Source organism: Phascolarctos cinereus, unplaced genomic scaffold (assembly GCF_003287225.1).
Source record: "Phascolarctos cinereus isolate Bilbo 61053 unplaced genomic scaffold, phaCin_HiC Scaffold_5;HRSCAF=322, whole genome shotgun sequence".
NCBI classification, from domain to species: Eukaryota; Metazoa; Chordata; class Mammalia; order Diprotodontia; family Phascolarctidae; genus Phascolarctos; species Phascolarctos cinereus.
Genome location: NW_027555958.1, coordinates 240,391,266 through 240,512,656, shown reverse-complemented (window position 1 = coordinate 240,512,656; position 121,391 = coordinate 240,391,266). Strand labels below are relative to the sequence as shown.

Here is a 121,391-nt window from a genome sequence, read left to right as displayed (position 1 = left end):
CCCGCATCAAAGAAGGTGCTATATTCTATGAGCAAAGCATAATTGTGGTAGCTTAAAAGAAATGTGAGATGTGCAAATTTAGAGACATGTCCCCTGCAAATGTTCATACAGACTATTTGTGGCCAACCTGTGGTATTGGTCTGATAAGCCACTCTCAGATACATTGTACCTCGACCCCAATATAATGATGTTATTTTGGTCCTCTTCAAGCACAAAGGACAACTGTCACCACCATTATACGTGAGAGGCAGGAGAGCATGGTGTAAGGGATAGAAGGTCAGCTTTGGAATCAGAAAGACTTGGGTTCTAAATTCAACTCTTGATATCCACTAGATGGGGAAGATTATAAGCATTTATTAAGTGCCTACGTACTTGGTGCCAGACACCATGCTAAGCACTTTACAAATATTATCTCATTTGATCTCATAGCAATACCAGAAGATAACTGTTATTATCCCTATTTTGCAGACAGAGGCAGACAGAGGTTAGACGACTTTTCAGCTAATAAGTGTTTGAGAATGGATTTGAATTCAGGTCTTCCTGACTCCAGGTCCAGTGTTCTAACCACTGCAGCACCTACATGCCTCAGCAATGGTCCAAGAAATTCTTAATGACTATAGTAAATTAAGACAAGTTGTATATTTGAATCAGTGGAGGGGTTTCCTCAATGTTGGTGGAGGGAATTTCCACACTAATCTCCCACTTCATGAAATCATAGTTCTAGACTCGCTCCTGTCCTCTCTCCTCCCCTCTTTCCCAAAAGATAGCTACAAGCTGTTTATTTTCATTCTCTGGTAATGGAGGGGAAGAAGGAGTCAAAGTCCAGAATTCCAGTAGATTACAGCAGGCACGTATTCAATTCTAATCATGGCTAGGATGAGAATGAATTATAAGTCTGATGGGAAATCTTACATGGAGTTATGCAGAATACCGTTAAGCAGAATCAGGAAAACAACATATGCAATGATGACCACAATGCCAAAGGAAAGAACAAGATGAAAATAAAACTGAGTTCTGAGTCATTATCATGACCAAGATAAGAAGGTGAACTTTCCTCCCTTTTTTGTCTAGGTGGGGGAATCCACAAATATAGTCAGGCTCCATTGATATGTTGGTCAGTTTTGTTGTTGCCTCTCTCTCTCTCTCTCTCTCTCTCTCTCTCTCTCTCTCTCTCTCTCTCTCTCTCCCTTCTCCCCCTGTCCCTCTCCCTCTCTCCCTCCCTCCCTCCCTCCTTCCCACCTTTCTCTTTTACTCTTTGTTAAAACTACCTATTGGACAATTCAAACCTGGGTGTCCCATCTCAAACTCATGAGGTCCAACAGAGAATTCAATATTCACCCTTTACTGAATTTCCACATTTCTGAAGAGAGCACAATGGTTCTTCCTTTCATCCCAGTTCATAACCTTGTCATTATCCTCAACCCATTAGGAATCCAGTCTGTTGCCAAATCTTGCTTTTTTCACCTGTACAACATCTCTTGTATCCATCCCCTTACCACCACTCACACAGCCATTATCTTAGCTTAAGCCATCATTACCTCTTACCTAGACTGTTCCAATGGCCTCTTAAGTGGTCTTCTTGCCTGAAGTCTTTTCCCATTTCAAATCATCCTTCATACAGTTGCTAAAATGATTTTCCTTAAGCATATGTCTGACCATGTCACTCCTCCTATTCAATAAACTTCAGTGGCTCTGGAAGGAAGACCTGAGTTCAAATCCTATCTTAGACATTTCCTAGATGTGTGAATCTGGGAAAGTCACTTAATCTCTGTCTACCTTAGTTTCCTCATCTGTAAAATGGAGATAATAACAGTACCAACTTCCCAGGGTTATTGTGAGGATAAAATGAGTTAATAATAAACGTTCTTAGCACAGTGTCTGGTACATTAAAAGAGCTATATAAATGTTAGCTATGATGATGATGATGACATAAACTCCTCTGTTTGACTCTTAAAGTCCTTCATAGCCTGGTCACAACCTATCTTTCCAGGCTTACTATATTTTACTCTCCTTCCTGCACTCTGTGATCCAGACAGCACAGTTCTTGGCACATTGTAAATGCTTATTCTTCTTCCTTCTATTCCCAAAATCTCCATTTAAGGAGGGCCCCCTGTGGGATGGCTCTTCATTTCTCACCTGGTTATACAACTTTGCTCTTCTCTAACATGGTCCCATACTTCCCATACCTCCTCCCTGCCATTATCCTTTTCTGCTTCCTTTTGTGTGTTATCTTCCTCCATTAGGTTGTAAGCTCCTTGAGGGCAGGGACTATCTTTTTTCATATTTGTGTCCCCAGTGCTTAGAAGAGTGCCTGGCCCACAGTAGGTACTCAATAAATGTTTATTGACAGTATGAGTTTCTGTATGTTATGTATCTAATCTATTCTACTGATAGACCTCTCTTTTTTAACCAATATCAAATTATTTTATGATTACTTCTTTGGAGCATGGTTTGAGATCTAACTCTTCCTTCCCACTTTTTTCCATTATTATCTTTGAGATTCTTGGTCTTTTGCTTCCCAATGTGAATTTCCTTCTTATTTTTTCTAGTTCTATAAAATATTAATTTAGATAGCATTTTCATTTTTATTACATTGGCTCAAACTACTCATGAATAAACACGAATCTTTTCTGGATTCCCTCAACTGCTAGTCACTCACTATTTGTATGTGTGTGTGTGTGTGTGTGTGTGTGTGTGTGTATATGTATATATGTATATATGTATCTATGTATCTATGTATATATGTATACATAGATATACATACATATATATTACACACATTGTCTCTCCCAAAAGAACATGAGCTCCTTGAGAATAGAAACTGTTTCATTCTTGTCTTTGTGTTCACAGAGATTAGTACAGTGCCTGGCACACAGTAGGTACTTACCAAATGCTTGTAGATTGGATAAAGGGATTGTTTTTTAGGGGGGGTATATTTGGAAATTATGGTGGCACAAAAATAAACTATATCAGTAAAATGGCATACTTTCAAAACTAATCATATTTCCCAAACCTCAAACTACACAGGGTTTCTCAAAAGTGTTAGGCTATTAAAAGCCATTTAAACTCCACACTGTGCTAAGACTTTTGAGACATACTGCTTATTATAAAGCAGTAATCATCAATAGCATTTGATGTTGGTTAAATAATAGAAAAGTACATGGAACAGACTAGTCAAGGGAGAATCAAAAATAATGAGACTTGATAATCCAATGTTTGGTAAGTCTAAAAATATAAATTACTTAGGAAAGAACTCCCTATTTGATAAGAACTGCTGAGAAAATGAAAAAACAGGCTGGCAGAAATTAAGCCTAGACCAACATCTTATACCATACTTCATAATAAATTCAAAATAGATACTTGAATATTAAAGATGATGCCGTTAGAGAAAGAAAAGAGAATTACATTCCCCGTCTACCTTCTGTCTTATCTTTCAACAGCAAGGTGCAGAAGAAAGAGGGCCAGTCTTTGTACAGACAGAAGATCTGAGTTCAAGATCTGGCATTGACTTGCTATGTGATTCTGCCAAGTCATTTAGGTTCATTTTCCTCATCTCTAAAAGGGGGCTAAGAATGCATGCCCCGCTCCTCCCATATGTTTAACAAAGCTGTTGTGAGGAAGCACCCTATAAGCCTCAAAGTGCTACAGAAATGGGAGTTGATTACTTGACACAAATGATTGATTTTCAATCACAATCATCAGGTTTTTGTTGTTGTTCAGTCATTTCCGTCATGTCCAACTCTCCATGACCCCATTTGGGGTTTTCTTGGCAACGATACTGGAGTGGTTCTGCCATTTCCTTCTCCAGCTCATTTTACAGATGAGAAAACTGAGGCAAACAGGATTAAGTGACTTGCCCAAGGTCACACAGCTAGTAAGTGTCTGAGGCTAGATTTGAACTCAAGGAAATGAGTCTTCCTGACTCCAGCCCCGTTCTCTATCCACTGTACCACTTAGGTGCCCCGAGTTATCAGGTTAACAATCTCCATTAATGGAAGTCAAGAGAGAAACAGGTAGTGAAGGAACAAATACCCTCATAGGAGTGAAATGGACTGAGAAGTAGGACACAAGATGAGGTAGACAATGTGTAATGTTGCATAATATTGTGTAATATTCATTGAGGGCCTAACCTGGTCAGATTCTCTCTCTTTTTTTTAAATATAAATTTATTTATTTTTAGTTTTCAACATTCACTTCCACAAGTTTTTGAGTTCCAAATTTTCACCCCATCTTCCCCCCTCCCCCACCCCAAGATGGCATGCATTCTGAATATCCCTTCCCCTAGTCTGTCCTCTCTTCTGTCTCTCTCCCCTTCTCTTATCCCCTTCCCCTTCTATTTTCCTGTAGGGCAGGATAGACTTCTGTACCCCATTTCCTGTATTTATTTCCCAGTAGCATGTGAGTAGACATGTTGTGAAAAACTAACTCTATTTCCCTTAATCCTATCCTGCCCTCCCATTTATTCTATTCTTTCTTTTGACCCTGTCCCTCCTCAGAAGTATTTACTTCTGATTACCCCCTTTCCCAATCTGCTCTCCTCTCTATTATCCCCCTGCTCTCTTGTCCCCTTCTCCCCCTATTTTCTATAGGGTAAGACAGATTTCCATACCCAATTGAATGTGTATGTTAAGCCAAATCCTATGAGAATAAGATTCACTCATCCCCTCTCACCTTCCCCCATTTCCCCTCCACTGTAAGAGACTTTTCTTTTCTGTTTTTTTTATTTGTGAGATAATTTACCCATTCTACCTCTCCCTTTCTTCTTCTCCGAGTCAGATTCTCTTTTCCCATTCCATCCCTGGCTACTCAGCAAACTTATTGCAGATCTATTGCCTCAGGCTTACCTTCTATGGAACAGGGCCCCCTACTCAGCATCTTCCTCCTCCCATCAAATTGACATGACATCATAGAATATCAGAGCTGGAAGAGGTCTTAGAGGCCATCTAATGCAATCATCTCATTTTACAGATGAGAAAACCAAGACTCAGGAAGCAGATATGACCTGCCCAAATTCTCATGGATAGTCAGTTACAAAGCTGGGATTGATTTGAACTTGGGTGCATTGATTTCAAATCTACCATTCTTTCTACTATGCCAGTTAAATGGACATCACCCTAGACCTCTGTTAAGGGGTGATGGTAATGATGGAAATCTCAGACCAGTGGTAGGAGAGATATTGGTTCGAGTAGGTTTTTTGTTGACTCTGGTATCACACCCACCAATAGCTACTACCTTGGCCTTTATGTAGGTCCAGGCCTAGACAGAAGGTTAATTGTTGGTAGGGAGAAGCCCAGTGTCCCAGTGTCTGAAGTTTAAAATAACAACAGAACAATGACTTTCACTGCATTTGTGTGAACAACCTTTAGGGTGATGACTGAGAAATGGTCACCAGGATCAGCAGACTGTGGGACACAGCCTTAGAATACATGATTAAGGAAGCTTCTCATACTTTTAAAAGGTTGACATCTATCAGATCCACCTTCTGGGCCAGCCCCGAGCTAGTTTATGAAGTTGGTAAAGTTTGTCTTTGGTGACTTATCGCCTCCTTTTCAGTAGCTCTGCCCTGCTCTTGCCTCATGAGACCAAAACCTGAATTCCTAGCCCACCTCTCCCCACCCAGTATCCTTGCTGTGTTCTGTTCTCAGAGATCCTTGCTGCTAACCGAAGCCCACTCCTTTCTCCCATTACTGAATTCTTCCTGGAGCTCCATTTTGGGAAGGGGAGCAATCCAGACTTCATTCCCCTCCTGGTCCTGTACTTGATTTCCAGACTTCAAAAACAGGTACCTCAAACTTCACTGCCTGCCCCCTATGCCATTTAATTCTCTTCTGTGTGTTGTGTTCCCCCTCCCCATTAGAATGTAAGCTCTTTAAAGGCAAATCTTTCTTTTAGCTTATTTTTATTCCCACTGTTTAGCACAGTGCCTGGCACATAGTAAGTCCTTAATAAATGCTCCTTTCTTTTCTTTCTTTCCTCTTCCTCCCTCCTTCCTTCTGCCAGATCCTTTCCTAAATGCAAATTTTTTTCCGTATTTCAATGTATTTATTTTTAGCTTTCAACATTCACTTCCACAAGATTTTGAGTTCCAAATTTTCACCTCATGTCACCCCTCCCTCCATCCCAAGATGGCATGCATTCTGAATATCCCTTCCCCTAGTCTGTCCTACCTTCTGTCTCTCCCCCCTTTCCTTATCCCCTTCTCCTATTTTTCTATAAGGCAGGATAGATTTCTGTACCCCATTTCCTATATTTCTTTTTCCCAGTTGCATGCAAAAACATTTTTTTAAACATGTGTTTTTAAAACTTTGGGTTCCAAATTTTCTCCCTTCCTCCCTCCCCACCCACCCTCATTGAAAAGGCAAGCAATTCAATATGGGTTATACATGTGCAATTTTGCAAAACATAGAAGTTATGTTGTGAAAAACTAACTCTATTTCTCTTAATCCTTATCCCAGCTTCCATTTATTCTATTCTTTCTTTTGACCCTGTCCTTCCTCAGAAGTGTTTGCTTCTGATTACCCCTCTCCCAATCTGTCCTCCCGTCTATCTAAATGCAGATTTTAATAAAGTGTGAGTGTATGTGTGTGTGTGTGTGTGTGTGTGTGTGCGTGTGTGTGTGTGTGTGTGTGTGTGTGATGAAAGTTAGAACAAGAGGGTCCTGGATCCTAAAGTGGTAGCAAGGTGACATCCGTCATTTTTTTCTCTTTTTGTGCTAGGCAATAGGGTTAAGTGACTTGCCCAGGGTCACACAGCTAGTAAGTGTCAAGTGTCTGAGGTCAGATTTGAATTCAAGTCCTCCTGACTCCAGGGCTGATGTTCTATCCACTGCACCACCTAGTTGCTCCCATTCATCCTTCATTTTCAAAGAGGACCAATGATATCAGAGGTGATGTCTTGACTTGCTTGTGAATTGGATTTAGTTGAGGCAGAGTTGTGCAAAGTTGTCAGCTTCTCTCTTCCTGAATTATTGAAGTCCAGTGGCAAGACAAAAGTTAAGACAACTGGTATGGCCCAGGATGCAGTGGATGGCAGAGGAGAAAGGGCAAGGAAGTACCCGTACCTTTTCACTCATGCCACCTGCTTGCACTCCCTTGCAACCAGAGTTCATCAGTCAGGGCCCAAGAAATGAGCCCTTCCTCACACACTGTCCAAGAAGCTTATCATGAGTCCTCCATCCTCCCCCTCTTCCCCTCTCCAAGAAATAAGGCCAGTCTAGATCTTTGCATAAGTAGACTCTTTTTATTCATTCTATAATACACAATAGCACTGTCCAGAAAAGAACAGGAACAGGTGGGGCCCTGGGGCAAGATGAGTCCCAATTCCCCCTCCCTGATAAGTGTAGTGTCATTATTTATGATGCACTTTGTAACGCACCTTGTAGCTCTGGAGACCCTTCCACTGGGTGTCCTGGGGTAACTGCCCCTTGTTTGTTTCGTTCTCTAACCCCTCCCCACCACCAGGTTTAAGGTTCTGCTGTCAGCATCAGATGCTCATACTCAAATTAAAACTGGGGATAAGAGACATTTGGTGACTTGGCCAGTGTCACACAGAACATAATTGGAAGGTGAGTTTCTATTCCTCCTCTCCCCCTCACATCAAACTTATAGAAGATTTAGGATTAGAACACTGGTCTCCTGGTCACCCACTCTTTCCATCACACCATGACATGGAAACAATAGTGCGGTGGCGTAGTAGATAGAGAACTGGCCTGGGAGTCAGGAAGGCCTGGGTTCAAGTCCTTCTTTGGACAGCATCTCCCTGTCACACCCTCTCCCAGTTCTCCAAGCAACATTCCAAGACTATAAGTTACAGAATAGTTAATGGCCTACGTGTTAAAGGAAGGAAACAAGAATTTATTAAGCACCTACTAAGTGCCAGGTACTGTGCTAAATGTTTTACAATTATTACCTCATTTAACCCTCATGACAACTCTATGAGGTAGGTGTTATTATTCTCATTTTATAGTTGATGAAACTATAAGTGATTTACCTAGGGTCACACAGCTATTAAGTCACTAGGACTAGATTTGGATTCAAGTTATTAAAGTCCAACTCCTCTATCTACTAAGACACCTAGCTGTCTTTTCCGATTTGCAAACTGCTTTAGATCTGTATCTCATTTGATCCTCACCAGAAACCTATGAGATATGCTATTATTTTCCCCATTTTACAGATGAGGAAACTGAGGCAAAAAGTTGTTAAGTGATGTCGCCCTCAACCAGATTGTACACCGAATGGAGAGGTGTGAAATAACTTATGACATGGGCCAGGCAGAGTAGAATTACTGACTCAGTTTATTCATCTGAGGGCACAGAATATATAGGGAAGATCTAGCCTAATTTCAAAGAGTCCTCCCCATGAGATACTCCCCAGAACATCTGCTGAGGATGTGGCAATCATGAATTTCCTCCTTATCAGGGTTCCTAGATTGGGCTGTAGATTCCAAGGTTTTCCCAGGTGCTTTGGCACCACCTGCATGGAGGAGTGAATATGTAAATCTAAGGTTCAAAGAGTGAGAAGGAATGTCTCAGGGACCTCCTAATCAGGAAGGAATTGAAGAGCCGTACCACTTAATCAATGAGCCCTTTCGGGTACAAGCCTGGGCAAGTCACAGTCTGCCTTGGATCTTAAACCCTTATCAGACTCTTAAGATCAGCCCTCAACAAAGTGACTTGCCCAGGATCATATAGCTAGTGAGTGTCTGAATCAGGATTTGAATTCAGGACTTCCTGATTCCAGGTCCAGCATTCTATCTATTGTACAACCTAGCTCCACACCCTGGCATTCAAGGCTATTCTTGTAAAATGGCCTAACCTGGCATCCGAGGCTACTCGCACTCTCACCAGGCACTCACACCACCACCAAGCTAGTTTAGGCCATCATCACGTAGGCCTAGACTATTTTGACAGCCTCCTGACTGGTCTCCCTAACTCCAAGTTCTCTTCTGTCTAGTTCATCTTCCTGTCAAATTGATATTAATAAAGCGCAGGCCTGACCATTTCACTCATTCACCAAAGAAGTTCCAGCGGTAACCTATGGCCTCTAAGATGAAGAATAAATTCCTCTGTTTGGCATTTAAAGCCATTTTCAATATGGCTCCAGCCGCCTTTCCAGTCTTATTACACATTACTCCCCTTTACAGACTTGACATTGCAACCAAACTGATGTACTATACATGGCGCTCATCTCCTACTGCCCCATCTTTGCACAGGCTATACACCCATGCCTAGAACATGTTCCCTCTTCACTTCTGTCTCTCGAATTTCTTCAGAGCTCAGCTTGAGAGATGCCTCTTATATCAGACCTTTCCTGATCCCTCCTAGCTAGATTACTGTCAATATTACTTTCACCACTTCCTTCACTCCTATTCACGTGCTGTTAAGATCTGGAGGAAATCACAAAACTGTGCTGATTGGTTCCATTAAAAATTTGTTACCTAATATTAACTGAACCTTCACAGCAATGTTCTATTCCTCCATAATTTATATTTGCTAGTCCACTGTCCTGTTCAAAATCTCCCATGGCATCTACCTTCCTCTATCCTCTCAGCTAAGGACCTTGCTTCATACTTCACAAAAAAAAAAAGAAAAAGAAAGAAAGAAAGAAAGAAAGAAAGAAAGAAAGAAAGAAAGAAAGAAAGAAAGAAAGAAAGAAAGAAAGAAGAAATCAATCACAAGAAGAATCCCTCTTCTTCCATCCTACTCACATCCTGTCATTCAGACATCTTCCCCCTTTATCTTCTCATTCACGGGTCTCTGATGAAGAATGATCCTTCTCCTTGCCTAGGTCAGTCTTTCTACTTGTGCCCTTGATCCCATCCCCTTCTGACTTCTCCAGCAGTTGGCTCTTACTCTCCTCCCTACTCTCTTTTATCAGTCTCTTCCTTTCCCCTGGCTCCTTCCCTACTGCTTACTAACATACTCATGTCCTCTTTGACTTTAAGAAGCCCTTACCTGTTCCTGTCATCCCTCAGAGTTATCATCTGAGATTTCTTTTTCCTTTCTCAGGTAAACTCCTTGAGGAAGTCATCTACAATCAGTGTTTCTACTCCCTTTCCTCTCATTCTCTTCTGAATCCTGTGCAATTTGGCCTCATCATATATATGAAAGTGCTCTCTCCAAAGATACCAGTGATCTTTTAATTTCAAAATCTAATGGCCTTTTTCTCAGTCCTGATCCTTCTTCTTGATCTCTTCATAGCATTTCAAATGGTTGATCACCTCTTCCTCGTTCCTCTCTCCTCATGACCATGCTCTCACCTCCTCTTATCTACCTGATTGCTCCTTCTCAGTCTCCCTTGCCCATTTTTCACTCATACTACAATTCTCTAAATTTAGTGTCCTCAAAGGCTCTGCTATGGGTTCCCCTCTCTTGCTCTATACTACCTTGCTTATTGGGCTCATTAGCTCCCATGGATTCCATTAACATCTCTAAGGAGATGACTCCAAGATCTAGCCCTCACCTCTCTCCTCAGCTACAGTAACAAACTAATTCTTGGACATTTCCAACTGAATGTTCTAGAGACATCTCAAATTAAGTATTTCCAAAATACATCCTTCCCTCCAAAGCCTCTCCTCTTCTAAACTTTCCTATTACTTCCCAAAAGGAGTAATATATAACAAACCTATAAAGTAGGCTGGAACCAGTCACTCACTTTATGACCTAAGTGCTATCCTCAACTCATCATTCTTGTTCACATTATCCATACTCTGAGACTCAGCTTAATGTTGTCTCCTCTATGAAGCTTTCCCTGCCTAGCTGGAAATGATCTCTCCCTCTCTGGAGCTCCCTTCAATTTCCTAGTATCATAGGATGACAGATTTAGAGCCGGAGTGTCAGACTACGTAGTCCAACACTCCCACTACCACCATTTTACAGATGAGGAACCTCCTTTGTTCATAGTCACAAAGGTAGTTTCAGAGATGATGTTGGGACCCATGTGTCCCTAACTCTAACTCTTTCTCTCTCTCTCTCTCTCTCTCTCTCTCTCTCTCTCTCTCTCTCTCTCTCTCTCTCTCTCTCTCTCCCTTCCCTCCCTCCCTCTTTCTGTTACACCTCCATTATCCCCTCTCCACTATAACAGATGCCCTCAGACCTTTACAACTCCATCATGGCACCTATAATATCATACTATGCATTGTAATGAATGTCTTATCTTCCCCACTGGATCCTGAGCTCCTTGAGTATAATAATCATAGTAACAATAACAACAACAATAATAATAATAATAATAATAAACATTGCTATAGAGCATTAAGGTTTACAAGGCACTTTCTTCACAACAACCCTGTGAAGTAGGTAGTGCAAGTATTTTTCTCCCCATTTGACAGATGAGGAAACTGAGGCTCAGAGAAGAGAAACAACTTCCCCAGAATCACACAGGTTACTAGTTAGGACCCTAGGTCCTCTGATTCTGGGACTAGAGAGTCACTATAGAACCACTGGCTTTATGTATGCCTCTCCTCATATTTCCATCCTCCAGAAGCACTCTGCCTAGCACACAGAGGGCACACAGAGGTGTCATTAAAATGAACTGGAGGATTCACCAGGCTGAGTCGCTATTTCTTTCCAACAGGAAACTCTCCCAGAGATCTGGTTTGATGCCCATATCAGTACATTCTCCATTTCAATAAGAAGTGATCAATAGTTTTAAAAGGCATGGAAGCTTTTTGTTTTATTCTCATGGCTTCCACCGTGTCCATGAAGCATTAGCTTAGTAGTTTTAAGAAAGCATCTTCTCATCTCCTAATGGCTCCAACTGTCTCTTGTATGGGTTTTAAAAGGCATGGAAGATTTTTGTTTTATTCTCATGGCTTCCACCGTGTCCATGAAGCATTAGCTTAGTAGTTTTAAGAAAGCATCTTCTCATCTCCTAATGGCCCCAACTGTCTCTTGTATGGCAACTCAAAGGAACAGAGAGGCCTGGGCTTCAATCTGGACTAAGGAAGGGCGCAGTTGCTCCATCCTGTGAAGAGAAAATGGACATCTTGAGATATAGGTCTTAACCTTTCAAGACCCTTCAGGATCTGGCTGGCCCCACTCAGGGGTGGCTAGTGATACATTAAAGTAGTAGGACATAGGACCAAGGCTAGGTAGAGAGGCAGGAGAGGCCAGACTAGGAGAATTCGAACAAACGAATGAATGAATGCTGGGCATACTGAAGGTACTGACTGAGTAAATAAGTGGTTAATGAAACTAGAAGATGGAACCCAGGCCAGTAAGATTTTTTTTAGCATCATTCTTTCACCAGCTGGAATCATTTTACAGGCTACAGGGGGGTTGTGGTCTTCCTTTCCCAATTCTCTAGATGAAGACACTGATGCAGAGGGAAGAGGCATGTCTGAGGTCACAAGACCACCCTGTGAAGCCAGGTCTGCAATACCTCAAAGTCCAGGAGAAACGGAAAGAGCCCAAGGCTGATAGATATGTGACCTTGGGCAAATCGTTTAACCTCTCTGAAACTCAATTTGCCAACCTGCTAAATGGGGATAATAATGTTTGTTGTTGTTGTTCAATCATGCCTGACTCTTCATGACCCTGTCTGTGGGGTTTTCTTAGCAAAGATACTGCAGTGGCTTTCCACTTCCTTCTCCAGTATATCCCCATTTTACAGATGAGGAACTGAGACATATATGGGTTAAGTGACTCACCCAGAGTCACACAGCTAGTAAGAAAGTGTCTGAGACAGTATCTGAACCCAGATCTTCCTGGCTCCAGGCCCAGAACTCTAACTACTGTGCCACATAGTTATCATCTATAATATTTACAAATGATCAAATAAAATAATGTATGAAAAATTCTTTGCAAAGTTTTAAAACTGTGATCCAAATGTCAGCTACTAACAAAATGTCAGAGCAAAAAAATTTATTATATTTTTTTCATTTTTTTCTGTTGGTGTTATGATGGATATAAAGATGATCACATTTGTCTCTGACCAGCTTTTTCAGACTTTTCTCATACTGTTCCCCTTCATGTACTCTACATTACAGTCATCTAGACTGTTCTCAATTTCTTCTTCTTCATCTGTCTTTTCTGTCCCTGGGCCTTTGCCCAGTTCCTCCATGAGTCTGCTTACTGAGATCTATCCCATACTTAAAGATCCAACTCAAGGGTTCCCTTTGGCAAAAGCCTTCCCTGACCTCCCCTAGGCAGAAATGATCTCTCCCTCCTCTTATTCCTCATAACATATTGTCTCTGCCTCTCCTTTGCATCTTTCCTATTTTGCTTGTATCAGTGAAGTCTTTTGGCCACTTATTAGAGGGGGAATTCCTCAAGGTCAGGACCTGTACCTTATTTCATCTTTATATATTCCCCCAGGGCCTAACACAGAGTGTTGGACTTGAATTGAATTGAATTACAGGGGATTACAGCCCACAGACACATAACTAAAATATTCATTCATTCATTCATTCATACTATACAAAATACTTTAATGCTCATTATGTTGTTTGATTTTTCTGAGTAACTCTGTGAGGTAGGCAGAGAAGGGATGATTCCACTCTTACAGGTGTGGAAATTGAAGCTCAGTTAAATGATTTAACCAAGATCTAGAATCCAACTCTTTTGATTCTGACTTAAATGTTGCATCCACCATTCTATGGTGATATCTTATACCACCATAGAAACTGAGAGAAAAACTAGAGAAGGGAGTGATTCATATGGGTCAGAGTCATAAGGGAAAGGTTGGTGGAAGCGCTAGAAACAGCTGTGTGGTGAACGTTGGGTAGGATTTGGATGAGCAGAGAGCTGTAAGAGAGAGGACCTGCTCTTGGGGACAGGTCTCCTTTAAAAGCATAGATTATCTTCTCATGCCATATGAAAGCTCCTGGACATTCTGTGTCATCCACTTTCCCCTGCTCCCACTTACCTGCTCATTATCACAATATATATGACCAAATGTGTGTGCAACACTGTGGTCTCTCCAGCCCATGATTCGGTGGACAGCATAGTTAGTGTTGCCTGCAAATTTGTAAGTCAAACAATAGTCTCTCTCTACTTGTCTCCTCTCTGGCTCCTTCTGGTTTTCTTCCTGATTTCCCAGAACATCTGCCAAGGTTTGGAAGGAGGTAAAGGAGAGGTTGTCCCAGGCTGCCCTAAAATTCGGGTCTTCTTTGATCTAGAATGCAGAAACAAAGGACAAGATTATGGGAGGCAGCCCATCATTGAGAGGCAAGCACGGGATTTTGAGTCAGAACACTGAGTTCAAATCCTACCTAGCTCTGCTCCTTGCTCTCTTGGAAAAATCATTTCTCTCTCAGTGGGGCTCAGTTTCCTCCTCTATAAAATTTGCCTGGCACATAGTAGCTGCTTAATAAATATTTGCTTCTTTATTAATGAGGAAGTTGGAATAGATGAGGGGATTGTTGTAGATAAAGAGTTCTTAAACAGAAGTCAGTGAACTTATTTTTAAAAACATTTTGATAACTGTATTTGAATATAATTGGCTTCCTATGTAATCCTACGTATTTTATTTTAACCATTTAAAAAATTTTTTCTCAGAAGAGGTCCATAGATTTCACTAGACTCTCAAAGGAGGTCCATGATACAAAAAAAGGTGAAGAACACCTAATCTCTAAGATTTCTTTCACTTCTAGATACAATGTTCTGTTCTATACAAACCCTATGTTCTAGCTAGGCTGGCTGACTAAACATACTCTGGACACATCACATCAATTTCTATCTTTGTTCTTACCATTTCCCTGGCCTCGACTGTCTTCCCTGTTTTAAGAGAAAGCCTGAGTTTCTCAACATATTCCTGGCATGAATTTTTTTTAGGATTTCCAAGATGTGACACTCAGAAAATGAAAGCAGCAGCAGACTATGAGATGCACCAGATAGAGAAGCCAAGACTAGCAAACTCATAAACCTATGAGGAAGAAAAGAGGAAGCAAGACAGAGAGAACGGACTTCAGAATCAGCAAGACCTGGGTTCAAAGCTAACCTCTGACTGATAATGACTTTATGGCCCTATGTATGATATTGAACTTCTCTGGGCTCTAAGACTGTATGTTGTAGAAGGTGTCAACTTGGGTTGGTAGAAGTTTCTCTGTCTGAGAAGGTCAAAGGGAGAGAGAGTGAGTGAGACAGACAGAGACAGAGAGGGGACAGAGACAGAGACAGAGACACAGAGAGACACAAAGAGAAAGAAATAGAGATAAACAGAGAGACAGAAACAGAGACAGAGAGATAGAGAAGACAAAGACAGAGACAGATAGAGACACAAGAGAGAAACAGAAAGAAATAGAGATAAACAGAGGGAGAGAGAGACAGAAGCACACACAGAGAGACACATACACACAGTAAGAGAGAGACAGACAGACAGAGAAATAGACAGAGAGAGACAGAGACAGAGAGAGAGAGATCGATCATGCACAGTGGATAGAGGGCTGACCTTGGAATTAGGAAGACCTGAGCTCAAGTCATACTACCTGTGTGCCCACGGCTGAATCTCTTCAACTTCTCAGGCAATTCTAGGCAATTTTCTCTCTCTAAACTGTAAGTTACAGACAAGTTGTCATTCTACATTCATAGAAAGAAGAATTCCCACAACAGAAGCTTTCCACATCAATGAAATCACAGATCCAGACCAAAAACAAAAAATAAAATCACCAATGTAGGGCTTTTTTTTTTTTTTAGTGCATGGTGGACACATACAAAGAAGTGGAAAGAAAGAGACAGAAGTAGGCAGTCAGGGTGACTTCGCAAGCAAAACAATTTGCCAGTAATGCATTCTGAAGGAAGTCAAACCACTCTGAATTTGCTTCTGCTCACCCAATGTCCAGCTCTTTCACTCTCCATCCTGTGTAGAAAGCGGGAGGCCTTTCCCAGTCCCTTCAGCAGCTAAAGCCTTCCCTCCTAAGGCTACTTTCCACCTAGTCTAAATGAATCTGGGATGTACCCACGTAGTCTCCCTCATTAGAATATAAACTCCTTGAGGGCAGAGACTGTTTTTTGCCTTTCTTTGTACCCCAGCTCAAAGCACAGTGTCTAACATATAGTAAGTGCTCAGTAAGTAACTGCTGAGTGATATATACATCATCACAAAAGAACAAAATAATAGAGAGTTAGTGCTGGAAGAGACCTTAGAAATCAAGCTGCTCGTTCTTGACCTATCAACCAAGCGAGAAAAGCCAAATGCTTCCCTGCTCCATCCTATGCCTACACCTAGAGCTGAGATGAGAGCTAGGCAAGATAAATAGTTGCTTAGAGTGCAACAGCCACAGGGTGCAAGGAAGGATGTTGCAGAATTTTCTTGAAATTCATTATTTTACACGGATACATGGTAGTGCCAACAAATGCTGCTTTCCATAGCACATACCTATATTCATTCGAGTTACATATGCTGCAATGAAGGTTCAGATCCTCCATTATTAAGTAATGCAGAGGGGGTCAAACCTCCCAGAGGCACACAACTGATTTGTTCAGGCTCTGATTAGCTCTATGGGGGAATCCAGAAAAGGGAAAAAACTAATTACTAGGAATTTACACATATAACTCGGGAGACACAGTCTACTCTCAAAGAGAGACCGAGATATTTGGACTGTTAGAGCTGGAAGGGGCCTTAGAGACAGTCTAGTCCAATCCCCTTATTTTACAGAAGAGGAAACTGAGACCAGGTGGAGGAGGTGATGATAGTCGTACAATGAGTGGCAAAACCAAGACTAGAACCCAGGTCTCCTGATTCCCAGGTCACTGCTCTTTCTGCCACATCGGACTACCTTCCATATGGAGTAATAAAAGAAAACTCAAGTGACAAGTTACCATTAATTATATAATAAAAATAACAATAGAACCCATGTTTACAGCACTTGAAGTTTTGTTATATGCTAAATGGTAGCATATATGCAGGATTAAGCTTTGAGATGGGAGAGAACACTCTGGGCTGGAGGCTATCCCAGCATCCTGGCGTAGTGTATAGGGAGCCCTGGACTTGGAGTCAGGAGGACATGAGTTTGAATGAGTATGACCTCGGACAAGTCACTTAGTCTTTGTTTGCTTCAGTTAGCTCAGGGGCAAGATGCAGAGATAAGACTTAATGACCTCTAAGGTTCTTTCCATTTCCATTCTGGTTTTTTTTTTTTAATTTTAAGTGAGGCAATTGGGGTGTCTGAGGCTGGATTTGAACTCAGGTCCTCATGACTCCAGGGCTAGTGCTCTATCCATCTAAGGTTCTTTCCATCTATAAATCTATGATCTTGTAAGATTTCATGAAAAAAGTAGGGTCTGAGCTGGGTTCTGAAAACAATCAGCTTTGGATAAGCAGAGGCTTTAGGGCAATGAAGCTGACTGGGGGCACGCTTCTCACCTTTTCATTGTACTTGTCACCTTGCTCTTTGAGAAGAGCCACTATCTTCTGGATAATAACGTCGTCTAAAGGAAAAGAAGAGAGATGGGTTACTTTTTAATGTCCAAAAATGCTCTTTAAATGACACTATCATTTTTCAAATCTGCCACTCAAAACTCTTTTCCTCTTGACTTTCAACCTAATTCAACTATCTCAGGAGGAAAGTCAGCCCTTTCTACCAGGCAAGATACTGGGGAGAAGGGGACTTGGTGGGGGTGAAGGCTGTAGCTATGCTAATTAGGCAGCCTGGCAATTCTGTCCGTTGACCAAGCCAGCCTGAGCGCTGTTCCCCCAGGTAATTTTCTGAAACAAATGGAACTCTTCCTGCTCCAAGGCCTCTGGAAGAATGAGACAGAGAACAGCTTACTAGAAGGAAAAGGGCCCTGGACTGGGAGTCCCAGCTCTGTCACCAACCAACCAGCTGTACCACTTTGGGCAAATTACTTTATGTCTCTGGGCTTCGGTTTCATAGGGTCGCAGATCTAGAGCTGGGAGGGAGCTTGGAAGCTGTCAAGGCCAACCCCTCATTTTACAGATGAGAGAAGAGATGACATGACTTGCCCAGCATTACCAAGTTAGAGATCACCAGAGGCAAGATGGAAATCCAGGTCCTCCAACTCCAGAGACCATACCAACGGCTTCATCTTTAAAGTAAAGGAGTTGCTTTCCAAGGTCTCTTATAACTCTACAATCCTATTTGTGGTCACGGTCTGCAATGTTTTATAGATCCTGCCCAGGGGAATTGACCTAAAGATCAATTCTAACATTCCATGAGACCAAGAGTAGGGAAAAAATGCCTCCTCACCCCAGGATCTCAGAGCAAAAGTCCACCCAAGACTTGGTTAAAGTCATGCTCACTAGATTCAGAACCTTTCTTAAGAGGTGGCTCCTCCTTTGGTGGGGGCCGCCCAACTTGTCTGGAAAGTCCAGTAGACTCAAGAGTCCTGACTTCTGCAAACAGCCTCTCACGTACTTCTTCCTCATCTGAGTCTGGAAACAGAAAGAAACAAATATGTTACAAATCGGTACGTGCTTAGTGGCCAAGGAGTCTGGAACTGAGGGCAGAGTGGCAGAATGAGTCTTCTGGCTGGCTCTGGGTCTTGCCTAGCATGGCACACATGAAGACATTAACATGAGACAAGATATGCTGTATCAGTCAATAAGTCAGCAAACATTCATTAAGCTCTTGCTGTGTGCCAGGCATTGTGTTAAACAATGGGGATACAAGGAAAGGCAAACAAATAAAAATAATCCCCATTCTCAAGGAGCATACATGCTAAAAGGAGAGACAACATATAGTCATCCATCATCATCATCATCACCATCATCATCATCATCACATCCTTCATTTTTGTATCACTTTAAGATGTATAAAGTGCTTGGAGATCCATCATCTCGTTTGATGATCTCCACAATTGCCCTCTTAAGGTAGGTAGACAGGGCTTGCATTCCCATTCAACAAATGGGAAAATCGAGGCTCAGAGAGCCTAGGTGGTTTGCCCAAAGGCACACAATTGGTAAGTGGCAAAACTTAGGCTTCCTGATTTTTGGTACAGTAGAAAGGGTTCAGATCTCGGCTCTGATATTTTTCCAGTTATATGACTTTGGACAAGTTGCCCGGTTCAAGCAGGAAGTCTTTCCTGGTCTTCCTAGGCTTCTAATGCCTTCTCCTCTTAGATTACCTCCCATCTGCTTTGCATATTTCTTCTATGTACCTGGTTACTTACTCGTGGTCTCTCCCATTAGAATGTAAGCTCCTTGAGGGCAAGGACTGGTTTTGCTTTTCTTTGTATCTACACCCCTACTTAGCATGGTAATGGGAACATAGTACTCAATAAATGTATGTTGACTGACTGACAATTCTTCGGACCTCAGTTTCTTCACCTATGGAATGAGGGCTCTAAGGGCTCTTCCAGGTATACTGTACTATGGCTCCCAGGCCAGTACTCTGCCCAGGGTCCCTGATTTACTGAGTGAACTCAATCAATTCCCCTTTCCTCTTTGAATTTCTATACCAGTATTTTCTAAGCGCTTTCCCTCTGCCCTTGTTCTTTATTGCTCCTTAATCTCTAGAATATTTCTCTTTAGTGTTATGGGGGTTTGGTATGTACCGAAACCACCAAAGATAGCCCGTTCCACCGTCTCCCAGAAGCAGGTTCCCCAGCACCTTCCACATGAGTGATGCTATCTTAGGTGGTTTGGTATTTCCCAGACCCCCATTGCACTCACATGTAGGCAGACTAGGTGAATAGCTACATGGAGTAATCTGAAGGGAGCACTGAGAAAGCTCCTCTGTCCCCAAAGTATCTACTACCCCTTTTAGGTGCCTAAAATTTTACCATTAGAAAGTCATTCCTTTGGGTTAAACATTTCCCACTCTTTTAAAAGACTAGTTCCCTTGGGATGGAGAGCGCATGTTTTGTTCTTAGTTGCTGCTATTTTGTGTTCCTGGGGTTATCTGATGCTTTCCTCCATGCTAAGAGACCAGAGTGAAGGTAAAAACTTCCCAGTGGGCATTTCTAGGCAGGTGAGTGGGTATAGTATATAAAACAATAAAAGGAGACCCAGGAAGCAGAAGTGGGAGGAGCTAGAAACAAACCACTTCAGCAGGTGTATGGTGAAGAGAACTGAATAAAGAGTCAGGAGATTTTTAGGCCCAACATTGCTACTAACAAGCCATGTGACTACCTGAGTCTCAGTTTCCTCATCTGTAAAATGGGGATGATGATATTGATACTGCCTTCCTAGAAGGGCTATTATAAAGAAAACTTCAGAAATGGGAGTTACTGTCCTCTTATCACCACTGTCCTTTCTTGTTCCCTTGGGGAGGGGTGTAGTGCCTGACAGCAATTCTGTCAATGGACTTGGTCAGCCCCAATCTCTTTCCAGCAGTGGCTTTCTCTAGGTGGGGTTGGGGAATGACCTAGAGGCAGCCAGAATGATCTTCCCAAGGCCCCCTCAATTCTCTGCCTACTCACAAAAAAAGCAAATAAATACAGATGGGACCTTCCACCCTTCAAAAGTTATCAATTATATCCTAAGGCTGGCTATGTGGGGAACAGAGAAGGAGGTAGCTGTAGAGTTACCACAGCAACAAGGATCGGTCCAGCTTACCAGGAGTAGCCAGACTTGCGGGTCTATGGCTGATGCACAAAGGAAGAAAAGTAGGCTTTGCAGGCCTACGAGGTGCCTCAGGGCTTCTCACGTCCACGCCTGATGACTTCTTGGCCTCTTCATTGCCATGTTTCTTAAAAGAAAAGGCCTTCTTGAGGCTAGACTTCTTGTCTTTCTTCTTGGAGACTGGCTCTGGTGATTCTGCCAATGCCTCTAGGTGTTTTGGGTCTTGAGGGGAATTACATTTCTCCTTGGACTTTTTGTCTCCCCTTTCCTTGTCTTTTTTCCTAAAGGTTGGCTCTGGTGGCTCTACAAATGCCTCTAGGTGTTTTGGGTCTTGAGGGGAATTGCATTTCTCCTTGGACTTTTTGTCTCCCCTTTCCTTGTCTTTTTTCCTAAAGGTTGGCTCTGGTGGCTCTACAAATGCCTCTAGGTGTTTTGGGTCTTGAGGGGAATTGCATTTCTCCTTGGACTTTTTGTCTCCCCTTTCCTTCTGTTCCTCTGACCCTGTCCTGGTCAGGATGTTCACCAAGGTCTTTAACAACCCACGCTGGCCCTTCTTATGGGCCTTGTCCTTGTGGTTACTCCTTTGGCCACCCTGATCACTAGTGGCCCCGTTGGTTTTCTCTAGCTTTGGGGCCACAGAGGCATCACTATCCAATAAGTTTGCTTGCCTATCCAAGGGTCGGACCAGTTCACTTGACGCCCGGCGAAGCGACCGTGGGTCCTGAGATTCCCCAGTTCCTGGCATCTTCTTGGAGAAGTGAAATCTGTCTGGGGAATGGCCTTTCCTTCTCATCCAGAATTCTGCCTTCCACGAAGCCCTTTGTTTTTCCATTCTTGTTTCAGCTACAACAAAAATAAACACCTCTTTTAGGAAAACAGAATCCTGGATGAGAGGGTACTCAGGAAAAGAAATGGATTAACCCATAACAAGAAGATAACATTGTGAATAAAAACTTCTTGAGATGCTAACATGCCACATGCTTAGTCAAAGTGATTGAATCCTCACCTCAGTCCTTTAAAGTAGGAAGAATACATGTTGCTATTGTTATCCTCATTTTACAGAAGAAGAAACTGAGGCACAGAAAGGATATGTGATGTGCTCAAGGTGTAGTTAGGGACAAAACTGAAGAATAGAACCTATGACTAGATCTACTGTCCCTGGTCCCATGAGGTATACCACACCACTACTTCAGTGCTTCAGATGTATGCTTGAGCTGTCATGTGGTGGGTTTTTTTTCCACTTTCTTTTGTCCTTTAATTAGTTTCAAGAGAATTTTTTAGTATCTTTCAAGATCAACTCATCCTTTTGGTTTCAGAATTTTCTTTTTTTTGGAAATATTTTTATAATATTATATGTTGATATATTATTATATTATATATTACCATATAATATGCAACATATTAAAATAATTATTATTTTTCCAATTACATTTAAAGACAATTTTTAACATTCATTTTTTAAAAATTCTGTGTTCCAAATTTTCTTCCCACCTCCCCCTCCCTGAGATGGTAAGCATTTGATATACATGTTCAATCAGGCAAAACATATTACCATACTGCTATGTGATCTTAAGCAACTCTTTGAGCCTCAGTTTCCCCATATGTAAAACTGGCTTAACCTTCTCACTACCTCCCTCAGCTCAAATGAGATGAAAGGACCTTAGACCTAAAGCAAAAGGGACCTGAGAGTCCATTGAGTCCAACGCCTGCATTTTACAGATGAGGAAACTGAGGCTCAGAGAGGTTAAGGGACTTGCCTAAAGCCAAACAGGTATAAGCATTAGAAGAGGAATTTGAATCTAAGCTCTCTGGCTTCTGAGCCAGTTATCTTTCCACTGTACCGCTAACTTTTTTTTTTTAGCTAGGCAATGTGGTGACTTGCCCAGGGTCACACAGCTAGTAAGAGTTATGTGTCTGAGGCTGGATTTGAACTCAGATGCTCCTGAATCCAGGGCCGGTGCTGTATCCACTATGCCACCTAGCTACCCCCATCCCCGCAACTCTTTTGATAATGTTTACAGATGGCAATACAATCCCAATGATCTATCTACATAAATGTAAGTTGCATTATTGTTGTTTTTATTATGATAATATCATTGTCCCATGGTTGTTTAGATGAATTGGTTAGAATTAATGATACCAGAGCCATAGGTTTAGTCCTCATTGGGCCGACAATGACAGACTGAACTATTTAGCATCCACCTTGACCATAAGGGAGCTCCGGAGAGCCAGCAGGACCCCCAACCCCACTGTTGGGGAAACCAGTAAAATGAATGCCCTTCTGATGGCAAATCAGTAGAGGCACCATGTTTGTATACAACCAATGGTATATTTTGCCAAAGCAAACTCTCGCTGGAAGATCATCCTTAACTGGAAACTGTCTCACATTCTCTGTCTGCTTCTCAAGGCTGAGAATGTTTTTGCCTCTGTTTTCTTTCAATAAACATTTTATTGATGACTTTTAGATTTACGTAAGTCATTTCAACTTCCTCTTTTCTCCCCAAGCCCTCTCTTGTGACAAAGAAAAACAATTAGGCAAAAACATTTGACCCAGTAACCTCATCAGATGTTTATAATTTTCTGTTCCATAAGCCCTCCTCTGCTGCTGTGATGGGAGTGGTATGCCTTATTACCTAATCTCTGAGATCTTCATTGGTTTTCCATTTACTCATTAATCAAAATTTCACTTCTGATACAAAATATATTGATGAGAAAGAAGGTGGATTTTTGTTAATTGAAAGAAAAATAACCAACAGGTACATCAAGTCTTAGTATCCTCATTTTACACGTAAGGAAATTATGGATTGGTGAGGGGAAGAGATTTCCCAAGCTGGTGGTATAGTTGGGGATCAAGCCTAGGGCCTTCTGATTCCAAATCTAGTGTTCTTGTTTCTGCTCTTTGCTGTCTCTAACTGCTCAAGACCCATAGTGAGTTAATGGCAAAGACAGGTTTAGAACCCAAACCTTCTGATTCCCCATCCAGTTTTTGCCCCTTGATGCTCATCATTGCCCGACAAACTCTGGATCAAGGAACACAAAACAATCAAAGAGCTCTATAGCACAGAGTCCGTCCTTACTCTACGTCAGGGTTGGGAAGGCAAAGGAAAGCTTGGGAAACCTTCCATATGCTAAGGGGGGCCCAAGATGAAAGGTCTATGACCAACTGGGACATAGATTCCTAGGATATCAGAATTGTGAGGGAGCTTAGAAGTCATCTGGTGTACTCTCAACCTCCCCATTTTACAGATGAAGAAACTAAGGTCAGGGGGGAGTGCCTGGTCCAACATCGAACAGCAAGTATTATTCCATGGTCATATTCCAATTTCTTCCAGCTCTTTTGAAAATCATACCCTTAATCTAAGACATCTCCAAAGGCCTCATGATGGAAAATGCTATCCACATACAAAGAAAGAACTATGGAGTTTGAATGCAGATCGAAGCATACTATTTGCTATTTTTTTTCTTCTGTTGTGTTTTGTTTCCTCTTTCTGGTGGTTCCTCCTATTGGTGCTAATTCTTACTTACATCATCACTAAGATGATAATATGTTTAACAGAAATGTATATTACAGCCTATATCAGATTGTGTGCCATCTTGGGAAGGGAGGGGGGAGGGAGGGGAAGAAAATTTTAAAACGCAAAAGCCTATGGAAGCGATTGTTAATCATTCAAAATAAATAAATATTTTAAAATTTTTAAAAAAGAAAGTCATACTCTTAGTTGGATAGGGACAGAGTGAGAGTGGATGGATACAAATACATCCTTATTAGAGGAATGCCTGAAAGGGCACATCCTCCTAATTGCGGACTCATATATATTACTTCATCTTCGTGTCCGCAAGACTTTACATTATCATCCAGTCACTAGTCCTCTTAGAAAACAAAGGAGAAATAACAACAACGTCTCCATCTTGCCTAATCTCACAGACCACGGGATGATCTCAGAAACCTGCCAAGCACAGAAACTGAGCAGCTGACTGTAAACTGGCAATTGGGTTTGACTAACAGGTACAAGGTTCAGAATAATTCATAAGCATACACTGAGCCTCTAGTCACGTGACTTTTGATGACTGGTGAAATCCACTGGTGAATTACCAGAAAAGAGAGCAAGAGAAAGTGAAAGAGAGAGAGATTCCCAAAAGATACAACCTGCTATGGGGTAAGATTTGTTCCTTTCAAGCCTGCCCTATGGCTTTGACTTCTCTTATTACTTTATATTAACATCATCTACATAATATTTCTCTAACCTACAATAATAACAGTTCATGTTTACATATATGTACGTGTATATCACTTTTTGCATATGTATATGTGTGTGTGTGTGTGTGTGTGTGTGTGTGTGTGCATTTATATAGGCAGCTAAGTGGTACAGTGGGTAGAGCTCCAAGCCTGGAGTCAGGAAGACCTGAGTTCAAATCTGGTCTCAGACACTGTCATTTAACTCTGTTTGCCTCAGTTTCCTCATCTGTCAAATGAGCTGGAGAAGAAATGACAAACCATTCCAGTATCTTTGCCAAGAAAATCCCAAATGGGGTCAATGAAGAGTTGGACACAACTGAAAGGACTGAACAACAGCAAGGAGGTGACGGGATAAAGAAAGAGGTGAGGAGGAGTGGGATTACCAGAGTGTCAAAGGATTATATTTAAATAATGAAGCCCAACCACTTGTGCTCATCATTATTATCATCAACATCACTCAGAATGTCAAAGCTGGAAGGCACGTAGTCTAACTCCTTCATTATGTCCTGTCCAAGTTCTTGAAGAGCTGGGACCAGAAGCTGGGGCTTCTATCTACTCCAATTCCAGTACTGTCTCTACTACATAATTCCTAAGCATCATGACCACACAAATGACAGCTCCTCTCTCTGTCTCTCTAATACCTGGATCACAATGATTGGATTTAAAATCCAAAGAGTCTGCTTTGCTAGTTACTATGTTTGTGAACTTGGGCAAACTACTTAGTCTCTCTGGAGCTCAGAGTCCCTTCCCACTGTAGAGAGAGGATTGAACCAAGGTTCAATTCCACTTTTAACTCTTAATCACTTAACCTCCCTGGCCTCAGTTTCCTCACCTGTAAAATAAGTGTGTTGGACTAGATGGTCTTTGAGTTTCTAAATCTAGACCTGTGATCCTATATCCCCACGAGCCTTTAAAACAGATGTGAGATGAAGCCCAAGGCAATGGTACCAGTGGAAAGAGATGCAGATAGACTTTGCTTCCCATAGCTTTCAACACTACATCATGAAGTGGGGCCAAAATATCAGTCGCTGGTCTTATTTGCCTAGTCCTTAGTCACTGAATGGGTGTTGGCTAAGACAAACAGATCTGGGAAAATGACCTGATTTAGAAAGCCGAGGTCACCTGAGCCATCGCCAATCATCTTGACCTTTGTCCTGCCACTGACTAAAGGAGTGAGGCCGACACTTGGCGCAACTCTTCACAAGTCAAGATATCACCCTCATGATGTCATTGCTCCTCCTCAGAAACAACCACAACAACAATGACAACGACAGTGGATTAGGGCACCACATGGGGCATTAACGCATTCAGTAATTCCCACTAAGCCAATACAGACTCCACCTGCCCCAGCTAAAATTGTGAAGTAGGCTAAGTCTGCCCTGCTTTTTCTTACCCTTGTCTCTGAGTCATTCTATCTATATCCACTACTTTGAACCTTTTCGATGGTGTGTTGGACCTGACTGGCATGAAGGCTCAGGAGAGCCAATTGTTAAATTTTCAACATGAGCATTTACACTTCAAAATCAGCAAAGCTGCAAACTGAGGCTTGGTTTATTGTTTTGTTGAGTGTCTAGACTTAAGAAAGTGATGGGGAAAATGTCAATAATGCAAATTGCACTTAAAAGTGAGCCATGGGTAGTTTTTTTTCATAGAGCCGGTTGTTAAACCTTTAACAACACATACTAGGGCCAATCTTGCTCTTATCTTAGGTTTCCACTAACCCCAGCTGAGGCATTACCTTCCTCACAGGCACTTCATGGAATTAGTCATAGAACTGGTTGAAAACTTAAAGACTGCTCCATTCAACCTTCTACCTCCAAAAGAATCCTTTTTTATTATTTCTGATGGATAGTTATATTTGGTTTCTTTCAATAAAGAGAGAGCAATGGATTTAGAATTTCAAGCCCTGAGTTCAAATCCCTCCCTGGTCACTCACTATAGCATCGAGCAAACCTTGCTGGGCCTCATTCTCTTCATCTACTGAAAGAAGTAGTTGGATCACATGATCTCTAAGGTTTCTTCCAGTGCTAAGTCAATGATTCTGTGATCCTAAGTTCAGTCAGAAGACCTGGTTCAAGTCTTGCCTCAGATACTTAATAGCTGTTTGACTTTGGACAAGTCACTTAACCTTTCTTGGACCCTGATTCCTCTTCTATAAAATAGGCATAATAACGTTTACGCTACCTACCTCACATGGCCATTATGAGGAAAACTCTTTGCGAACCTCAGTGCCACATAAATGTAAGCTGTTATTATTGTGCTAGGGAAATATTTTATGTCAGAGAATATGTTAGAGAAATCGGATTTAAATGACATTAATATAAAGTTCATGACAGAAATCAAAAGAAAATACTGTGCTTAAAAGGAGCAAATCCTACCTCACAGGGAAGGGGAAGGGAAGACAACACACATGAGGTAAGCACCTACCCTGTACCACTCACTGGGCTAAGGAAGCCCTTTATAAGTACACTTTAGGATTCATCAGAAGGCATGGTGACTTAGTATTCCATTCCAAACTCCAATGGTTCCTAGGAAACTTTTAATGACAGGGGGCTCACTATCTGACCAAGGGACCAAGCATTAAGGAATAAGGCACTAAGATTAAGGAGGATTGGTAGATGCTTTTTCTTGCTTTGTTAAGCGAGAGAAAGTAGCCAATTACTAACGCCTCAGGAGATCCACTCTTGGCATTGTATGTATACTGAAAATGCAATGCCCTGAGGTATGTTTGGGGATGCTAGACAGCCGACCTGATAATGCCAAGAGCCAGCAGGCATTTATAGGAAGCTATTATCTTTTTACCCAGCAAGAAGGGAGAAAAGCCCTCTGAGACTTCTGCGCTTAGAAAGGAGAAATTGATGCTGAAGTTCACAATCAAGCGTGCTTGAAAGAGCACATGAACTTCACTCAGCTGAATTGACTGATGCTTTTACAGCAAGGGTTCTTAACTCTTTGTGTGTGCAATGGACCCCTTGTGAAGTCAAGTGGAACCAAAGGACCCTTTCTCAGAATAATGCTCTTAAAGGCATAAAATAAAATGCATAGCATTGCAAAAGAAGCCAATTCTGTTGAAACACATTTATTAAAACATTAAAAATAATAATTTTTATAAAAGTTCACAGATCCCAAGTTGAGAACCCTTACTTAGGGAACGCCTTTTGAAAGGTACCTTTTCATCTAAAGGTTTCATTATTCAGTTATTTTAGTCATGACCTCGTCTGGAGTTTTCTTGGCAAACATCCTGGTAGGTTTCTTGTGTGTACCTGTTCACATGCATGCTTTCTCCCCTGTTAGAGCATAAGTTACTTGAGGGCAAGAGCTAATTTTGCTCTTTCTTTGTATGCCCAGCACTTAGCTCAGTGCCTGGTACACAATAGGTGTTTAATAAATGCTTTATTGATTGCTCGACAATGGTCAGAAAATTCTTCCTTACGTTGAACTGAAACATGACTCCCCATTACTCCCATGCATTGGCCTTATTTCTGTATTCTCCAGCTACACAGCAAAGTCTCATCCTTTTTTTCCACATTACACCCTTTTAAATTTGTTGAAGTCGCGAGCTATTATGTTCTTCTGTCCTCAAGTCCCTATAAACCCCGGTCCTCTGATTCCAAATTCAACATTGTTTCCACATTCCAGTTAATAAATGCTTCGTAAACCTCCAACCTCTTCATTGTAGTTATTATGCATTCTCCTTCCCTCCCCCAGCCCCACCCCCCAGTCTCAAGTGAATGTCCCATAATTACAAAAGAATAAATATGGTCCCAAAGAAGACACCACCACTCCTCACTCCTTTGTAAAGGTGAGGAATATTGCATATGGGGTCAGATATTTTCAATGTATATTGATTGGTTTGGGAGATTTTTTTCCGCTCTTTTTCTTAAAATACTGTCTGCTAGAACCAGGAGAACACTATACTCAGTAACAGCAGCATTGCGTGATGACCAACTCTGATAGACTTAGCCTTTCTCGGTAATGCAAGGATCTTAGACAGCTCCAAAAGACTCATGATAGAAAATTCTATTCACATCCAGAGAAAGAACTATGGAGTCTGAATGCAGATCGAAGCACACTATTTTCTCTGTCTTTTGTTGTTGCTGTTTTTCCTTTCTCATGGTTTTTCCCTTTTGTTCTGCTTCTTCTTTCACAACATGACTAATGTGAAAATGTTTAATATGATCATACATGTATAGCCTATATCAGATTGCATGCCGTCCTGGGGAGGGGAGAGTGGAGGGAGGGAGAAAAAATTTAGAGCTCAAAATCTAATAAAAGTGAATGTTGAAAACCAAAAATTAATTAATTAATTAAAAAAACAAAAAGCAAAAAATATTCTTTGCTATAAGGAATGGCTGTGAAGGAGTAGAAGAGAGATATAGGGGGAAAGCAAGGTGACATAAAAATGAAAGATATAAATAAAATCTATTAAAATTGTTTCTATAAAATTTTTTTTCTAAATTATGGAATCTCAGAGGTAAAAGGAAATTGATAGATTATCTTGTTCAACCCATAACTGATTGAAAATTCCTTCTGCAGAGCTTAAACTCCCTTAGAGATCTCCACATTCACTATCCCCCATGCAAATCATTTCCACTCCAGATAGTTTTCCCTTTCCCAGGTAATGCAGAGAAAGTGATCTCAAAGCATTTGCTTTGTCTTATCTCCTCTCCTTGTCAATTCCAATTTTCCCATTACCTTTCCTGCCCTAGAATAATTATCTTATACCAGTCAAAGCAGTTCTACCTGGTTAGTCCCTTCCATGCCCCACTCTCTACACTGCCACGGGCCTGCAACCTTAAGAAAGTCATTTTCTCTCTCTCTCGTCCTCTCTCCCTCTTTTCTCTCTGTCTGTTTTCTCTTTGTCTCTGTCTCTGTCTCTCTTTGGATCTCTGTCACTTTCTGTGTCTCTATCTGTTTCTGTCTTTGTCTCTCTGTCTCTGTCACTCTCTGTGTCTCTGTCTTTCTCTGTTTTTCTGTCTCTCTGTCTGTCTCTCTCCCCCCCTCCCCCAGCAGAAGACCCCAAATATATTACTAGCACAATGTCCAACTTTAGTCCACACCAGAGGCAATGTGGTACAGTGTAAAGATTATGTGCTCTGGATTCAATGGACCTGGGTTCAAATCCTCTGATATTACTTGCATGACTTCGGGCTGTTCTCTCTCAACCTCAGGCTAGTTAGGTTAGATAGAGTGCTGGGCAAGGAGTCAGGAAGATTGGTGTTCAAATCTAGCCTCAGTAACTTACTAGCTGTGTGACCCTGGGCAAGTCACTTCACCCAGTTGGCCTCAGTTTCCTCATCTGTCAAATGAGCTGGAAAAGGCAAACCTCTGAATATCTATGCCAAAAAAAAACCCCAAACGAGTTCACAGAGTCAGACACAAATGAAGATGATTGAACAACCCTTCAACCTCAGTTTTCTCATCTGTAAAATGAACTAACTATAGATCTATATCCTATATTTCAGAAAACCCTAAATATCACAACAAAATCCAGTCACAAGAGACCCTAGGCTACACTAGAAGCAGTTATGGCACAATAGAAAGAAACTTGAATTTTGAGTCAGAAGAACGGGGTTCAAATCCCAGCTCTACTTTACTAGTTTGACAACTGAGCAAGTCACTTCTCCTCTATGGAGGAAACCCTTTCTGTCAAAATAAACTCTCTGGGCTTCAGTTTCCTGCTTTGTGAAAAGAGTCTGGACTAGATTAATTTCTACGTTCCCTTTTTTGTTTTAAATCCCATCTCCAAATTGAGCTTACCGAGCAAGCTGAGGGTCCGTGCGGTGTCCTGAGGTGTGTTCAGCCGAGTGGCTCTCCTTCCGCGTTTCAATCTGATCGGTTTAGCTCAGCTAACCCGGCAGACTCAAAGGGTTCAATGCTGCTAACAGTGCCCAGGCTCCAGACCTGAGATATGAATCTATTTATAGAATCATATTTATAGACAGCTATATCCATGTGCTGGTGACAGTTAAGCTTGTTTGAGAACACAGTTTCGCTTGATTTTCATTTTAACTTCCTCATTGCCTTCAGATCAGATAAGGAACTAATTCGCCAATTGGAACAATCCTTTGTCTGGATGTGAGATAAAGGGCTAGTGGTAAACAAATGCTTCTTGGAAATATATTTAGAGGAAGAAACAAAGGGGATTTTTGCTCATGACCAATATATGTAGTCCACTACCAAAACACTAGACCAGAAATGACCGGAGTAGAGGTGGGGAACCTGGGGCCTCGAGGCCCCATGTGGCCCTCTAGGTCCTCAAGTGCGGCCCTTTGACTGAATCCAAACTTCACAGAACAAATCCTCTTAATAAAAGGATTTGTTCTGTAAAACTCGAACTCAGTCAAAAGGCTGCACCCTCGAACCTGGAAGCCTACGTGGGGCCTCGAGGCCGTAGGGTCCCCACCCCCGTACTAGAGTATTAGGAAGATAATAGAGCACTGGTTTTGGAGTAAGATCAGCTCCCTTCCCATCTACGTGGTGCAGTAGATAGAACCCGATCCTAGAGGAGGACATGAGTTCAAATCCAACCTCACACATTTACAAGCTGTGTGACCTGAGGCAATTCACTTAACCCTGTTTGCCTTAGCTTCCTCCTCTGTAAATGGAAATAATAAGAGCACTTACCCGCCCAAGGTTGTTATGAGGTTCAAAGGAGATGATATTGCTAAAGTACTTGGTAAACCTTAGAGTACTATATAAATGCTATCGTTAACCTTTTCTCCACCCTGAAAACCGGCATGACCTCCTTCAGTATGCCAGACTCAGACTCCTCTTCCCTTATGGCTAGACAGGAAGATTTCATCTATTAATTTCTCACTTAATAAGTTCCTAGCATTGTACCTTGAACATAGTCGAGGCTGAACAAATGTTTGTCAAATTAGATTGAAAAATTATCAGGACACTTCGGATTAAAATGACCAAGCTTGATTCTGTAGAAGAGTTGAGAAAATGTAACTTCCTTTCCTCTTTGCATGGGGAAGAGTCATTCCTATGACTATGCAATATTGCAGGTAATCTCAGCCACGGTCAGGGCGTGTAGCTGATTTTGCTGGACTGTTTTTATTGGCTATCTTTTAAAATTTTTGTTACATGGGTAGTAGAGGAAGGAAGGATATATTTGGAAATGAAATGAAGTTATATAAAAACTAAGTTCAGTAGTTTTTCAGTCATAACCAACTCTTTGTGACCCCATTAGGAGTTTTCTTGGCAAAGATACTGGAGTGGTTTGCCATTTCCTTCTCCAGCTCATTTGACAGAGGAGGAAACTGAGGCAAACAGGGTGAAGTGACTTGCCCAGGGTCACACAGCTAGTAGATGTTTTGCCTCACAAATTCTTATCCAGGAAGTTCCTAAACATAGGCACGGAATCCCAGATGTGGAGCTCAAAGGAGCCTTCAGGGGAACGTGGTCCAACTCTTTATTTTGCAGAGGACAAAACCAAGTTCCAGAGAAGTTAACTTGCACAGTGTCATATTATAGTAAGTAGCAGAGCTGGGATTTGAACCCAGGACTTCTGACACAAAAAGCTCTTCCTATTGGTTTCTAATAATAATAATAATAATAATAATAATAATAATAATAATAACAACAACTAACACTTTTATAGCATTTTAAGGTTTGCTAAATGCTTTACAAATATTATTTTTTTCCTCACAATGACCCCAGGAGCCAAGTGATGCTATTATCTCTGTTTAACAGATGAGGAAACTGAGGCACATAGGAGTTGTGTAACTTGCCCAGAGACATACAGCTAGCAAATGTATAAGACAGGATTTCAACTCAGGTCATCTTGATCCTAGTTCCAGAACTCTATCTACTCAATCTGTTGGACCTGCAATTTATTTCAATTCACGAAGGCATATGCACACCTGCTCCCGCACATACACACACATATTAGATTGTAAGCTCCTTGAGGGAATGGATTGTCTTTTGCATCTTTTTGTATGCCCAGTGCTTAACACAGTGCCTGGCACATAGTACACGCTTAATAAATGTTTATTCAATGAATAAATGAACATACAACCATATATCAACCCCTACTTAGGATAACAGAATTTAACTCAGTATAGAGCAAAGAGCCCTAGGCTGGGAGTCAGGAGATCTGGATTTGAATCCCAGCTCTGCCATTACTTTTAGCATCCATGGGAGAAGGTTTTGGGAGAAAAGAGTGGGAGAAGTGAGGACAAGATAAGTAAAGAGAAAATCAGGAAGGGGATTTAAAGGGATTTGGATTTGTGGAAAAGGCCAGAGGTAGAATTTTGAGAGGAGAAATTTAAGACAAATTGAGGACATTTTGAAGGAGAATAATTTCCAGGTTCAGATTCTACTTTTAACTTCCATTTTCAGGGAAAGAAAATTGAAAGAGCAGAAGATTAAAGAGGAGGACTAAAGCAGAAGAAAGGTGTTAGAGTAGATGGTAATGCAAAATAAGGAAGAAAAGGTAAATAACGTAAATTTTTAAGCAAAATAAATTGGTGAGAAAAGTGAGAGGTTAGTACAAAAAGGGAAGGGTAGTAGAATGGGCATACTAGACAAGGAAAGGAAGATGGCATAGATATCAAACTATTTAGAGGTGGTCGATAAAAGGTTTTGAAGATCTAGAAAGTGAGACCCTCAGGAAGTTAGAAAATAAAAACACAAGATTATGAATCTCAATCAAGGTGAAGAGTAAGATAAATTGCACAGTGACTTGAACTGAATAGGCAATGTTTGTATGCTGCCAGCACAGTGACTGCTGTATACGTTCCAAATGTAGGCACATTTCCTTCTTAGAAGAGGTAACAAGGAGACAGCTAGGTGGTGCAGTGGAGGACCTGAGTTCAAATCCGGTCTCAGACACATAACACTTACCTAGCCCACTCCCCCCCCCAAAAAAAGGAGGTGACAAGACCTGAGGGATACCTCTCCATGCATCAAGTTATCAGAGATAATAAAGTGTCCCTTTTCTTTTTTAAGATTTTAAATTTATTTTAAACTTAAGTACAAAATAAGAAAAGAAAATAAATCCCCATGTACACAGAAGAACATAGGAGAGAATTCAATATAAAGCAATAAATTTCCATTTCAAAAAAACTTATATAATAAATACTATACATTGTTTCCAAAGCTGTCCAGCTTTTCTTTGCCTCCTTGCAGATTTTCTTTTGCTCTCTTTTTACTTTATTTTTCCCCTGCCTCCCTGCCAAAGAAGACTACAACTAAATATATACATAATATATATAAAACATATACATAGATATCTATAGACATACACATACATACTCATACATACATACATGTATATATATGACTGTATTATGTTTATTTCTACTTGTCATCTGTTTCTCTGAAGGTGGATAGCATCTTATTTCACATTTTCTAAATCAACCAGCTCATCATTTCCTACCCAACAGCACTATTCCAACCCAATCCCATTCTATTTGAGAGATTGTCTATGAAAGTTTTTTCCCAATTTTCTGCATTCCTTCTATTCTTGGCCACATAGTTTTATTTATACAAGAAATTTTTAATTTAAAATAATCAAAATTATCCATTTTTAAACTTCAGCAATGCTCTCACCTTGTAATATGGTTTAAGGTCTGATACTACTGGTTCTGATTCTCTTACATCTTTTTTTTCCCCCTGGTTTCTTTGAAGTTCCTGACATTTATTCTTCTAAATGAACTTTATTATTATTTTTTCTAACTCAGTAAGATAATTTTTAAAATAATTTAATTGGGATGGTATTACATAAATAGATTAGTCAGCTAAAATTGTCATTTTTAAAAATTATATTGGCTTTACCTACCCGAACAATAAATATTACTTTAGTTATTTAGATCTAACTTTTATTTGTATAAAAAGTGTTTTATGTTTATCGTATAGTTCCTGCATCTATTTTGGCAGGTATCCTCTCAGGTATTTTATACTGTGTAGTTATTTTAAATGGTCTAAAACAATATTGAATAACATGGCTGACACATAGCATAGTTTCTCAATTTTTCTCTTTTGATTAAATCTATTTTAGCTTTAACTTTGTGTGAAATCATGATTATACCCCTGCTTTTTATATAATAAACTCGACTCCTGCCCTCTATTTTATGTTTGTGTGTATCTCTCATTTTTACAGCATTTCCTGAAAGCAACATATTGCTGAATTCAAATTTTCAGTCTGCTATCAGTTTCCATTTTATGGGTAAATTCATCCCATTCACATTACAAACTATAATTGTTTGTTGTATATTTGCCTCTTTCCTATTTTTCCTCACTATCCTTCTCACCCTATTCCTATCCCCCTCACTCCTCTGTTTTACTTCTACTCACTAGCTTGTCCTATTTCTTAACCTACCCACCCCTCCAAGAATCCTTCCCTTATCCTCTCCCCCAACCCTGTCTCCTTGCCCTCTTTTTTCTTTCTAAATATAGAAGACCTTTATACCCTTCTAGATGTGTATGTTGTTCCTTCTTTAACACATTCCTGATGAAAGTAAGGTTTCAGCACTACCTGCCCTCCCCACTCCTAGTTTCTTCTGTATCAGTTTTTCCTAGTTTGCCTCATTTGTATGAAATAATTGCTCCTTTTATCTCCCTCTACAATTTTATTTTTTTTAGAATCACCCCACCATACTCAGCTTAGCCAAGTTTTTTTTTCAAACTACCCAAATAAAAATGATAGTCATAACAGAACTGATACTATTTTCATACATAAGAAGTAAACGATTTGACATTATTGAGTCCCTTATAATTGGTCCTTAATATTTACTTTATATTTCTCCTAGATGTTATATGTTGAATTTTCCCTTAAGTTCTGCTGTTTTTGTCACAAATACCTGAAAGTCTTTCAGTTCATTAAATGTCAATTTTTTTTTCCATTCAGGATTGTACTTAACTTTGCTGGATAAGTTACCCTTGGTCATAATAACAGCTCTTTTGCGCTATGAAATGTAGTATTCCAAGACCTATGTCCCTTCAACACAGTAGCTGCTAGGTCTTGTGTAATCTTTATTGTAGCTCCATGATATTAATTTTTTTTCTTGTTACTTCCAATATTTTCTCCTTAACCTGGGAGCTTTGAAACTTGACTAAGATATTCCTGTAAGTTTTCCTCCTGGTATCTCTTTCAGGTGGTGATTGGTTGATTCTTTCTATTTCTGCTTTGCCTTCCTGTTCTAAAACTTCAAGGCAATTTTCCTTGATAATTTCTTGTAATATTGTATCTAGATTATTTTTTAATTATAATTTCAGGCAATCTGACTATTCTTATATTATTTCTCTTCAATCTGTTCTCCAGATCAGTTGTTTTTCTAATGAGGTGTTTCATATTCTCTTCTATTTTTTCATTCTTTTTATTTTGTTTTATTATTTCTTTGTTTCTTAGAGTGCCAGTAGCTTCCTTTTGCCTAATTCTAGTTTTCAAGGAATTATTTTCTTCCTTAAGTTTTTGGTTCTCTATTTCAAATTGCTTGATTTTCTTTTCATACTTTTCTTGATTTTCTTGGATTTTTTTCTAATTTTTCCTCAATCTCTCTTATTTGATTTTTAAAGTCCTTTTAAAGTCCTTCTAAGAAATCTTTTTGTGTTTGGGACCATTTGAGGTTTCTCATTGAAAAAAGAGTGGCTTTTTTAGCCCCAGTTCTTCTCTATCCCCATAGAAGCTATCTATGGTTGGGTTCTTTCTTCTTTGCCTGCTCATTTGTTTTGTTTTGTTTATTTTTGCAGCTATTAGTGTGAGCAAGTTCTAGTCTCGAGGTATCGGGAGTAATGCCGCAAGCCTCATTCCTTCTTACTGTTATTTTCTGAGGTCTGTCCCAGGGCTCAACCTTGAGCTCTCCTCTCTGCTCCTAAGCCATAGCTAGAGCCCCTGGTCATGCTGTCCCCAAACGATCTTACTTCCTGCAGTCCCTCCCATGGTTGCAAAGTACAGATATCTTTCTTCGCTGGAACTGAAACCAGAGACTCTGCTCTCCTGCAAAAGCTCACAGCCCGCAGACTCCCCACCCCTCCGTTACTGCACTCACCAGGTGTGTGCTAGCTCGTTCTCCCCCCAGTCACCGACGGAGAGGTGTCTGATCAGCACAACTGGGCTTGGCATCCCTTGACAGTGGAAGGTCCTTCAGTCTGCTACTCAGCCATCAGACCCCCACACTGTCTGTGAGATGAAAATTTCTTTTTTAAAATTCTTTTAAAAATTAATTTATTTTTAGTTTTCAACAATCACTTCCATAAGCTTTTGAGCTTTACATTTTGGAGATGAAAGTTTCTAAGAGTAAGGCTGCCTCTCAACCCAGCTGCCCCCAGGGCTTATTGTTTGTTGATTCTACAGAGTTGGCCTGGAAGTGTTTACTCTTCACTCAGGAGGACCCTCTGTCCCAGGAGGTCAGGTCTTTCCTGGGGTCTTCTTAGGTTGTCTTAGGTTGTGCTTTACCTTGATTTTTGTTTATTTCTGCTATTCTTCATTCCCTTGGAGACAATGTTCTGTCTTTTTCTGTGAAGGATATTTGGAGAGACAACATTTTTCTGACCATATTCTCAGAATCCTCTCTCTAAAAAGTGTTCCTTTAAAAAAAAATTCCTTTACCCCACCAACCCCCTTCTCCCATTGGTGAGTTCCTTCTCAGGCCTCCATTTTGGTGATAGGCCCAGGACAGCCATGCTTCATTCACCTATGGGCTGTGCTTCTGATCGTCTGGACCCCACGTCCCAGGGTGGCTGCCTTCTTCTCCCCATCCCCCTCCCACTTTTGAGTTCCCTTTAATGTGTCCCTCTTCCTCATTAGAATATAAGCTCCTCGGGGGCAAGGACTGTATTTCTTTTTGATTGTGTAACCTCTGTCCCAAAGCCCATTGGTATAGAACTCTCCTTATTTGTGGAGGTGGAGGACCTGACCTTCATGAGGTAAGAGGCAAGAGAGTTCAAGCTTTCACCAGTCACCTTCAAGGGTCTTCTTCTGCCAAATTGCTTCAGGTGCCCTTGGCTTCCAGCTTCAAGAGAGAAGATGGGAGAGGCCAACCCCACTTTAGATTGCTGAAGTAAAAGACTCTGGGAAGTCATGAGAGGAGCTGGCAGTCTCCATCGTGTACCTATTCCCACTTTGCTACTCCAGAGATTTTAGGGAGTTTTCCCTTAAATGAGAGTCCAGGATCTTCTCTCTTGGTTGAGCCAAATTACCTCATTCCCTCTGGGAGAGCTCCTTCCCTCTATGTTATCTAGTATATATTCTCCTATGTATCCCTCCTCTGATTTCGGTTTTGCTATGATTTGGATAAATTATTTTCTTTGCTATTTGCTATATGTGTTCATTATGGAACTGATATTAGGTGGGAAAGGGGTGAAGCCTTGGATATAGAGCTTGAGATCTTCCTTCACACCTCAAATGACAAAGCCATCCAAAGTTAGCTCAACCTGGATCATATCCCCCACATGAACAGTATTAAAGAGAGCAGACAGAGATTCTTCTAGCCCAGTACCCCCTCTCCCTCTAAGGCAAGCAGAGTGGTCCTGGTCCCAACCTCCAGCTTTCCTCTCCTGTCAAGCATCAAAGTCTCCCCTGGAGAAGAGTGGGGAGAGAAGAGACTAGAGAGCCTGCTTTCTTTTGAGCTGTACAATGACAGTGTCCTCACCACATGTTGGCCTCACTATAAATGTGAGGCTCACTCTTCCACTCTCTTTACCTAAACATAAGAGCTCTGTCCATACAAATATGATTTTGGGTTGCCTTTTTTTTTTTTAGGCAATTGGGGTTAAGTGACTTGCCAGGGTCACAAAGCTAGTAAGTGTCAAGTGTTTGGTCTGAATCCAGATTTGAACTCAGGTCCTCCTGACTTCAGGGCCTGTGCTCTATCCACTGTGCCACCTAGCTGCCCTTGGGTTGCTTATTTTTGCAAGATATTATGGAGGTTATTTGGGCTAATTTTTTGTGTTTTTAAAGCTGGAACAATTTTCTTTGAACTGGGCTTGCTTAATTTTTTTTTTCCTTTCTCAGGACCAGCCCATAGAATGTGTTTCTTGGGGACAGGGATTGTCTTTCTATTTTATTGTATTTGTGTCCCGCGTGCTTAGCAGAGTGCTTACATAGTAAGCCTCAATAAATTAGTGTTGCTTTATCTTCCTTATTAGGTAAACAATAAATCATCTAATAAAGGTCAGAGGAAGAAGAATAGTTAGTGGTGGTTGGTAATTCCTTGCTCAGCATCATCAAGGCAGCTATTTTTCTTTATTTTTACACTTATTTATTTTTAGTTTTTAACATTCACTTTCACAAGATTTTGAGTTTCAAATTTTCTCCCCATCTCACCCCTCCCCCCACCCCAAGATGGCATGCATTCTGTATACCCCTTCCCCTAATCTGTCCACCCTTCTGTCTCTCCTCCTCCTTCTCTTATCCACTCCCCCTTCTATTTTCCTATAGGATAGAATAGATTTCTATACCCCATTTCCTGTATTTCTTATTTCCCAATTGCATGTGAAAACATTTTTTTTAAACATGAGTTTTTAAAACTTTGGGTTCCAAATTTTCTCCCTTCCTCCCTCCCCACCCAACCTCGTTGAAAAGGCAAGCAACTCGATACTGGTTATACATGTGTAGTCATGCAAAACACTTCCATAGTAGTCATGTTGTGAAAAACTAACTACATTTCCCTTAATCCTATCCCGCCTCCCATTTATTCTATTCTCTCTTTTGACCCTGTCCCTCCTCAGAAGTGTTTGCTTTAGACTAACCCCTCTCCCAATCTGCCCTCCCCTCTATCATCCCCCTGCTCTCTTGTCCCCTTCCCCCCTATTTTCCTGTAGGGTAAGATAGATTTCCATACCCAATTGAGTGTGTATGTTATTCCCTCCTTAAGCCAAATCCCATGAGAATAAGATTCACTCATTCCCTCTCACCTTCACCCACTTCCCTTCCACTGAAAAGCCTTTTCTTGTCTGTTTTATTTGAGATAATTTACCCCATTCTACCTCTCCCTTTCTCCTTCTCCCAGTATAATCCTCTCTCACCCCTTAAGTTTATTCTCCAGATATCACCCTTTCATCTTCAAATCACCCTGTGCCCTCTATCTATCTATCTATCTATCTATCTATCTATCTATCTATCTATCTATCTATCTATCTATCTACATATATATAATTTTTTCCCTCCAACTATTGATAAAGGTCTCGTGAGTTACAAATATTATCTTTCCATGTAGGAATGTAAATAGTTCAACCTTAATAAGTCTGTTATGATTTCTCTTTCCTATTTACCTCTTCATGTTTTACTTGAGTCTTGTATTTGAAAGCAAGGCAGCTATTTTTCAACCTTGGTAGAGGGAACATTTATCCAAAACACAAGAGAAATCTTCCCAACTCTTATCAAGACCACTTACCCATTCCATGGGCACAAATTATACTGACAGAAGAAACCTAAAGATTATAGAGGCTTGGGCAAGAAATGGAAAACTTTAGGATCACAAGTTACATTTTCTTCACTATTGCCTATTGAAGGCAAGGGATACAGAAAATAAAAAGTGACTTGAAAAGTGAATATTTGGCTAAGAGGGTGGTGTCTGAGAATGGGATTTGTATTTGGGGTCAATCAGCTTAAAAGTTGGGAATGACAGATCCATGGCCAGGAATGGAGTCTGCCTAAAAAAGCTTGGTAAGAAAGCATTTTGCTGGTGTCTTGCAAATCTAATCAAAGACACCTTTAGTTAAAAGGGACAGAGGCTGGGGCAAGAGGTAAGAGCCTGGCAACAACTCTAACAGGCTAGATATGATAAAAAGTAGCTATAATGAAGGAAGAATAGTAGTCAAGAAAACCAGAAGTTCACATGAGACAAAACCCACATAAGAACCATTAGTAATACTCATGACCTTAAATGTTGATACATTGATGTCCAAATTTATTCAATAAGCAAGAGGAATTAGATATCCTAGAACAAGAAGAATAATTTGATCTCATTGGCATCACTGAGACTTGGTGGGAGAGGCATGTGACTGGAATATGGCTGTGAATGGGTGTATCCCACTCTTAAAGCTACCCAGTCCTTCCACTGTGTTCTCTGATATGCTTGATCCAAAGGTAACAAACCTATTTTCATCTTGAATCTTTTCTTTTCATGCGCATTTCATCTTCTGGCTCTCACTAAGACCTGGATCCCTCTTGATGACATATCCTCTCTGGACTTCATTTCCAACACTGGCTGCGCTTTCACTCATTTCTCGTAAGTCATTGGTTGATGTTGGAGAGTTGAAAAACCCCTTGCTTCCCACAGCCACTTCCACGATCTCCCTCTACTAGCATGATGCAGTAACTTCTCTTTGGGGGTTCACTCATGATCATACTCTTGATCTTCTCATCACTCACAGTTGCACCACTTCCTTGCGCATGAATTCTGAAATTCTCTTATCTGATCACAGTCTATGGTCATTCTTCTTTTCCCTCTGCCTTGCAACCCCAAACCCTTCTTCATCCATACCATGGGTTGCAATCCTTGGAGCCCTCAATTCTTTCCCAGGCTATCACCCCTGCATTAACTATTCTTCTCCCTTCTTCATCTTGATCCCTTGGTCCCCTTCTCTTGAGTACGTCGTCCCTTACCTTATCACTGATCTTGCCCTACCTTGGCCCTACCCTACTTGCCCTACTAAAGCCTCAGCTTCGGATCTCTGCTACCATCTTTTGCCTCATCCTTCTCGATGTCTCTGAAGCCTTAAACACTATTGTTTATCCTCTTCTCCTTGACATTCTTTTCTCTCTAGGTTTTTGGAACACGAGTCTCTCCTGGTCCTCCTCCTACCTATGACTACTCATTTTCAGGCTCTTTTCCTGGGTCTTCATACAAGTCATGCCTGTTCACCAGGGGTCCCACAAGGGTTTGTCTTCTAGACCATTTCCCTTGGTGATCTCATCAGCGCCCATAGATTCAATTATTATTTCTATGTTGATGGTTCCAATCTACTTATCCAGCCCTTACTTCTCTGACCTTGAGTCTCATACCTCTAATTACTTCTTAGACATCTCAAGCTGGATTTCTGTAGACAGCTTAACTCAACACATCCCAAACTGAACTTAGTATCTTTCCTCTGTTTCCCTGTTTCCTTGCTTCCAAATGTTCTAACTGTTGAGGATACCACATCCTCCCAGTTACCCAGGCTTGCAAACGAGATACCAATCTCAACTCTTCTCTTTCTCAATCCCATATCTAAATTGTTGCCAAGGCCCATCTATTTTATCTTTGAAATACCACTCATATACATGCCTCCTCATCTCCTCTGACACTGCTACCTCCCTGGTACCCTCATTTGCTCACACCTGGACTGTTGTAACAGTTAGTTGGTCTCCCTACCACAAACCTCTCCCCACTCCAGTCCATCCTTCCCTTAGTTCTCAAAGTGATCTGCCTGAGGTCTAAAGTATGTCACTCACCTTTTCTTTCTTTTTTCTTTTTTTAGGCAAGTGGGGTTAAGTGACTTGCCCAAGGTCACACAGCTAGTGTGTGGTCTGAGGCCAGATTTGAACTCAGGTCCTCCTGACTTCAGGGCTGGTGCTCTATCCACTGAGCCACCTAGCTGCCCCCTCACCTTTTCAATAAAATCCAGTGGCTCCCTATCACATCCAGGATCAAATATAAAATCCTCTGGCATTCAAAGTCTTTCATAACCTACCCTTTTCCCTCCATTCTTCTTAGGCCTTACACACACCCCTAAAATATCCTGTGGTCCAGTGACCCTGACCTTCTTGTTATTTTTTGAACAAGAAGCTCCATCTCTAGACTCCGGCTGTTTCACTTGCTGTCCCCCAATCATGGAATTGTTCTCCTTCCTCATTTCTACCTCCTGGCCTCGCTGGCTTCCTTCAAGTCTCAGCTCAATTCTCACTTTTTATAGGAAGACTTTCTGGATCCCCCTTAATTCTAGTGTCTTCCCTCAATTTACCCTGTATAGCTTGTACAACAGGGTTTTGGAGCATGCTCAGACCACCTAACATGGAGGCACACTCCTTCTGAGAGAAAACATGCTGTGTTCTTCTACCACAACTGGCTTCAACTGGCTTCATAGCTAGAACAGGCTCCATCTTTAAAAATGGCATGCTATGGGGGCAGTTAGGTGGTGCAGTGGATAGAGCACTGGCCTTGGAGTCAGGAGGACCTCAGTTCAAATCCAGCCTCAGACATAATGCTTATTGGCTGTGTGACCCTGGGCAAGTCACTTAACCCTGTTGCCTAGCCCCCCCCCCAAAAAAAATGGCAGGCTAGATCAGGCGAGCTCATTTTCTTGAATGCTTTTTCTAGCTCATCATCCAGAGAGGCCGAAAGGTTCACCAATATTACTGGTGCCACCAAAGAGAAAGGGCTCTTCCTGCTAGGCCCTGTGGCTTTCAGGCAGTGAGACCAAGGCACATAATTGTTTTAAATTTGTACAGAGTTGCTTCTATATTGGTTCCTCCACTAGATAGTAAGCTCCATGAGAGTAGAGATTGTCTTTTCCCTTTCTTTTTTTTCTTTTTTTTTTGCATGGGGTGAAGTGACTTGCCCAGTGTCACACAGCTAGTAAGTGTCAAGTGTCTGAGGCCAGATTTGAATTCAGGTCTTCCTGAATCCAGGGACGGTGCTCCATCCACTTCGCCCTCTAGCTGCCCTTTTGCCTTTCTTGGTATCCCCAGCGCTAAGCACAGTGTCTGGGAAAGAGTAGATCAGTGGAGGAACAAATAAAAGTAATTTTGTCATCAGAGTATACAATTTACCAACTGATTGGAAGGAAGAGCTAAATCAAGAGTTTTGGAAAACAATCCTGGAAGCACAGTAGCATGATGTATTGATGATGGTGCATTTAATCACCAAGAAATATGGTAGAACTCTGTACCAAAAGCATATTTATATTTAACAATTTTTTTAACAAATTTAATAAATATTTAACAAATCCTTGACTTGTCTTAAACTTTTCAGCCTTCAAAAGGAGGAATAGGCAAAGAGGAATCCTATGCAGGAACTGATTTTTCCCAAGAAAGAGAGGTTGTTGGGGGTGGAAATGATGGGAATATTGGGTGAACGTGATCATTCTTAGAGTTTGTGGTAGACAAGTAGAAAAACCTGGTCATGGTCTGACATGTGCCATAGATACTGTTAATTCAGAATTCTAGGTGTTCAAAGGATGGATAGGTAAGCTTTTGAGACTAAAATTTTATAGAAGTCATCCAATGAAGACGGGAGAAACCCTGCAGAAAAAAATTTTAAGGACGCAAAAAGAAATGATCCCAATGAGGAAGAAAACTGGAGAATTGCCTGAAGAGATTGATGTGGATGCACAGGTAATTCACCAATTTATCATCGTACCATCAGATAATAGATCTGGAGTCTGAAAGGTTAGTAGAGATCACTGAGTCTGACCCCTTCCTTTTACAGAGAAAGAAATCAAGTCTCAGAGAGATTAAGTGACTTGCCCAGAGTCACACAGCTAGAGGGGATGGGATTTAAATCTGTCTTTATGTCTCCAAGTCCAGTGCCCTGTCCAATGCAAAACACTGCCTCTAAACTTAGATTTTTTTTTTGAAAGATACACACAGAGGACAAAAGCAAGGGCAAGTAATAGGAGAAGAATACTAAATCGTGGCACAGACTTGCAAAAAAAAAATAGTGCCAAGAATGCTAAAACTCAGAACGAACTTAGACCGGTGAAGAAAACAACAAAAGAAAATTGTAAGCTATTTTTGGGAAAAGCATAGGTTCACAGAAGCCGCAGGACCACTGCTCAGGGTGGATGAGACAGTAACTGACGGCAGAGAGAAGACAACTCAATTCAGACTTGGCTTCCCTTTTCTCTGCCAAGAAGAATGACCTTTGTGCTGGGATCGATAGGATGAAAATGGCTAACAGAGAGTTGATACCCAAGATAAGTAAGGAGCGACTAAGAGCATCTGTGGTTTGCCTTCGATGGACTCTTAATCACCTGGCCCACGCGAACTATGCCCCCAGATACTGAAACTGAGAAACGTGAGTGCTGAGCCATTAGCATTGACATCCCCATACATAGACTGAGAACGGTACCACAAGACTTGAAAAAAAAAAAAGTCATCCTGTTTTTCAAAACGAAGGAAGTGAACAGTTTGCAAACTGTAGGTAAATGAGTTTGACCGTGCCTCCTGGGAGAATTTCGCAATAGGTTATTAAAGAGATAGTTAGTGAACATCTAGAAAGTGGTGATTACAAAGAGCCTCATCAGGAACAGATCATAACAAACTGACCTTCCTTGTTTTTCCTTTTTTTTTTTTATAGATTTGCTAAAGTTAGGAGAATGCTATAGTTTACTTGAATTTTGGCAAAGCATTTTAAAAAGTATCTTATGCTATTTTTTATTTTTATTTTTGTTATGCTACTCTTATGGAGGAAAAATAAAGATATGTGGTTAATACAATTAAATTGATTCAGAAGAGTGCCAGGCCTGGAGTGAGGAAGACTCATCTTCCTGTGTTCGAATCTGGCCTCAGACATTTACTGGCTGTGTGACCCTGGGCAAGTCACTTGACCCTGTTTGCCTCAGTTTCCTCCTCTGTCAAAGGAACTGGAGAAGGAAATGGCAAACCAGCCCAGTATCTTTGCCAAGAAAACCCCAAATGGGGTCATGAAGAGTTGGACACAACCAAGAATAACTGAACAACAAGAATAAAAAGGGACATCTTGGGACAGCTAGGTGACGCAGTGGATAGAGCACCGGCCCTGGATTCTGGAGAACTTGAGTTCATATCCGGCCTCATACACATAACACTTACTAGCTGTGTGACCCTGGGCAAGTCACTTAACCCCATTGCCCAGCCCCGCCCCCCAAATAAAATAAAATAAAAAGGGACATCTTCAATGATCCAGGGATCAACATGTGCTATATTTAGTCTTGTTATTAATGACTTGAATAAAGACATAGATACCATATGTGATAGAACCAGGATTCCTGTGCTTCCCAGGGACAGAGATTAGTTTTCCCTAAAAGGCAACAAAGCTGTCCCCAGGTCCCATTTGGTTTCTGCCTCCTTTTACATGTGAGCTTGTGATCTCATTGTCTCATCACATATAATGTTCTACCTTTGTGAAGTTGGGAGCCTTCAGCTTGACGAATGTTTAAAGACCACAAGAGTTACCACATCTTCCCTTGCTGACCAGATCTCTTTCTGTATGCAAATGAGAGAGGTCATGTCTACAGAATCTACTTGCCACTGTTTCCTTGTTGCATATCTATGTGGTTTTAGGACAAAGTAAACCTTTCGTTAACTATTCAATGACTGATAAGTGACTCATATCAACCCCAATTCAAACCTGAAACAATAAGGTGCTGGTATTGGGGCTGCCTCTGGCAGCTCAGTAAATCTGTATATGATCAATAGCTGGGAGGGGCATATTAACATATTGGGATGGGAGAGCCATAGTTAGAGACATCAGTTTATCTGAAAAAGATCTGGAAGCTTTAGTGGACCACAGTTTAATATGATTCAGTAATAGAATATGGCATCCAAAAATAGCAGATGTAATTTTTGACTATTAAGAGAAGCTTAGCTTCCAAGTCCACAATGATCATTTATGAAATACCTACTACGTACTGTACTAAGGTCTGGGGATACAAGGAAAGGCAAAAGAAAATCGATCCCCTGCTCTCAAGTTGTCTAATGGAGGAGACAACATGTAAACGACTATGTGCTGACCAGATAAATACAGGGTAATTTGGAGATAATCAACAGAAGGGAGGCCCTAGCATGGAGAGAGATTGGGAAAGGTTTCTTTCAGAAGGTAAGGTTTTGGCTAAGACTTGAAGGAAGCCTGGAAGTTGAAATGGGAAGGAAGAACATCCCAGACATGGAGAATGCTTGAAGTTGGGGGGTGAAGGGTCTTGCATGAAGAAGAACAAGGAGACTTGATCTCACTCAATCTCAGAGTGTATGGAGAAGGTAACATGTAATAACACTGAAAAGATAGGAAGGGGCCAGGTTATGAAGGCTTTGAATGCTGAACAGAAGATTTTATATTTAATACTGGAGGCAATAGGGTTGCCATTGGAGTTATTGGGGCATGGGTGGGCAGGAGGAAGGACATGGTCAGATGTTTGCTTTAGGAAGATCGCTTTGACAGCTGAGTGGAGGATGGGCCAGAGTAGGTAATGGCTTGAGGCAAGGAGATTAACCAGCAGGATATTTTAATAGTTTAATCATGAAGTGGTGTGGGTCTGCACCAATCCAATCTGAGAAACCCAATCCAAAAAACATTTTGTAAGCACCTACTATGTGCCAGGCACTGTGATCAATTTTTTTAGAATTAACTTTAAAATTTTAAATTTAATGATTTTTTAAAAAAGAGTCCAAGTCTAGAGCTCTAACCGCTATACCACCTAGCTACTACTAGGAGTACTTCATAAATACTCATTGATGGATTGACTCTTTTCCTTCTCTGTACACAGATCAGAGACTAGTTTTCCTAAGAATGGACATTTCTAACCTGGAGGGTTATGGTGAATTCCAGCATGAGTCACCAGTCACCCGGAGGGAGAATATTTCCTTAATAGCTTCCTTCTCAGAGGATGTTGGCCAAAAGGTAAATCCGATGATTGGAGGACTAATGCCATGCTGTGAGGGCCCAAGAGATCTGGACCTCACCAACCCTCCATGATATTGCTTTGAGTTGCCTGGATAGTCCAGTTTCAAGGTGATTGAGAAATATTGTTTAGCAGATGCCAGACTGATCATTCCAATTGGTTGTCAAAATATTATAAATGCTCTGTAATTAATTTCTTTTGACCTATAAATGAACTCCCCTCCCCCTGTTTTTTGAGCTTTGTTAATATTTGCTTGGTTATTGGCTGTTCTCCTTCTTTATAGAAGACCAAAATGATATCACCATGCTAGAGATAAGTTTCAGTGCGTCTGACTATTTGCTTACAAGGGGTATTGGTGACAAACACATTAGGGGCAAAGACAGGGGTGTGGAGGCGTCACATAATGAAGTTCCTAGATTTTCTGAATGCAGATACTTCTTCCAAGTGTACCTGGGTCCTTCATGGCCTACATGAACTTTAGATGATAGATAGATAGATAGATAGATAGATAGATAGATAGATAGATATAGATATCTCTAAATATATATATATACACATTCTTCATTCGTAGTTTTTATAAGACTTCATCCCATCATCTCTAAAAACAGCCTTGGGAAAAGGAGAATTCTCTCTGTAGCAGCCAAGGAAAAGGGTAAAGTATTGTTGAAGAGCTGTGTTAAAGTTATAGGTAAGCTGAGAACTAAAATATCAGGGTCTAGTCCCAAGTTAGAAGACTTTCAGGGTGGCTGTTGTTTAGCTGATTTGTCATGGCCTACTCTTCATGACCCCATTTGGAGTTTTCTTGGCAAAGACATTGAAGTGGTTTGCCATTTCCTTCTCCATCTTATTTCTAGATAAGGAAACTGAGACAAATAGGGTGAAATGACTTGCCCAGGGTCACACAGCTAGTGAGTGTCTGAGATCAGATTTGAAACTCAGGAAGAAGAGTCTTCCTAACTCCAGGTCCAGCACTCTATCCACTGTACCACTTAGCTCCCCCTCTAGGGTCCGAGTGATGCTTTAACCCAGAAGGATGAACCCATGATGGTGAAATTGAAGGGCAACTCTCTAAGACTATTAAATTACAGAGAAGATGCTACCACAGGTGTTTCCACACAGGAAATTCCTATGAAATTTCATTACCAGGTCCAATACTCATGCTGCCTTATTTTACAAAGTTGCTATGAGTAAAACACTTTATAAATCTCTGGGGGTGGGGGGGGCATATAAATGTAAGCCATTATTGTAGGAGTCAAAGGAGGGAATACTGTTAAGCAGAGAAACTTTCCTATTAGGGGGTGGCCACCTACTCTGACTATAATGTATGACTGACCTTCCTATGAGAGGTTTGTCAATGAGCTTCTAAAGGCAGATTTTAGAGTGTCAATTCCAGGGCCTGCCTATAATCACCACATTAATTCAAAGGACAGTGAACCAATATCCCTTCCTACTCACCCCTGTTCCAGCCACCACCACCATGCAAACTCACCCAGGATGATCAATTATCTTTCAACACCCACTAGAAACTATCTCAACCCTCATTCTGTACTTTGGAGTATACTATCAGGACCTTACCGAGCCACTTAGGACTTTCCTGAGAAATCTGCGTTATCTTTTGTTTAGAGGCCAGCCTGAGGTCATTAAATGGTTGATCAGCAGAAGACTAATTTCTGGGTAGACAGGACTCCTCTGACCAGAACTGCAAAGGGAAAGAGATGCTTTATTACCTAACAGCCATGTTTCCTTGCAGTCATGAAGGAGAGGGAATTATGTTTTGACCATAAGTATGTAGTCAGAGTCTGTCTGTGTGTGGGAGGAGGAAGGGGGATATAATGGACTGTGTGACTGGGTAAACCAATTAACTTCAGTTTTCTCCTTTCTAAGAGAAAATTGTAAGACTGAGAGCAAGGATTGTCTTTTGCCTCTTTTTGCATTCCCAGTGCTTAGCAAGTGCCTGGCACACAGTAGACATCTAATAAATGTTTATTGATTGATTGTTTGAGATAGGCCTCCCTTGGTGATCATTCATGATACTGGAGATGACTGAGGCTGGTAGATTGCTTTGAGCTTGGGGCTTCTGGGCTGTTTGCTGTTCCATCATGTCTGATTCTTTGTGACCCCTTTTGGGGTTTTCTTGGCAGAGATGCTGGAGTGGTTTGCCATTTCCTTCTCCGGCTCATTTGACAGATGAGAAAACTGAGGCAAACAGGGTGAAGTGATTTGCCAAGGGTTATACAGCTAGTAAGTGTTTGAGGCCAGATTTGAACTCACAAAGATGAGTCTTCTTGACTCTAGGCCTGGCACTCTATCCACTGCACCACCTAGCTGACCCTTAGCTCTTTGGAGAGGTTATAAAATAACACAGCAGAATATCCACCCACCCACCCCCAGTGACAGCCCCACTCTCATTACCCAAATGATCTCCTAGCTTCAGTGGGTGCCTCTCAGCTGATGAGTCTGCATTCCAGATTAGGGGTGGGTAAGAACTCCATCCTCCTTTTACTATTTTTTGGTGGGTCACATAGAAAGAGCAGGGATGGATGGATTATAATCTACCTCAAAGATCTCATTACATCATCTTTTCCCCTAAATCCACATCTCTTCCAAACTTTTAGATTGCTGACAAGGGTACCAATACCCTTCCATCCCCCCAGATTCACACCTTTGGCATCATCACCAACTCTTCACTCTCCCTTATTCCATACATCCAATCAGTTACCAAATTTTGTCATTTCCACCTGCATATCTCTTATATGCAGCTCTCAACACCTTCTCTCCCGGCCAGTCACCAGAGCTTCCTCATGGATCTCTCTTCCTCAAGTCTTCTTCCCCAGCCCTCCTTCACACAACCATCAAAGTTGTTTTCTTAAAGCACAGATTAGTCCAAATCATTCCCCTACTTAGTACTTCTCTCAGACTACCTGTCATTTCTAGTGACTCCCTACTGTCTCTGAGATAAAAAAATTATTTCATCTTTTAAAAAATTTTGTGTGTATGCATGTGTGTGTGTGTGTGTGTGTGTGTGTGTAAGCTTTCAGATAAGCACTGCACCTATGATTTCATTATAGAACTCCCAGGTGAGGAAAGTCTCCCTACCAATACAGGTTGGCACCTTCTCTACAACTTAGAGAAATCTTGGAGAGTTCCCAAAAAAAAGGAATAAGTGACCTACCCAGGGTCACACATTCAGTATATCAGAGGCAGGATTCTGTGTAAGTTTAATAACGTACGTATTTATTAGTACATTATATATTATCTAGTTTATAATATATAAATAGTTTACAGTAATTTATAAATAAATATCCACATTGTGGGGAATGTATGTTCAACATTTTTTTTAATTGAAGAAATACATGAGCAAAAAAATGTGAAAGTCTGAAGATCACTCATTGATCTAGGCCATTCTCATTTTACTGATGAGAAAACTAAAGTCCAGGAAGGTTGTCACAGGGCCCAAGGACATAGGAATCATAAGTGGCATTACCAAGACCAGAGTTCAGGTCCACTAGAATAGAGTGGGGATTACTTTTGAATAAAAGCGCTTAACTTTCAAAAGGAATTACTCTCCCCTCCTTGTAAGGAAAAGTGGAAGTGGTACTCCATAACAGAAACGCAGAACTGCTCATCACTGTGTCTCCCTGGTCATTATCTCCATGATGTCATGGTCCTCTTCAAGAGCGAAAGACAAACAACAAAATCTATAAATAAAGAGTTTGAAATAGGCAGTCTTTATAGTTCCTTACAGTCAGGAGCATGTGGTAAATGTTTAACAATCAGTTTGGGGGCGGGGTGTGCACACGATAACATTTCAGATTTAACCTGGCTTATTAATTAATTTAATTATCTTTTCGTGAATATTATACAATAATTAATATAATTGATATTAATCTGCATTATTATTTCCCCATCACTTTCTTAAGATTCAATGACTAACAAAACAATAAATTAAGACCGGATTTGCCCATTTTCAAAGTGTAAATGATCACACTGAAATTTGAACAATCTGCTCCGTACAGTTCTATCCTCTTGTTCTTAAGGGGACTTAAGTATGAAGAGCCACTGAGGTCTGCTCACCCTCATGAAAATGAGTCCTTATTCGCCATCTGGTGGACACGATTTGAAATTACAGAGACTTTAGATGGTGAAAGAAGCTTGTAGGTTAGTCTTTTTAACGTGGATATCCAACTCTCTGAGAGGCCTCTAGGTGGCGCAGGGGATAAAGTGATGGACTTTAGAGTCAGGAAGAGAACTGGGTCACTTCATCAAACATTTACTAGCTGAGTGACCCTGGGTGAATCACAACCTCTTTGTACCTCAGTTTTCTCATTCATAAAATAGGGATGATGATAGCACCTACCTCGCAGGGTTGTGGAAGGATAAAATGAGCTAGTATTTGCAGTGTACTTTTGAACTTTAAGTCCAGTTCAGGCATTTTTTAATCTTGTCTGACTCTCCATGACCCCTTTGGGGATTTTCTTGGCAAAGATGCTGGAGTTGTTTGCCATTTTCTTCTCCAGCTCATTTTACAAATGAGGATACTGAGGCAAACAGGGTTGAGTGACTTGCCCAGGGTCACATAGCTAGGACGTGACTGAGGCCAGATCTGAACTCAGGTCCTCCTGCCTCCAGACCCAGCACTCTGTCCACTGTGCCACCTAGCTGCCCTATACAATGACTGAGACCATATAAATCAAAAATGTAACATCCTCAAAGCTGAGTGCTGGGAAACTATAAGAGTCAAGCGTGGCCCAAAAGAAGATACACACAGGAGATGACATTTCTTTGTGGCTGCGGAGGGTGGTAGGAGTGGAGCATTGTCTGTAATGTCATACTTCTTCGATATGTTGGCTAGTTTTCTGAAACTTCTTTTTCCTTCCCCCTTTTTTTTTTCTTCTTTATTGTTTGCTGACCAGTGAAAAGTGGTTTGGCTGGTGCTGAGCCAACCCCCCCACTCTCCATTGCAGTCTCTTGCTAGAATTGTCTTCATAGGGTTAAGTTTCCTACTTCCCTATTTCTCATTCCTCCCTCCTTAGTAGGTAATTTAAATAATATTCTCACTTTACTGGTCCTTTAGATAAGAGGGCAGCCTCCCATTGACATCATACTGGCTCCTTCTCTTAAAGGATATATATATTTGAGCTTGTAGGGGCTCGGGGCCAGACCTTGAAATGCCCCTACTGTGTGCTGTCCACATGCCTCAGCATAGAGGCCACACACTGAGACTGTTCCTGCCAGCAGCTCTTCCCTAACTCCCCTTGTGAGCGGCAATAAAGTTAGTTGGTGAGGGATGACCCTTTTTGTCCTGACTCCCCTGTGCTACATTTATTATAAAAGGATGATTTTCCTGGGAAGAGACTGGGGGAAAGATGCAATGGGAAGTGTAAGCAATGCAAAAGCAAGATATTAATAACAATGTGTTTTTAGAAGTCATACATTGGCAGCTTTTATTATAGCTAGCACTTATAAAGCACTTTGAGGTTTGCAGAGTGTTTTACAAATTTTTATTTCATTTTATCCTCACAATAACTCTGGGAGGTAGCTGCTATTATTTTTGCCATTTAATAGATGAGGAAAATTAAGGCAGAGAGGTTCAGTGATAGTTGCTTATAATGATTAATATTATTGTTATTATTATTACAGTCCTGTTAAGCAGTAGAAGAAAACTAAAGATATGTAAGAGAGGGTCTCCACTCACAGAGGGGCGGTGAGGTTCTCTGGAGCCTATACTTAACCTGGATCTAGCCGGCATCATACCCTCCAATATCCATCTCTGGGTGTCTCTATTAGAGATAGAACCCTGGATGGGGTGTGGAGTCTCCAAACGCCCCAGAGAGGTGTTCAGAGCTTTTTGCCTGTGATTAACTGTCTCCATTTCTCAGGTTTGATATTTCAGTTTAGGGTGGAAACAAAAGTCTCCTTTGAACAATGCCAGGAGATCCCCAAACAAACTCCACCCCTGTTTGGAAGCCTGAAATCCAAGGCATTTTGTTCAAAAACTTCTCCCTCACAATGATTCATCATCAACAACCTTGAGTGCAGAGGCTACGGGGATTTCTCGATCTACTTTTGGGAAGGGAGAAGATAGGTGGTTTCCTTTTTATATGAAAAAAATTATCTGACTCCAAAGAGTTTTAACTAAATTAAATTGCTGTTTTCTCTTCCTGTGCAGGCGGCTCAGACTTATAAGTATCATTGGAAGATTTAGGAGAGCTGGATGGAACCTTAGAGACCATCTAGCAGGGGTGGGGAACCTGCAGCTCGAGGCTCCATGTGGCCCTTTAGGTCCTCAAGTGCAGCCCTTTGGCGGGATCCAAATTTCACAGACTAAATCCTGCTGGACAAATAAATCTGGATTCAGGGTCACACAGCTAGTAAGTGACTGAGGATATGGATCTATTTATTTATATTTTGGGGGCATAGTGAAAGTAGTCTGGTGGGATTTGTTTTTATTGGGATTTTTTCCCCACAGAATAGTATTTTATTTTTTCCGATTACATGTAAAGATAATTTTCAACATTCACTTTTATAAGATTTTGAGTCCCCAAATTTTTCTCCCTTCCCCTCTCCCCCAAGATGGCAAGCAAGCTAGAGTATCTCAATTTACTAAGCAATGAATGCTAATTGTCTAATAAATTGGATAGGCCCCCTCAGCTTTGGCACTGGACCCCAAATACAGGGGAGACAGATTTTTATGCATTAAAAACAATCAACTAAGACCTATTAATTAGAAGAAAACAGTTAACCAGGACACAAAATCAGGTAATCTGATTTCTAATTAGAGGAAAGATTAGGGACTTTCCATGTTGGGAGGGGCAGAGCAAACATATGTAATTCCCTGAAATCAGAAAAAGAGGTGTCCCTCTCTCTGCAAGTGCCTGTCTTCAATAAAAGGAACGTGGAAACAGTAACTGACTGACTGGGATGGGGCCAGTTTTCAGATAAGACATAAGGGTTTCTTGAGATGGATAATTGTGAGAAAACCCCTTACACCAATTTTCAGTCAGCATTATCCAAGTCCTTGGGTCTCTAAGCAGCAGGGAGAGGTGGTCCAGCTTCCCAGCCATGCAGGGCGAGGTTCAAACAATGCAATAAAGTTTTCTTTCATTTCCCACAACCAAATAAAGTTTTCTCACAGGATGGAAATTGGACTAGATTCATAATTGAATAGAAAGGGAACTGAGTTAATTTCAGAATTAAGTCACAAGATGGAGTCAGTGCAGTTAACTCAAGTCTCACAATTAACCACTTGCCCTCCCGATCCTTTGATTCCCTCAACAGCTAACATTTATATAGCAATTTAAGGTTTGCAAAGTGCTTTGCATCTATTATTTAATCTTATCCTTCCAACAACCCCAGGAGGTAGGTGCTTTTATTGTTCCTATTTTACAGATGAGGAAACTGAAGAAGACAGAGGTTAAGTGACTTGCCCACGGCCACACAGATAATAAGTGTCTGAGGCAGGATTTGAACTCAGATCTGTTCTCACTCCAAGTCCAGAACCTTGCCAACTACCTAGTTCTTAAGTCTTTCAAAGATGCTTTGTTTTAATAATGTTGCTGTTATAGGCAGCAGTTGGAAGTGTAGTGAATAGAAGGCTAGGCCTGGAGTCAGGAAGACCCGAGTTCAAATGTGGCCTCAGACACTCACTAGCTGTGTGACCCAAGGCAAGTTACTCAACCTCTGTCTGCTTTAGTTCAATCAATTAAAATGGGGACAATCATAGTATATGCTACCCAGCATTGTTGTGAAGATCAAATGAGATAACATTTGTAAAGGATTTGGGGCATAGTAAATACTTAATAAATTCTGATTTTCTTTCTTTCTTGTACCATAAATTGTTCTGGTTCTACTCACTTCACCCTGCATCAGTGCATACAAATTTTCCTGGATTTTTCTTAAACCATCCCTTTCATCCTTTCTTAAGATACAATAGTATATTCATGGGCAGCTGGGTTGCACGGTGGATAGAGAGCTGGGCCTGAAGTCAGGAAGACACTTCTTCCTGAGCTCAAATCTGGCCTTAATCACTTAGTAGCTGTGTAACCCTGGGCAAGTCATTTCATCCTGTTTGCCTCAGTTTCATCATCTGTAAAATAAGCTGGAGAAGGAAATGGCAAAGTACTCCAGTATCTCTGCCAAGACCCAAAAAGGGTCACAGAGAATTAAATACAACTGAAAAATGACTTAATTGTATATAATATATATATTCATACATTTATTCATAGAACATAATTTGTTCAAACATTCCCCAGTTCAAACAGTCCTTTGATTTGCAGTTCTTTGCCACTACAAAAAGAACTCCTATGAATATTTTTGTATACATGGTAAAAAATATTCCTTCCTCCTCAGTTAATTCAGTGCCCGGCTCACAGTTTCTTTCCTTCCTGACTCCTGATCTCATACTAGAAGACATCGACATACTTACTGATACCTCAAACATACAAACTTCCCAGTTCTGTAAGTTACTGGTTTCCCATGACTATTCCCCCACCCCACCTAAGCTATAATGGTCATACCCTTGGTTTTGACATCATCCACAAATGTACCACTTCCATGTTCATGAGCTCTGAAATTTCTTTATATTGTCATAATTTTTAAAAATTACATCTTTCTCTATACCTTATAAACTCTAACCCTGTTCTTGGTCTACACCATGACCTCGAAACCCCCTATCAACAGTTCTTTCTCAAGCCATCACCCCTGCACTGGCTACCCTCTCCTCCCTTCCCTGTTTTGACCCCTTGATGAACCATTTCTAAGTCTACATTATTCTCTCAAGTCCCTAGACCACTTACATTACCACTGATCTTGCCCCACCAAGTCACAACCTTGGATCACTCCACAATCTACTGCTTTCATTCCAACTCACATGCTGCTGAATGAAGCTGGAGGGAAACATGGAACCATGTTGATGGGTTCAACTGCAAAATTATGTTATATTATCTGAATTAGGCCCTTGTTGCAGCAAAGCGATCCTTTTCCACCTTCCTAATCAATTACTATTCCACTCACCACAGTGGCTCTTCCAAAGCTTTTCATCCCTCTTCTCACTTCTCATGATTCTCTTTCCCCCCACCTTCTCACCCAAGAACGTTGCCTCATATTTCACTGAAAAAAAAGGCTATTCATCAAGAGTTCTCTTCTTTCCTCCTCATTTCACATGCCCAGATACCTTCTTATACTATCTTCTCTTTCACTCCTGTCTCATGTGAAGAGGAGCCCTTCTCTTTATCAAAGATAATCCCTCTACCTGCACAAGGGATCCCATTTCACTCCGTCTTCTCTAGCAGACTGCCCCTTCTATGATTTCCAGTCTCTCACTTATTTTAACTCTGCCCCTGTCTATTGGCTGCTCCCCTACTGCCTAGAAATAGGTCCATGTCTCCCCTATCCTCAAAAACCCCTCACTTGATCTGTCCATTCATGCTGGCTAGCATCCTATATCTCTCTTCCCTTTTGAGGCTTAGCACCTTGACAAGGTTGTCTACAATAGATGCTTCCACTTCCTTTCCTCTCATTCTATTCTTAAGTCTGGACAATCTGGTTTTCAATTTCATCTTTCAACTGCAAGTGCTCTCTTCAGAGTTACCAATGATCTCTTGATGGTCAAATCCACTCGTCTTTCCTTAATCCTCCTCCTCTTTGACTCCTGACACTGTTAATCTTTCTCTTCTGATTGATAGTCTCTTCCATCTACGTTTTTGTGATACTGCTCTCTTCCTACCTGTTTGAATACTCCTCATTCTCCTTTGCTCAGTCTTCATCCAGGCCATGCCCACTAACCGTGGGTTAACCCAAGGCACAAGACTCCAAAACTTTGTCTTGGGCCTTCTTCTCTTCACCCTCCATTCTATTTCTCTTTTTTTTTTCAGCCAGAAGGAAAGTTTATTAGTGATAAAACACTTAGGACCAGGTGACACCCGTAAAGACGAGCGGGCATGAGAGGTTCTCAGCCTTTTGAGCGTGAGATTCTCAGCCTCTATTTCTCTTCATGATACCATCATCTCTAATGAATTACAACATCATATCTACACAGATAATCTTCAGATTGGTTTATCCCTCCCTAAACCTCTCTGCTGACCTCCAGTTTCACATTTCCAAATGAACATTGGATGTCTCCATTTGGACGTCCCATAAATTCAACTCATTCATCTTTTCCCTCAAATTCTCCCCTTTTCTTAACTTCCTTGTTACTGTCAAGCCTTCCAATCACCCAGTCTTGCAACCTAGGTGGCATCCTCTCTCCTTCTCCATATCCAATCTTTTGCCAGGTCTTATCAACTCTACCTTCTCAACATCTCTCCTATCCCCTTCTCTCTTCTGATGTTGGAACCAACTTGGTGCGGGTCCTTAACATCTCACACTTGAATTGTTGCCAGAGGCTGGTTGGTCTCCTTGCCTCAACTTTCTCCCTACTACTGCAGCCCATCCTCCACTCAGCTGTCAAAGTGATTTTCCTAAAGCATAGTTCTGACCACATCACTCCTCCCCCTATACAATAAATTTCCTCCAGTGGCTCCCTGTCATCTCCAGGATCAAATATAAAATCTTCTCTTTGGCTTTTAAAATCTTTTACCACCTGACCCCCTTTCACCTTTGCAGTCTTCTTATACCTTACTTGCCCCTACCCCCCACCCTGAAATACTCTGTGACCAGTGATCCCAAAGTACTTGAGGGGCCCTCCTTGCACAAAACACTCTAACTCCAAACTCTGGGCCAGGGGTGGGGAACCTGCAGCCTTGAGGCCACATGTGGCCTTCTAGGTCCTTGAGCACAGCCTTTTGACTGAGTCCAAATTTTACAGAACAAATCCTTTCCTTAAGAAAATTTGTTCTGTGAAGTTTGGATTCAAAGGGCTGCACTTGAGGACCTAGAGGGCCACATGTGGCCTTGAGGCCACAGGTCCCCCACCCTTGCGAGTCTGGGCATTTTCATGGGTTATACCCCATGCATGGAATGCTTTTGCTCCTTATTTCTGCGTCCTGGTATCTCTTGTTCCTTCAGGTCTCAGCTCAAATCCTATTAAGCGTCTTTCCTAATTCTCCCATAGTGCAAGCGTCTTCTCTCTATTGATTATCTAGAATTTCTCCTGTATATGGATTATTTGGACATAGTTGTGGGCATGTGAAATCCTTGTGAGGAGGGACTATTTTTTGCCAAATGCTTATTCCCTTCCCCTGCCCCGATCCCTCTTTGTATCCTCATTGCTGAGGATACATATATAATAAGTGCTCAATAAATGCTCGTGGACTTGCCTTTACTCATTGATATGGATCATTTTCTTCTTCTTTGATCTCTTTGGGGTATAGGCATTGTAGCGGTTGTATTAGGATCAAAACATTTATGAACAATTTGGTGACTTTTGGAGCCCAGTTACAAATTGCTTTTCAGAATGGGTGGACCAATTCATAGCTCCACCCCCTAAAAGGACATTAATGTACTCTAGAATTCTCTCACATGTCATGTTCTGTCTTTGTTCTCTTAGCCATCAAAAAAGCACTTTACCCCAGCTATCAAAATCAACACAGGGGGCTGCCTTGTTCACTTTCCTGGGAGCAAATTCACCAGAAGGTACTGAGACACTGCAGTCCAAAGGATTTCTTGGGACACTGGGGAATGGGAAACACCCTAGGACTGGAGGAGGGCAAATATTTTTCCAATCTTCAAATATAAGGAAGTGAACAGAGAGGACACAATATATGCCAGTGAGCTTGACTTCAATTCCTGGGAGTAATTCAATAATAGATCACTAAAAAGATGGTTAATGAACATCTAGTTCATTAGGTAGTGATTCAATTTAATAACAAAGTACCAGTCTGGCTTCATCAAGAACAGGTCATGACAGACTACCCTTATCTCCTTTTCTGACAGGTATAAACTGGTAGTTCAAGGGGACACTACAGATAAAGTTTAATTAGACTTTAGTAAAGTCTCATATTCTTCTTGTAGAAGTGATGGAGAGGGGCAGCTAGGTGGCACTGTGGATACAGCGCTGGCCCTGAAATCAGAAGGACCTAAGTTCAAATCCAGCCTCACACATAACACTCACTAGCTGTGTGACCCTGTGCAAGTCACTTAACCCCACTGCCTAACAAAAACAAACAAACAAAAAAAATGATGGAGAGATGTGTTATTGGTCAGTTGTTTCAGTCCTGTCTGACTTTCCATAACCTTATTTGGGTTTTCTTGTCAAAAATACTGAGGTTTGCCATTTCCTTCTCCAGCTCATTTGACAGATGAGGAACTGAGGCAAACAGGGTGAAGTGACTTGCCCAGGGTCCCACAGCTAGTAAGAATATGGATTTGAACTCAGGTCCTCCTGACTTTGGGACCAACATTTTATCCTCTGTGACAGACCTAACTGTCCTGGAGATATGTATACTAGAAGGTAATACAAACACAATAGATTCAGAACTCATAGGATGGCCAGACTCAAAGAAGGGTCATTAATGCTTTAATATCAACTTGGCAGGAGGTCTTTAATGAAGTGCCCAAAGGATCTGTGCTTTGCTCTATGCTATGTAACTCTTTGATCAATGACACAAATCTAAGTGGTGCAGTGGACAGAGCTAGAAAGACTCCAGTTCAAATCCAGCCTCAGACACTTACTAACTCTGTGGCCCTGGCAACTCACGTAACTGCTGTTTGCCTTAGTTTCCCCATTTGTAAAAAGGGTATAATAATAGCACCTGCCTTCCGAAGTTGTCTTGAGGATGAAATGAGATGATATTTGTAAATTACTTTGTAATCCTTAACATGCCCCATAAATGCTAGCTATGACTTGGATAAAAGCATGTCTGGCATGTTCATCGAATTTTCAAATACCACAAAGTTGGGAGGGATAGTTAGTTAACACACTGGGTGACAGAGTCAGAATCCCGAGAGATCTGAACCTAATAGAGATCAATGCAAAGTCTCATACCTGGGTTCAAAAAATCAACCTAGAAAGTACGAGATAGGGGAGGTATGATTAGACAGCAGTTTGGCTAATTTCATTGCACGTTGCTTCACCCATTCAAAGAGAGCTTCTTGAACAAGGAAGGAGTCACATTTTTGCCTTTCTTTGTATTCTCAGAATCTAAGACAGTGACTGGCATAGGGCAAGTGCTTTAAAAATGCTTGTTGTCTGAATGACTGATTATATGAAAAAGGTCTAGGAGTCTTGGAAGACTATAAGTTCAATATAAGTTAGCAGTCTGATGTAATTACAAAAAAAAAGGCAAATGCAGTCTTGGTCAGTATTAAGACAGCTCTGTCAGTCAGTCAACAAACATTTATTAAGTGCTTACTATGTTCCAGGCTCTGTGGTAAGCCCTGGGGATACAAAAGGAGACAAAAGATAGTCCCTGACCTCAAGGAGCTTACATTCTAATGTGAGAACACAACATATTAAAGAGAGCTGAAAAGGTGTGGGAGGATACACACATGGGAAAGTCTAAGTGCCGCCTGACTGGTGTGAGTGCCCTCCAGAAATAAGTTCACAGTGCCTCCATACTCTGCCCTGGACAGACCACATCTAGATTGTTGTGTTCATCTCTAGGTGCCACAGTTTAATAAAGATGTGGACAAGCTGGTGGGTGCCCAGAGGAGAGTAACCAGGATGGTGAAGGACATGATGAGACTGCGTGACAGACGATGCCAGTTCAAGGCACTAGGAATGTTTTACACGGAGAAGGCTCACTTGTCAGTTACATCATAGAGAAGATTTCTTCTTGAGTTTAGGGTTGACCAGATGGCCTTGGACGTCCCTTCCTCCACTAAAATTCTTCAGTTCCGTGAATTCCAGCCCTGACACTTATTAGCTTTGTGAGCCTGTGGTTTCCTTATCCGTAAAATGGGATGAAATGCTACTTGCACTAAGAGTCAGTGTGGTATAGTGGATAGAAAGCTGGTTATGGACTTTGAGAAGTTGTGGATTCAAATCCTGCCTCTGACATAGACTAGCTGTGTGATTACGGGCACTTAACCTTACAGTGCCTCGAACAACAACCCTTTGAACTTGTAAGTTGTAGATGAGTTGCTGAATCCCATTATTAGAGTTAATTTTCCTTACCAGGAGCCCCTTACTAAGATGGAACCAAAGGTCTATACTGGCGTTTCCACCCCTTCCCAGCACCAGTGAGAGTCATTGTGAGGAAAGTGTTCTATGAAGCGCAACAGTGTTAGATAAAGGTGAGTTATTGTTAGTTTCTTTGAACCTGAAAGATCATAAATTTAGAACTAGACCCTCTACAGATAAAGAAAATGAGGGAAAAGAAAAAGAAAGGGAAAGGGATTTGCTCAAAGTCACACAGGAAGTGAGTTTATCATACCCCAAGTATGGGTACAAAGACAGTTGCTACTTGCCACAACATTTGCTAACTGTCTGTGATACATCTCGGTGTTACCTTCTCTCTTAGACGTATCCCACGTGCTCATTACTGGACTGTGAGCTTGTGGGAGGGTTCTTTGTCCCTAAGAGCAGGGACTGTCTTTTGCCTTTCTTCGTATCCTCAGTTCTTAGCGCAGTATCTGGCACATCGTAGGTGCTTAATAAATGCTTATTGACTGACTGACTGTGTGACCTCATAGCTGGGAACACAAGGTTTTTCACATGTGGTTTTTGATTTACCGGCCAAGTTCACTGGACTGAATATGACCTTTCTCACCATCCTCACTCTCAGCGCTTTGTCCATTTTCCTTTTCTTTTTCTTCTTTTTTTTTCTTTCCAACTTCTCCCCTTCCCTCGTTTCTCTTTCCCTTTCCCACCTTGGCACCTGGCTTCATTCCTGCTCCTCTTCTTTTTCCTTCTTCATATTCTCACACAATCACAAACTCTCAGCATTGGAAAGGGTCTTGGAAGAACCTTGGTGATTTCCTTACTTGTGTGTGTCTCTTTTATCTGCCTACTAAATTGCTAACTTGATCATGGCAAGTATCAGATTTAGAAATGCAAGGTAATTCAGGAATCGACTAGTCCAACCTTCTCATCACCCAGTTGGGGAAACTGAGGCCCAGAGAGGTCAGGTGGCTTGCTTGAGGTCACATGGGGAGGAAGTAACAAAGTCAGGATTTGAAGCCCCACCACAACTTAATACCTAACATTCTTTCTGCTGTGGAAATAACCAGCCTTCCTATGGACCATGTCTTAGCAGGAATAATAATAACAACAGCTAACATTTAAGTAATGGCACCTGCTATGTGCCAAGCACTGTACTAAGAGCTTCGCAACCATTATCTCATTAGATCATTTGACAGCCCTGGAAGCTGTGTGCTATTATTATCCCCATTTCACAGATGAGGAAACTGAGGCAGTGGTTAAGAGACTTGCTCAGGGTCACATAGCTAGTAAGTGTCTGAAGCAGAATTTGAACTCAGGTCTTCCTGATACCAGCATTCTCTCTGTGGTACCACCTGTTTGAAATATTGCATCCTGTAGAATGTGAGGGCAGGGGCACAACACTTTATTTTGTCTTAGTATCCCCTGTGCCTAGCACAGTGTCTTGCTTCCAAGTAAGTGATCATTAAGATCATGGATTTAGAGCTAAGGAGCCATTGAATCTAATCTTATTTTACAGATGAGGAAATTAAGTACCAGAGATGTCAAGTAACTTGCCCAGGGTCACATAGCTAGTAAGTATCAGAGGCACTATTTGAAGCCTTGTCTTTCTGGCTCTGAGGCTAGTAACCATGCTTCATTGAAAGTTAGTTGCTTGCGAAATTAAATTATGCTATGTGGCATAGTGGAGAAAGTGCTGGGTTTGGAGTTTGGAAAACCTGGGTTCAAATCCTGCCTCAGATACTTATTAATGACCCTGGGCATGTCCTTTAACCTCTTTCAGCTTCAGTTTCCTCATTTGGAAAATGGGTATAATAATAGCACCTATCTCCTAGGGTTGTTGTGAGGATCGGATGAGATAACAGATGTAAAGTACCTTGCAAATCTTAAGACAAAATTGCCACATAAATGATCTCGTTACTTAAGCACAAATGCTGCTTACTAACGATGTTTGTTGAATGAAGGAAGGAAGGAAGGAATAAACTATAAGGAAATAAACAAGACAGAGGGAGACTACAGGTGGTGATCAGGAGACTGCTGTTAGAAAGCATTTGAAGAAACAGGGCCCAGTTCTGCACAACTGCCGGAAGGGACATTTAAGGAAGGAGTCAGCAGGGGCAAGGGCACCGGCCATCTCGTCCTCTGCCTTCCTTCAGTTGACCTTGATCCAAGTCCAGATTTGAGTCCTGCATGTGAATCCTTGGAAGAGCACTCGAAGGATGTTTCTTTTCCCTCCTCCAGCCCCGATGTGCACCCTTTATCCAGAATCTCTGGCTTCTCCAAGTCTGGAGGGAAGGGCAAGTGGTCAGCTTCCTCCTCCTCCCCTTCCTCCTCCTTTTCCTTCTCTTCTTCCTTCTCCTCCTCTTTTTCCTCTTCCTCTTCCTTCTCTTCTTCCTTCTTCTCCTCCTCCTCTTTTTCCTCCTCTTCCTCCTCTTCCTTTTCTTCCTCCTCCTCCTCCAGTAAAAAAAAACCTCTTCTAGATCAGAGACACGCAGCCCTGCCTGTCAGCTATCCCTTAGGATGAGACTTCTAGCACCTCCTCCTTAAAATCCAGTCCTTCCTGATCCTGATGTTCCAGCTGTTCCAACCTGCTGGCTTTGTGGTGAACAATCTCATGAGGAGTTTTCAGGAATCTGGAATTAAAAAAAAAAGGTGGGAGTGGTTAAAGACTCGCCTGCCTGAGCCAGGGGGAAATGGGCCCTGGGCCCTTCCTTCTCCCAGGCCAATTCCCCTTCCTCACGTTACCACAGCATCTGAACTGTTCTTACCTGAACAAGAGTTTCTGGCCTGGCTCCTTTTTGATGATTTTCAGTTTGTAGTAGTGCCGGAGAGCCCTTGACATCTTCTCATAGGTCATGTTCACCCGGTTCTGTAAGAGAAAGCAGGCACCGTGTGACCTAAGGGATCTGGAACTATCAAATTATTCTGGGCCTGGAAGGCCCCCGATCTTTGTGCCGCGGGAGAAGTCACTGTCTGGTTCTCTCTGCTTGTGCTAACCCAGAAGTCTCCTCGCTTCTCAGGGTAGGTGGGAGAATTTAATTTCCAGGCCAAAAAGTGCATGCGGTTGAAACGCAGTTAGAGACAAGAGTGTGATGTGGCGGGAAGCACCAGGAGTTGAGAGACCTGAGACTTTGTGCTATCTCTGCTAACAAACCTCTCTGGGCCTCAGTTTCTTCATCTGGCAAATGCGTATTATGAACATGGGAATAATCAGATTGTACAAACTTAGAACTGGACGGGAATGCAGCAGTCAGCTGGCCCAGTGCCCTCCAACCCTGCCCAGGCTTGTTCAGGGACAGGCCCCTGTATTTCTAAGAGTTAGCCTTTGCAGCCTCAACTTGAAACAAAAAAAATGCTTCCTATCATACATGAAAGATTTTGAAAATCACAATACAAATATAAAGTACCATTAGTTTAGATGCAGGATAAAGGATCATTTGCTCCCTCTTTCAGAAATATTAAGAAAGCATATTTTTAGTGGATAGAGCACTGGCCCTGGAGTCAGGAGGACCTGAGTTCAAATTCGGCCTCAGACACATAACACTCACTAGTTATGTGATCCTGGGCAAGTCACTTAATCCCATTGCCTAGAAAAAACAAAACAAAAAGAAAGCGCATATTTTTTAATTACCCTAGTCTAAAGCCTAACCATTTTCTTTTGGGCAGTCAGGTGGTCCAGTGAATGGAGTGCAAGACTTGGAGTCAGAGAGACCCAGGTTCAAATCTTGCATCAGACACTTACTAGCTGTGTGACCCTAGACAAGTCACCTAACCTCTCTCAGACTCAATTTCTTCATCTGCAAAATGAGGATGGTAATACCATCTACCTCACAAGCTACGAGGATCAAATGAGATAAAACATTTGAAGTGCTTTACACAAATTCTATTATTAAAATTATAACTAAGTATATAAAAAGTTAAGAATGAAAGCTAGTTTTCTGAAAACAGATTAAGGGTGGTAACCAGACTTCAAACAGGGAAATATCTCAATGTAGCTATGGCCAGCTGGGAGCAGCTAGGTGACGCCATAGTGCACAGAGTGCCTGGCCTGGCATCAGGAAGACTCATCTTCCTGAGATGAAATCCAGCCTCAGACACTCCCTAGCTGTGTGACCCTAGGCAAGTCACTTATCCCTGTTTGCCTCAGTTTCCTCATCTGTAAAATGAGCTGGAGAAGGAAATGGCAAAGCACTCCAGGATCTTTGCCAAGAAAACCCCAAACAGAGTCACAAAGAGTCGGACGCGATGGAAACGACTGACCAAGCTAAGCCCATTGCCTTTTCCCCTGGGCTGAAGGGATGAAGGGTAATGATCAAATGGAAGGAGTCTTTTGACGGCTTCAGCTGATGGAAATATGCCAGAGAGTGCCTTTGTCCACTGGAAAAAAGAATCCTTATAGGGAGGGACTGAGTCACTTTAGGAAAACCATTCTCCATGAGTGAGCAGAAAGTGAAGTGAATTTGGTTCTGCTTTGATGATGCAAAATAATAAGTGAAATTTGTCCTGAGTGTTGTGACTGGCTTTATCCCATTATGGAATCATGGCTATTGTTTTGAGAATATAATAAACCATTAGCCAAAAAATGGTTTTTGCTGGAGAGAGATTTCCGGGGTCGTGGGCCAGCTCTGTCTGTCTTTGTTCTGCTCTTGCTAAGTACAAGTACTTGGATTATAATACTCGAAATCAATAAAAGTTATTTCTGGCAGGCTCATGCCTAAAATGCAGAGTGTAGAGTTTTCTTCCATATTAGTAGCAGTGGTAACAATATCAATACTACTAATAATAACAATATGAGAAACAGTGTGGCATAGTGGAGACAGAGCCAGTCTTTGATCAGGGAAGACTTGAGTTTAAGGCCTACCTCTGACACATACTGGCTGTATGACCTTGGGCAAGTCACTTCTTCTGTTAGTGTTCCAGGAAACTCTCAGATTTTCAGTTGTAAAGTGGCTGTCAATCTACATTGGTAGAGGGAATTCTTCACTGGGAAGTCCTCATACCAATGAAATCCCAGGTCTGGTAAAATAATAACAAGTTGTTCAATCACTTCTGACTTTTCATGACCCTGTGGACCGTACTTTCTATGGGATTTTTTAAAAAAATTTTTGTTTGTTTTTGCTAGGCAATGGGGTTAAGTGACTTGCCCAGGGTCACACAGCTAGTAAATGTCAAGTGTCTGAGGCTGGATTTAAACTCAAGTCCTCCTGACTCTAGGACCGGTACTCTATCCACTGCGCCACCTAGCTGCCCCTCCATGGGATTTTCTTGGCAAAAAATACTTGGGTGGTTTGCCATTTCCTTCTGGGATTAAGGCAAATAGAGGCTAGGTGACTTGTCCAGGGTCACACAGCTGGTAAGTATCTGAGGTCACATTTGAACTGAGGTCTTCCTCAGTCCAGGCCCAGCACTCTAACCACTGAGCCATCTAATGCAGTAGATAACAATAAATGGCTAAGTACAACTCTGAGTTCCATTGACTCACCCAATTTATAAAAGAGCTCAGCATCTATGCCTCAGCATTCCTACCTATGAAATGGTAATAACAAGCTTCAGACAAATTGCAGTCTGAAGAAGCTCTAAAGGTGAAGCATTCCAATGCTGGGAGTGATTCAATTCATTCCCACAAACATTCACTGCATGGACCTCGTGGCTGGGCTCCCTACGGCCATCCCCAGAAGGAAAACTTGCAAGGCCATCTTGTACGTCCAGAGCCCAAGCGTACCTTGTGATTTCCCCAGAGCCTGGCAAGTCCATTCGGATCGACCACCCGGAAGACCTTGGAGTCCTTGTCTTCCCACTTGATGTAAGATTCATACCGGCTGTCAGAGAGCAGCTGATACACATAGTCCCATAGCAAGCGACAGTCTGTGGTGGATCAGAGGGCAACACAAGGGTGATGCATAGCAGGATGCAAAGATGCTGTCTGCAAAAGGGTTTTCTAAATAAAATAAAGCAGTGGTGATGGGTGGGGTGCAGAGCAAGCATTTATTAAGCACCCCCTATTTGCCAGGCGCCGTGCTAAACGCTTAGTAAATACCATCTCATTCGATCCTCGGGCAGCTCGGTGGCCCAGTGAACAGAGGGCCAGTCACTTAGTTCATCGGTTGATAGAGTTGACCACTTTGTCAGCTGGCCAATCGATCTGTCAGTCAGCCAGTCAGGTCAACCAATCAGTCCATCATTGCTCAGGGAGTCAGGTATTCAAATTAATTATCAATTGGTCAGACAGTCAGCTGATCAGTCAGCCAGTCAGGTCAATTCATCCACCTATAAACTGGTCAGCTGGTCAAGAGTGTGTTGGTAATGCCCTACACGAAAACAGAAGGGGAAGAGGATAAGAGAAGGGGAGAGAGACAGAAGAGAGGACAGACTAGGGGAAGGGATATTCAGAATGCATGCCATCTTGGGGTGGGGGAGGGGAGAGATAGGGTATAAATTGGGAATTCAAAAACTTGTGGGAGTGAATGTTGAAAGCTAAAAATAAATAAATTTATATTAAAAAAAAAAAGAGAGTGTGTTGGTAAATGTTTAACAATAAGCTCTCTGAAAAAAAGAAATGCACATATGATACATTTTTAAAGTTTGATCTATTATCAATATCTTCTCCATCACTTTCTTAAGTCTAGATGATCAACAAAATAATGCATCAAGACCCAATTCATTGCATTTGTGAATTGTGAGGTAATAGTCACACTGGAAATTTAACAATCGGCTCAGAAGAGCTGGCTCCAAGCTTCCTCCCCTGCAAACCAATTGTCAGTCAAGTCAACAATCAGTTGGTCAGTTAGTTGTTTCGCTAGCTGGTCTCTCATTGGTCACTCAAGCCTTTTATTTTTTTAAAGGCAATTGGGGTTAAGTGACTTGCCCAGGGTCACACAGCTAGTAAGTGTCAAGTATTTGGTCTGAGGCCAGATTTGAACTCGGGTACTCCTGACATCAGGGCCGGTACTCTATCCACTGTGCCACCTAGCTGCCCCAAGACTTTTTTTTTTTAATGAACATCCAGGGTAGCCAGACTTAGTATTTGGCTAGCATCCAAATTGTCTTTGGCAAGAGATAATTGCCTGGTGAGAAAAGTGGGCTTGGATTTCTTCAACCTAGAGAGGCTTTGGGGACCCTCTCTGCAGAAGGATCAGTCTGAGGCTAGACTACGATCACATGGTACACCCAGAAGCCAAGAAGGGACAAGGACTCAGGCACTTAATCAATTCAACCTGAGCTCTTACCTTCAGACTCCATTCATTAGGTGTGTAGCAGCAAGATATATAAATTAGGTTGTACCTTCAGGGAAATATGGTGCTCCCCTCCCAAAGCAACTACATCTATTGCTAGACTGCCTTCTGTGCTACTCCATCTTCTAAGCCTACCATCCAATCAAATTCCTGGTACCTGTTGTTTACAGACCCCAGGTCACTGTCCTTCCTTCCTCAATGAGGTTGATACCTGGCTTACAATTTTTCTCTTCTCCCCAGCTCCTGCCCTCATATTAGAAGACTCTGACATATAAATTCTCCCTCAAATACCCTAACTTCTCAGTTCCTCAACCTAGTCACCTTCCATGAGCTACTACTCCACCCTACCTCAGCCACACACAAAGATGTTCACACCCTTGATTTTGTCATCGTCCACAAAGGTGCCATCTGCATGTTCAAGAATTCCGAAGTCCTTATCTGACCATAATCTATTGGCATTTCATCTCTCCCTCTTCCTTCCCTTACATATCCCTACTCTTCATCCTCGTTGTGACCTTTAATCCCTTCACCCCTCAAAGGAGGCCCCTCCCAGGCCATTTCCCCTGCACTAGCTGCTCTCTCTCTTCTTTTCCCCAGCTTGACCCCTTGGTAAGCCAATTCAACCCTACACTATCTTTGCCTCTTGAATCCCTAGCCCCCTTATGTATCACCCATTATATTCAGCCAAGCCTCAGCCTTGGATCACTCCCCGCCATTCATCAGGTTCCATGCCTACACATGCATTGCTGAATAAAGATGGAAAAGATCAGACAACTGTTCTGACTGGGTCCACTTCAAATGTATGTTTCCTAACCTCAATGGGGCCCTCGCTGCTGCTAGGTAATCCTGCCCTACCTCCATTATCAGCTCACTACCCCACTCTCCACAGTGGCTCTTCCAAACCTTTTCATCCCTCCTGAAACCTCCCATAGCTCCTCCTGCCCCTACCCTCTCAGCAGAGAACCTTGTCTCATATTTTACAGAAAAAAATTGAGGCCATTTCTGTGAACTCCCTCATCACCCTTCTTCATCTCTCATCACTCAAACACCTTCTGTCACTTTCTCTTCCTTCACCTTTGTTTCACATGATTAAGTGGCCTTGCTTCTTTCCCAGGTTAACTCCTCTACCTGTTTAAGTAATTCCATTCCAACCGTCTCTGCCCCCTCTGCCCTCCCCACTATTTCCACTTATTTTCAATCTCTCCTTCTCCATTGGCTCATTTTCTACTCCCTACAGACATCACCATCCTGAAAACATCCTCACTTGATCCTTCCACCCTGTTATTGTCCTATATCTCTTTGGCCCTTTGTAGCTAAAAAGGCCATCCACAATATGTGCCCGCACCTCTTCTCTTACTCTCTTCTTAACCCCTTATGATCTGGATTCCAACTTTATCATGCCACAGAAACTTCCCTCTCCAAAGTGACTAATGTTCTCCTATTTGCCAAGTCCAATGTCCTTTCCTCAATCCTCATTCTCCTTGACCTCTCTGTAACCTTTGACATTGCTCATCCCTCTATCCTTCCTGATACTCTCTTCTCTCTAGGTTTTCAGGACATTACTCTCTCCTGGTTTTCTTCCTCCTTATCTGACCACTCCTCTGTCTCCTCCTCCATATCATGCCCTCTAACCATAGGTTAGTCCCTCATGGTTCAGTCCTAGGCCCTCTTCTCTTCTCCCTCTATATCATCTCATTTGGTGATCTCGTAAGCTCCCGTGGATCTAATTACCCTCTCTGCATTGATGGTTCTCCAATCTACCTATCTTGCCCCAATCTCTCACCTCCAATCTTATGTCTCCAACTGTCTTTCAGACATCTTGAACTGGATGTCCAGTAGCCATTTTAAACTCAATACGTCCAAAATATCCCTATTACTGCAGAGGTCAATACAATCCTCTCAATCCTTCAGGCTCACAGCCTAGGAGTTATCCTGAATTCCTCACTATCTTTCACCCCATCCCCCCATATCCAAGCTGTTGGGAAGGCCTGGCGATTGCACCCTTGCAATATCTCTTCAATGCACCTCCTTTTCTCCTCTGACACTACCACCACCCTGATTCAGACCCCTATTACTTCATACCTTGATTGCTACAATTGCCCATTGGTACATCTGCCTGCCTCAAGTCTCTCTCCACTCCACTCCATTCTCCATTCTAAAGTGATTTTCCCAAATGCAGTTTTGATCATTGCCTCCAGACACAAACACGAAATGTTCCATTGAGCATTCAAAGCCCTCCATAACCCAATACCTTCCTACCTTCCAGTCTTCTTATACCCTCCTCCCCAGCACATACTCTAATTCAGTGACACTTGCCACCTTGGTTCTTCCATAAACAAGAGAAGTCGCTCCATCTCTCAGCTCCGGGAATTTTCTCTGGCTGTCTCCCGTGCCTGGAATGCTTTCCTTCCTCCGCTCCAGCTACTGACCTCCTTGCTTCCTTTAAGCCCAGCTAAAATCTCACCTTCTACAGGGAGCCTTCCCCAATCCTTCCATTCCAGTGCCTTCTCTTCCTTTGATTATTTCCTGTTTTTCTTGTCTAAAGCTTGCTTTGTATAAATGTGTTTGCGTGTTGTCTTCCCCATTTGATTGTAAGCTCCTTGAGGGCAGGGACTATCTTTTGCCTCTTGGCACAGTGCCTGGCACATAGTAGGCACTTAATAAATATTTATGGAATTGAATTCAAATGGTGCAGGTATAGCAAAGTAAAGTCTAAGTTGAATGTCACTCCCCTACCTGTCACTTGACTCCTCTTATTTTAATCTTAACCTGAGTTCTAGAAAAATCTAGGCACATGTTAGATAATTTCTTAATCCTAAATAAAACTGTACTATTGTTCCCCAACCCACCCCACCCCATGTCTGGTTTTAAATAAGTGATATTTAATGAACTAGAGAAACCTCTTTTCCCAATAATAATTACTCTTCTTTTTATATTTAATTATATAAACACTTAATTATGTTAAAATTATTGAATGTATAAAATTTATCAACAAATAAAGTTAATTTTTAAAATGCTTTTTTTTTCTATAAACACACTATTCATCCAATGACATCCTCCCTTTCCATTCAGAGGCCAGGGTCCCCTCCACTCACCTGTAAGTTTTCCATCAATAGAGTCTTGCTTTGTTCTGTGAAAGGAACAAATGACCTCTGCCTGATAGCTGACCTCTGACATGTGTGAGAGATTGAGCGGCTCTTCTCTGAAGAAAGCCCCTCTCGGCAGAAAGGCAGGATCGAGCTGGCCAGAGGTGCTGCTGGACATCTCATTTCGTTGGGGTGCCAGGAGACCCCCTTGAGAGGTAGGTTTTAAGGGGTTATTACCCCCTGCAAGAAAATATGGAACTGTTGGATTTTTTCTCTTTGGTTCCAGAACTTTTCTCCAAAGAAACTCTTGCCTCCCTTTCTGGAGTGACCAGAGGGCACATATAACCAAGCATTGGCTTCTTCTCTCTGTTATCCAATCCAACCAATATTTATTTAGTTTGGGGTGTCTACTATATCTATGAGGAACAGTGGAAAGTATTCTGGTTTTTGGAATCAAGGACCTGCATTCAAATCCCAGTTCTGCCACACCTGTGTGATGTTGGGTAAGTCATCAAACTTCCAGGCCTCAGTTTCCTCATATGTAAAATGAGGATATTGATCTCTGAGGTCCCGGCTCCAAACTATGATCCTATGATCTATGTGCTAGAAGCCTGGTAAAAAAATATTTTCCCTCTCTCACCCCAGAAAGATGGAAAAGAAGAGAGAGAAGAAGAGCAGAGGGAGAAGAAGGGGGAAAGTTTCAAAAGAGAGAAGAGGAGAGAAAAGGGAAAAAAAGGGGAAGGGAGAGAACTGCCAGGGAACAACTAAAGATCTACATGAAATAGGCATCAATGAGCAAACAAAAACAAATATGTCCTGTCTGGCATTTAAATAAAACGTAGAAAAGGAAAAGAAAATATTTATTCTTAAAGAATATACTTTAAAAATTAAAATAACATATAATGTATCACATTACTATAATTTATATTGCAGTAAATATAAGCAAAATGCAACCTGGCAAATCATAAATTTTCTTAAATTGCAACATTCATATAATGCAACATATTTATAATTAGATGCATTTTGCTCTTTACTAGAATGTCAAATTTGTACATTTTCATAATTTAACACAAGATCTTTATTTAAAGACTAAGAGAATATAGAATTGGAAATATTTTGTATAAGTTGCATTTTTGGTAAACTTTATGTAGGTCACTTCACTTTTTGGAATTGAAGAATAACAAACAATTTAAAACCTATACTACACTTATACTTTAGCATAATTAAAATAAAACTGAACTACAAGTTCACTATTCATAGCAAGCTACATGTTAAAAACATTTGATTCAGGAAAGTTGCATCTGCCCATAAGATAGGGCTACACAGTTGGCATACTGTCAAATAGTAGGCACTAAACAGAAGCAGAAATGTTCCTTCACAAGACAAGTTCATTAATTATATATTCATACAGTTAAGAACCACATTAAAACATACTTGTGTTCTGTTCTTAACATATAGTTAGCAGTGCCTTTGTTGATCTGAGTCCCTATTGGTTAATAATTGACAACATTTTTGTATTGTTATGGTCTTCACTGATTTTATAATTGCCATCAAAGAACAATCAACAAATGATACCACTAAGAAATGACATATACACATATGTGTATACACAGATGCACACATGACAGACACATGCATGCACACACATAGTATATCTACACATATGTGCACATGTACACACATATGTCAATACATATGTGTATACACATGGGTGTGCATATAGAAATACACACAGTCGTCAGGCTCACACTGGCCTCTCTGCCTCGCCTCCCCCCACCAGCCCTGGTTCTAGGTGCTATGCTAGAGAAGGACAAATAGATTTCAGTGTCTCCTCTTTCTCAAGGTCTGGTCTGAAAAGGGCCAGGAGAGACTTATCTGCCCCAAAGGGTCTTCTCAACAGCCCCTCAACTTACCTGAAATGCCCATTTTAGGAAAGTCATTAGTATAAATTTCTTTAGGAGTCTCTTAAAGGAGCCTGAGTGATGGTATTATGCTACCCAGGAGAGGCAGAATATTAACACAAATTAATTCATCTCTTCTATTATCACCCCTGGCCTAGAAGAGGAATCATAGGATGTGGAAGTTCTGGTTGGGAGGTGGGATTGGGGATAATTTGCAGCCCCAGGCAGGGCCATCACTAAGCCAGGCTGAACAAGGCTTGGTGCCCTAGGGTGCCAACATGGTAGTGATGGTGCTTTCTCCTCAATATAATAGCAGTTCCTGTCTCAGGCCACTCTGCAGGGGACAATGACCTTGGGGCTCCTCTCCCAGGCAATCTGACTATCTTTTGCACCACTCCACCTTCCACTGGTCATCAAATTTGCCCCAGACAGAAAGAATTACAGCTAGTTCAGGCTGTGGCCATAAGCATATCACTGGGTAGAATCCTACACATAGAACAGTATGAGAACAGCAATCAGAGGGGCAGGCAGAACTGAGCATTGAAAAGAAGGGAAAAGGAGGTCAATAAGGGCAAACTTTGAAATACGGGATCACAGAATCTTTGAGTCACAGGCTGCATCAGACATGAGTTTGGAGATCATCTAGTCCAGGGGTGTGCTGGAAGAGCCAACTGTTAAATTTTCAGCGTGAGCATTCGTACCTCCAAAATCATTACAAATCAGGGCTGGATTTGTTATTTTGTTGATTGTCTACATTTAAGAAAGCAATAGAGAAAATGTTAATAAAGCAGATTAAATTTTAAAATGTGTTCAGTAATAACCTTCCCCTTCACCAAAAGCTGGTTGTTAAATCTTTATCAGCACACCCCTGATCTAGTTCCCCCACCCCCACTTTACAGATGGCAACTATGTGGGACAGTGGATAGAGTGTAACATTCTAGTTTGAATTCTGCCTCAGGACCCACCTAGCTGTGTGACCTTGGGCAAATCCCTTAACCTTTTTTCGTCCTCAGTTTCCTCATCTGTAAAATGAGGATAACAACAGCATCTACCTCCCAGGATTATTGTGAGGATTTGCAAACCTCAGAGCACTGTTGCTAATTATTATTTTGTTGTTGTTCAGTCATTTCAGTTGTGTTCGACACTTTGTAATGCCATCTGCGGTTTCCTTGGCAAAGACGCTAGAGTGCTTTGCTATTTCCTCATCCAGCTCATTTTACAGATGAGGAAACTGAGGCACACAAGGTTAAGTGACACAGCCAATAAGGCTCTGAGGCCAGATTTGAACTTGTGAAAGTGAGTCTTCCTGACTCCAAACCCAGCGCTCTCTCCACCATACCATCTAGCTGCCCCATTGCTGTTGCTGTTGTTCCAGGTAGGAAAAACTGGAGCGTAGGGAGGGGAAGAGACTTGCCCCCAATTCCCACAGTTGCCTACAGGATAATATTGCCCATGGCTGGGGCTGCCCTGAGATTTGGGGGTAAGGATGGGAAGGTTTTCTGGACAGGTACAAAAGCACAAGGGAAGACCGCCTCACCTTCCAGAGGACAGAGATGCTGCCGGAAGGGGATCACGGGCCTGAATGGCGTGCTGAAGAGGGGTCCGCAGACCAGGGCTGTCCTCTGGGTCTTAATATACTGAAGCAGCTCATACAAGACATCACCTGGCAGCAAGGGAGAGAGAGGGTGTTGATCGGGGCTCTCTGAATCTGACCGAGAAGGGAGCAAAGAGTGCATCTTCAGGCTCTGGATAGGTCACCCTTGAGTGGAATTGAGGGCGGTATGTCCCTTTCCCTCACTCATATGAAGAAGAGACTGCCTCCTAGCCCCAGAATGGACTCCCTCCTCATCCCCAGAAGTTGTGGAGCTCTTTCTTTTCCTTCAACACTCAGCTCCAGTGTCATTTTCTCCATGAAGACTTCTTGGATCCATCCTAGCTGGAAGGGAGCTCTCCTCATTTCCTTAAGGACATTTTTAATCTATCCTTTGTCTCTTTGATATTCTGCCTTGTACATGTCCTATCCACACTCTTGGACTGCAAGCTTTTCTAGGGAAGTCACTGTGTCTGCTTTAAATACTATTCCCACCACCACCACCACCACCACTGCTTAGCACAATGCTCTGCCTATAGTAGGTGCTAAGTGTTTGCTGGATCGAATTAGGCCACTCTATTCTGGCATTACTGCCTCCACATCATCAGACACAGACCAAGCACTCCCAGGCAGGCTTGTTTACAGTATTGGGCTTGGAGTTGGGAAGCCTGAGTTCAAATCCTGCCTCAGACACTGACAAGCAATGTGATCCTGGGCAAATTTGTTCCTCACTTTCCTCACCCGTAAAATGAAAGGGTTGAACTCAATGGTCTCTGAGGTCCCTTCTTCAAGCATTAAATCTATAATCCTGTGATTCCCCAGTCTCATGGAACTTTCAGAGCTTTGCTCAGGACAAGGTTTCTGCTTTCAAAGAAGAAGAAATAACCGTGCGAGGACTTGGGATATTCTCTTTCCCTGTCCTCAGTAGAAATGTCCAATATATATATTTGTCGAATTGAATTGAATCCCTTGCCTGTCGGCCCTACCTAGGGCCAGCAGACAACTTCCTCTGTGGTGTAAGTTGAGGGTTGGGGGAGGGCAGAAAGGGTCTCCTGCCTCCAAAATGCTTGAATTACCTATACTTTTTGCTTGAGGCAGATGTTAAAAAGCAAGCGTTACATGAAAGGGATCATAGGGAAAGGCTTTAAAGACCACCTGGTCTAACCTCCTCGTTCTACAGATAAGTAACTACTTGGAGCCCTGTTAGGGCCATGGCTTGTCAAGGGCATAATTGAATATTTGCCAGTCATGGCCTTAACTTCAAGTGTTTGATCACATAACTCTTTGCCCCCTGGAAGGGATCTGAGTAGATAGGACCCAGAGCAGCTAAGTGGGTAATTTCTGTCACATTGTTTTTTTCTGGTATATGGCAGAGGTGGGGAAGGAAAAGATTCTTGGCTTCTAGGTCCTTTGGAGATCAGCTTTTGATTCATAGAATGTCAGAGCTGGAAGGGACCTCCAGACTTTAAAATAGAGAGGACAATAGAGAGTCTGCCTCCCAGTCAGGGAGACCCAGATTCAAATCTTGTCTCTGACCCATCCTGTCTGTGTAACACTGGACTCAAACCATAGGAAGCATTTTGTCCAGCCTCTCAATTTCCAGATAAAAAGAGTCAGACCCATGGATGGAAAGCGACCTGCCTGAGGTCACAGAGTGAGTCAGTGGTAGAGCTGAGCCTAGAACCTTGACAACTGGTCCTTACCATATGATGCTGCCTGGGCGGGGGCGGGGCAGAGGGGGGAGGAATGGGGGAGGAGGATGGGAGGCAGAATCTAGGCAGCAAGAGGATAGTGATTGGAACCCTTGGGAGGATGGGAAAAACAAAAGCCAGTGGTGGAGTGAAAAGAAGGCTGACTTTGGCATCAGAGTACCTTGGTTTAAATACTGACTCACTATTCACTAGTGGTGTGACCTTAGGCAAATCTTTCTCCTTTTCTGGGTTCCAGTTTCCTCATCATCAGTAAAATGAATGGGAGGCTGTGGAGGTGAGAGGAAAGAGTACTGGCTACAGAGTCAGAGGACCTGGATTCAAATCCTGCTTTTGGTGCTTACTGTATCTATGATCCTATGATCTCTGTAAACCCCCTTCTAGCTCAAAACCCTATGAAATTAGCCTAATCAGATACAGGACAGGTCTTGGTCACATCCTACATTTTTCCTCAAAAAGCAGCAGTGTCTCCCAAAATTTAGGATGTCCTCTGCCCTGTGGGAGGCCCATAGACTTATCTCCTGGGGGCTCTCTACCCTCCACCTTCTTGAAGCTATAGCCACAGCAGGGGTGAAAGGCAGCAAAGAACTGAGGTTTCGTAGGGAAAGAGAACTCACATAAAAACTTCAGGGGGAGAACAGACCTTTCTGAGGGAAGGAAGACCCTGGCCTACAGTTCCTCAATGAGGGTGTTAAACATTCTAGCAGCCCCATTGGGGTTGCTAATTTGGGGAACTCTATAATAGGAACTGGGGGGGGTGAGGAGGAGGAGGGGAAGAGGAGGAAATGGAAAATTTTCAAAACTTTCCTCTTTGACTCTTGTAATTACAGGCTGAAAGAAAAAAAAAACAACAACAAAAGAAACTTGAGAAATATAATGCATTCATGAGGAAAGAGAAGAGTGAATATGCAGTGTGGCTAAGTGCCAGATGAGACAAAGAGTGGTCTCTGCATTAGACAGAGTAGACGTTTGTCTACAGTAGCCGCAAATAGAAATGGGGCCGCTAAACCCTACATGAAGATTGACTTAGAAAAACACGTATTAACATTATCTATGTTCTACTGCATTTTTTTTTTGTTAAATGTCTCCCAAATACATTTTAATCTGGTCTGGGTGGCACTAGGGGTAGTGTGACCTGGCAGGCACCCAGCTATGTTTCATACCTTTTGTCTACAGAGTGTGCTTTCAGGAGTTTCTGATCCCTAAATACTTCCCTTACCTGGCCACTGATGCTTACAACTTCATCATTCAAGATCATTAGAACACAGCTCTAGAGCTGGAAGAGACTTGTAATCTAATCCTTCATTTTACAGAGAGGGAAACTGAGGCCCTAGAGAAATTAAGTGATTTGCTGAAGGTCACAAAGTGACAGAATCAGGATTTAAATCCAGGTCCTCTACCTTCAGATTTGTTCCTTGGCTTAAGGCAGGGGTTCTTGATCTTTTTTGTGTCAAGGACCCCTATGGCAGATAAGTGGGGCCTATGGACTCATTCTCAGAATAATGTTTTTAAAAGCATAAAACCAAACATTGAGGAAACCAATTATTTGAAATAGTTATTAAAATATTTAAAAATTCTAGTTCCCAGACCCCAGGTTAGGAATCATTGGCTTAATCCATATTAATATGACAAATCCTAGGGAGGGAGGGCTCAGGGTTAACAGTCACTTATACCTCCTTGTTAAGAAGTTTGCCAGATCCTTTCCTGAGGATAGGAACACGAAAGCACTAAGTGTATATGTGTGTTTGTGGGGAAAGAGGAGGGGTCAGAAAACTAGAAAAGGGACAAGAAGGAAGGGTATATTGAGTAGGAGAAAGGGCACAATTTTGCCAAAGACCCAGCCCTGAATGAGAGCCCCCTTTTCCTGCACAAGGGCTAAATGTGCAGCAGAGAGAAACCTCAGCTAAGACGTAAGTGAGAGAAGGTCAGATGGGAAAACCACAAGTAGGTTTCTTGCCCTGACGTCCTTCCTGCCAGAGGCAACTGACCACATCCATCATATGCCCACCCCAGCCATCTCCTTTTTGACTGAAGTCTGTTACATGTGCTGACCTGAACCGGGAGCTCGGTTTCTGAAGTCATCTTTGGTCAGGATGCAGAGGGCCTTCCCATTCATTTCAAACTTGTGCTCCATGGTCTGCGGGAGGGAGTATTCCTGTTCAGCCCATCTTAGCCAGTGAATCACATCCTCCTTACTCCACAATGACGGCTGAATTCCTGTAACCAACCACAGACACGGATCAGAATGGGAACCACTGATGCCCTGAGCGTGAGATCATCAAGCTGCAAAGACCTTAGAGTCTGTCTAATCTAATCTCTTCATTTTACAGAGAAAATGGAGGCCCACAGAACTTGCTTAAGGTCACACGTGGAGTACATAACAGAGGCAGGTCTTGGGAAGTTTAGATGGAAAAACCACAAATAGGTTTCCCGCCCTGACAACTTCCTGTCAGAGCCAACACAGTCCAGGAGTCATTCATGGATCCAGAGCTAAGGTCGTCTGGAACCCAACTCAAACTTTGGAGTTCTCTGATTCCAAAGCCAACATTCTTGGTACAGTACCAAGCTGCCACTCAAGTGGCTGTGGGCTGGAGATGCTACCAGAACAGGGAAGTGATGGAAAAGGGGAGGGAAGGGGTGCTGAGAGGGTCAGTCATTAGGTAGCCTCAAAGGACAGAACCAGCTCTTCTTGATGGAGGTTGGCGGGCCACCCTTCCCCAATCCCTTCTTTGAAACTCGCTTGGAGAGGACTGCCCTCTTTCCTGTCTCCTTTTCCTCCAGCATTTTTCCCTCTGTTAAGTGCGTGCTGTTAGTTACTTTTATCAGTTTCAAAATGTTCCTTATTTTGTTAGCATCAGTGTGGTGCAGGGGAACGAACATAAGGCCTAACATCAGGAGAGACCTGAACACAACCAGGACCAGGATTCCTACTGAGGCCTCTGGCTACAAATCCAGCAATACTGACCACTTTTCACAACTTCCTCAGCCTTTAAATGGAACTAATCCTTACCTGGATTCACTTACAGAGAACCAAAAGCCTGCCTTTGAGGAAGGAAGACCCAGAGTTCAGATTCTGCTTTTGACCCATGCTGGCTGTGTGACCTGGGCAAAACACTAGACTTCTTAGGCCCTAAGCAACTCTTTAAACGCTTTGCAAACTTAAAATGCTTAGAGAAATGGGAGCCTTTATTTAGCATTTTGTGGGCTTCCTGGTTATCTTCCAAAGAATCATAGAAGGGACTCTCTAAGAACGTCATACCACTCCTTTCCATGTACTCCCTCTGCCACCCCAACTGGACTACTTAGACACAGCTGACCTGGAAATCACAACTGAACAAAACCCTCCTTTTTTCTCTGCCACAAAGGACAATTATTAAACTTCACACATTTTACATGTCACAGATAAAGTATTAGACTTGAAGTCAGAAAGACTTGGGTTCAAATCTCACCTCAAATACAAAATGTTTGTTGATTGACCAACTATAAAATGCTTTGTCAACCTTTAAACATTATGCTATTACTATTACTCCACTAGTTCTGTTTCAGAGGCAGGGACTACTGACTCAAAAAGAAGAGGATTTTCCATTCTCTTCATTCCCTATCTACCAAACTTCCCTTATTTTCCAAAGAGAAAAACAGAGATGTGAATATATTGATGCAAAATAAAGAGATGAAGATGTGGGTGTTGTACCCAGCCAGTTCTGTCATTACGCCATGTGTCTCTGCCATGGTCCACCCCCTTCCAACAGGGCATAACCCTGGAGACTATAAATAATGTCTTAAGAGCGTTTAATTTGTTCTCCCTAGCCACATGATTGTGCAATGCTGTAGGGCAAACAAAGAGGGAAATGTAAGAACTGGGAAAGAAGGGGAGGAGAAAAAGGAATAATATTTAATCACCACTTGGTTATGAGTCCAAAAAACAAACAACACTGGTTTTGTTGTTCTTGTTTACTCAGTTTCCTGCTGGGAAAGTAAAACAACATAATTCAGTCAGATCCTCATTATTCGAAAGCAAGGGATGCCGGTGGTAGAGGCAGAGGCTAGTGGATTGCCCTAGCTCGGGAGTTCTGAACTGCAAAGGGCTAAGCTGATGGGATGCCTGCACTAAGGCAGGCACCAATATAATAGAACTCCAAGGTGGGGAGGAAAACAAACTACCCAGGGAGGGGTTTCTAAACTGGCCCAGGGCAGAAACAGAACAAATCATTAGTGAGACTGGGCTGTGAGAGGGGCTGCTGCATTTCCAGCCCGGGTGAAATAGGGAAACCCAGGAAGAGAGGAGGAGGAGGAAGTGGAGGAGGAGGAGGAGGAGGATCACAATGATGACAGGGAGGACAAGGAAGAGGTGACTAGGATGAGGGAGAGGGAAGAAGGAGGGGGAATAGGAATAAGGACAGATGAAACAGAGATTCTAGAGAAAAAGTGTTCAGCTTTTTCCCTCCCTCCAAATAAGTCTTCACTAAATTGAAGTTTGACAGTTGCTTTCTGTGTCATTTTGGGCAAGTCACTTAACCCCTCTGGGCCTCAGCTTCCTCAACTGTAAATGAAGGGATGGACCTAGATAGCCTCTAAGCCTTCCTTCCAACTTGAAATCTCTTCAGATGACCTTGATGTGGGAGGTGAGGACAGAACAGGAAGAATGAATTCTATAAATTAATTCCATATTACGTGATGTATTCAGTGATAACATGGAGAAAGGAGACTCCTGCACTGAATGGGAAGTTGGACCCAGTGATTTCTCAGGTCTGGGCCAGGGGTGGGGAACCTGCAGCCTTGAGGCCACATAGGCTGCACTTGAGGACCTAAAGGACCACATGTAGCCTCGAGGCCACAGGTTCGCCACCCCTGGTCTAGGCAATCTCTGAGAGGTTATGACTCTAAAATGTTGCACCCTCCAGCTCGAAAATCTTCAGAACCTTCAAGCTACCCAAAAGTGGAGGGCACTGCTTCAGAAGGCTGTGCAGGTCCCCCGAGTTCACAGCTAGATGACCAGCTATCAGGGACATTGTTCAGTTCTGCAAGAATTCCTGTTCAGGGACAGATCCCAGTCAGCTCTGAAATGCCCTGAGAGCCCCACCTTCCCAATCGTCAACTGTTAATTTACTTTCATTCTTGCTGAGAATATGAAAATTGGTCATTATCTTCACCTTATCTTTTGAGACAGTTAAATATTTACCACACAATACAATTAAGGTACTTTCAGGGGGCAGCTAGGTGGTGCCATAGTGCACAGAGCACTGGGCCTAGAGTCAGGAAGACTTATCTTCCTGAGTTCAAATCTGGCCTCAGACACTTATTAACCGTGTGACCCTGGGCAAGTCACTTAACCTTGTTTGCTCATCTATAAAATGACCCGGAGAAGGAAATGGCAAACCACTCCGGTATCTCTACCAAGAAAACCCCAAACGAAGTCACAGAAAAATTACCAAAAAACAATAGCAAAAGGTACTTTCAGAAGCATCTCAATGAATATGTGTCATGATTCCTCGGATGATGGGAGGAGCATCTCAGCAGTTCCAATTTGATATAAAATAGGGTACTCTGAGTACCATATCTACCACTGTCCAGTAATGGAACTAGCTAGGTAATGAGCTCCCCATTCCTGGAAATAATGAATGAGCATAAGCTTGAGGACCATTTATCCATCAGGGATATTGTAGAATAGATTCCTACCGCACTGTATAGGACGTTAAACTACATGACCTTTGAGGTCATAAAATGTTTAAAAAGTGAAAGCAAGTTGAAATTCTTCATGCTAAGGGCTTAAATGTCCACAGTGCATAAGGCTTGACATGCCAGCCTACTATAATAGGACTTTGAGCTGAAAAGGATCTGAGAGATCATTTAGTTCCACCCCTCTCACAGACGAAGGGGAAGGAAGGGCCAGAGAAATGAAGTAACTGCTGAAAGGTCACATTGGCAGCTAGGTGGCACAGTGGGTAGAGTACTGGGCCTGGAGTCAGGAAGACCTGAGTTCAAATCTTAACTCACTCACTAGTTATGTAACCCTGGGGAAGTCTGCCTCCATTTGTCTACTTTCTGTCTTTCTTTCCTTCCTTCTTTCTTTTTTGTTACACTGTGAGTTCCAAGTTGTCTCCCTCCCTCCCAGCCCTGGATTAGAAACGACTAACATTTGATATAGATGTAAGCTGTTGTTGTTCAGTCTTTTCAGTCATGTCTGACTCTTTATGACCCTATTTGGGGTTTTCTTGGCAAAGATACTGGAGTGGTTTGTCATTTACTTCTCCAGATAATTTTATAGAGGAGGAAACTGAGGCAAACAAAGTAAAATGACTTGCCCAGGGTCACACAGCTACCAAGTATCTGAAGCCAGATTTGAACTCAGGAAAATGAGTCTTCTTGAATCCAGGCCAGGTACTCCATCCACTGCATCACCTAGCTGCTCCATATATGTGTGTGTATCTATGTGTGTATCTATGTATGTATATGTATATGTATGTATGTATACACACATTACATATGTGGAAGCATACAATACATACTTCCCTACATAAGTTCTTTCTCTGGAGGTGGATAGCATTTTCCCTCCTAAGTCCTTCATAGTTTATTTGAATGTTCATATTACTCAAAATAGCTCAGTCATTCACAGTTAGTCTTTGAACAATATTGTTGTTACCATATACAACATTCTCTTGGTTCTGCTCATTTCACTCTGCATTATTTCATGTAAGTCTTTCATCAGCCTGCTCATCCTTTTTTATAGCACAGCAGTATTCCATCATAATAATCACAACTTAGTCATTCCCCAATTGATGGGCATCCCCTCACTTTCCAGTTCTTTGACACCACAAAGACAGGCGCTATAAATATTTTAGAACATATGGGTTCTTTTCCTTTTTCCCTCATCACTTGGTAAACAGAGCTAATGGTGGTATTGCTGGACCAAAGGGTATACAAAGTTTTCTGACTCTTTGGGCATAATCCCAGAATACACCTCCAAATAGTGGGATCAGTTCACAGTATATTAGTGTCCCTGCCTCCATTCCTGTACCTGTAAAATGGGATTGATAACAGCATCTACTTCCCAGGGTTCTTGTGAAGATCACTCAATCAATAAGCATTTATTAAGTGCCTACTGTGTGCTAGGCCCTGGGCAAAAGTAGTCCCTGCTCTGGAGGAGCATTTTTGAATCCAATTCAAACTACATATAAATAAGCTATATACAGGATAAATTGGAAATGAGGAACAAAGGGAAGGCACTAGCTTTAAGGGGGATAAGGAAAGTCTTCTCGTAGAAGGCAGGGTTTTGGTCAGGCTTTGAAAAAAAAAAGCTAGGGGCTCTCGGAGACAGAGATAAGGAGGTAGAGAATTCCAAACATAGGATCAGCCAGTTAAAATACTCAGAGTTGGGATATGGAGTACCTTATGTTGACCAGTGGCACTGGATAGCAGAGTGAGGAGGGGCCTGGGAATAAGGTATACAATGACTAGAAACATAGGAGGGGACCAGGTTATAAAGGGATTTGGACATCAGGGATTGCATATTTGATCCTGGAGGTAATAATAGGGAGTCACTAGAGTTTATCAAATGGTGGGAGGGAGGGAGGGATATGATCAGACCTGTGTTTTAGGAAGATCAAATGAGATATTTGTAAATCGCTTTGCAAACCTTAAAACATTATATAAATGCCATTATTAAGAGGAAAAGCCAGGATTTGACACCTGTTTCCAAATCCAATGTGCTGTTCACTGCATGAAACTGACCCTCCTGACATATAGGAAGGACTCCTCAGAAGAAAGCTAGGGCCTTCCTAATGTAAGGACCCTTCAGTGTAACGGTTTTGTTTTTTCATTCTTCTCCTTGTGGGTGACCTAGCATGGTAGAAGGAGCACTGGACAGAGAGCATGAAATCCTAGCTCATTTTCCTTCTCTCTAAAATGAGGAAGGTTGGACTAATTGACCCTCAAAGATCCCTTCCACCAAAAAGTCCTATCAGGTGATTTTCCCTTATCTGGTTTTCATGGTCTTATGGAACGTTAGAGCTGGAAGGGACAATTCCACTCCCTTACTGTACAAGGAAGAAAGTTCTTACTGTCCACAGTTAATCATTCTAGGTTTACATATCACGGGCAGTCAAATCCCTCAACAGACAGGATTCTGATTTACCTTCTCTGACTTCATCTCCAAAGAAAAGCTAAATAAATGAGGGTATATAGTGCAAATCAGGGATAAGGGCCAGTGGGTTTACCTTGGAGAGAACCAAATATATTCAGGCCTTCGATTTTGAAAGGAAAAAAAATCAACATTGATCTCTTGTCTACTCACTGAGTCTGCCTGGCAATTTGCAGATCTCCTTCTCATGGATAAGTTGCATTCTAGCCTCACATCTGGCTTGGAATTGAGTGGCTGGGGGTGGTGTTGCTGACACAAGAATGGAAGAAGAATTAGCCAATTCTCCTCCCTAGAGAGAAATGAAACAGAACAAGACAGGTCATCATTCACTGGCTCAAAAGAAAGTAGACTTTTTTCTACTAGTCTAACCCATTAAGTTTTTTTTTTAAAGAAAAATAGCTGCTTTATTTTTATGTAGTCCAAATTTGCTAATGCACACTATGACAAGCCCCACTGGAGGATTCCTGGATATAAATTCATTTCCAATGCATAAAATCTTAGGGCCTGAAAATATGGTTTGAAAGGCAGATTGTACATGGTTTTAAAACCCTTTTAAAAGTACGTAAAGAAAGGGTTGCCAGTTTTACTCTAGTCCCCCAGCCCCCCAAAGTGGTGTCTCCATTTATAGCATTTCAAAATCAATTTAACCCAAAGAGGTAACCTAGCCACTAAAATAATGAGATTATAGATTCTAGAGCAAGGAGAGACTTTAGAGATCATTTCATTAAGAGATTTTTAACCTGTGGTCTGTGATTTTTAAAAAATAGATAGATTTAATAGTTTTAAAATTTTCCCCAATTACATGTAAAGACAATTTTCAACATTCATTTTCTGAAAGATTTTTAGTTCCAAATTTTTCTCCCACCCTCCCACCCTCCCCTCTCTCCTCCCCAAGATAGCAAGCAATCTAATATAGGCTATACATGTACAATGATACCTGTATTTCAATGTGGTTGATTTCCTTTGTAATTTCATGAATTTTATGCATTTAAAAAAATTATTCTAAGAAAGGACCCATAGGCTTCACTAGGGTCAGAGATATCCATGACACCAAAAAAAAGTTAAGGGCCCTTTTCTTTCTTTTGACAGTTAAAGAAGCTGAGGCTCAGAGGAGAAATGACTTGCCCAAAGTCCCAGGCATAGGAAATAGCAGGATCAGCATTCTAACCTGGGTCCTCAGGCTCCAAATGCAGTGTTCTCTCCACCCTGTTTTGGTATGATAAAGGGTCTTATTCTTCGAAGGTCACTTGAGGCTTCTTGCCAGGGACAGATAGCTAACTCAAGAAAAGTAAAAGTGAAACCAGATTCAGGTTAAAAATCAAAACAAAACAAAAGTCAAACCTTCTACTCTTTTAGCAAGGATCTTCTACATTTTTGCATTCATCTCCTGAGCATTTGTACAAAAAGATTCTGGAAGTGACAGCAACAAAGTAGACTTGGTTGGTAGAGAAGATCAAGATTGAACCTGTAATTTCATTGGTCAAAGATAGCAGTTTAGTGACATTTTGAATGAGTTCCCAGGGAACTGCCAGGTAAGGAAACTCCCTCCACAACTTATCACTTTGGAGAGTTGTCAAGAGCATAGAGACTGAGTGATTTGCCCAAGGTCACACTGCCAATATGTCAGAGATAGGCCTTGAACCCAAGCCTTCAATGCTCTATGCAGTTTGGCAGAAGAGCCAAAGAAATGAACTTAGGGCTCAGTTTCAGTTCCTGTTGAATGTCCATTTCTTATTCAAGCCTTTCGGTTGTGGTTTTGATCATCGGTCTCACGCACAACTATTATTAGTGATCTTCCACTTAGAAATGAGAGTATTCTCCAGAAAAAAAAATCACTTTTACCCTCCAAAGCTGGCTGTAGGCCAGCAGTCCACCTGTTCTTGGATTGAACAAATGCATCCAGTGTTTGCCCACTCCAACTTCTGCCAAGTAAGAACTGCCTAAAGAAAGGGGAATTCCAAGGCTGCTAACTGCAAGGGAAATGTGAGTCCAGGAGCCTCAGAACTGCTGGTAGGAACCAAGGCTCTAAAGAAAGGTATTGGTGGAGAGGACTATTCCTAAAGGTTGTAAGATATTTGGTTGGAGGGAGAATATGATTAAGGGGGGAGGATGAATGCTGACTGTGAGTTCCAGTGAGTTCGGTGGATTGAAGAATTTAAGGGATACTAGAAGGATTCAGGGGGAAAGTATGTGGGGACTGACTAGAGTAGAAAATATGAAGAAGCAAACGACAGGGGCATTGAATAGCGATTGTGGATGGCAGAGTGGGAGCAGTAATACCGGCAGTGGGGAGACAATGTTTGGAAGTGGGAATGAATGGAAACTTGATGATATGATAGACTTTAGAGTTAGAATAGAATCTTAGAGATTATCTAGTACAAATAGTTCATTTTGCAGATGTGAAAACTGAGGTCTAGAGGACAGAGGTTACAGAGATATTAAGTAGTAGAATCAAGGTTCAAATCCAGGTCCTCTGACTCCAAATCAACATTACATATGTTGGTGAGTGAAGCACAGCTCTAGGAATGGAAGAGGAGTCTGAGAAACTGAGGGAGTTCTGTGGAGAAAGCTAAGTAGAGAATAGTTTCCTGTGAGGCGGGGAAGCGATTTAGGAAGAGAGGGATGAAGTGAGCCTTCTTTAATTCAGGGATCAGGGGCTCTTACCTGCGTTACAGGTGGAGTGGAAGACCGTCTTTCTTTCGTGAGGACTGAGCTGGCTCCTGTTGCGGAGTAACTTTGGTCGTCGTTTCCTGACTCTACTTCCACCCAAACCCTTATTCCGGACCAGGAAAAGAAAGATGGGTGTAAGTAGGAAAACTATTTTGGAAGCGCTAGGGACCTAGGGACGCTGGAGCTCACAATCCCGCAGCGGTAATGAGTTCCGTCAGTCGCTATCCTTCCGGGAAACGAAAACGAAAGAGCAGGATCTGGCCTTCCACTCCCCCACCCTCCCTCCCCTCGGAGGCGGAGGACAGGAGACAGGGACAGGACTCTTGCCCTCCCCGAGGACTTCCACATTTGCTCCTGCGCCCTATCTCCGTCAGGCGCTGTTCACACTGGGAGTCCGTTGTCTCTGCCTCGCCTTCATCTGTCGCCTGCCGAAGCGCCTGTCCGAGGTGCTGCCGAATACGCTTGACGTGATTTTCAATCTGACGGTTTCTAGAGAACCTCTGGCTAGACCATCTTGTCAAGTATGCTGCCCGGCACATAGTAGGCACTTTAAAATGCTTATTTAATTAACTAATTTAGAAGTACGGGATTTGGGGAGGCAAGAACGGGCACCTTGACACCAAATTTTGGGCATTTGCAAAGGAACCTCTTGCAATTTATTCAATTTAATTCGACTTAATAAAAGTACTACGTGTCGGTTGCGGTGAATTGAATGCACAAGGCACTGTACATACAAAGACAAAAACAAAACATTCCTTGCTCTTAAAAATCTTGCATCTATTGGTGATACCATGTATGTTGATAGTTAAAGATAATGAATTTTTAGCTTTTTTGTGTGTCATGGGCCACATTGACAGTCTAGTGAGGCGTATGGACCCCCTTTCAGAGTAATGTTTTTAAATGCAGAAAATGAAAGGATAGGATTACAAAGGAAACCAATTATATTGAAACGGTTACAAAAATATTAAAAAGACAAATTTGTGGTATAATTCACAGATTCCCTGAAAATCTATTCAAGGATCTTTTGGGCATCCTAGGAGCCTTTGGTATAGAACAGGATAATTTAACAGAGAAAGACACAGGAGGAAAGATCAAAAAAGACATCTTGAAAGAGCCTTCAAGGAAGATAGGGATTCTAAGAGTCATCGATAACAAGGTAGTAATTATTGGGCAGATCACTTCTAGAGTATCATGATATGAGCAACACATTTTAGAAAGAGCATTGATAAAGTGTAGATCATCCACAGAATGACCACTAAAATGGGGGGAAAGTATCAATATGAGTATCAATAGAAGGAACAGAGAGGTTTGGCCTGGAAAAGAGAGCTGTCCAAGAGAGGAAAAGTCAGGCTTCCTGGGTTGTGGGTTCCCCAGTAGTGGAGTCATGTAAACAGGAACCACATGACCACTCTCCGAGTATGTTGAAGTGGGATGCCTTGTTTGGGTATGAATTGGACTAGATGGCCACTAAGATCCCTTACAGCTCTGAAATTCTGTGATTCTTAGTACATTTCATGCATGCGGTTAGCTGATGCAAAGGCTTGAAGGAAAGAAACGGAATATTGGACTCAGGGAAACAGCTAGTAGTTCTGTTTGACTGAAATCCAGGGAATAATGTGAAATAAGGCTGGAAAGGCAGATAGGAGCCAGATTGTGTATAAAATGCCAGTAACGATTTTGAATTTTACCATAGAAACAATAAAAAAGTGTTTAAATACAGAAGTGGTATGGTTAGACCTATGCATTAGGGAGATGATTTAGATAGCCATGAGGAGAAGGAATTGGGGAAGGAATAAATTAAAAGCAGGGAGACTAAGAGTCTATTACAACTGTACAGGCAAAATTTGATGAGGACTTGAATTACGTGGTCATGTGAGTTGAGAGAGTTAGATATAAGAGAAGTTGTGAAAATATCAACAAGATTTGGCAATCTGTTGAGTGTGGGGAAGGCATAAAGGGTAATAAATAGATGATGACTGCTAGGTTACAAACCAGGATAGTTGAAAAGGGTAGTGACCTCAACAGGTAAGAATTTTGGAGGATGGATAGAATTTCTGGGGAAAATAATAAATTCCATTTCAGACATCTACTTCCCTGCCTGGTTTCAACTCCACAGAACAAGATGTCCCACCCAGGATAAGCTCATCACTTTTAAACTCACTACCATGATGCTTTGATTGACTCCACCTCTCTCAGCCTCCCCTCCCTTCTGTTTGGAGGGATGGAGGACAGAGCACTCCTCCCAGGGCCTTCCTTTATGGAGGCCAGATTTTCAGATCTCTGTGCTTTGCATCTATTGCCCTCCCTGGTATCAACTCATGGGAAAAGATCCTCCCATGTTGGGTACTCCCTGGTATTCTGTCTTCTTCACTCTTACCCTTGCTCTCCTCCTTCCTTCCTTTTGCATGTTGTCCCCCCTTCAGATTATAAGCTCATTGAGGGCAGGGGTTGTCTTTCTTTTCATTAATTGCACCCCCAGAACTTAGCACAGTGCCTGTAGTGCTTAATAAATGTTTATTGGACTAGATTGGATATGTCTACAAGATATTCAGGTGGGAATATCCAGCAAACAGGTTATGAACTCTAGATGACTAGAGTTCAGAAAAGAGCTTAGGGTGGATATATAGATTTGGAAGCCACTTTTATAGAGATAATAACTGAAACCATGGAAGCAGATGAGATCCCCAAGGAGAGAATGTAGAAAGAAAAGAAAGGGTCTCAAAGACAAAATCTTGGGAAATACCTGTGTTTCATGGATGGGATACAAGTGACAATCTAGTAAAAAAAAAAGCTGAGAAGTGGTCAGAAAGGTAAGAGAAAAGTCAATGCCAGTGACTCTGGGGAGGGTGGCTATCAAAAGGTATGGAGAAGTCAAAGAGGAGGAGGATTGAAAAAAAGGTCACATGGTTAAAGGTAACAGATTTTCAAGACTGTTATTAACCTTTCAGAGAGTGGAGTGATGAGGTCAGAAGCCAGAATGCAAGGGGTTAACAAGTGAGTGAGTAATGAGGAAGCAATCATCTTGATTCTTGCTTTGATCCTCATCTCTCTCCTTCACCCTGCCCAAAGCTGTATTGGCAAGTGAGGGAGCCGATCAGACACCAGAATGTTTCCAGGATAACATAGCCCTGGTACGTGCTTTGGATCTACCAGTCTAATTCTTGTTCCCTTAAAGGCAATGACTACTTTTTTATGTTCTTGTTTCTACAAGATTCTGTTTTAGACTCTTTTCTTTTTTTTTTCCTTTCTTCCTTGGGTTCCCATATGTTCCTATAGGTTCAATTGCTGTTTCTGAGTCCCTGCCCATATTCTTCATCAAGGAAAAGAAGAAGGTGAGATCTCCAGGGAACATAAAGGCAGGAAATGACCTGAAACTCACACTGTATGTAAAGAGACATAGTGATATTATGGCCAAAGCAGTGGACTAGGATTCAGAAAACCTGAATTCATGTCCAGACTGATTTTGTATTAGTCTCCTTCTTGCATTTTTCCTTCCAGTCAAACTGTGTTACTAGCTATTTCCCAAATTTGACATTCCATCTCCCCTCATTTATGGGTCCCCAGAGAACGACCACAGTTTTTGAGGTACTTTTTGGGTCAGTATCTACTCAGAAAAAAAATCATAGTACATGAACCCCCACCAATGTGTTTGCTCTTACTAGGCCAAGCAGTGTACACATTAGTTCAAAATAAGAGATGTTAAATCAAACAGCGTAACAGCATAATCTTCTCCAGATTCTGCCACCATGCTCCTACTAGGGAATTTCTCACCTCCTTTTCAGGGTTCTTCTTCCATTAGAATGTAAGCTCCTTGAGGGTAAGGATTGTCTTTCTTTTTGCTTGTATTTGTGTCCCCAGGATTAGCACTGTGTTTGGCCTATGGTAAGCACTAAATAAATGCTTGTTGACTTGATTTAACTTAACAGAGAAGAAATTTTAAAAAGAATTACCAGCACCTGTTATGTACAGTTACATTTCCACTAAATTGAAATTTTAAAAGCAATAGAAGTTTATCTACAAAGATATATAATACCTATATTAACAGAACATGAAGCAGAAAGGTTAAGCAATCCAATTTTAGAAAAGGGAATTTCTAACGAAAGAAGAAAAAAACCTCTGTTACAGGAGAATGTTATCAAACCTTTAAAGAACACTTAATACCAATCCTAAACAATTTATTCTCAAAAATTGACACAGAAACACTCTACTAAACTCATTTTATGAAACAAATATAGTCCTAATACTTAAACAAGGGAAGATTAAAAAAAAGGCAAGATAGAGGAAACTGAAGACCAATAGCTAACATTTACATAGAACTTTAAAGTTTGCAAAACTCTTTAATACATTCTATCATTTGAACCTCACAATAGTTCTTAGAAATAAGTGATGTTATTATCCTCATTTTACAGATGAGGAAGAGAGATAGTAAATGACTTGCCGAGGGATGGTCATATAGCCAATTACATGAGGAAGGATTCAAATTTCAAAGGATTTAAAGTCTTCCTAACTCTAAGACCAGCACTCTGTCTACTATACCTCAATTCATAATTTTAAAATAAAATACTAGCAAAAATACTACAGCAATATATTAAAAAAAATTATTCAGCATAATCATGCTGGCTTTATATCAGGAATATAACAATATCCTTGAACAATAGTTCAACATTGGGGAAAACACTTAACCTAATGAATCAGATTGAAATAAAAAACACACCAAATCACATAATTATATCACTAACTACAGAAAAAAAGCCTTTGACAAAGTACAAAATATTTATGCTTTAAAAATTCTACAAAGCATTGGCATAGAAAGAACATTTTAAAATTATTTACAAATATCTAAAATCAAAGGCAGCATTAGATGCAATGTGAAAACACTGAAGGCTTCACAATGGATAGAGGACTAAAATAAGGATGTTCCCTAATGATATCAATAAGACAAGAGAAAAAAATAAAGGCATAAGCATAGGAGACAAAACTATCCCTATTTACTGATAACTCAACTTCGAAAATTCTGGAGAATCAGCAAAGAAACTAATTAAACAATGGCTTTAGTAAAGTAGCAAGGTATAAAATAAATCCACAAAATCCACGTCATTTCTGTACAGCAATAATAAAATCCAGGTGGAAATGATAGGAAGTTAAGTCTCATTCATAATTGCTACAAAAACATCTCAATTGCTAAAACAAACAAAAAAACCTTACAGTCAGTCTACCAAGGCACAATTAGCATGTATAGATACAATTATAAATTTTTTTAACATAACAGCATTTTAAATAGCATTTTAAAAATAACTGAAGGAATATTTAGTGCTTATGGCTTGACTGAGCCAATATTTTTAGTAGATTGAATTAAAGCTGCATTCTAATAGAACGTCAGCCCCTTCAGAGTAGAGATTGTTTCATCTTTTGTATCTTGGTCCCCAGAGCCCAACACAGTGTCTTACTAGTTTGATTATTATAGCATGGCATCTATAATTTAGCTAATATTTTCATTTGTGTTCATTTAATCAAGAAACATTTTTCATATGCCTAAAGTAGATGTAACCTGAATATTAAAGACTATATCTCAGGAAGAGAATTTTTAACAAAATAAGGGATAGGAAAGATCACAAAAGATTAAACAAATCATTTTAATTAAATGAAATTGAAAATCTTTTGTACAAAAAAAATCAGTTCAATGACAATGAAACATGTTAATTGGGGGAAAAAATTTTGTCACACATCTCTGATTAGGATCAGATATTCAAGATAAAGGGAACTAACATAGATACATAAGCCCAAGAATCATTCACAAATGGATGGTCAAAGATTTTGAACAAATATTTATCAAAAGAAGATATGCAAACTATTAACTATATGAATGATTGTTCCAAATCACTAATAGTAGGTAAATGCAAATCAAAACAACGCTGAAGCTTCCAATCACACCCAGAAAGTTGGGAGAGATGACAAAAGATGGGGATAGCCAATGTTGGAAGGGCTGTGGAAAGAGAGGCACACCTCAACACTGTTGTTGGAGCTATGAATTGGTCTAACTATTCTGAAGAGCTAATTAGAATTGTGAAAATGTAACAGGACAATTGCACATGTTTAGATCATCTGAGATGGAGGCACCCATGTAGGAGATGCTTCTTGGAGCAAATATCCTGTATTTCCCTATCGTGTAAGTGGGAACAGCCTTTTTCCATTGGTTGAGTAGCCAGAATAGGCTACAACTTTATAATGACCAGACTGGGACAATCTTGCTGTTTCTTTCCAGCAGTGTCCAGCAAGGTAAATGTCTTGTTTCCTGAAACATGGGTGCCATGAACTGAGCTAGGTATGGGAGGGGTCACCTTCAGCCCTCTCCCTTTTAGGTCCTGAGGCCTCAAGAAATTCACGTGGGATCTGGGTTTGTTTCATTTGTCCTTTTCAATTCTAGGTGTAAATTGGAACTCAATCTCAACTCAACTCAAGACATGGTGACCTGGATGGATATTGATATCAGCCTAGCAGGGAAGGCCTGAGAAGCTAGAGTGCTGGGACCTGAACCCAGAGGGGCTTTGGACTTAGAACTTGGTGGAATCATCTATATAGGAACTGAGTTAAATTGTGAACCAAATTCCCCAGTGACTGGGGGGTTGGGTATTGTGGAAGGGGAGATTATGCACCTCAGATGTTAGGGAGAGTGTTTGTATTTTTCTGGATATACCTTTGAAGTAAATATTCCTAATCAGCTAATCTGTTAAATAGTTAAATGGAACTAGAGTGCAGGGGAGCACTGAGAGCTTAAACCACTGGCAGAGACTAGGTCCCCCTCAACCTCTTAATGGTACCAGAGAACCCTGTGGGAGAGACACAACATAACACATCTGGCCTTTAGGCAGCATGGGGTCAAGGTAGTTACTATTATTACACCCAGAAAATGACTAAAATGTCCATTCCCTTTGCCCCAGACTGATGGGCATGTGCTCCAAGGAGATCGAAGATGGAAAGAACAGTCTCAAAATACAGGGTGTCCCAAAGGTCTCAGTGCAGTTTTAAGCTATTAAAACTTAAAATCTGTGATTTTCCATATTCTTGCCCTTAGCTTTTCAGAGGCTCAGTTCTGTCATCTGCAACAGAGAGTGGAGGTGGGAGTGGGGCCTGGGGGTGGGGGTGGGAGAAATATAGACTCTAAGGTTCCTTCCAGCTCTGTGGAATATGATCCTAATATCATATTCAGCATTTCTTCTGGCACGGAAATATTCCGTCACAGTCATGTGCCAGAATTTGTTTAGCCATTCCACAACTGACTGGGCATTCATCTTTAGTAATTTGCTACTACAAAAAGTGCCACTATAAATACAGGGCATCCCAAAATTCTCAGTGCAGTTTAAAATTTAAACTAGAAAATAGTAACAGCCAAAGTCAATGCTTTTGTATTTATACAGTTCCCTCTCATTGGAAATCAATAGATTGTTTGAAAAGGGGTTGGAGTAGGGCAGGGGTCTGTGGCCTCAAGGCCACATGTGGCCTCCTAGGTCTTTGGGTGCCGCCTTTTGACTGAGTCCAAGTTTTATAGAATAAATCCTTTTATTAAGGGGGTTTGTTCTGTGAAGTTCGGATTCAGTGGATGGCCACACTTGAGGCCCTAGAGGCCACAGGTTCCTTACCCTGGAGTGGGGCATGTTTTAATCACACATAGAGCCTTCTCATCTCATCTATTTTGGTATTCACTTTGACCCTTGTTCTAATCAGCCAATGCAGACAATTTACTCATGCTTTTAACATATAATTAGCTTTGGTTTTTTGTGATGTTCTTTTCTTGCCTTATCCAATGCCTTCTCTCTTCTTAAAGAATATGTTCATGATACAGAGGCCTGAAGCCTACAAGCCTTTGGTTTCTTTCATTTCTTGGTTCTCAACTACATTTTCCAGTTTTTACCATCTTTGTTTGACAATGGGCTTACTTTCACATCAAAGTTGCTATTAAAGTCAATGTCGTTTTACTTTGGAGGACTTTGTCAAGTTCTTCATAAAACTTCTCTATTTTTTCATTCTCTATAATAAATGTTGGTGAATAAGCTCTAATTATCTTCAAATAGTCTTTGTTTATTCCCATCATGAACACTCTATAAAGCACAAAATGACCAAGTGTTCCATGAAATGATAGTTTCCCTTGAGCACATAATAAAATTAATTCCTTTTTTTTTTTTTGCTTTTTAGTGAGGCAATTGGGGTTAAGTGACTTGTCCAGGGTCACACAGCTAATAAGTGTCATGTGTCTGAGGCTGTATTTGAACTCAGGTCCTCCTGACTCCAAGGCCAGAGCTCTATCTACTGCGCCACCTAGCTGCCCCCTTAATAAAATTAATTCTACCAACTCTTTTTTTCCTCCCTTCCTAAGAAGGTGAGCCATATTTCCATCGAGGAATATCGATGTATCAGGAGCTTAAGGCACTGTGGGACTCCAAAGGAAAAAGGAGAAGTAGGCATTCCTCAGAAACTCTAAGGGTATGAAGGTGCCTCTAACTTTACGGGGTTATTTAAAGCATTATGAAGTAATTTCCAGTATGGTTTTGGTCAATTTAAAGGTTGAAGGATTAGCCCTGCAAAAGTGATTAAGTATAGAAGGAAACCTGGCTGCATATTACAATGAGATTGACTAGTGTATGGGAGCGTGAGATGGTGCATACTTGGATAAATGTAGAGCTTGGAAGCCCCACTGTGCATGGGATCAGATAGGAGAAAGACTGTATATGAGGGTAGGGCTTGACTTGTTTGCTAATATCCTTTTGCCAACTATACAGTGATACCAATGGGGCATGACAGAACATAAAATCTCTGAGATCAGATTTTGTTTGGTACAATGTGCACGAAATTGGTTTTTAAGTTTTTCCTATTCTCTGTTTAAGCAGAAATTTCCTTGGGGGTGGAGTATTGGGGGATGGGAGAATACAGAGTGACCTAGAGGATGAAGCATCATGTCATTTTCTCTCTTAACCTCACAGAGCACTTTGCTTTCTAATTCTGCAATGCATGTAGATATTATTATGGATCACAAACATTGTATAAATAACTTATTCCTCTTCCAGGCTGTGGGCTTTGTAAGGGCAGCAATCATGTCCTATCAAAACTTTATATCTTCTCCAGCATCTTGTTTAGTCCATGAAGTAAACACTTAATAAGTGTTTGTTGAACTTATTGTCTTCTGGCTTCACTCATGGCAAGAATGCTGAACTCAGTATGAGACAGTTCCTCCAGGATCATGCCAAGTCTTTAGTCATTGGGCTGAGAATATTGAAAATTAAATGAATGTTAGTTAACCATCTAAACACTATGGTATTGCCCTCTTTTGTTAATCCTAATCTTCCTCAGACATCCTGCTCTAAGAATAGGAACAAGAATGGTACAATTTAGATAAGCACTACCAGACTGCATCTGACCAAAGTTATCATCATTAGCTTCCCTGATTCTGATTCAGGCTAGGGGTGGAAAGGATGTGGGTAAGGAAAGCACATAGGAGCAGCATGAGACATGAACTTGACCAATGCAGCCAGGAATATCCCACACATACAACATTGCCCACACAAGACCTAAGATCAAACACTAAGGGTGCCAACATCTCATGCTTTCCAGCCTCCAGACCAGTCTGTTCTCTGCATACACTCTTCTACTCTCACCAAGCAATCTAAGTTTTATCTATTCTGTTATCACCAGGCAATGATGGGCTTTTTGCACCATCTAATCGCTTGTACACCAGCCACCTTGCAACTATAACAAGGGATTCGCTTGATTCTGATACTCCTTACTACCTAGGGCTCAATTTTGATATTTTGGGCTAATCAAAAGTATGCAAATGTGGTTCAAATATAATGTCTTTTTTAACAAGAGACCAGGCAGAAGCCTTAAATTAAATAACAAGGCATTTACTTAGGATAGAATAGTAAAATGTACAACATAGAAAAATCAAATAGTAAAACCATTCTCCATCTCCTCTCATTCAATGGTGGTAAAATCTCCTCGGACTCCTGAGAGATGCATTCCTTAGGGCAAATACTCCTTAGACAACTCAGATTTATAAAGTTGCACCATAGCTGGAACACTTCTCGCAGCTCAGTCTCCTGGCAATGGTCTGTGCTACTTCCCTTGCTTCTCTGTAACTTCATTCTGCTTTTACAGCCGCTGTTTCTTCTCCGAAGGTGGTATTTGCTACTTCAGCAGTGAGCTGCTGCTGTCATCTGTTGGAGCCCTTTACCAGCTGCTGCTATTGTTTCTTCCTCTAAGGGAATGCTGTCGCTCTTTTGTGTGATTGCCCTGAGCCAACTTGCCTGGGGGCTAATCAGCATATTTTCACATCTTTTATAAGTTAGGTCCACAGCTATTCCTTATTAGCACACAAAAAAGGCGCCTCAGGTACCTGTTAAGACCTATACATATTTGAGTAGCCACCTCTGTCAATTTTGATTAGCTATATCCTTCTGATCCTCCTTCCCATTCCTGCCTAGGTGGGTTAATATGAGTGAATTCCTTTTAACTCCAGACATGCTCCTGGGAGCTGGTTACTTTTGCCCTATATTCCTGATACCAATGTAAAGGACCCTATCACGTTTGTACTACTTACTACTCAGGACTCTTGGAAAGACCCAAAGAGGTGTGAAAGGTGACTAAAATTTGGGGTAGAGAGGTGGTGAAAGTACTTGGGAGAAGCTCAAGAGATTTTGACTCATTCTGTTTGAAGAGAAGGGATGGTAAGGAAGGGAATGGAGTCATGGTGTCATTGGTGGGAGCCTTAAGAGTTGTGGGGTCTGTGGCTGGTAGAAAAGGAAACTAAAAAGTGTTCTATGATATAGAAGAGTGATTGTAATCTAAGAGTAATGAACGGCTGACTTAGAGAAAGAGGTGGGTGTATGTAGGCAAGGTACTAATGGGGCATTGAAATTGATAACAGAGGGATCACAGGAATGGTGAGATAATATAAGAATGGGGAATATATCCTACAGTTCTGAGGATATGCAGGAAAGTACTAAGGCCAGCAGTACACAAAAACTCTCATAGGTCAACGAAAGGGCATAGTACATAGAGGATCAAACCGAATGAACTAAATTCTCTCACCTACAGATCAGATGTTGGGGTTCCAAAAAATCCACAAAGGAAAGCTTTAAAGTTATTTTTTGTTTGTTTGTTTGTTTGTTTTTGGTTAGGCAATCAGCATTAAGTGACTTGCCCAGAGTCACACAGCTAGTAAGTGTGGAGTGTCTGAGGTCAAATTTGAACTCAGGTCCTCCTGACTCCAAGGCTAGAGCTTTTTAAGTTATTTTTAAGTGAGTTTGCTTAGTTTCCCAGATAGTCTCTATAAATAATATTCCCATAAGACCCTCACAGAAGTATCAAAGGTGGCTACTACACACACATCAGCCTACTGATTCAGCATATTCTCTGTTCACAACAAACACAAGCCCACCTGTGATAAAATCAGAAAAGGGAAAAGAGAAAGGTTTTCTTTCTACCCTTATCATTCATTACTCATTCAACAAACATTTATCCCCTTCCATTTCATTCTGTTCTATAAAGATTTATTAAGCTCCTGATACACGCAGAACACTAGGGAGGAAAATATTTTCCTCATAACAGTCCTAGGATAACAGTAGTATAAGCATTATAATTAGTCTCATTTTATTGACATAGAAACAGATTCAGTGAACTTAAGTGACTTTCTCCGGGTCCCATGGCCAGTAACTGTCACAGCCAGATTTTGAGCTGAGATTTGACTCCACTTCCAGCCTTCATACCATTCTACCACTTTGCTCTGTACCTACTAGGTATAAACCACCCAGGGAGACAGGAAGATCAATGAGGTGCGGTGTTTATCCTCAGGACTTTATAGTTCAATAAGGGGAACTTGTGTGTCTCAAAAAGCAGAGAGAAAACAAATAGCTTAAATTTAAAGTTTTGTTCTACATTGGATGGTTAGCCAAAAAATAGCTCAAAACCAAATGAGCTTTCCTAAGCAAAAATAAGACAAAATGAGCCACTGTGTCTCTGACGTCTTCTAATTGAAGGCCCTGTAAAAAGACATAAAAAGTATTGAGTTAGAAATCCAATATAATTATAAATATTAATCTTATGGTTATAGCAAGTTTCTTCAGTTATGATTCATAAATTTCTTCAAAAACCCAAAGGTTTTGTTCTAGTTTCTGTTTAAAAATCACTTGGAAATTTGGAAACTTTAATCTTCCTTTCTTCCTCAAAAAAACTTCCATCTTGACAATGAACATACTGATTTATTACAAGAGAAATGCCAAGTTTCCAAAAATTGGTAAAATAAAATTTTGCATTAAATAATCTCAGCACTGTTGTCTAAACTGACTTCAAGGACATTTGGATTCTATTGAAATCAGTTGAGATTCTATTTATGTTATCAATTTTAAGTAGATAGTAGACTCAATTATGAGAAAAACTACAGGAAAATATTTAATGAAAAATAGTTATAGTAGTGGTGGTGGTATGTCTGTCTATGCCTGAATTGTGTAGACTGCTTCCCCAAGTTAACAAATTATTGCTCAGAATTTCATTCCCTCCTACTTAAAATTAATTTGAGAGGAACCCTTCTCCTGAATACAAAGACAAAATGGGATCCATGCCCTCAGGGAATTTACCACTTAGTTGGGAAGATATATTATATACACTTTGAATGAAAAAGCAGAAATTGTTAAGTGCTAAATGAATATTACAGAACATTTATTCATTAAGCATTTGGAACATAGGCACTAAGGTTACAAATACAGAAGATTAATAATAGTGGTAGTAGTAATAATGGCTAGTGTATAATAATTTAAGGTTACAAGGCCCATTATGTACATTATCTCATGGACTCTGCTTTCAAGGAATTTATAATTTAATGGGAGAGGCAGTTGCAGCATTGGTAACAAATAACTTTGACACAATGGAGAGTGAGATGAGTACAAAGGACAGATGTAGGCAAATGCTATAAGAAATTAGAAGAGGGAGAAATCACTTTTGGGGAAGGCAACATGTTCAATGGACATGGAATCAATAGGACCTGGGTTCAAACACTCCTTCGAACACTTACTAGCTATGTGATCCTGGGCAAGTCATTTAATCTCTCTGTGCCTCAGGTTACTCATCTGTAAAACAGAGGATGGGGAAATGGGAGGAAAGAATGGGGACTTCAAGGCCTTTAACTTCTCTTCCAATTCTAAATCTATGATCCTATGATCCTGACGCTTAATAAAAGGGGCACTTGAGTTGGACCTTAAAGGAAGAGAGGGACTTCAAGCAAGAGGTATAGGAAAGTCATTTCCAGGAATGAGAAATTGTATTACCAAAGGCTTGGTGATCAGAGAGTACAGGATAAGAATACAAGAGAGGGAATTTATTATGTTTGTTTGTTTTGGGGGTGAGCAGAGTTATGAGGGCAGAGAGAAGTAATGGTAATATCAAGAGAGGTAGAGCCCAGATAGGATTAGCAGAAAGTACAGTGACCTGTCCTGCTCCAAAACTTCTCCAAACAGACCTAGAAAATTCACTAGACCAAATTCTGATGAGGAAATCCAAGAAAAAGACACAGTGAGATATTTTCCAGCCTAAGTCAAGCATATGGGGAAAGAGAAGTTTGTGGAAACTGGATATGGGATCTAGCCAAGGGCACAGCCTCACAGAGTACTGTTGCACAGAGAGAGACCATGCATCAGGGCAAGAGAAGGTCCTCGACCCATCCCAGGGCACTGCAATGGGGACAGATGCCAACTGGCAGCTTTGTCGCCACTACTAGGTCCCAGGTCACAAATCCAGGGCTAATAGAGGAAGGTAACTGCTATTGAGGTAGCATTCTGGAGTGAGGAGAGATTATAGGCTCTAGGTGGTATACCTAGAGAGGAGCAAGTTCAGAAGCAATCAGTAATGGAACGGTTCAGATGCCAGGAATAAAGTGGGATATCAGTTCCACCTCCTGACCCAATCTGCAGCCTAAAGAGGAATTAAGCAGAGAAGGAATCCCAGACCAAAGGGAAGCTTACAGTTTTGACACTCTGAAGCAGCAGAGCTTCCTAGCTGACTGATAGTGGTTGAATCCAGCAGCAGTCTAGTGTTGTTCAGAGACAGACCCAGGTCAGGAACTTGTAGAACTAAGATGAGGGCAGGACAGAACACTTTGGGACTACTGAAAGCTTGCAGGTCCTCAGCCTGAACTGTCCTTGTGATCCATAATAATACTCAATACCACAAGAAAGCAGCAACAGGGCTAACCTAGGCCTTTCCTCCAGAACTGAATAGAGCCTGACCCTAATACGAAGTCAGAAAGTAGGCTGGGAAAATGAACAAATAGAAAAAGAATTCCACCATAAAATGTGACAGAGATATTCAAAACATAAAACCCATAAGAAGAAGACTCTAAAACATCTACAAGCAAAGCCTCAAAGAAAAACACAAACTAAACAAATTAAACTAGAACTCCTGGAAGAGATGAAGGAAGAGGTTTGGTTTTTTTTAAGTTTTTATAAATGAAACAAGTACACTAGAAGAAAATTGGAAAAGAAATGAGAACTATGGAAGAAAGAATCAGAAAGTGAATTAACATCTTGGTTCAAGAGGTATACAACCTGAAAATTAGAAATGTGCCAAATAGAGGTCAATGACTCCATATTACAACAAGAAATATAGCATTGAATTATCTGAATGCCATGACCAAAACTAGAGATTACACATGACATTTTAAGAAATCTTAAAAGAAAACTGCCCATATCTTTTAGAACCAGTGGGCAAAGTGGAAACAGAAAGAATACACTGGCCATAACCCTTCCTGAAACCCCAAAATGAAAACTCCAAGGAACATTATAGCTAAAATCCAGAGTTTCTAGTTTGAAGAAAAAAAAATACAGCAAGGAGCAATAACAAAAAAATTCAAGAAATACGGAGCCATAATAAATTTGTAATGGACCAAATCAGTACAGATGCATGACTTCCTTCAGCTCTATTCAGCAGCATGTCAGTAGGTACAGAGAGGACAGTCAGGCAACAAACATTTTTTAAGCACCTATTATGTGCCAGGGATTGTGCTAAATGCCAGGCATACAACAAAAAGCAAAAGACATCTGCCCTCAAAGAGCTAAAAATCTAATGGGGAGACAACATGCACACAACCATATACAAACAATATATAAAGGATAAATGAGAAATAATCAACAGAAGAAAGACATTAGAATCAAGGGGAATTAGGAAAGGTTTCCTGTAGAAGACAGTATTTACTTGGGATTTGAAGGAAGTCATGAAAGCAAAGAGATGAAGAGGGATTTGGGATGGCCAGTGATTAAAGAAGTGAAGTGTTGAGGACAGATTCAAGAATCGAGAATAAACAGGGGCACGAAGTTTTTGGCAAACAATACAAAGAATGTCAGCACCCAGTCTATGTTAGGAAGTATGCTGAGGACATCAAGCCAAGGGAATAAGCAGAATAGGATGTTAAGAACGCCAAAGCCAAGTCAAAAGGTCAAGTGAGACAGTCAGGAATACAAATGGGATGAAAATCAGAGTCAGACAGAAGTCAGAGTCGGAGGTCTGAAGAGCAGGATTAAATTGTAAATTAAATTGGGCTAATTTGTAAATGACAAATCTCTTTGTAGTAATGCTTGTCTCTCTGTAGTTTCCTTCTAACAATGAGTCAGTGTGTGTTCCCTCTTACTTCACCTCCCTCAATCTTCTACCCTCATTGATTTTTTTTTGTTTTTTGGGCAATTGGGGTTAAGAGACTTGCCCAGGGTCACACAGCTAGTGTCAAGTGTTTGGTTTGAGGTCGGATTTGAACTCAGGTCCTTCTGACTTCAGGGCTGGCGCTCTGTCCGTTGTGCCACCTAGCTGCCCCCCTCATTGATTTTTTTAAAGGGACTAACTTGCTGAAAAATTGCATCTGAACTTTACCAGTCCTGAATTTTCATTTTTTCCCTTTGTTCAGCAGGGACAAAATTGTTCTTGTTTTTCAAAATAACTTTACTAGGCAACTAAGAAAACAGTGAAACAAAACAAAAGAATAGAAAGGCTGAATATATGGAGTACCGAATCTCTTATCCTAAAGTAACTATGATCCAGTGACAGGTTGGCTTGACTGTCCCAGATCAAGGAAGAGTTGCCTCATTCCCATTCCTTGTCACAACACTGCCTCAAAGCCAAGATCTTTCACTTCTTAATCTGGATTAGTTTCTAAGCTTAGTTTCATTCTAAATCATGAAGCTTCTAAACCTGAAACATCACAGTGGTTTTCTTCTCATAGGCTTCTTTTCTTGTTCCAAATCCCATGTCATCAGAACTCTACTAAGTTTCTGTTTCAGATCTGAGCAACACCTCTCATTCTTAGCTCATTTGTATAGAAATGATAAAGAGGCCCTAAACTCAATAAAAGATTAGGGATTAGGTAACCAGCTCCACTCACTTTTCCCAGATTATTTTTGATGATTAATCATTCAGATGAATAAGCCTCTTGAAGCCTGACCGATATTAACATGGTAAAAGGAAAGAACCTTGATTCTGACTTTGAAGATATAAGCATCCTCACTGACATCACATATGTGATTTGACACATCACATTTGGTGATGTCCTCTTCTGGATATATCCACGAAGACTCACTCTTGTCCTAAATATCTCTTTGCCTATTGATATGACATTAAGTAGAATAATAGTTAACATTTGTTTAGTGCTTTAAAGGTTTGTTAAGTGTCTTCATTTATTATCTCATTTGATCTTCACAATAATCCTGTTTGGTAGGTGCTATTATTGTCTGTGTTTTACAGATTATACCCTTCATTAGTACTGTGGTGAGCTATATGGACTCTTTAGTGACGCCCTGGTACCTTCCACTTTCAAGGGAGCCTCAACTTCAGGATAGAATTGTAAGTCTGGAAGACTGTAAGAGCCATGGGGTGGAGGGACTCACTAGAGAATAAAGAGTTGTCTTCACTGTTTATGGACTCTAGTATGATACTTCTGTGTCTTGTATTTTCTTTCAAGTAAAATAGAGACTATCCTATATTTGATGAAGCTCGAGTGCTTCATGGGAGTCTAGCACCCATTTACTTTTCCTAGGAAATAAGTCAGAGAGTGATTTATGAGAGGCCCTCATTCCCCAAATTGAACCCAATCCATGTCAATCCAAAATTGAGATTCTAAGCCACAGTTTATATTAGCATTCAAGGACCTCCACAACATGGCTTCAGTGTACCTGTCCAGCCTCATCTTAAATCTCTGTCGTTCATGTACTTTATTTTCCAATCATACAGGGCCATTCTCTGTCCATTATCCTCATCCTGATCTTTCCTATCTTTGTACTGTCTCCCCTAGAATAAAATTGACCACTCATCCCCTAAATTAAACACCAAAAAAACCCCTCTTTTGAAGTCCCTCTCTTTGCTCAGGTCCAAATTCAGATACCACCTCCTCTAAAAAGCTTTCCCTCACTCACCCTCCCCTGAAGGTGATCTCCACACATCTTATAGAAATTTGCCCAATCTTCTTTATATCTTTGTGATTTGTGTATGTGTCTTTATCCCCATTAGATTGTAAGCTAAGGACAGAACTGATTCCATCTTTGTACTTTCTTTTTTAAAAAATTTATTTATATTTAGTTTTCAACATTCACTTCCATAAAATTTTGAGTTTTAAATTTTCTCCCCCTCCCTTCTCCCCTCCCTCCCTAAGATGGCACGCAAAATGACATAGTCTCTACATATCCATTCCTATTAAACATATTTTCACATTAGTCATGTTGTAAAGATGAATTAGAACCAATGGGAGGGACCGTAAGAAAGAAGAAACAAAACAAAAGCAAAAACAAAAAAAGAGAGATTAAATAGTATGCTTCCATCTGCCTTCAGACTCCATAGTTCTCTCTGTGGATGTGGAGAGCATTTTCCATCACGAGACCTTTGGAGATGTCTTAGATCCTTGCATTGCTGAGAACAGCTAAGTCTATCAAAGTTAGTCATTGCACAATGTTGGATGTTATTGTATACAGTGTTCTCCTGGTTCTGCTCAATTCACTCAGCATCAGTCCATACAAATCTTTCCAGGTTTTTCTGAAGTCTATTTGCTCATCATTTCTTATACCACAACAGTATTCCATTACATTCATATACCATAACTTATTCAGCCATTCCCCAATTAATGTACATTCCCTCAATTTCCAATTCTTGGCCACCACAGAAAGAGCTGCTATAAGCTTTTTTACACATGTGGGTCCTTTCACCATTTTTATGATCTCTTTGGTTTACAGACCTAGAAGTATCCTTGTACTTTCAATGCCTAGCATAATGCTTAGAGTACCTCCAGCTTAATATATGTTTAATTGAATTGAATAACCCCATTACCATTTTGCCATACAAAAAGTATTTCTACATGCAGGAATAATACAGATGATTCTGACCAACAGAGAAGTCCCTTTTCTTCTTAGGTAATGTAATAGATTGGAGTGCTAGGCTTTGAATTGGGAAATGTGAGTTTGAATCCTGCCTCAGATACTTTACCAGCCTGGCAAGTTGTTCAACCTCTCACTACCTCAGTTTCCTCATCCATTAAATCAAGATTATAACTGTACCCACCTCACAGGTCTGTTGTGAGGATTAAATGAGATAAATGTATGTAAAATGCTTTGTAAACCTTAAAAAGCATATGAATGTTATTTACAAAAGAAAAAAGAGAACCTACACTAGTCACAGAGCTGACTATTTATAGCGTGTTTAACAAAGTGTCTTTCAAATAGCAAAAGCTCAAGGCATTTCTGTTGTGTAGCACTTAGGGCATCCTAGCACATATGTGGGCCCCTAGAACAGGTACCCCAGATTCAAGACACTTTGTGGGTCAGCACTAGAAATCATAGCTCAAAAGACCCCATCATTGTGTTAATTGTACCAGCCATCTAGAAGACACAGTTAAAAATAAAAGACATTTCATCAAATAGCAAAATAAAGTTATAATGAAAGATCCATACATACATACATACATAATGCATGCATATGGGAATATACTCTTAAAGGCACTCATATAGAGAACACATTAACTGGAGAACACACATGTGTAGCCACTGGACACTCATGGAAGGACACATGCAAGAAGAGATATATGTCAGAAACCTACATGACCAATGTACACATGTGGAAAGCCCACATATAGGGAATACATACATATACATAGGGAACACATGGGGCCAGGATGCACATGTAGCAGGTTGATATCCTCTTATGACATCTATAGGCAGGCATATAGTGTAGGTTCAATATTCACTACATACGCCTATGGTGACATTGTGTTACTGTCTTTGGGGTGTCATTTCTCCACTCTCTATTAAATATTATATTGTCATTGCTGTGTTTCTCTGCGAGTCTTATGGTCTCGAAGTTGCACTCTGCTACCATCTGTCGGGCTTCAACTCTTCAGGGCCATTTGCTGGGCTTCTCTCAATCATTAAAATACAATGTCTAGAAAACTTCTCTCTGACGAGTGCAAGTAGTCAATAAAAGCCAGAAGAATATTCCCAGGCTAAGATGGTCTATTCTTTTTTTTTTCCTTTGTTTTGCTTTCTTGATTCATTCTCATGCTTCTTCCCATTAGTTCTACTTGTTCTTTAGATCATGACTAATGGGAAAATAGGCTTACTATGAATGTACAAGTAGAGCCTATATCAGATTGCATGCCATCTTGGGTGGCAGAGAGAGGAAAGAGAGGGAGAAAATTTAAAACTCAAAAAATCTTACAGAAGTGAATGTTGAAAACTAAAAATAAATAAATTTAAAAAAAAAATCACAGGTGTCAGAAGCCATCTACTCAAATGCTCGGGTTTTTTTTAATATATAGATAGAAAATGGAGAATTCAGAGAGTGGTTTGCCTATGGGGACAAAAGGAATAAATAATAGAACTTGGATTTGAAACCCAGTGTTGGGATGCTAAACCTGGAGCTCTTCATGCTGCCTCCACTTTTGGAGGACTGCCCCACACCAAAAAAAAAAAAAAGCCTCACACCAATTACTGTCTGAGACTCCCTTCTCTGAGCCCTCTCCCACCTGAAAACAAAATCTGGTATCATAGTAACTTCACCCTCCCCAACCATTTACAGAAGACAAAGGCAACACACCTTTGATACATCCAAGATATACTTCTCTTTAGGAATTAAGGCAGACCTGTATACCTTGACAGTAGATAGAGACAAAAATTAAAATAGGCTAAACCTCATCAGGCTGCAGAGACGGGTTTTTGGCAGCTCACGTGGAGGGCTGCCAAACAGTGAGGAAGGGACAGAAGCCCTCTCATTGTTGCTGCTCATCGCCTAGCGGGCAGTCAGCTATGTTGGTATGTGGCTGCACTCACTTTGTCCCTGTTTAATGCCAGTAACAATGGAAAACACAGCAAAAAGACATGACTTTAGCACGTCTCAGACTAGAGACAGACCAGTTGCTGAGGGTCATGTGACAAAGAGAGCACACAGTGGCAACCCACCTGCCAAGTTACACAACTGGCACAATAGTGACCAGTGGAAGGCCAGTTAAGCTGGCATGGACAAAGCACTTGTTATGCCTTTACTTTCTTTACATCCTTTATGTTTTTGCCTGAAATCCTTTTGCATCTATATGTTGTGCAGGCCTGAATTAAAGTTACCTTGCTTGACAGCCTGGGCTCAAGCAAGCAGGAAGCAGGGATTAGCCAAAGAGTGAAGAGAACACCAAAGCCTTTGTGGTTGCCCCCTGCAGTTCAGGGAGTGACCTTGTCCAAGACCGTTCTGTACTGTTTCTCCAGCAGGGCTGTTTTTCATGGAGATACTTCTTGGGGTGGTCATAGATCAGGGCCTGCCATTGGGAAACCTTCCCCCATCTTCCAGTATGTGTATTTCTTTGTTGGCTTCAGAAGTGATACCAGTCCAATCCTTGATTCTCCTGGTCTTAGATGTCCAATTTTCCATCGAGTTCTGGTCTGTCACAAATGGCACTCTTTCAGTTCACTAACTTCATTTTTTTTTATCTATTCAGGTTTATACTCAGCTTTGCTGGGCAAAGCCCTACTGTTTTTTAACATAGGTAAAAGCTGCTAGGTGTTGGTGTCATCCTTATTAAACACCATAGAGCTACAATTTTTTTTCATGTTGCATGTTGTATTTTCTCCTTTTAAGGAAGCTTGAAAGTTGGCTAAGAGTTTTCACCCTGGGATCTCTTCTTAGGTTTTTTCTGATTCTTACATTTCAAAGTCAAATTTTCTGTTCAGCTCTGGTCTTTTCCTCAAGAAACTCTGAAAATCCTCTAATTCATTAAAGGACACACATGTACTTTTGCTGTGTCAGGTGAGGCCTGGGAGGGAACCATTCCTTCCTGATGTAGGATTCAGTTTGCATCCTCCATGTTTTTAGGGACACATTCCCAAATCAAGTTCCTTGAGAATAGCACCAGACGCTTTCACGCCAGATGCTTTCTTCAACAGGTCTTCAAAAGCAGAACAGGTCCAGGGGCTGGAGCTCTGGCTCCTGCTCGCTGTTTCTGCTGCTCAGCTTTGGCTCCTTGACTCTTGTACTGCTTGAAGTCCCCAATTAAAAACAACTTCAGGGCCAGTCAGCTTGCAGTCTTTTCTTCTTCATTCCCCTATCCTTGTCGAGGGCCGGCTCTCAATAGAACTCTGCCTCTTTCTGCACCACTATTTATACTGCTCTTGACTCCTGTGGCAATGCAGGCAATGCACACCGCTGGGCCCGGCTTCCCCCACGCACCTTGGCCACAAGTGCACTTCTACCCTCTTGCCTTTGCGCTGCACATGGGGTTTGTGGCAAGTGCCCTGGTCCTTCCCACATGTTTCTGCCTGCCTGAGTAGTTTAGCTCTTTGAACCCTGGGGGTATGCCCCAGTCCTGGTTATTTTGGGGCCGGCAAACATACAGGCTGGGGGTGGGAATGGCTCTGGGCTTAATTAAAAAAGAATTCTTAGGGGCAGCTAGGTAGTCCAGCTGATAGAGCTCAGGCCTTGGAGTCAGGAGGAAAAATTCAAATCCAGTCTCAGACTTGACACTTAACTAGCTGTGTGACCCTGAGCAAGCCACCCAATCCAGACTGCCTCACCAAAAAGGAAAAAAAATTCTTAACTTGTAATCTGAGAATTATTTTAAATATATACACATCAATATCTGTATTTCTTTTTTAAAATTTTTTTTTTAGGCAATTGGGGTTAAGTGACTTGCCCAGGGTCACACAGCTATTAAGTGTCAAGTGTTTGGTCTGAAGCCAGATTCAAACTCAGGTACTCCTGACTTCAGGGCTGATGCTCTATCCACTGTGCCACCTAGCTGCCCTCAATATCTGTATTTCAATATAATTAAAATCCTATGTATTTTATTCTATGCAGTTCAAATATTCAAAGAAGGTTATCTCAATACAAAAAAAATTAGGAACCTGGAGTGTGTGGTGGTGTTGAGGTTTAGAGGTCTAGGAGTGCCGGACCCCAAAATCATAACAGGCAAGTCCTGCCCAAATGAATTCAACCCAAGCTTTCTTTCAGGCAAAGACAAGATTTATTAAAGATCCACCACAATGGCCAGACTCTTAAGGAATCTAAGCATTTGTGTCACTAACGCAAGTGGGCCAGATTTTAAGAATCTGATCCTGTCTATTCTTCTAATTGGCATTTGTATGGCACTGATAGAAGTCTATGGTTCCAGATAATTATTTGATTTAGGATTAAAAATTTCTTGTAATTCATGTTCAAACCATGACCATAAATCTGTATCTGCAAACATTATTTTGAGGAATCTGGCCCCTAAAATCTCACAGGATCTATATGGAGGCCAGGACAATTAAAGCAACTTTATTTTTAAGATTCTTTTGGATTATAACACAAACGAAGTCATGGCCCAAAACAAAAGATCAGGTAAAGATCTTTGTCACACTCCTTCTTTTATTGTAAATATCAACTAATAATAAAAACACTAATCTACTTCTTTCATTTTTATGCCTCTGGCCAGCACAGAAGTACCACCTCTCTATAGCTGAATGAGTGAATGAACAAAGAATGAATGATTTTGCTTGAATGAGGGAGCTGGGAAGGTAACAAAGTCTTTCTTGTGAGGAATAGAAAGTAGTCATGAATAAGCCTTTCTTTTTCTTAAAGCCACAGAAAAAGAAAAACAAACTCTTCAGCCTGGCAGTTTAAGGTCCTCTGTTCTGTAGCTACAACCTACTTTTCTCCAACTTCATCTCATAGTGTTCACTTTAGTTTCAACAAAACTAGACTAGTAGCTGTTTCCTGAATTAATAGCACCTCCAGAATTTACATAAGCCATCTCTCTCATGTTCATCTCTCTTGTCTCATTTCTTCTTCTCAAAATCTTTATCTTCCTTCAAGATTCAATTTCAGGCATCACCTCTGTGAAACTTTCCCTGATTCTCCAAGATTATTAATGCTCTTTCCCCCCTCAAATTCCTTTATATGTACTTATCTGTAACTGTAATATTCCATTAGTAGAATGCAAGCTCCTAGGGAACAGAAACTATTTCATTTTTGGTTTGTATATCCTTAGTGTCTTGTACACAATAGGCACTTAAATATTTGTTGAATGAATGAATAAGGGAATGAAAGAGAGAGATGGCTCGGTGGGGAAAGTACAAGAGTTGGAGTCAGAGGTTTTAGATTCAAATTCCAGCTCTACAACTGTGTAACTTTGAGCAAGTCATTTCTCTCCAGCCTCAGTATCCTCATTTATAAAATGAGGGGGTTAAACTAAATTTGCCTTCTAAGTTACCTTGCAGTTTTACATCCATGATTCCAAGGTCCTCTGTGCTAGGGGACTTTAACTCCAAAAGCCCATGAAACTGTATAAAACCCCAGCTGCACTGACAAGTACCCTAAGTGCAAGAGTTCCAAGTTCTTTTTGGATTAAGATTTGCATAACCTACTAAGTAGAAGAAAGATATTTCATTGCACATAGGTGTTTAATTTTTTTTATAATCTTGCTCTAAAATTATATGAAATAAATACCACACACAAGAAATAGTAGAGATGAAGCCAGTTTGCAGATAGAGGAGGCCATGCAACAGAGGTGCCTCAGTTACCAGTTCAAACAAGATAACAGTATGGATAATGCATGGTCCATGAGAAACAAAGTTTTTAAGATTAGCTGCAACTTAACATATCATAAAGAACATGGAAGAAATGTCTACACTCATCAGAATGTTGGTCTCCTACAAAATCTAAAGAGTAGAAATTTACTGTAACCAAGTATGGAAAGAAATATAGATATAGATATAGATAAATATATATGCACATAATACCATGACAAATGAGAAACTGTATAGAAGACAAGTATGACAAATGTACTGGAAGTACTCTAGCCTACAAACAGATGCTAGGCAGGTCATGTAGCAAGGATGAGAGAGAACATATGGACTGCTCAACCATCAGATTAGATAGCACAGGACTAAACATGGCCAACCTGGAGGGCAAAACTTGATGGGGTGAGTACCATTTGGCTATATGGGCAAAAATGGAAGAGGCGAGCACAAGACCTTCACTTCTGGTATTCAAAGATCTGCGCATAGATCGAAACGAGCAACAACAACTTTAATATTAATATAGGATGGATAAATTCGTGATTAATAATTTCTTTTGCTTAGCTTTTAACAAAGAATTCTATTTTAACAGAAAAACAACTGAAAGGAAAGAATGCTATATTTTCTTTGACTCAATCACCATACTTATGGTAAATCTATAAAAACAGATAAATCTATTTCCCTACATGTGAGATCCTATCCCCTTTAGAATGTAAGCTCTTGAAGGGAGGGGCTGTTTTTGCCCTTCTCTGTATCCCCAGCGCTCAGCAAAGGGCCTGGCACCTAAGAAACACTTAATAAATGCTTGCCAGTTGACTGAGTTTTGGAAGCCTGCTACTAGAACTAGAAGGCACAAGAGCAGATGTCAACACCTACCTGGAGACAGTTTACTTGAATTATAGTATAGCATAGTATGTATTGGAAATAATAGTCTTTAGAAAGCTAGATTTGCTAACTCAAATCGTAAAAGGAAGCAAATGTCACTAGATATATTGTTCTACATTATACATGGCCAGGAAACATATAATCCCACCAATTAAAAAATAGTAAAAAGAAAAAGCATTCCTGGGTTGAACAGTGATAGGTAAATGAATACGTACCCCCTCCCTCCATTCCCCCACACAGAGGCAGTTTAGGGAGGGGGAAAAAAAGCACCATTTGTGAGTTTATTAACCTACGACATGGTACCTGCTGAAAATACAGACTTCAAATAAAATAAGAACAGGGGCAGCTAGGTGGTGCAGTGGATAGAGCACCGGCCCTGAAGTCAGGAGGACCTGAGTTCAAATCTGGCCTCAGACCTAACACTTACTAGCTGTGTGACCCTGGGCAAGTCACTTAACCCCAACTGCCTAAAAAATAAAAAAAAAAATTTAAAAATTAAAAAAAAAACAAATAAAATAAGAACAACTTAGCAGTTATCCACAGATCCATAGCAGGTTATCAAGGGAAACTAGATGCTTTAGAGGTTAGGTGCACATCTTTTGCACATGATTGACAGAAGATAAAGCAGTTAGGAGGAGTAGTGAATAAAGTGCTGGATCTAAAATCACAAAGTCCTGAGTTCAAATTCAGTACAAGACAATTAGTAGCTCTGTGACCCTGGCAAGTCATATAACCTTTTTCTGCATCGATTTCCTCATTTATAAAATGGGGGTAATAATAGCACCTGCCTCTGAGGGTTGCTGTGAGGATAATGTTTTTTAAAAACTTTGCTAGCTATTATTAGTAAGATGACCAAGACTTTCTTTCCAAAATGTGTCCCTTGATGTCCCTGTCAGATACATTACTGGTTTTGGTGGAACTTAGGTCTGACTCAGCGTAACAATTTATGTTTGAAGGTTATAGCTGTGTAAATGACTTTCCCTCCATGAGACCATCATTTCAGCAAAGTATCTGCAGTTTTTCTAAGTAGTTGCTGGAAATCACACCAATCTTTTGTAACACTTCCTCTTTATCCCACTTCCCTATCAACTTGGTAGCATTATTAGGGATGATATGATATGATATCTTACCTCTTGAAGCACTCTATTGTTGATTCCATCTCCAGTGCGTCTCAACTGCAAGGCCAATCTCTGTAGCATTTCCTCTTCATCGTAGGTACAGCTACTGTTGTTCTCTCTCAGCTGAGAAAGGCTGTAATCACCTGTGTGGGTAGATTTGGGACATGCTTTTAATATCTAGAAGATTACCTACCATGAGTTATTTATAGTGACAAAGAAATCATCCTGGAGGACAAGAAGGATGGATCCTCATCACTATCCTAATAATCCCCCAAAAGCATTTACAGTAAAACCTTAATTAACTGGGATGCTGAGGGAATTGAGTTTTCAGATAATTTAATTCTTTGGTATATTATTTAACTTTTTGGTTAACTAAGCATTAATCAGTGAACTGGGCCTTGATGTTTCTACTCCTGTTGAAAATATTTCTAATATAGGGGCAGCTAGGTGGCACAGTGGATACAGCACTGGCCCTAGAGTCAGGAGGACCTGAGTTCCAATCTGGTCTCAGACCACAGACTTGACACTAGCTGTGTGACCCTGGGCAAGTCACTTAACCCCAATTGCCTTGCCAAAAAAAAAAAATTCTAATATGAATTAACAATACTCTTTGTCACTTTAGTAGGTATAGTATAGTCACTGAGCTTGTGACTTCATTAGAACAGGGAACTCCCAGCTAAGGAAATTCTCTCTACTAAAGCAAATCAGCATCTTCTTTATGACTTACAGCCTTAAAGAGCTGCCTGGTCTACTCAGAGGTTAAATGACTTATCCACAGTCACACAGCCAGTATGTGTCAGAGACAGACTTGAACCTAGGTCTTTCAGGCTTTGAAGCTAGCTCTGTATCCACTATGTCACACTGTAGAACACTACTGATGATTTAAACTTCCATGATAATTCAATCCCTCAAAAGTCATCATTAAGACTTCAAATCATAATTACACAGAACTGAGATATATAGATGATATATTTATAATTCTCCCAGTTACAAATTGGGATAAATATGGACATACCTTGAAATTATTTTCAAAATTATATTTTTTGTCATTTGTCTCTTTCTTATAACAGCTGAGTTCAGAAGAAAAAAAATTATGTTCAAGAGTTCCTGTTAATGAAGATGTTTCAGTATTAAATATATAATTGAATGTGGTGCTTTACCAGATTAGGCATGGTATAATGTGAATTAGCAGTCCCTTTCCTCTAGGAAATTATAATCAGAGACAGATATTTTGTCATATTATAGGTTACACATAGCATAAAGTCCTTAAAACAAAAATCTAACATGATCATTAAATCATTATATTCAAGTTATGGCAAAGGCATATGTGATGTCACAAGCAAATCAGTAGAAGTAAATAAGCTTACTTTTACTGAAGTCTCCCTTAGTAGAATAGCTAAATGGGAGATTCATCACACACATTTAATATTTTACACGCGCTATCTTGTTTTACCATTTTAAAATCATATTTAGACTGTTTTCCTGACTGGAATGTAATCCTTGAGGTCGGTGATCATGTCTTATACTTCATCATAGTCCTAATAATTAGTGTTACTGCTGTGCACATAGTAGGCAATCAATGTATATCTGCTGCAAATGATATCAAAGGGGAAGAAGAAAGAACATGGCCTAGGATACCAAAGAAAACCTTCTTCGTGGTTTTGTATAAGGATAGCACAATCCATTTATTTATTTTTAATTGTTTTATTGTAAATGTAATCGTCAACAGATATTTTAATAACAATAAATAAGAGGTTTGTATAAGGTGACCTTTTGTTATATAGTTTGTTTTTAAATATATATATGTATATATAGTGTATATGTAATATCTACTTTTGAAATCAGTTCTTTATTCATAACAATAACAAAAACATTTTCCCCACACCAGGGATCTATAATGTTTTAAGGGAAAGGTTTTAAGGGAGAGGAGGCATTTTTACCAATATCCTTAAATTATGGCATGAAGACCTGAATTTATTACTATTTATAAAGACCTATATTGATGTAGTTTATATACTATTTGTGCATGTGCTCTTAATATGACTATGTAGTTTATCAAGTTCTAACCATTTCAAGTGATGCCAAAGGCTTTAATAACAAGCTCATCTGTACTGTTTTATACAAGTTAATCCAATAAAACAGTGAAATTATTATCTCCAGAAGGCTTGAACACAAAGCCCATCTTGGGAACTAGAAAGAGAGGTCCAAAAAGCTTCTTTAGTTTTCTCCCATTAGTGCATCAGCACAATGTACAATTAGGTTATCTGTCTTTTGGAAAGGCAGCTTGAACCCGGCCCTAAGGGGATGATGACATGTGGGACCAGAAGAAGCTGAGGTTACAAAGACAGAAGCATCAAATCAAATGAGATAACATGTTAAATGTTTTGCAAACCTTAAAGCACTACATAAATGCTGTCTAGCTAACTAGCGAACATGACAGTAGCAAACATTGGTCATGGGAATTTCCAAACAGGGCCAAGAACTAAAGAAAAAAGGCTCAAATGGAAAACTCTGATGAGGACTTTGCATAGTTGGGGGGAGGGGGTAAAGAAGGGGTCCACCAGTGATTCATTCCTCTTAGTAAGTAATGCTCATTAATAAGATGAATCAATTCAAAAGTACAGATTCCTTCATTTATTCTGTTTAAAACAGAGATGCTGCTGGGGAGCCAGCTGCCAACACAGGTTAACTGAGTCTTATGTTTCACTATTTTTTTAAAGGCAACCCTTGACCCCAAAGGGTTCAAGGAAGAAAGGGAACCATGTGTATAAAAATGTTTATAATAGCTCTTTTGGTAGTGGTAAAGAACTGGAAAGGAATGCCCATCAATTGGAAAATAGCTCAATAAATTATGGCATTATCGGAGTAATGTAATATTATTGTGGCGTAAGAAATTATGAAAAGGATGGTTTCAGAGAAACCTGGGAAGACTTATGCGCTGATAGAGTGAAATGAGAAGAACCAGGAGAATAATTTATACAATAACAGCATAGTAGAGAAAAACAAGGAAAGACAACTCTGATCAAGACAACGAAATGACTCACAACCATTTGGAGATCAATGTTGAAGTATGCTGTCCACCTTCTAGGAGAGGACGGATTCAAAAAGGAGGAATAAGACATACATTTTTGGACAAGGCCAGTGTTTGTTATAAGGGTTCTCTGTGTGTGTGTCTCTCTCTCTTCCCCCCCCCCCACCGCCTACCCCCATGAGGTGGGAAAAGAGAAAAATAAATGTTTTGAAAAAAAAGTTTAAGAAAAAAAGCAGACTTCGGTTCACCTTTGTATGTAAGACTTTAGGTTAAATAAAGCATATCCTCTAGTCCCACCCTCCCGTTTTAGAGCAGGTGTTATCATTTTGTTCATCTCTGGGGGAAAAAAAATGCCCTTGAGGGCAGAGACTGTTTTTGCTTTCTCTTTGTATTTTAGTGCTCAGCACAGCGCCTGGCACGAGGAAAGCACGTAATAAGTGTGTCGATTTAACGTTCTTAAAAGCACCTTTCACATGGCAGTCCCTTGTTTGTAAAATTTCATTATCCTAATACATTGGTCCCCACCCAAGAACTGCAAGTGGCTGATTTCCCCACCCCCATATAATTCTTGCCTTCTCCGTCTGCTGCCCTTTACTTATGTGGTTTGGGATCATGTGGATGAACATCTGGATTACCAGAGGATCATCTATGACAGGAAATAGCACTCATTTTCAAAGCGGGAGGCTCCGGGCAGCACACAGCTTACTGACCCCCTTCTCTTCTGGGAAGGAACGGATGGAGAGCCCTTTACGAGACACCTAGTCTCGGGACAAAGACCCAGGCTCTGCCTGGGGTCGAAAAGCTGAGGAGGATGAAGTGACCCTCACGGACAAAGGCTGCAGGGACTGCTAAGGGCCTTCAGAAATCAAGTGGTTTTCCCCAAGGGCTTTACTTTGAGCAAAAGAGAGCAGAGGGAAGAAGAAGATACGGTTTTGCTTTTCGTTTCGTGGTCAAGTTCCGTTTTCAATTTTTATGGGGACCTTTTGAACCCCACCCCCGCCCCAACCGCCAGCTGAATCGCCGTGAAACGGTCTGATGGCAGAAACCGGGAGAGCTCCCGAGGCGGCGGTTTTAACCGTTGTGGGTGACGTAACGCCGGGAGCAGCCAATGCGGAGAGTGCGAAGCGCGCGCGCCCACCGGGCTCAGACGAGGAACACAGTACCGAGAGCCAGACGCAGCGCGGCTGCGCACTAAAGCGGCTGCGGGAGGCGGGGATTGTTAGGGGGGAGGGGAAAAGGAAGATGAGGTTTCAGGGTGGGGCGAGGATTGGCTCGCGCATGCGCAGCGCGAGCCGGAAGTCGCGCCCCTCCCCCGCCGCTGTGGTGGCGGTTGGAGGGAACTGGAGGGCGGGGAAAGGCTGCAAAAAAGGCGGGGAGGAAAGGCGGGAAAAGGAGCGAATAAGGCGGGAAAAGGATAAAGGGGAAGGTGGCGCCAGAGTACGGGATTCAGCAACCTTGCCCTGTGGCAGTGAAGGGACCTGTCTTATCTCTCCCTGACTCTGCAAGGACGGGAGCAGAAAATAGCCCCTAAGCCTAAAGAGTTTTTCGCCGCTCCCCCCACCTCTCACCCCGTGCTGAGTGTCTCAAACTCAGCATCCGCAGCCCCCCACCCTCTATGACCCATAAATGGGGAAAAAGGAGAGGTGTGGAGGGAGAGAAAGAAATCTGTCACTGTCCAGCTCTTAAGGTGCTATCTGCACGTCGGACCTTCGTATAATCAATACTAGTGGCTTACTTGGGTGAAGGAATCACTAACAGCATTATGCATATTCAGAAAATGGGAGGAGACCGTTTCCTTGGGAGCGAAAACAAAAGTATTTTTATGAGAATAATAGCATCCTAATCACTGAACTCTGGGAGACTGATTATCTGTATTTATCTATCTAATCTGGATCTGTCTACACAAACACAAGCTACTAATTCTCTTTCCTGAACCCTCTGCCTTTAAAAAGGAAAGTACGTTGAGAAAGCACTTCAGGCTTATATTGGACGCCCCACACCTACCGAAAATGACCAGGGATGCTGTGAACGGGGCGGGGGGGGGGGGGAATGGACATGAAAATTCATTGAAAAAAAAAACTGAAATGCTCTACTGATTATTGTCCTCTCAAGTCCTCTGGTCTTATCATGGGGTAGAGGTGGACCCGGGTTCTTAAAGGGCAGGACAGCTGGTGGGACCCACCAAGGCAGAAAAGCCCAAGGTATAGCCTAGTAATGAACTATGCAGTTCAAGGTCTTTTTTTTTTTAACTAAAAGGACCAGTCTAGATAAGTTTAGAGAGCTTCATCACCAGGTCAGCTATAGAGTAATAAAATTTTTGGACACAATAATTCTGGAAAACCAACTATTAATTGGTAACAGGATTATGATCAGTGTCATTGGAAGCAATACCTATACTGATGAAATTACAGAACGTTGAAGTACCCAATTATACAGCTTATTTATTATTTTTAGATAAAATGTGCAATTTCTGTGTTTTGTCAATCAATAAACACTTGGTAAATGTTTACTATGTACCAAGAAGATTGGGCCTACCCATTTTTAATATTTAGATAAAATGTGAAAATCTTAGCTAATTATTTTATCTTAGTTAATTATTAAGTTAAAATCTGGATTTCTAAGGTCTAGATTTTTCATTTTTCTTATAGGTGCCGTTGAATGGACATAATTTGATTGAACCAATAACCCAATAATGATTAAATGTTATAATTCTGTTATTAAAGGATTAAAGGTTTGGGCCTAACCCTGTAGTTATTAAAATCCTTCGCCAAAGGAATTTTTGTTCTGATACTTAAACTATATATAATTTAACAACTGATAAGACTTTCACTGAATCTTCTTATTCTTATCCAAACACCACACAGAATTCTAGTGAATTCAGAAATAAAACAAAACTTATAATTTATCTGTTCTGTTATTAAATTCGTACTAAAACAGGTAAAACCAAGATAGGGCAGTTAGGTTTCTCATTGGAATTTGTCTTAGTTAGACAGAGATATATATATATTCAAGCCAAAAACAAAACCTAACTCTATTAAAGAAAATTTTGATATGTAAGCCTCAGTTTTGGTGTTTCTCTTCATTTTGTTTTTGTTTTTTTTGTAACCTTACTTGAACTTGATATTAATATAATTCTGTGTTGATGACATCCAAATTAGAAGTAGAGTAGTGCTATTGCCATGAAACAATTTTTAGGTTTTCTACAGCTTTTATTCAAGGTTTTAGGATAGAATTAGTGTTTGTTAATTTGCTTTTTTACCCTGTCTGGTTTCCCACAAACCAAGAGAGAGAAATTTTTTTTTAAAAAAGTAATTATTTTAGTTAATATAAACAATTCCTTACCTGAGTTTCTTGACATGTCTGAAAACCAGCTCTGCTCTGACAAGTTGGGTCATGTATGGCTTTTTGAAAACAGAATTCACTAACAATGTTATGCTTTATGTTTTGTAGCAATTTATTACCATGTATGGGTGATACAGGGCTGCTATAGCTCTACACACAGTGCCACCATGTTTCTTTTTTCTACTTGTTTACCTTCTATTGTAAAACAAATTAGCATATAGTTTTGTTGACATGTGAGAACCTTTTTCCCAGTAGAGACAAATATTGCTTTGGTTGAAAGGGTAGACTAGTTGATCTCTGAGGTTCTACTCTTTAATAATTGATTTTTTGCATATTGAGTCTATCCTATAAATTTCTCCTAGAGTAATTTATTTTCACCTTTCCGGTTCAATTCAGTTCAATTCAACAAGCTTTTTAAAAATTGTCCATAATATGAAAGGTATTGTGTTCATCCATGGGCATACAAAAATTAAAATGACACAGTCCTTACCCTCAAGTAGCTTAAGTTCTACTGGGGAAAGAGGCTTGGAGTGTGATTAAGGCAGAGGAGATCCAGACAAAACACTCTGAGAGAATTTAATGAGGAATAAAACAATTTCAGCTAGGGAGATGAGGAAAGACTTCATAGTGGAGCTGGCACCTGAACTAGTTTTTGAAAGTAGTGAAGGATCCTGAAAGAGGAATGGAGAGAAAATGCATTTGTAATGGGGGTCTGGCACATACATCTCCACATAAAGGACACTCAGGAGCTGCTTCTGGGAAAATCATGATGATAGGTGAGAGAAATGCATGTGTGGGCATTCTGTAACTGTTTCCCATTGGCATATCACATGTTTGGGAGGAGCCTTTTTCCATTACTGCCAGTGTCTTCAAAAGGGCCTGATTCAGCTGTGGCTACCTCTGTCTTTGTGGCATTAGAATCTGGGGAAGCAAAGTGACTCCTTTACTAATCCCACAAGGTGAGACCTGTGATGCAGAGTTCAGAGTCTCAAATCTTTGGAATTTCAAGCACCTGGAGCATGGACCACAGAAATCTGGGAGTGCAGGCATCTAGGCTGGGTGTTGCATCTAGCCCAACACTGATGACCTAAGGAGCTCAGAGTAATCCTTAGGAATGACCTTCAGGGGGCAGCTAGGTGGCACAGTGGATAGAGCACCAGCCCTGGATTCAGGAGGACCTGAGTTCAGATCCGACCTCAGACACATAAAACTTACTAGCTGTGTGATCCTGGGCAAGTCACTTAACCCCACTGCCTAACTAAAAAAAAAAAAAAAAGGAATGACTTTCAAGACTGAAGTCCAACAGAAGCTAGCAGCAATGGCTCTTTGGTATCTGGACTTGGTGTAATCAGTGCCGTGTGGCAATTGAGATAGCCTA

The 121,391-nt window shown here is 41.1% G+C and overlaps 2 protein-coding genes and 2 long non-coding RNA genes across 10 annotated transcripts; 1 reads left to right on the top strand and 3 right to left on the bottom strand.

The window, feature by feature from the left end:
* Nucleotides 1-7,219: 7,219 nt before the first annotated feature.
* BNIP5 (BCL2 interacting protein 5) lies at nt 7,220-30,753 on the bottom strand. 2 transcript variants are annotated; one of them, XM_020999526.2, is made up of 6 exons: nt 30,460-30,753; nt 20,457-21,305; nt 18,201-18,332; nt 17,304-17,368; nt 13,866-14,114; nt 7,220-11,963 (listed from the first exon to the last, which is right to left on the bottom strand). In XM_020999526.2, the coding sequence occupies exons 2-6, from the start codon at nt 21,292-21,294 to the stop codon at nt 11,928-11,930; spliced, it is 1,320 nt and encodes a 439-aa protein (XP_020855185.1). In that variant the 5' UTR covers nt 21,295-21,305; nt 30,460-30,753; the 3' UTR covers nt 7,220-11,927. The 2 variants fall into 2 exon arrangements, with proteins under 2 accessions (XP_020855185.1, XP_078011528.1); XM_078155402.1 differs by having other exon boundaries at nt 18,213-18,332.
* Nucleotides 30,754-59,666: 28,913 nt separating this feature from the next.
* On the bottom strand, nt 59,667-87,678 carry ETV7 (ETS variant transcription factor 7). Of its 4 annotated transcripts, none has more exons than XM_020999631.2 (9): nt 87,588-87,678; nt 86,092-86,197; nt 85,077-85,212; nt 78,839-79,003; nt 75,024-75,149; nt 71,595-71,825; nt 66,990-67,132; nt 64,036-64,136; nt 59,667-63,900 (listed from the first exon to the last, which is right to left on the bottom strand). In XM_020999631.2, exons 3-9 carry the CDS (start codon nt 85,123-85,125, stop codon nt 63,783-63,785), a joined length of 933 nt encoding a protein of 310 aa, XP_020855290.1. In that variant the 5' UTR covers nt 85,126-85,212; nt 86,092-86,197; nt 87,588-87,678; the 3' UTR covers nt 59,667-63,782. The 4 variants fall into 4 exon arrangements, with proteins under 4 accessions (XP_020855290.1, XP_020855291.1, XP_078011526.1 ...); XM_020999632.2 differs by having other exon boundaries at nt 86,092-86,201; nt 87,588-87,677; XM_078155400.1 differs by lacking the exons at nt 86,092-86,197; nt 87,588-87,678 and adding an exon at nt 85,861-86,040.
* LOC144457596 (uncharacterized) lies at nt 86,659-95,648 on the top strand. 3 transcript variants are annotated; one of them, XR_013487049.1, is made up of 5 exons: nt 86,659-86,958; nt 87,599-87,727; nt 90,542-90,724; nt 90,870-90,925; nt 94,018-95,648. It is a non-coding gene; the product is annotated as an uncharacterized LOC144457596 (long non-coding RNA). The 3 variants fall into 3 exon arrangements; XR_013487048.1 differs by lacking the exon at nt 90,542-90,724; XR_013487047.1 differs by lacking the exon at nt 90,542-90,724 and having other exon boundaries at nt 87,599-88,133.
* Nucleotides 95,649-97,470: 1,822 nt separating this feature from the next.
* Nucleotides 97,471-117,806, bottom strand: LOC110217252 (uncharacterized). The gene is made up of 3 exons (XR_013487046.1): nt 116,685-117,806; nt 113,653-113,783; nt 97,471-99,622 (listed from the first exon to the last, which is right to left on the bottom strand). It is a non-coding gene; the product is annotated as an uncharacterized LOC110217252 (long non-coding RNA).
* Nucleotides 117,807-121,391: the final 3,585 nt, after the last annotated feature.

Excerpts from the sequence above, each read along its gene's own strand:
- BNIP5 (XM_020999526.2), bottom strand. The coding sequence starts at position 21,294 with ATGGAAAAACAAAGGGCTTCGTGGAAGGCAGAATTCTGGATGAGAAGG. Across the intron at positions 18,333-20,456 it reads CGCAAGTCTGGCTACTCCTG|ACTCAGATGAGGAAGAAGTA; the intron begins GTAAGCTGGACC and ends TTCTGTTTCCAG. Across the intron at positions 14,115-17,303 it reads GTGACAAGTACAATGAAAAG|ATCAAAGAAGACCCGAATTT; the intron begins GTGAGAAGCGTG and ends TCTGCATTCTAG.
- ETV7 (XM_078155400.1), bottom strand. The coding sequence starts at position 85,911 with ATGCATAAAATTCATGAAATTACAAAGGAAATCAACCACATTGAAATA. Across the intron at positions 85,213-85,860 it reads TCAACCACATTGAAATACAG|GGAGGAGAATTGGCTAATTC; the intron begins GTATCATTGTAC and ends ATTTCTCTCTAG. Across the intron at positions 71,826-75,023 it reads GCATCTCTGTCCTCTGGAAG|GGGGTAATAACCCCTTAAAA; the intron begins GTGAGGCGGTCT and ends ATTTTCTTGCAG.